Raw genomic sequence first — 133,362 nt, forward strand, 5'->3', positions numbered from 1 at the left:
ATAAATGGCAACCGGTAAACCATGCACCAAAGTGGAAATCAATGGATCTTTCCTGCTCTATACTGTATTCGTCTCCGGGAAACATAGGTACATACGTATTGCATTCAGACACCGTTCCAAAGGAAACCACACTCCTGTCAACAGGACACAGATTTAAAGGCTCGCCATGGAGCGCCTTCTGCAACGGACTGCTCAGGACTTGCAAATGTGTTGCTACTTTGTGACTACTCTGTCGGGGCAGGAGTTGGGAGGACGACGCAATATTTCCCTGGAACTGAAATTGATCTGATACATAAATAACATTCACGTCACTTCCTCCGACTTCTCAGGAGCTGGAGTCAGGGCTCCCTGGTTACAGAGAGAGAAAGAGAGAGATCACAAACAGCCCTGGTAATTATGACAGCTCTCTTTCCGTTTTCATTGGCACAAGGAGGCAAGATACTGACCGAAAAGCACCATCGTAAACAGCTTCATGTCTGTACCCACAAACACAGAACTATGGGGAATGCTGCTACCACAGATCACAACAGCCCTGCTTCTGCCATTCGCCAGCAAGGGGCGTTGAAGGATTTAAGCTGTCATCGCTCTTATCCTTGAATATTTATGCCATTCCCTCTCCACACACCCACACACCTCAATCTTCCAATTACAGCCAGGATCGTAGTGTTAAAATCTCGTTAAAATTAGCTGCCAGGGGTTTCTCTCCATGTAGACAAAGGTCTCACCATGCAATAAGGCATCCGGAGGAGGAGGAAGAGAGGGAGGGGAGCCTGTCTGAGGAAGTGGTACTCACAGCACTGAACGGATTTGGGAAAGTCCCGTGTTTCCTGAACGCGGCTCCTTCGCATTTTTGGCACTGCAGGTGTTCCCAGAAGACGCAGCTGTGTAACGCGGGGCAGGCCAAGCGGCCTTCTAGTAAGGCACACAGCTGGCCGGGGGCTGCGGCCTGCCCCCAGGAGACCAGAGTCCCTATTGGGAAGGGGCTGATGTTTGACAGAGGGGCAGCTGGCAAAGCTGGAAGAAGGGTGGTGGCAAAGTTAGGGCAGCGCCTGGGAGCTGAAAGCCAAGGGCGAAAGAAGGAGTTAGGGAAGAGAGAAAAGCCTGGAAGCAGTGAGAGGGGCCTGGAAGCCTTTGGAGACTAGAGCAGGGAGGGGTGGGTGGGAGGGGGAAGAGAGAGAGACACACAAAATAAACATTACTAAGGGGATCAACCAGCCACATTCGAAAAGACAAGCTCGGAGTGAGACGATTTCGGGTTAATTCTGCCCCCACCACCGCTGCAGTTGACTTATTTGAAGGGGCAAACACCCCGCCTCTGCACTTTTGGGGGGAGGAATAGCTCAGTGGTTTGAGCATTGGCCTGCTAAACCCAGGGTTGTGAGTTCAATCCTTGAGGGGGCCATTTAGGGATCTGGGGCAAAAATTGGGGATTGGTCCTGCTTTGAGCAGGGGGTTGGACTAGATGACCTCCTGAGGTCCCTTCCAACCCTGATATTCTATGATTTGTTACTTCAGTGCAACCTCACGTGTCCAACGCTGAGACACTGGAGGGGGCTGGGTCGTTCCTATCTTAACTCCCACTTTTGTAGAATTGCAGGCGTCTCAGTCCTCAGCCTCCGCTGCCTTTTCCCCCACTCCAAGTGTCCGGCTTTTGGGGGCGAATTCTAGGTGACACAGGACACACAGCTGTGGTTCTGGTGGTGCCGCAAGCTGCTCCAACCCCCCAGGAACAGTCCGAGGAATCCCAAGCAGAGGAGCTTTCCTTCCTTTGGTTTCCATTCTCTGTTAGGGCTCAATTAAGGAGTTTCATGCCCTTTACATGTCTGGCACTTTGAAATATGGCCTCGCCTTTTTCTTAAGTTTTATTCTAGCTATTAATCACTATTGTTTTCTTTGCGCTCCAGGCCCCCTTCAGCATCCGTCCTCTGTGCTAGGCACTGGGCAAACACATAGAGCTTACAATATAATTAATTCTGCATTTTCCTGGCTGAAGTTTTTTAAGACACCCCTTTCCCCCTCAGGACAGCTAAAGATATCAAGAAACGATAAACTCTGCAGAATAATAAACTTTGCAAAACCATCCGAAGAAGTCAGCCTCATTCTTGTTCTAGAATTGAGTGGACTAAGTCACCCACCCACCCGGATACCTCATGGGCGGCCAACACTGGTGCAATCCTTCCCTGACACTATGCAGCCGATGCTAAGCAGCAGTGAAAAGGACAGAGAAATGGGGACTAACGCCACGAAAAGGAAACAAGTGAAAGGCGAATAAAAAGGCGAGGGGGAAGCAGCCAGAGTTAAGGAATCTAGCCAGCTCTGAATGCTGCTCGCAATAGCAGAACTGCTATCCAGGGTTCTGAAGCTTACGCGTGGCAAATTGCGTTTGCCCTTTGCTGAAAACTGCTATTTATGCTATTGCTTCAGGGTTGCAACTTGAACAAACACACAATAGTTATCTCCGGCTTTTGGGAGCCTTGACATGGCACTGGACCACCAAGCTAACTGAGCCTCATGCTGTAGGGCAGAGGATGGGGCTTTTCTATAATGGCTTTTTTTGCGTGCAGCTGCCTCGTGAGGTGACATCAGAGCTTCTCCAGTTTTCCTAACAGAGAGTTCTTGTGTTTTCCCAGTCCAAGCTCCAAGCTTGTCAGGGCCCAGGAGCGCTCCAGGAGACAGACAGACACTTGCTTCCCCAGGGTGTGAAGTCAGCACTTTAAGCTCCCCACACACCGCGATATGTGCGGAGGGTGACACTCTTTCAGAACTCAGGCATCATCGAAAGCCTCGCCATGCATGAATGAGGCAGGAGAACACGGCTACGGCGTTGTTATTACAAGGTTAAGCTACTTGTCAGATTTGAGAACTATAGAGAAAGCTGCTATTCCTTACACTCACAGGAACCGTGTGGTTGCTTAGCAGCAAAGCTTTTCTTCTAGGTATGATCAATAGGAAAGGCTAAGCTTGGGGAAAAACCCAAACACGTTGGTGAATCAGCCATAATCAGCCCCGTCTTGACGAGCCCAGATGAGGCCGAACACGAATTAGCCTTATGTGGAAGAACTCCAAATGGGCAGGTTAAGTGGCGCCCGCTGTGTCCGAGAATAGGCAGCAGCCTGCAGAAGGCTGGAGCAAGTTAAGCCATTGATTTCTACCCAATCTGTTAGCGAAGGAGAGGAACTCTCCGTAGGGACTCCTGCGCTGGTGGAGATATCCCTAAATCTGCAAACTCCTGTTGATTATTGTAGTGAATCTCTTTTTGTCAGGCTGGAGTAGTTAGGAAAAGGGAGGAACAGAAGAGGGCTGGTGGGTGAACTCATCTGTGTGTCAAAGCCCCAAATGCTGTTCCATCTGCTAGGACTTCTCCAGAGGTACTGCTGTGCATGTCTTGTGAAGAAACTAAAGGAGATCTGAGTTCTTTCTGTGTGAGAGAAAGGTGGTAGGGTTGTATCACTGTATTGGCCATACCTTTCTGGTTGGGCATTACCGTGAACAATCCAAAATATATTTTATCAAAGGTTTGGGAGAATGGGCTGGACTATATTCCCAGGAGAAAATAATATAGCTTGATTTTTACCATGTTAATATTTCTCCTTCATGAACCCAAAGAATCACTGCTGTGTATGAAGCTCCTCTGGAAAACCCCTGCAAAGTGTCCATTTCATATGGAGCACAGCTCACCATTGTGATGTTAATTATGCCACTCTGCATAGTTATTAAATCCTACTTGCCACCTAGGTGATCCCACATGTAGAGTTTTCAGTGGCTCTGAGGTTTGCTTGACAACAATGATAACAGAACTTGATAAGTGTATGGTGGCTATAGTATGATAAGATTGCCTACAGTGGCATGTGGCCCATCTGTGATGGCTAGTAGCAAATATCCCCAACAGTTGGAGAGGGATGCTAGATGTGGAGGGCTCTGAGTTACAATAGTGAATTCTTTCCCAGGTGTCTGGCTGATGGCTCTCATTAACATGCTCAGGGTCTAACTGATCAGCATATTTGGGGTGGGGAAGGGATTTTCCCCCATGTCAGATTGTCAGGGACCCATTTTTTTGGTTTTGTTTTGGTTTGGTTTTTTTGCATTCCTCTGCAGCATGGAGGCACACATCATGTGCTGGTTTGAACTAGAGTAAATGGCAGAATATCTGTAATTTGAAGTCTTTAAATTGTGATTTAAGGTCTTCAGTAAGTCAGCCGGAGGTTATGGGTCTATTACAGGTGTGGGTGGGTGAGGATCTGTGGCCTGCAATGTGCTGGAGGTCAGATTAGAATGATCACAATAGTCCCTTCTGGCCTTAAAGTCTATGATTAAATGACACTGTCTCTGTGATGAGAGGGTGGGAAAAAATAGGGAAAGGTTTAGCAATTATGCCCTAGAGATTATTCTGTGGTGAATCTTCAGATCAATGGAAAGACTCCCACTGACATCATCACTGGACTCTGAAACAGAGCCGACTCAGCCTGTGGGAACCAATCATGGACAGTGACATTTAGGACTTAGCTGAAGTATTTCACTTAAAGCCTATCCAGACTAAGAAACTAGGTTGTGTTTTTAAATGTTAGCTAACCTACTTTTACTTATACTTGTGTAGAAAGGGTTTAACACCTTTAAAATGAGTTGGCTGGTCACACATCATCCTAGGCTTCCCCCTAGGGTGGACCATCACCAGTTAACACATTTTGAAACAGGACTATATTTATCAACATTATATCTACGACATAAAAATATGTTAGTTAATATGTCCTGAAAGGCTACCCATTCTCCCATTGTAGACAGACCCTTACTTTCTTCAGGTTTGAGCTGTTCAATGAAGCAATGGTGGGTCTTTGGTGACGCTCTACACGTACTGCAATATCTAGTAACCTACTGCAAACGTTTGCATTATTAGATTGTTAAGATTTAGGAATGGAGTCATCACACATGGATTGTATTTTAAATGAAACATCATCAAAATCCAATATTGACAGTTCCTTGTGCACCATTCAAGGTAAATATTAGAACAGGACTCAATTTCAACATCAGTATTAATGAATAATAAAGAACAGCTCTATAAGAGTATTAGAAAATCTCCCTGTAAAACTTTGCTGAACATTAGCAACTAAACCCATACAAAGCTAGTGATAACACACAGAGAAAATAACTTGGAATTTAATTTAATTTTAGAATACAGCCCTTTTCTTCCATTTTGGAATAGTTAGGAATGGACGTTACTGAAAGCCACACCAGTATATCAGATTGTTTTATGCTTTCCTTATACTCGGCCTAGCTGGTTCAGTCTCCAAAGGGTGGAACTGTCAATATATTTTCATCATTAGGTCCTCCTGGGTTGAAGTGCAGAAAATAGTTATTATTCCAAGGTATAAATGCAATCCCTTGGGTGTTTGTAGCTGAAAATCTTAAGATCAGAAGGATCATAAATAGGGTAATATAGAAGTTGAACCTATAATTCTAATTACTGTGTTACTTTCTGATGTATTTTAATGTTCAGTCCATCACACTTCAAGACACAGCATAGCAGCCATTTTTAATAGTGTTAGTATAGCTACCTGGGGCTCATACAGTACTTGACTTCTCCCTTGCCTAAACAGATTCCTATTAGCCTATGCCTGAATGAAGAGTGCAAGACTGGGTCTTTGCAGGAATTAGCCAGTTCTCAATATTTCTTATTTGGTTAGATTAGTTAATTTAGAGAGGGATAGCTCAGTGGTTTAAGCATTGGCCTGCTAAACCCAGGGTTGTGAGCTCAATCCTTGAGGGGGCCATTTAGGGATCTGGGGCAAAAATGGGGAATTGGTCCTGCTTTGAGCAGGGGTTAGACTAGATGACCTCCTGAGGTCCCTTCCAACCCTGATATTCTATGATTAAGATGATTCATAGTGAATTTATGTAACTATTTTGACATAAACTAAGGGAGCCATTATTTTGTCCATTTATGTAGACATTAAAATGCCCTTAATACAAATCACTGTAATGATTGACATGAGCTTTCAAATGGGAAATGAGAGCTTTCAGAATTAAAATCTATTTCAAAGGTATTTTAATGTCTAAGTGCCAGCAATTCTTTCTTATATGTGTTATTTTGTTCATGAGTGAACTCATAAATACATAAAATGGGTACATTTTAAAGAGTGTATTTTAAGTTACCATAATTGCATGAGATATTACAAGAAACGCTTTGAGCATATTTAACATTTGCATTACATCAAAGCTAGTAACATTCAGAGTGTCCTGTCTTTCCTTAATGAACCTATTGCTAACTGATTTTACATGAAAGGCACTTGGATACAATACTGATGGGTGGCAGCACAAAACCCTGAGTGAGGGATCATAATAAAATCTGTATTGTAGTAGAGTGGAACTCCAAAGTTCCCATTAAAATCAACAGGAATCTTGTAAATGGATTGAATGATCCAGCCTATACAATCTAACAGTAGAGCTATGTGGGGTCATCTGCACATCAAGGGATTGCATTGCACTATGTCTGAGGACTGCCTGTTAGTACTTTATTTTCATAAGCACTGTAACAACATAGAAAAACAACCAGAACCAATTCATTACTTCTGGAATAAGGACTTATTTCAAACAAAGTCCTTTTGTTTTCAAAGGGTGAAATTCATCCCTGTGCCAAAGTCCAGTGCAAGGCCAATTGGTTCTCAAAACAAGGCTTAAGTGGGACTAATGTGATACATTGTCCTTGCGTTAGGACTTTGTCCAGGGTTAATTTCACCCTAAGGGCTTGTCTGCACTGGGAAATTACATTGTGTTAGCACATGACCTTGAGCAGTCATGGTAATTAATATGGTGTTAAACATGATTTAGCACTCAGTGTAGACAGGGGCTTTCTGCCACTGGCTTCAATGGGGCCAAGATTTAACCCTGAGTGTTTAACACAGGATTAGTTGTCATGACTTCTCCAAGTTGTGTTCTAGCGTGTGGTACTTTCCAAGTGTTGACAATCACTAAATGAACGTTCTTCCAAAGTTAGTGATTTCTGTTATGCTTACCAGATGTCTTTTTACATAGTATTTTGCCTTTGCTGAAATCTAGAAATCGGTATGGGAAGATGCAACTCTGGACACATCATACATTCAACAAAGTAATTATAATAGTGCATCTTCAGTCATCTTTAACTGTCACCTGTAAAACAAATTTCTTAAGATACACCAAAAACATGAGCCCTCACTAAAAACTAAGTGCGTATCTGCAGCTGGTGTAAACTGTCATAGCTCCATTGACTTCAATGGATCTCTGACAATTTACATTAGCTGGGAACCCAGCCCAGAGCCTATGGCAAGTGCGAAGTTTGACAAGTAACCTCTGCTGTTTTCAGTCACAAAACAGTGTCTTTGCCACTTCTGCATAACACAAATGGATTATGAAACTTACAAAGCAAAACTTTGAGCAACAACTAACTATTAGAAACATCACCTCAAAAGACAAATGCTTCAGAATGTTATGGGTAGTGAATGTAGGGTTTTAGAACAGAAGAGTTAATTCGATCTATGATGATGATTGTTGTGCTACTTATTCTGGCCCCAGTCCAGAGCAATTAAGCATGCAGATAACTTTAATCCAGTGACTAGTCCTACTCAGGTCAGTGGGACTGCTCATGTGCTTAATACATTGTTGAATCCAGGCATCTGGCAGACTGACAGAAGAACCCTGAAGTCTGTAGCTTAGATTACTCAGGAGACAATCGTCTACAGAAAAATTGCACCCAGACACTTTTTACAAAATTGAATTTTTGACTAGGTACAATGGCATAAAATTACTCATTGCTTTCACTGCATTTCCTATGTTTGTAAAATAGAAGCCCTGCTAGATTTAGTCGAATCTATATGACATTTTTTACATATTCATTTCAATAAATACATATTTTTTTAAATATGTAATGCAGTTACATTTAAAAAATCATTATATTCATGTGTGGCCCAAATACTTTTTATTTTTATTTTTGGATTTTTTGGGGGGACCATTAAAAACCTTGTAGATTAAGTCAAAATTATTTAAAACACATTCTCCTATTATTGCAAAGTTTTGTTAGCAGGCCCTGATGGCATCAAATATTATAGTAAAGACTTGACAAAAAATGGTCAGAAAATGCCTATTTTACTTTAGGTTTCAGAGTAACAGCCATGTTAGTCTGTATTCGCAAAAAGAAAAGGAGTACTTGTGGCACCTTAGAGACTAACCAATTTATTTGAGCATAAGCTTTCGTGAGCTACAGCTCACTTCATTGGATGCATCCGATGAAGTGAGCTGTAGCTCACAAAAGCTTATGCTCAAATAAATTGGTTAGTCTCTAAGGTGCCACAAGTACTCCTTTTCTTTTACTTTAAAATCCCACAATTAACAGAAGACTGTTAGAGAATGGATTGTGGAATATTATGTTATTAATTTAAATAACCCTTTTTACAAGATTCCAGCAGGTGTCACTATTGGTCTACAATTTAAATTCTAAAGAAAAATCAATTGAGGATTAATGACATTACATGCCATGGTACTATTCCTCCTTGTGCTGCTAGGGGCCCTCTTTTTCTCTGCATACCATGGGTGTTATATCTGCTAAGTGAGGGGAGAACAGTGCACTCTCTCTTTTCATCGTTAATTGGAAAAAAAATATATATATATTCATATAGTCAAATCTGAACAAGTAGATACATCGGATATATGCTATTGTGTTCTACTGGGCATACCTTCAATGATTAATCTCACCCATACAAATTGATGTTTGGTTATAATCTGCACAGATGAGAGAGTAGAGGCAGAAATTCAGAGGAGCTACCTTTCAAAACTATTTATAGTGACAATGGGAACAAAGAGCATGATGGTGAAATTCATTGGTAGAGCATACAAGGAATGAAAAAAAAAAGAAATGATGAGTATTTGCTTAAGATCACCAAGAGAGAAAGAGAGGGAGGAGAAATTTTCTAGACCAATTCTCTGGGCTCTCTAGGCCTTAATAAACTATTTTAACTACACAGAGAGCTGGTAAGTAATAAATACAGCCAACCATATTATTAAATAAGTTTCCTAAATTAATGTGATGGTAACTTGTGGATCCAGAAAGTACAGACTCCAACCAAAGCAGAAGCTGGCCCAGCTCTACTCCTGATCGTGAGGAACCTTTTCAGAAAATGAAAATAATAGAGAAATTTGGAACCAGTGCTCTTGAGCAACTTGAAGTTAGCACAGGAGAGGATCAGTTGAAGACACGATTGCAGAACTTGGCAATACAAGGGTATTACAGCCTGATGCTGTTCCACAGAAGCCAGTGGCAGTTTTGCCAATGACTTAAGTGAGAGCAAAACCAGGCCCATTTCCCAAAATTTCTGAAATCAATCAGTTTAGCAAGGTGGGTGCAATGGGAGGAAGTATAATTTACTCATGTAGGAGGTGGCTGGAGAGCAGTAAAAGACCATAACTACAGTGAAATATACTAGTTTACTTGAAAAAGAAGATTGACAGGATGAGCAGTAGTCAATGAGGGAGTGCTTAAAGATTTGAGGTTAAAATTGGTACCAGAAAGTAAAAAGTAGAAGGCAAACAAACAGGAATACTTACTCAGAATTGGTAAAATGTGGTAGGAAGAGCAAAGCCAAGCCATACCACTCTTCCTCCAGCCCCACAGAGCACAACAAACACACAAAGCGCAGGCCGATTCTGAACTCTGCCTTGCAGTGTGTCTTTAACATGTTTAAGAGAAGTTTGAATGATTTCTGCAGGAAGTAAAGATCAGGATAATGATAAAGAGCAGCTAAAATAATACTGGGGAAAGTGAGCACTGCCGATAAATCTCCTGGGGTAGAAAGAGAAGGACTGTACCTAACAAGACCAAGGATTATGGGCCAAGTTCTCCTCTTTGTGGGTTACTCCTGCCTAGGAGAGGGGAAGCTCCTTGAGTTTCTGTTAGAGATAGGTTGGCAGTGCATGTCTCCCCCGCCCTTTCCTATGCACACTCAGAGAAGCTGGGAGTTCATTGCATCTAAACCATGTTTGCATTATGCAGAAGTAGAAAAGAGTGTTTTGTATTGGAGGCAGCACAGGTTAGTTTCATACTTGTCATTGACTTTGGGGGAGATCCTCAGCTGTTATAAATAGCCAGGGGTCCACTGATGTCAACAGAGCTATGACAAGTTTTGCCAGTTGAGGATCTTCTCTTAGTTTTCAATGAGGGGCAGTGTCTTTGATGTCTCCTTTGAAATCCATGTGTATTTTAAGGGATCCTTTGGAATCAAGAGGTCCCTTGCTTCCCCGCAGCTGCTCAGAGACACATATCTTTGAACAGGCTAGAACATGCTGCTGTCTCCGTGGCTGCCACTGGAATACCCTAAAATATTTCCCTAACCATGAAGGAACAAACAACGTACATCACTACATGTTCTAGGCCAAATTCTGGGCGGCTCTTGAGAGACACAGGACAGAAGGGCTGACCATTGGGAATTGGGAGCAAAGGTAGCTTTACTTCATCTGGGTTCTGGGCTACAGTAGGAGCTGAAATATGTCCAACATGAGCAAAATTCTGGTCTCCTTTCCTGAGCTGCACTGCAGCCCCAAATCTCCATAACCCTGAGCACTAAGTATGGTTACTGCCTCACCCATACCAGGGCTTGTGTGTGTGCATGTGTCTGTGTGGGGGTGAGATGGGGAGGGTCACTTACATTGCTGCTATGCTTTCCTGAACTACTGAATTCTCCCCAGCCCCTTGTGGTTCATTTTAGCCCCAATATTCGGTCAGAATAGTGTAAAGGAGCCAGGGTGAGTCTAGAATGAACCTATTTGCAGTAGCTTATACTTACTTTCCCCAAAGGGCTGGAGAGAACCCAGTAGAGTTTGGCTTTTGTTTAAATGTAGCTGTTTACAACCAAGTATTGTATTTAAACCAGGCATTGAGAGACTCTAGACACTGAGCAAATGTGGTGATTTGGGGTTGTAAGATTTTGATGACTCAGCGTACTACATAAGCACACTGGTGCTGATCAGGTGAAGCACTGAAGCATGTGCTACTCATGGACTTAATATTAAGCACATGCTTATTGATTTATTTCATCAGGACCTCCAGGAAGGGTAGTCAATTATATCAGCTGACAACCAATTTGCAGAATCAAATATTCCAACTAACAGGTGGAAACTTCACTTTGAAGAAACATCCTTGGCATTCAGGGCCATGACTCACATATTAATTTTTCAACTGGAGAATGAGCCAGCCTAATCCATGCTCAGAGATTCTGGATATAAACTGAGATACACTTTTTGCCCTCTTGTTTAGGGCCCAAGTCACATACTACAGAAACTCAGTTTATTGAGGTGAGGCCTTTCAAGCAATTAACTTTAACTGTTTAACACAACAGGAGTTGGCAGGTATAAAAAGGAGAGAGAGGAGCATGACAGTAATCTATATTGACCTTTTCCCTGGTTTATATCACTGATGTCATTGGAACTAAAAATCCGCCAGGACTGGGGGCGAGTCTGTGATGGGATGTACAAACCTCACACTGGAGAATGAGGGATTAAGGAGCAGCTCTGGGCCCAGGTGACCCTGCTTGGCCACACCTGCAGAGCCTGCGTAAGCGGGAGGTAGAGCTTAAAAGGGGGGAGCGGAGCAGGTCAGAAGAAAAGAAGCAGTAGAAGGGAACAGAACTCTAGCCTGAGGAAATCATTGCCCTGGAGCGCCTGTTGCTTAAGACCTGACCAAGCTTGCAAAGGAAAGACTGGTGACTGTTAGGGAAGATTGGAAACTTTATTTTTGATTCAGTTCTTTAATTTACTGTGTGGGGTGAAAAAGGGACTCAGCTAGGGAGTGATCCAGGGAGGCAGCTATGTAGCACCCAAAGGCAGAACTTGGCTATCCATCATCAGGCCCTGGATTGGAGCTGGTATAGAGGGTGGACCTGGGCTCCCTGTATCAACCCCTAGAGGTGGGGTAACAATAGAAGTCTACCCCTCAGCGGGGAATCCAGATGGCGAAGGCCCTGTGCCCAAAGCTAAGGAGAAAGCCCGGAAGCCCTTGTGGGCACCAAAAGCTTTCCTATTATTGGATTCTCTTTTGTATATGATAAAAGGAGTGGATTGGAATGTGGGACCCAGACAGGGGGCTGAGCTGCAATAGAAGGGACTGATCCTACAGTAGCAGAAAGGGGAGATGTCAGGGAGGGGGACCACTTGAAACTCCCTGTGGCACTAATGGTGAGAGTTACTTTTCACAGAGTCTCACAGCCTATTCCTTTGGAGGTCTGAAAGGTATAAAAACCATCCTCTTATCTGTACCTTTATGGGGGAACTCAATAAGAGAATCCACAGAGACTCCCTTTCCCAGAGGTCCCTCCTGTGGGTTCTTCCATAGCAGAAGTATGATCTGGGGTCTTGTTTAAAAAAGATCAGTTAAGGTTAATAAGAGACAAGAACCTATCACATCATGTACAAAAACCAAGCTCTGAAAACAAGTAAATGAATAGTTAAGGATATTATAAACATGACATGGATCACAGTAAATGCCTACAAGTTATTCACATATAAAATAAGCTATATTTCCTCACAACACAACAACCTAACTCTGATCCATAGATTTTTGTTCTTGATTTTGATATCTAAATATTTTTTCTTTAAAGAATACATTTAGGTAGAACATATCACTGTGAGCAAGTGACTTCCCCATCCATTGCTCCAAAACCACAATGCACACAGGTTACAGCAGGCCCAAACGTGGGGATTTGTTTTATTTACAGAAGGACCTGAAAAGTAAATGAGAGACAATCCAGCCCAAGCCTTCCCCTTAGACTTGGTTGGTCCTAACATTTCTCTATGTGAACTAGTCAGCCCACATCCTAGATCTTCAGTCTCTGGAGAGGCACTCCCACCTTCCTAAGATGTGAATGGGTTAACGAACCACTTGCAACAGTGAGTGAGCAAAACAAATGTAACATTTTCCAGCTGGATCACCACCTTTTAACTGGGTAGAGTTGTCAGGCAAGCATTGCTTGTCTGTTGTAGTCAGTTAATATATATCTCAACTGACAGTGGAAAAGTTGTACTTATAATGGTTCTTTCTTTAGGATAATATTTTATATATATAAAATAGTGAAATTTGATAGGTATCTATACTTGCAGCTGAGGCTGATTATTGTTTAAATTGTCATGTTTCTTTAAGTTTTACTTTGTTCAGAAATGTTCCATGCTGTGTTTCTGTGACTATTGATGAAAGGATAGTATTCAGTTTGACTCAGGAGTTAAGGGTCTTTAATTGTGAAGACAGGTGTATTTCCATATACTTGATCTAAATGCGTTTTCACTTAGTGTGGGATTTATGGTGACCTTAGCTCTTCTTTTCCTGACTTTTCAGGGCTCTGACCTTGTACTTGATGTGATTGGTACATACGTAGCAGTCACTAAGTGTAACGGGGCAGGTAGGGCCGGCTCTAGGTTTTTTGCTGCCCCAAGCTCTGAGAGCGCAACTGCCCAAGCAAAAAAAAAAAAAAAAAAAGCCAGAATGCCACCCCTTGAAACGAGCTACCCCAAGCACATGCTTGCTTTGCTGGTGCCTAGAGCTGGTCCTCGGGGCAGGACTCACTATCTCAGTACCTCCTGCTGGCAGTGCTTAGAACTAGCTCTTAGTTGTCAGTGCACCTTCCCATAGTGGTGTCTCACCGCCATCACTGCTCCGCCTCTAAGACCTGTGTCGCCCTCATCTGGGCATGGCTATCCAGCTATGCCCCACTCCACTTTCTCCCCCCTTCCAGGGGAACCGGCAATCTCTAGTCCATCCACTTGCCACTGTGGCTTGCTGCAGCCTTCGGTCTAGCCCTTCACCTCAAGGGGTAAACTGCAGGCCAAATATTGGCCACCCCCTCTGTGGCAAGTGGGGGAAAATGGGGGGGCCAGGCCCACCCACTACTCCAGGCCCCAACCCAGGGACCCCATAGTTGGCAGCCACATAGCGCCGCTCCTCCAACTCCCACCAGTTATTTTCCTAGACCACTTCCCTGGAGCTCTAGTCCCTTCCTAGCCCTTTGACTCAGGAGCCTCCATCTGGCAGTCTTCAGGGTAGAGCTCTCTATTACTCCCCTGACCTTGTCCAGCACTGCTCTATCCAAAATGTTCCTCTAAGGCAGCCAGTTCTTCTCTCTTGCTCTCCAGGAAGAGACTGCCCCATCTCTGTTGAGCAGCCCTTCTTATATAGCCCTCTCTGGCCCTGATTGGCTGCTCCAACAAACCTTCTCCTGATTGGCTCTCTACAAGCCCTCCTCCCATTGGTTGGATTTTGTGCGGCCTCCCTGAGGTCTGCTTTAACCCTTCATCTACCTGTGTGGGGCAGCTGCCCAACCACACTAAGCAACCTTTAACAGCTTTTGAAATGAAGATTTTTGTTATTAGAATTTCTTGTCTCTCATTGCATCTTTTCTTTTGAGTAAGCAAATGGAGATGCATCTTTTTTTAAGCTACTGTAAATAAATGGGATGGAAGAGCCACCATATTATTAAACTAAATGAGTGAGCAGTGCTGAGCTGTTCCGATCGAGCTTATAATGCTTGAACTCTACAGTTATATTCCCCTAGTTGTTATGGAAAGAATCTGCCAATGAAAATGCAATCCATGACTACAGGGTATTTGTAAGGCTCATGGAAAGCACTTATCAGGCAAAGGGCATTTACAAGTAATGTATCTTTGCTTTGGCTCTTGAAAGGATTCATTAAGTAGAGCAGGATGGCCCATATCTTTGGTCTCCACTCTGCTATGGCACTGCATTGGCAGTGCAAAGGGCCTGGAAAGCTACCCTGCCAAGGCAGATTGGAATTTCCCTGACACTGAGAAATTCCTGGTTGGTGTACAGCTGACATGACCAGCCTTATGCCTTCTGTTCCTGGTCCCAAGAAGTGTGTTGGGGATGGAATGGGCATGACCGGAGCACAGTGGGTGCTGGTGAGCCCTGACAGCATGCTGGCACCATAAGTTAGAGCAGCTCTGAAGATGCTCTGGCTGTGGCTCTAGGACTGAGGACACATAAAGGTACTACATTTTAATTCAATATTTTTCTTGAATGCCACTTGCTTCCATGTAGCCATCCACCCAAACATGAGGAGCATGCCCCACAGTATGGCTTATCCCCCAGCTTGCCCTGGACTCAACCCAGGCATACTTAGGTAGGAGGGACTTCAATGGTTCCTTCCAGGGGGAAGATGGGAGGAAGTAGCAGAGCTGCTGATTTCTCCCCTGTACCATCAATTCAGTGTTACTGGCTCCTGCTTCCCTCTTTCTATGTTAGTGGAGAGGAGTGTTTAGATTTTCCATATCCACATAGTTAGTCTGTTCAGAATTCAGGCTGAATGAGGAATTTAGTAACAGACATGATATTTTGTTTCACTTAAATAGGCCTGCTTATAGTCATTAAAACATAAACCCCTTTGATACAGGGCAGTCTAGGATTGGTTTGCTGAACAATTTATGGAACCATGTTCAGGAGTCTGAATTAGTGTGAAAGAGGGTTATATTCTTTGACAGTATTACCCTAATTAACCCAGGATTTAGCATATTTACATTTCAAAGGTACATGGCAAGAGGAGAGAATTTGGGGGCTATTTCAAAGATAAAGTACATCAATCACACAACTGTGAAAATAGCAAGACTGCAAATTTGTACAAAATGGTCCTGAAGACTGGATAGCTTACACTTAATTAATATGCAAGTAATCTGCCATTAATGTGCATAAATTATTACTCTATGCAGAGATTACCCTTTAATTATAGCCTGTAGAATTATTACAGGCTCTCAGGCAACACTGAACAGTACATATAGTCATAAAATCTCTCAGAGCAGTTCTTCTTGATGCTAAAGTAAAAGCCTTTGTAAATCAAAATGTCTTTTGTTTAATTTTTTTTATGTTCATGCAATTGCAGAATAGCTTTGAAAAAAGAAGCTGTGATGAGCTCTCTCTTTGTTTCTGCCTAACAGAATCATCCCTGTACAAAGCTAAACGTCAGCTCTTGCATTCAGACAGAAGTGCGAAAGATCAAAGCGCCTCATCCCTCTTAAAGGAGCTAAAATTAAACTGTTTCACTTGACAGGAATACATTGGGATACAAAGCACTCTGAGACAAGCCCTGTGTTGGAAAACTATCTGTATGGGGATTGCAACCAAGTGGTTAGAGCTGAGGTCAAAACACTTGGGTTCCATTTCTAGCATAGCTATTGATCTGGTATGTCACCTTGGACACATCACTTAGCTAACCTGAGGCAGGTTAACATGAAAAACATATTTTAACTAACGGTAATACTTCTGTTATCACATATGAAGACTTAAACCTAAAACTCTGTGCCCTACTAGAGTACATTGGCTTAGTACAGGGGGGTTCTCTGTAAGCCTACAGAGAAGGCATTCTCCTCTCTCCAGGGCATAAAAGGCCTTGGAATGGCTCTGATTGCTAGTGTGGCCTCCAAGCTTCAGTAGCTCCCAAGCATGCTTTATTTTCCTTATGTGACATGGTACCAGAATGAACAAGGGAGTCTTGGTCCATGATGGGGTTCCTGGGCACGACAGTAATAATCAATAGATTATTGATTTGTGGGCATATAACTGGGAATAACAACATGAAATTATGAAAGGAAAGTTTTATTCTGAGTACCAGGAAAAGCTTCCTCCCATTGATGTAATAGGCTGTGGAGTAGCCTCCTCAGGAAAGTGGTGGAAACGCTGCCATTTGGGATGTTTAGTTACTATATGTTTGTACTGTAGGTAAATGAAATTGCAGATAGCACAAGTCATCTTCTTACATAACCAGTAATAGTGAGGGCCTCAATTTTACAAGAAAATACAGCAGCAGAACTGGGGCTGTGTAGGTCTTGGGTCATGGTCTGGATAACACACAGGAAAATGTACTCTAGGGAACAACCCTGCCCTGGCCCCAGGAGATGGAATGGATATCTAATAGCCATTTCCATCTCTAACTTCTATGATTCTATGACATGCATTGGTTCCGGAAACAGTTGGTTCATCCTTGCTCTATTGGCTCTACCCCCTTACAGCTTGTCTCCAAACTCTCTCCCTCCTGCCTCACTGGTGCTTAGTGAGTCTAATGGAGCTGGGCTTTGCAGTGCAGAGAAGGTATGGATCCCCTGCACGTGTTCCAGGAATCAAGTTGTCTGCCCCACAACACAGTGGAGCTGCACCAATTCTGAAAAGTCCAGAGCTCTAGAAGGATTTGACCTCTTTCCTTTGCAACTGCACTCACACCCACGCTCCACATAGATAATGTTGTTTCACACCCTCAGTCAGCTTTCAAACCTACGGCAGACAGTTATCACCTCTGGGAATTGGTTTTTAACTAAAGAAAAATACTTTAGCTCCACAGTTTTACAAAAGGGAGGTTAATGTTGCACCCTTGAGTGATTTCTGTATTGCCCTATATCTGAACACATCCCACATACCCTCTCCAGGGTATATTCTTGACACGTATGAACAGAACACATCTGGGGGTTATGTCAGTAAAAATCTGGATCTCTTCATCTTACTATATATTCTCCTAGGCCACCATGCAACTGTCTTATTCCCCTCAATTGATTACTATAAATTAGCTCATGCAAGCATAATCCCTTTTTCTGAATTAAATCGTTTTGTTTAATTTGTTTGAAAGCAACCCAGGAAAATTTGGGGGAAAACTGATCAGTTCCATTTTCATTGCAATTACAACATATGCTGGAGATGAGATTGCAGCTGACTAGATTCAGTAAAAAGGAAAGGCTAAATGAATAGAACTTTAGAGAATTCTAGGTGACAAGTCCAATTATTGGTGTGAATATACCAGTGCTTTCTTATTCTTTTCAGACACCCCCTTTTTTCCTACTCCACCAAGACATGTGGATAACTCTGGGCTTGTTCTTACCTTAAAAAGCTGCCAAGCTTCCTTGGAGTCTTCCTCATTTTCATTCTTTAGGGTTTCCTTTGCCTTGTAACTGTCTGCATTATTGCTGTGTGCCCAAAATGGGAGCAAATATTGCCTCCACATTGATTGTATAAAGGGCTGTCCCTGGATTTGATTCCACAATGAGCGCTCTTGGAAAAGCACTATCCTTTAACTAGGAAACAAAACCAAATCCCAAACATTCGGCTGAATGGCAACAGCATCAGAAGAGTTAACTTCTTCCCTTACATACATGGGCAAATGTCTGGATCTCTTGCAGTTTGCTGGGTCTTTACTGCAGTATTGACAGTTGTGCAGACAGACATGCTAATCTGCTCTCTGAGATCCAGTGCCTTATCCACAGAGCATTAACTCATGGCTCCTTGCAATTTAGAGATTAGATTTACTATTATGTATGTCTTGGTATGTTGAGGCAGGATTCAAAAGGAAGAAGTGCATACAGAGTACCTTTCAGGAGAGGCAGGCCTTCTTCATAAACCTTGAATACAACTGCATTGTACAAGTAATGGGTTTGATTTCTTGAAGAAAGAAGGAATTAGACATGGAGTGACACAGTTCTGCTTTGCATGCCCCATTAAATGGGAGAGTTCAATTTAGGTCAATGATATTTATCAATCACATGGTGCCCAATTTACTGAACAGATGGTCTAGTGTTAATCCTTCTAGTCTCAATGAAAATACCATATTAGCAGAAGCTATCTTTGCAGATAGAGACTTAAACTACATTTAAAGACTGAAACTTCAGGCAGATTATTAACAGATCCAGATCTTGTCTTTATACATGCGACCAGGGTGTATGCGGATGAGCAGAACACATTCATTAAGTAGCTGTGTAAGAACTGGCATTCAGTATGCATGATTTATTTATTTGTTCTGAAATAAAGTTTCTGAAATAAAGGTGGGAGCAGAGTGGAGAAAGGAGGAAGGAATATTCCACCATTGCTAACATTCCATTCAGATTGTGTAAATATGATTTAAACTTCAGTCTGTTAGTAATACTCTTATATTGTTATCAGTGAGAAATAACTGCTCCTTGATTGCCTTCTCACCTTTGTTAGGAGGCATCAAGGGACTGCTTTCTCAGTTGTTTGAGTTTGCCTGAGTGAGATCAGTTACACTGGAAATCATTACTACATGCTATAGTCCAGTATATTAATCCAACTATTTTACTAAGCTGGTGAGCTGCTGGTGAGGCTTAACCAATAGGTTTGTATTGCATCCTCTGGGCCAAATATATTTTCTGTGAGGCTGGATGGTGTTGTTTTCCCCTTGCCCCCCAGCAGGGGAAGCTAGTGCTCTGGACATCTTCATATAGAAGAGAGGATGAGGATAGAGGACTTCCAGATGGGAGGTCTCTTTTTCTCCCACCAGGTGCTGCTGCTGCTCCACCTACTGGCAGCAAAGCAGTGATGCCCAGTTAAGAACCAGCTCCTCCTACTGCTTCCCCTTCAGATTTCTCTGTCTGGTGAAATATTACTTCACAAGCCAGTGAAGAAGCAGAAGGAAGGGGAACAGGGTTTCTCTAAGACAGGGAGAGTGGGTGGAGAGCATGATCCGTTCCCCTTCCTCCTCCCCCCCCCCCCCCCCGCTTTCAGTGGAGGAGAGAGACCACTGCTCCCGGTTATTTTAGCCCCCAACTCCACTTACTTCTCAAGGTTCTAAGAGTTTTATTAATTTTGTTCTGCTGCTGCAATTTCACAATCTCTCTCTCTCCAGCTCTCATTTCTATACAGCCCTGTTCTTTCTGTATAGTACTTTACAGGACAAGATGATTTGATCCTGCTGAATATCTGGGGAGATAATGGGAGATTTATTTATTCTAATCAAAAGCAAATTTATTTTTCTGTAATCAATACATCTTTCTTTTATGCAGAGTAATTTATGTTGGTCTCATTAAATGGTAATCCAGAATTCAGTTCCAAAGAAGTTAGAGTGATGAGTGGATTTTTCTTGCATGAAATTCACAAAATGTATTAAATTGGCTTTATCAGATCTTTTCAGGCCAGGAACTGATTTATTTAGGAGTTAATGAGGCAAATGGTAAGTCCTAGTATCTGAGGAGTCTGTGTGGGTGGTGGGTAAGGAATCCTCTCTCCCAGGTAGCAGAGCAATAGTGGAGACACTCTATGCCCTGGTGTACATTAAGAGTTGCTACTGTTGCCATACTGTAGTCATTAGTTTGCCATACACCCTGAGTACCCGCAATGAATGGTATAGAGGGAATGGTCGCAGATTTACCTTCTCTGGCCCATTGGTCCTCTTCACCCACAAAACCTAAACCACCCTACACAGTGGGATGCAGCAAGTCACTGTGGAGCCCAATTCCATTATGCAGAGGGGTTATAGGTTCCCAACACAAAGCCCTGGTGTCTTTTCCCTTTGCACACTGGAACCAGAGTGGCTTCACTGTAGCTAGGGCCTTCTATTTTGTTGGTTAAAAAATGATCACAGAATAATGACCTCCCAGAGCTACATAAACATTGAGGTAAAAACAAAATATGTAGAGCAATAGACTGCGGTGGTTCAAGCAGTAAGAAACCTGCTCACTATGGACCAGTTCTTGTTTTGTCTGAGGAATGACAGCATTCGCTGAAGCCTCCCACATAAGGTCACAATGAAAGTTATTGTGTGCCTCTGAGAAGAGATCTCTTTGAGCCCTAGGTGGGAGGAATGGGGGATTACAAAGCTGCCAACTGCTGCACCCTATCCCGCGTCTTCCCATATGCAGAGCCCGTCACTCCTGGGGAAGGGAGAATAGCTCTTGCTGCATAGGATCTTAAGATCCTGCAATGGGGCAAATATGAAATCAAGAGGAACATTTGATTAAGTGGAAAAATCAGAGGCAGAAAATAGGGACTAATTGAGAGCAGTGGGATGAGCTAGGTGCTCAAGCATCCCCAACTACTCAATGTGGCACCACAGCTCCACCTCTAGATGAGAAATTTTGGTCATGGTTCAGTGGGTCAAATCTAGTGTGTGGAGGAGTTTTGGTGGAGTGTCCTTGAATCTTTGGGTAGTCAGCCTGGATCTGACTTTAAAGGCATTTAGGCACCTAAGATGCAGACAGGCACCTAGTGGGATTTTCAAAAGCCTTCTTGCTCCCTCATTGCATAAATTATTGCATAACACTGACAAAAAAAAAAAAAAGCCCAGAAAGGAACCTCAGGTGTTAGATTATTTAGCAAAAATCTCTCAAAATACTTAAAGCAAATACATCTGTCATTTGCTCATCTGTAGTTGAAAAGTATGTGTGTGTGTTTTCTTAAAGCTAATTCCATTCATTTTGTCTTTAGAGGGACAAGCCTGTTATGTGCTGAGCGCACTTATGAGTGGGAACTTTTCAGGTTCAGGCCCTTAAACATCTGTGATAGGCTCACTTTCAAATAAAGGCAAAGGCAGGCACATTCCCATGAGTTCTCTTTCAGCATGCATTCAAGACGGATTCCTACAGGGTTTTTTCTTTTTCAGAAGGTGCTTCCGAAAAAGGATGATCTTGTACATGATGCACAGAACTCCAAGATGTATATTTTAAATTCAGTTTGCCACAGGCTTTCTGGGTGACTGCGAGTGACTTAATATCTCTGTGCCTTATCCCCGCCCCCCATGGGGAAATCATATTTTGATGGTATGTTCATCAATGCTAATAAATCACTCCTCTTTTAGTGCCTGATCCAAAGGCTGTTTAAGTCAATGGGAATTATCAGGCCCTTAACGAATCACCCTAGGGCAGGAGTGAAGTTTTGATACAGGTTTTAGAGGCAGCAGAGCCTGAAGGAAATTGTGCTCTGTGTGCTTTTCCAGTGCACAGGCACCACTCTGAAAGTGTAATCCTTTTTAATATTGGGAAATGGTTTCCTCTAGGAAATAAGAAAAATGTTCTATCCAACCTCCCAGATGGGTTAGGATAAGATTTCATTAGGAGGGAAGAGGTTTGTTTTGCACTGCTCCTCAATTCCTCCTAGTGGACAAATGGATTAAAGCTTTGCCATTTTTGGTTTCTTTTTTTAATGTCAAGTACACTTTGTGAACTGTAGAGGTGTGCCCTATTATCCTGACCTTTTAAGTCTACTTTATTTTGATAGGTCTTCCAAATTATTTCTCCTACACTGGCTAAAAACCGCTGCAGACATGTAATGGAAAGCTAGGCAAGTTATAAAATTCTGAAAAGGTCAAATGGCACAAGTACAGTATGCGTCTGCAATTCACCAAATATATAGAGAGAACAGGGATACATTGTTTTTATTACAAGAAAGGGAAGAGAACAGAAAAAAGCCTTGTGATCTGACTGCCAAGACTCTTATTGCAGATGATGAATCATCCACCTTCATTTAGTCTAGGGTTATGCTTAAACTAGCTTACATTTTTATTCTTTATGATCAAGCAGTTTGCAACTTTTATTCTTGCTCTCTTTTATTTCAACTTTTATTCTTGCTTCATCTTTTTCTTTGTTTTTCTCATGGCAGCAAAATCATCTATACATTGTGACTCCACACAAGCTGTGCTGTCAGTGGTTACTAGACAAACAATGATCTGACCTTGATTATTTGAATGGTAACCTGAGTGGAAAATGCAGTGATGTATCTGGAGTCAGGATCTAATCCTTCTGAAGGTAACCCTTGTCAAGGTACTCTTTTGAGAGTTATGTAGCACAATGAAGGCACTGTGTCACAACCTCCAGAGATGGTAAAATATGATAGCTTTGTTTATTTTCCATATTTTGGCTGAGGAGAATTGCCTTTTGTTATCTTGTGCTTTGAGGGCTACTATGGCTGTAGTTACACACGGGATTCCTGTAAGTGCTCAATACAGTCTTGCTTTCTCAAGCTTGGCCTATACTATAGTTTGGTCGACATAAGGCAGCTTACATTGACTTAACTCTGTAAGTGTCTACGCTACAACATTGCTCCCACTGATGTAAGTTGTCCACTACACTGACCTAATAACTCCACCTCCCCGAGAGGCATAGCGCTTATGGTGACGTAGTTAAGGCGATGCAGTGTCTGTGTAGACACTGTGTTACTTACATCACCTTGCCATGGGCTGTCAGCCCTGGGGCAGCTGGGATCCAGCTGTGAGTCATAGGGTGAGGGGAGGGGAGAAGTTCTGGCTGTCAGTGCCCCACAATGCTCCATGCAGTTAAGTTGGTGGAAGTGCTCCTGGTGAGGATGTACACCACTGACAGAGGGGGCATAGTGTGGACATGAACCTCAGTAGTAATTACTGTGGTGACTGTACGTCGACCTAACTTAGCTCAACTTAATTTGGTAGTGTAGACAAACCCTTAGTCTCCAACCTCACAAAGTGTTTAAGCACATGCATAACTTTGAGTTGAGTGGTGCTTTGCAGGAGTCTCATGGTAGACACATTTATGCATGTTCTTAACTGCTTTGCAGGACTGGGTTCTAAGACAGCAACACATTATTGACAGGTTTCAGAGTAGCAGCTGTGTTAGTCTGTATCCGCAAAAAGAAAAGGAGTACTTGTGGCACCTTAGACTAACAAATGTATTTGAGCATAAGCTTTTGTGAGCTACAGCTCACTTCATCGGATGCATTCAGTGGAAAATACAGTGAGGAGATTTATATACACAGAGAACATGAAACAATGGGTGTTACCAAACACAATGTAAGGAGAGTGATCAGGTAAGGTGAGCTATTACCAGCAGGAGAGCGGGGGTGGGGGGAAAACCTTTTGTAGTGATAAGCAAGGTGGGCCATTTTCAGCAGTTGACAAGAACGTCTGAGGAACAGCCGGGGGGGGGGGGGGGGGGGAGGGGAGGGAGAGGGGAAGGGGGAATAAACATGTGGAAGTAGTTTTACTTTATGTAATGACCCATCCACTCCCAGGCTTTATTCAAGCCTAAGTTAATTGCATCCAGTTTGCAAATTAATTCCAATTCAGCAGTCTCTCATTGGAGTCTGTTTTTGAAGTTTTTTTTGTTGAAGAATTGCCACTTTTAGGTCTGTAATCGAGTGACCAAAGAGATTGAAGTGTTCTCCGACTGGTTTTTGAATGTTATAATTCTTGATGTCTGATTTGTGTCCATTGATTCTTTTATGTAGAGACTGTCCAGTTTGGCCAATGTACATGGCAGAGGGGCTGAAGGTGATGGCTAGTGGTGTTCTGTTATTTTCTTTGTTGGGCCTGTCCTGTAGCAGGTAACTTCTGGGTACTCTTCTGGCTCTGTCAGTCTGTTTCTTCACTTCACCAGGTGGGTATTACCTACTACTGGACAGGCCCAACAAAGAAAATAACAGAATGCCACTAGCCATCACCTTCACCCCCCAACTAAAACCTCTCCAACGCATCATCAAGGATCTACAACCTATCCTGAAGGACGACCCATCACTCTCACACATCTTGGGAGACAGGCCAGTCCTTGCTTACAGGCAGCCCCCCAACCTGAAGCAAATACTCACACACATGCATAACTATCTGTTGTGTGGTGTGTGGTTGCTGGTAAGTGTTCTGCAGGATCAGGAGCTAAGCTTTTTGTAATGCCTTCAACTAGTTTTTTGACATGAAAGAGAACTTTTTCAGTGTTTTTAGGCTACAATGTGACTGACTCTCTCATCTATGTAAATGCAACTGGTAGCCTTTTACTGTACCCAGATCATGAAATGTGGTTCCTCACCCTGCAAATAGATGTTTAGTATTGACATCCATTGTTGTAATTGAATTTTGATGCATATTTGCTGAATTTTGGCCTATGTTTAGTCTAGTGAGGGGAAAAGTTGTTGACCTTCTTACTTTTGAAATTCATACAAAACCAGTCACTTTGTTTCTGCATTTCAGGTTTGTTTGTTTGTTTGTTTTGTTCTAATCTAATTATATCAATAGAGTGAATCACTATAGTTTTTGCCACGTAACAAAAACACAAAGCTTAAGGACTTGATTCTGTCATAAGCATTCTATTATGACTCTCTGGAAAGTATACAACTTAATGAGATTCAAGACCGGATAGCAGCTCCAATTCTTTCTTTTATATCTTTTTAAGGGTATGGCTCCCCAGATCTGCATTCACAGAGTTTGAGCTGGTAGAGTCTTTAACAGAGGGGATTATTCCCCTCTCCCCCATTTTTTATTAAAGGAACATTATACACTTGGTACTAAGAGTAATAGTGATCTCTTTAGGAAGCATATACCTTGACTGTGACTCTTTCCTGCAGTTGGTGTCTGTGATAGAGTGCATCTTTAGTGACCAGGATGCTGAAGTGGCTCCAATACTGTGAAGACTATGGGTTGGGAGAGTTCTGTGGGTGGGCAAGTGTAAAAGGCAGATCTAGGATAAAAACAATTCCCATCAACGTAGACTGGAGAACCAGAAGGGGTGTGGTGGTTTCGGCAGCTGTGTGTTCCCTTGGTTAGATTAGAGTGACGATAGAAGGGGGAGAGAGTGCTAGTCCACTGTCTACATGAAGGAAAAGCATACTTACCCCTTAGCAGTCGTTCCATTGGAAGTAAGGAAAACTTGTGTCAGAGCGTGGGTGTGGTAAAGTTGTTGCTCTGTACAGTGATGATAGGAACTGACTTGGACTCAGTTTCCCTTATGTACAAGTAATGGAGGACAGAGAGGGAGACCTCAACTGTGAAGTCTGTGCAAAGAAATACTGATGGTAGACCCTCCAGGTAACCCTTCAGAGGCACTGTTTAATGATATCATAGCAAGCTCTGAGAATTGACGCACTGGAGGACTTCAGAGGTGGGGGGCGGGGGGAGGGGAAGGGAAGAGGAGGGGAGAAGCACTCAAGAAGGGAGTGGTGGATCCAGGAGTGATAGATCAGAGCCCTTAGTGGAGAGGGAGGGCAGAGGCTCAGACTGCTCCCAGGTGGAGCTAGCCATGGGCAAGGCCCGGAATGAAAGACACACTGAGGCGGGAGCACGGAGGGTGAACAGGACGGAGGAGAGAAAGCTGTGTGAAAGGCTCCAACTGCTGTGTTCCCTGTCCAACACCCTGACATGTTTGGAAAGCGAGGATTAAAGGTACATATGGTGAGAAGAAACAGACTGTGCGTTTTGTGAATAAGAAACTACGAAAACAGATGAGGCACTGCTGCTCATAGAGTAGCTGAAGTAGCATCCTGTGACAGTGTCTGGCTGTGTCTTTGTTCATTTTTTCTCCTGCACCATATGGTTTGTCAGCAACATCAGCCATTGGGTTGGGAGAGAATAGAGCGTGCATACATGCAAGGCAGAGGGGAGACAATCAAAAATCACAGCTATTATTAAATGATGGTGAACAACAGCATGTAACTGAAACCTAGTGGGATGATTTTTAAATTACTTTACCACAGCACAGTTATAACATATGCTCAAGAGGCAACTAGAGACCTCAATGGAGATGGGTGCCCCATTCTGCTAGGTGCTGTTCATAGACATATAAGACAACAGGGAATTGCTGACACAGATGACACTAAGCATCCTAGAAAGATTAGAAACGTGGACAGGAACCAACACAGGCTAGATCACAACACATCCCAGATTAAGGGGCAGTTTGGGGTCTCCTTGACTGAATTCCCTGGAGCAAGAGGAGTGTCTCTCATACACCACACCCTTTGTGGGATGATTACTATTCCCATGTTGATCTGCTCAAAAGGCTGGTGTGGCGGGAGTGACGCCAGACAGTCGGGACAGAGCAGTTTGTGAAAATAATCCATTTTAACTTTTGGGGTTATAAAGAATGAATATTTTTTTCACCAGAAATAACTTGCGTTTTGTGTCTTTCTATTAATTGTTCTTAATATTACATGACTGCCACCTCTGGGGCTGGAACCAAAGGTCATCAAAAACCAGACACTTGTCTCTGCAGCTTGAATTGAACAGACAGGCTCTGCAGTGGCTACAGACTCACCTTGTCTGTGGACTGGACGCAACACATGCAAGCCAGTGAGTTACAATTATCTTTGAGTAAATGCTGGCAGAATTCCTAAAATGTGTGGTTCTGACAGCAGGTATATTTTTATAGCACCTAAGTGCTGTGCCTTAAACCCAAACCAAAACAAAGATGGTTTTCAGCTCCTGGTGAGTGAGTGCGCCAGAAGCTAGGGCAGAAGCCTTGGCATAAGGAAATGGATCCTTCTGCCTCTGCCACTTGCTTGCTGTGTGCCTTGGGAAAATCACATAGCTCCTTCATGCCTCAGTTTTCCTGTTTGTAAAATAGGGCTAGTGATACTTATCATCCTTTCTAAAGTGACTTGAGACTTGGGGGAGACAAAGCAAGTATCTTTTATTACAGATGCCTGTACCTAGGAGTGCTCTCAGAAGCACTGAAGTACCGTGCTAAAGACCTGAGCTGAAGCAGGGATTACCCTAAATTTCATGAGAAAGCAGGATACAAACACTTACAAAAGCATGAGACTAGATCTAAGTGGACCACTCAGTGCCAGAAATCAAAACCTACCTGCAAGTATGTTTTCCTAGCAACAGATTTCTATTCAGAATGAGTGGAGTCTTTTCCACTAGCAACCAGAACAGCAACTGTGTAAACTAACTAGACTTGGTTGCCCAGCACAAATACTGTGAAAAGGGCCCTGAAACTTTTATATGGCGGAAACATTAATATATGTAGCAATTTGCAAAAGCACACAGATGTTAGTTAAATCTTGAAATATGTTTGTTAATGCACAGCATCAGATGAATGAATCTGTTAAATCTGTTAATGATATCTTTGTTCACATAGAAATAAACATGCTGCCCACTGTGTGATGAAAATCCCACGGCACCAAGTCTCAGAGAGGACTCAGCTGATCTGGGCTCATGGGGCTCAGTCTACAAGGCTAAAAATTGCAGTGTAGATGTTCGGTTTCAGAGTAACAGCCGTGTTAGTCTGTATTCGCAAAAAGAAAAGGAGTACTTGTGGCACCTTAGAGACTAACCAATTTATTTGAGCATAAGCTTTCGTGAGCTACAGCTCACTTCATCGGATGCATACTGTGGAAAGTGTAGAAGATCTTATTATATACACACAAAGCATGAAAAAATACCTCCTCCCACCCCACTCTCCTGCTGGTAATAGCTTATCTAAAGTGATCACTCTGCTTACAATGTGTATGATAATCAAGTTGGGCCATTTCCAGCACAATCCAGGGTTTAAAAAGAACGTCGGGGGGGGGGGGGGGGCGTGTAGGAAAAAACAAGGGGAAATAGGCTACCTTGCATAATGACTAAGCCACTCCCAGTCTCTATTCAAGCCTAAGTTAATTGTATCCAATTTGCAAATGAATTCCAATTCAGCAGTTTCTCGCTGGAGTCTGGATTTGAAGTTTTTTTGTTGTAAAATAGCGACTTTCATGTCTGTAATCGCATGACCAGAGAGATTGAAGTGTTCTCCGACTGGTTTATGAATGTTATAATTCTTGACATCTGATTTGTGTCCATTTACTCTTTTATGTAGAGACTGTCCAGTTTGACCAATGTACATGGCAGAGGGGCATTGCTGGCACGTGATGGCGCATATCACATTGGTGGATGTGCAGGTGAACGAGCCTCTGATAGTGTGGCTGATGTGATTAGGCCTTGTGATGGTGTCCCCTGAATAGATATGTGGGCACAGTTGGCAACGGGCTTTGTTGCAAGGATAGGTTCCTGGGTTAGTGGTTCTGTTGTGTGGTATGTGGTTGTTGGTGAGTATTTGCTTCAGGTTGGGGGGCTGTCTGTACGCAAGGACTGGCCTGTCTCCCAAGATTTGTGAGAGTGTTGGGTCATCCTTCAGGATAGGTTGTAGATCCTTAATAATGCGTTGGAGAGGTTTTAGTTGGGGGCTGAAGGTGACGGCTAGTGGCGTTCTCTTATTTTCTTTGTTAGGCCTGTCCTGTAGTAGGTGACTTCTGGGAACTCTTCTGGCTCTTTCAATCTGTTTCTTCACTTCCGCAGGTGGGTATTGTAGTTGTAAGAATGCTTGATAGAGATCTTGTAAGTGTCTGTCTCTGTCTGAGGGGTTGGAGCAAATGTGGCTGTATCGCAGAGGTTGGCTGTAGACGATGGATCGTGTGGTGTGGTCAGGGTGAAAGCTGGAGGCATGTAGGTAGGAATAGCGGTCAGTAGGTTTCTGGTATAGGGTGGTGTTTATGTGGTCACTTTAGATAAGCTATTACCAGCAGGAGAGTGAGTTTGTGTGTGTGTGTGTGGGGGGGGGGAGTGAGAACCTGGATTTGTGCTGGAAATGGCCCAACTTGATTATCATACACATTGTAAGGAAAGATCACTTTAGATAAGCTATTACCAGCAGGAGAGTGGGGTGGGAGGAGGTATTTTTTCATGCTTTGTGTGTATATAATATCTTCTACACTTTCCACAGTATGCATCCGATGAAGTGAGCTGTAGCTCACGAAAGCTTATGCTCAAATAAATTGTTTAGTCTCTAAGGTGCCACAAGTACTTCTTTTCTTTTAGTGTAGATGTTCAGGCTTGGTCTGGAGCCTGGGCTCTGAGACTGTGTGAGGGGACAGGGTCTCAGAGTCCAGGTTCCAGCTGAGCCTGGATACTGCAATTTTATAGCCTTGTGAGCATGCATGTGAGCCTGCATCACAATGTGGACATATCCACAAAGGTATTGTTATGAGCTAGGTGAAACCTCATTATAGGTTGAATTAAAACCCCATTCAGATGGATAGGTATGAACTCGCCCTTCCATTAACATAAGTGTAAGCATAAACCCCCACCTAAAACAAAGGGTGTGTGTGTGTGAGAGAGAGAGAGAGAATGAACGGAAATGAGACAAGAAGGGAGAGGCATGCTTCCATGCTGATGACCCTCATTTTAAAAAAGTGTTAATTAAATTTGTGACTGAACTCCTTAGGGGAAAATTGTATGTGTCCTGCTCTGTGGTTTTACCTGCATTCTGCCATATATTTCGTGTTATGACAGTTTTGGGTGATGACCCAAGCACATGTTGTTTGATTTAAGAAGATTTTTATTGCAGATTTGACAAAACACAAAAATGGTACCACTATGAGTTTTCTAAAGATAGTTACAGCACTCAACCGCAGGTTTAAGAATCTGAAGTCCCTTCCAGAATCTGAGAGGGATGAGCTGTGGAACATGCTGTCAGATGTTTTAAAAGGGCAACACTCTGAAGCAGAGACTACAGAACCTGAACCCCAAAAAGGAAAATCAACTTTCTCTTGTTGGCGTCTGAGTCAGGTGCCGAAAATAAATGTGCATCGATCCACACTGTTTTGGATTGTTAGCGAGCAGAACCAGTCATCAGCATGGAAGCATGTCCTCTGGAATGGTGGTCAAAGTATGACGCGGCATACAAATGTTTAGCATATCTGGCACTTAAATACCTTGCAATGCCAGTTACAACAGTGCCACACGAACGCCTTTTTTCACTTTCAGGTGACATTGTGAATAAAAAGTGGGCAGCATTATCTCCTGTAAATGAACTTGTTTGTCTTAGCGATTGGCTGAACAAGAAGAAGACTGAGTGGACTTATAGGCTCTAAAGTTTTACATTGTTTTGTTTTTGAGTGCAGTTTTGTTTAAAAAAAAATGAATTCTACATTTGTAAGTTGCACTTTCTCCATAAAGAGATTGCTCTACAGTACTTAGTATTTTTCAATGCACCTCATACATCTTCTTTACAGTGCACATATTTTAAATCAATAATAATAATATAAAGTGAGCACTGTACACATTGTAATCTGTAACTGAAATCAATGTTTGAAAATGTAGAAAATATTTATAATTTTAAATTGGTATTCTATAATTGTTTAACAGTGCAATTAAAACTGCAATTAATTGTGACTAATTTATTAAATCTAGTTTAATTTGTTTTGCATTAGTTGCTTCAGCTAACTGCAATTAATTGAGACCTCTAGTATAAACACTGAAGTAGTCATTCAGCTGGAGACAGAAGGAGAGAGAAATCACAGGTGACCGATTCTACGGGCTGGGAGGTGATCAACCCAGGATCCAGTTGAACGACACAACGAAAACAGAGAAAATACAACTAAATTAATTTTGCAGATGGAACCTTAACTTTTGGAATTTCCTTAGTTTTAGATATTCCATTTCTCATTAAAAACAATCCTTTTTTCTAAAAAAAGGAAGTTAGCTTTCAGTTAAACTACTTGAAATCCACGTGGCTACTGTGACAGATGAGACTTCGGAAGTGTGGAATCTTTAATAGCATCAGGCGCACCTCAGTATAACAGTCTATGGGTACAGAGATTATTCAGAATCTTGGTGTATATTTAAACATTATATATATATCTGCATGAGCTAGGGATTGTATTCTGACTCCATAGTGGAGAGTTATGGAACTTTATCCAAGAATTAAAATCAGTGAGAGGTAATTACTGCAACTCCTGGGAATGGTAAAGAACTCAAGGGAAGTACCACCCCTTGTGGAGAACTATAAATACTGCTTCAGAGTGGGTTCAGGATGCCCAGCAGACAAAGAAAAGGCTTTTGGTACAAAGCCTCAGGTTGAATGACTCAGAGGCCCTCATTTTGACCCTAAAACTGACATGAAACTGTAGTTGAGAAGTCAAAATCCTGCTGGAAGGGTTTGAAGGACTGGAGCCTGCCAGGGTCTCCATGTGGAAGATGGGTGGCAGCTGGCAAGCTCCGTGCGCATGCAGCTGTTTTCTTTGTGATGCTTTTGCCCTAAACTAACTGTACGGGACTGTGTCATTATTCCTGACACAGAGTGACCAGCAGGTGCTGGGATGATCACAGTGAATTGCAAGGGGGCCGCAGGCCTAAGACCCACGGAAGCTCCCTTGAGCAGGCCCTGCTGAGCTTAGTGACTTCTGGCACTACCCAGAGCACACTTGGCTCTGCCAGCCACAGCCAGGGCGGCTTGGAACGTGCCTCAAAGAAGGACCAGGCCAGCTCGAGCGGTAACCCCAGCAACCGGGGGCAGCCCCGCCCCCGCCCTCAGCACCCGCGCTGCGACTGCGCGAACCGGGCCTCCCCGGCCGCCGTCGGGTTGCGCAGTCAGGTGGGTGCTGTCACATGACCAACCCCGTTGTCTCAGCTGCGTCCCCCCAGCTGCCCTGGAGCTACGGAGCTCGGGAGTGCAGCGCCCCGCGGGCCCGGCCACAGACTGAGGGGGGTAAGAGCGGTCCCCGGCTGCATCCTGCCCCGCATCCTTCCCCTGCCGGCCGCTCCGGGACTGAGTCTCCCTGCGCCGCTTGGAGGGGGGCGGCGGGAGGGGAGTCCCCCCCCCGGGGGGCTTTGCTCCCTCTCCCCGGGGGCGGGCGGGGAGAACAACGGAACGGGCTGCCGAGGTGCTGGGAGCCCGGAGCAGGCTGGGGCTGAGCTCGGAGCGGCAACCCCCTGCCTCCGGGCAAGCACCTCCCTGCCCTAGCGCCGGGGTCGCTGCCCTGCTCGAAGCTGCTCGGTGGGTTCGCGGGAGGGAAATGGGCTCAGGCTCTCGCCGAGGCCTCCGCTGAAGCTGCTTTATCTAGGCACCCCTTAGCAGTGCGTGGAGCGGCAGGGCCCCTCCTAAGGTTTTGTGGGCAACCTGGGCAAGGGGCGGGCAAACTTTTTGGCCTGAGGGCCACGTCGGGTTTCCAAAATTGCATGGAGGGCCGGTTAGGGGAGGCTGTGTCTCTCCAAACAGTCATGCGTGGCCCAGCCCCTGCCTCCTATCTGGCTCCCCCCCCCCCCACGCTTCTTGCTCCCTGACGGTCCCCCTGGGACTCCTGCCCCATCCACCACCCCTTGTCCCCTGACCACCCCCAGACCTCCCACCTCTGACTGCCTCTTGCTGCCCCATCCAGCCCCTTCTCTCATTCTTGACTTGCCCCCCGGGACCCCTGCCCCATCCAATCACCCCTTCTCCCTGTTCCCTGACTGCCCCTGGAACCCCTGCCCCTTACTGCCCCCTGCCACCCCATCCACCCCCCTCTTCTTCCTGACTGCCCCGAGACCCCTGCTCCTTCCAACCCACTTGTTCCCTACCTTCTGACCACCCCAACCCTTATCCACACCCCTGACCACCCCCACCCTCAACTCTCCTGCCCTTTATCCAACCCCCCCCCCCCACCCCTTTACCACTTTGCCTGGAGCATGGGTGGCTGGCGGTGCTACAGCCATGCTACCCAGAGCACTGGGTCAGGCTGTGGCTCTGCAGCTGTGCTGCCTGTCAGCCCAGAGCATTGTGTCCGCGGTGTGGTGTGCTGAGGGTGCGGGGGAAGGGGGACAGCAGGGGAGGGGCACAGGGTGAGCCTCTTGGGCCAGGAGCTCAGGGGCCGGGCAGGAGGGTCCCGCAGGCCGGATGTGGCCCATGGGCCGTAGTTTGCCCACCTCTGGCCTGGGCACATCAGCGCTGGGATCCTGCAGCGTGCAGAGCGCAGTTTGACTGCTGCAGCCCCAGCGCAGTCTGCCAGGCTCTGAAGGGCTTCAGCAGGCTGCTTGTGTACAGCAAAGTGCTGCACCCCTATTCAGTTCCCTCTTGGCTTGCTCCTACTTGCCTCTAACTTCCCCATCCTTGAGCTCTCTAAACTCTCTTTTCCAGTCCCCACTAATCTGACAAGCATTTAAAATGGATGTTGCTACTTCCTCTAAGAACTAGGTCATTGAGCCCTTTAAGGGACACAACTAACATGCTAAAAAGAAAAGGAGTACTTGTGGCACCTTAGAGACTAACAAATTTATTAGAGCATAAGCTTTTGTGAGCTATAGCTCACTTCGTTGGATGCATACAGTGGAAAATATGATGGGGAGACTTTATATACACAGAGAACATGAAACAATGGGTGTTACCATACAGACTGTAACAAGAGTGACTGGGAAAGGTGAGCTATTGCCAGCAGGAAAAAGGAGGGGGGAGGGAACCTTTTGTAGTGATAATCAAGGTGGGCCATTTCCAGCACTTTACAAGAACAGTAGGAGGGGAAATAAGGGGAAATAGTTTTACTTTGTGTAATGACCCATCCACTCCCAGTCTTTATTCAAGCCTAAGTTAATTGTATCCAGTTTGCAAATTAATTCCAATTCAGCAGTCTCTCGTTGGAGTCTGTTTTTGAAGTTTTTTTGTTGAAGAATTGCCACTTTTAGGTCTGTAATCGAGTGACCAAAGAGATTGAAGTGTTCTCCGACTGGTTTTTGAATGTTATAATTCTTGATGTCTGATTTGTGTCCATTGATTCTTTTATGTAGAGACTGTCCAGTTTGGCCAATGTACATGGCAGAGGGGCATTGCTGGCACATGATGGCATATATCACATTGGTAGATGTGCAGGTGAACGAGCCTCTGATAGCGTGGCTGATGTGATTAGGCCCGATGATGGTGTCCCCTGAATAGATATATGGACACAGTTGGCAACGGGCTTTGTTGCAAGGATAGGTTCCTGGGTTAGTGGTTCTGTTGTGTGGTGCTGGTGAGTATTTGCTTCAGGTTGGGGGGCTGTCTGTAAGCAAGGACTGGCCTGTCTCCCAAGATGTGTGAGAGTGATGGGTCGTCCTTCAGGATAGGTTGTAGATCCTTGATGATGCGTTGGAGAGGTTTTAGTTGGGGGCTGAAGGTGATGGCTAGTGGCGTTCTGTTATTTTCTTTGCTGGGCCTGTCAAGTAGTAGGTAACTTCTGGGTACTCTTCTGGCTCTGTCCATTTGTTTCTTCACTTCAGCAGGTGGGTATTATAGTTGTGAGAATGCTTGATAGAGATCTTATAGGTGTTTGTCTCTAAACACCTACAAGGGGTTGGAGCAAATGCGGTTGTATTGTAGAGTTTTGCTGTTGACAATGGATCGTGTGGTGTGGTCTGGATGAAAGCTGGAGGCCTGTAGGTAGGCATAGCGGTCAGTAGGTTTCCAGTGTAGGGTGGTGTTTATGTGACCATTGCTTATTAGCACTGTAGTGTCCAGGAAGTGGATCTCTTGTGTGGACTGGTCCAGGCTGAGGTTGATGGTGGGATGGAAATTGTTGAAATCATGGTGGAATTCCTCAAGGGCTTCTTTTCCATGGGTCCAGATGATGAAGATGTCATCAATATAGCGCAAGTAGAGTAGGAGCATTAGGGGACGAGAGCTGAGGAAGCGTTGTTCTAAGTCAGCCATAAAAATGTTGGCATACTGTAGGGCCATGCGGGTACCCATAGCAGTGCCACTGATTTGAAGGTATACAGTGTCCCCAAATGTGAAATAGTTGTGGGTGAGGACAAAGTCACAAAGGTCAGTCACCAGGTTTGCCTTGACATTATCAGGGATACTGTTCCTGACAGCTTGTAGTCCATCTTTTTGTGGAATGTTGGTGTAGAGGGTTTCTACATCCATAGTGGCCAGGAGGGTGTTCTCAGGAAGATCACCGATGGATTGTAGTTTCCTCAGAAAGTCAGTGGTGTCTCAAAGATAGCTGGGACTGCTGGTAGCATAGGACCTGAGGAGGGAGTCTACATAGCCAGACAATCCTGCTGTCAGGGTGTCAGTGCCTGAGATGATGGGGTGTCCAGGATTTCCAGGTTTATGGATCTTGGGAAGCAGACAGAATACCCCTGGTCGGGGTTCTTGGCATGTGTCTGCACAGATCTGTTCTTGTGCTTTTTCAGGGAGTTTCTTGAGCAGATGGTGTAGTTTCTTTTGGTAATCCTCAGTGGGATCAGAGGATAATGGCCTGTAGAATGTGGAGTTAGAGAGCTGCCTAGCAGCCTCTTGTTCATATTCCAACTTATTCATGATTACGACCGCACCTCCTTTGTCAGCCTTTTTGATTATGATGTCAGAGTTGTTCCTGAGGCTGTTGATGGCGTTTTGTTCAACACAGCTGAGGTTATGGGACAAGTGATGTTGCTTTTCCACAGTTTCAGCCCGTGCACGTCGACGGAAGCAATCTATGTAGAAGTCCAGTCTGTTGTTTCAACCTTCAGGAGGAGTCCACGCAGAATCCTTCTTTTTGTAGTGTTGGTAGGAAGGATTCTGTGGGTTAGTATGTTGTTCAGAGGTGTGTTGGAAATATTCCTTGAATTGGAGACGTCGAAAGTAGATTCTAGGTCACTACAGAACTGTATCATGTTCGTGGGCCTGGAGGGACAAAAGGAGAGGCCTTGAGATAGGACAGACTCTTCTGCCGGGCTAAGAGTATAGCTGGAAAGATTAACAATATTGTTGGGTGGGTTAAGGGAACCACTGTTGTGGCTCCTTGTGGCATGTAGTATTTTAGATAGATTATTGTCCTTTTCTTTTGTAGAGAAGCACAGTGTGTGTTGTAAATGGCTTGTCTAGTTTTAGTAAAGTCCAGCCATGAGGAAGTTTGTGTGGAAGGTTGGTTTTTGATGAGAGTATCCATTTTTGAGAGCTCATTCTTAATCTTTTCCTGTTTGCTGTAGAGGATGTTGATCAGGTGATTCCACAGTTTCTTTGAGAGCGTGTGGCACAAGCTGTCCACATAGTCTGTGTGGTATGTTGATTGTAATGGATTTTTTACCTTCAGTCCTTTTGGTACGATGTCCATGTTTGCATTTGGAAAGGAAGATAATGTCTGTCTGTATCTGTATGAGTTTTTTCATAAAATTGATAGATTTCCACTAACCTGCTGGTGTGTTTACAGCAGGGGTCGGCAACCTTTCAGAAGTGCTGTGCCGAGTCTTCATTTATTCACTTGAATTTAAGGTTTTGCTTGCCAGTAATACATTTTAACATTTTTTAGAAGGTCTTTCTCTATAAGTTTATATATTATATAACTATTGTCTTACGTAAAGTGAACAAGGTTTTCAAAATGTTTAAGAAGCTTCATTTAAAATTAAATTAAAATGCTGATCTTACGCTGTCAGCCCACTGCCAGCTTGGGGTTCCGTTCACCTAGGCCGGCAGCAGGCTGAGCGGGGCCTGCGGCTGGGACCCCGTCCCCACCTCATCTCCGCCTGCTCCCCGGAGCAGCGAGCCAGGGGCTGGGCTTCTCCCCCTCCCTCGCAAGGCCATCAGCTGATCAGCAGCAGGGAGGGAGAGGAGGAAGGGCAGGAACCCAGCATGCTGGGGGAAGAGGCGGGGGAGGGGGGACTTTGCCTGCCCTGCAGCAGCAGCTGGCAGGACTAAGCTTCTTCACCCTGCCCCTGTGGTGGGGGGGAGGGGCGGAGAAGAGCGGGCGGGGGCAAGCAGGATTTTTAATGGCAAGCTGCTGCCTGCTGGGGTCCCGGCCCGCTCAGCCCACTGTCGGCCTGGGTTCAGCAGCAGGCTGAGCGGGGCCGGTGGCTGGGACCTGGCAGGCAGCAGCGTGCCATTAAAAATCGGCTCGTGTACCGTCTTTGGCACGCGTGCCATAGGTTGCCAACCCCTGGTTTAGAGTATAGCTCCCAAAAGTGCAATGTTGAAGGGTTTATTTATTGCTTTCCTTTTTTAGGGCTACTTTTCTTTTCCCCCATGAAATAATAATGGGAAGTAAAGTTGCTTTTTTCATACAATAATAGAAATGAGGGGTGTGTATTGGGGAGTAGAGAATGGAGAAGAGAGATTCTGCTTCTTTGTGGTGGCAGTGGTCAAAGAGCTCCAAGCTGGTTGGGTGAGGTAGTTCTAGTTTAGAGTGTGTGGAGTTCCTGCTCCTGCCAGGCTTCAACCTGCTGCAAACATGCTCCTTGTTTTGGAATCAGAGTCAGATGACGATTAGGCCATAAAGGAAGGAGAAAGCAGAAGTGGTGAAGGTCGCTGTCTGTGATATTGAGACCTAGTGTTACTGTTATTGCCAAAGGGTAAATGTTCATGCCAGTGAAGACTTCTGATTTTTGGATAGTTCTTGAGAAGCAAGAATTGATGTCACTAGGGGAATGACTAGCTGTAAGACAAATGACTAAATTAAATTAGGCCTAAATTATGTGATACATGCTGAATAGGACATCCATGCCTTTTCTAATTGAAAGCTTACTGAACATTTACTAATCCAATGACTTTGTGTAGTCACATAAGTGAAAAATACCTGTGTTGCCTTGCCTCTAAGGCCACTCTTCCTGAAATATAAAGGATTACAACAGTTTTGTACTGCATTTAAATTCTGTTAGTTTTTTTAATGAACATACTCTATTTTGTCGTCTTTTGTTTTCTTGCTTCACTCCTTTTTTTTTTTTTGCCCTAAAATAGACCGTGATGTTTCTGTTTTACTTGTGTTGCCATTAGTCTGTTTCCTCTCCATCTTCCTTTCTCCATGCACTTCTGTTCCTTTTATCTCCTTGCATTGTGGCTTCTTTTAACTTTCTTCCTTAGATACACTCTCTATATACATCCCCACCACAATCTCTAAACTGCTGTGAAGGCTGATGGAAATCTCTACTGCTCTAATATTCCCTCAGTTTTCTGGCTGCTGTGGAGGCAGTGGGAAGTGTCTGCTACACTCTGAGATCCTCATCCCCCAATGAATAACTCAAGTAGTGACCTTGACTAACCAACAGCGAAATAAGATTGACCTGACTCTTTGATTCTTGTCAGTTTAATGTCTGCTTATGTACACTTTTCATTAGCAGTAGTTTTCACGCTGCTACAGATTGGGGAAAATTGAGCAGCTAGCACTGGAGATGTCTGTACACTCACTGCATCAGTGAACACTAGGTTCACATTGGGAAGGTCATCCTAACCATAAGACCAGAAACTTTTTTTTTTTTTAAATATAGAAAAGGAAATCTTAAATTGTTCAGAAACATCCTTTTTGCCACAGGCAAGTGGATATTTTCCAAGCCCTGCAGATCTCAAAGGAAAAAAAGCTGAGGCTTGGTGTGAAGAAATTTTCAGCTTTTTAAAGGAAGTGTTGAAGACTTTTGTCAAATACAGTTTAGTTGAAAGTGGCTTGTATATATGTTTGTTTTCCCACTGTTCACGCTTTTGTATGTCTTTCACGTGCTGTCTTTGATGTGATTGTCAGAATTGAGGTGTATGCATCTTTGGATGTCATCCCTTTATCGACAACCATAACTTACACCCATGAAGAGTTTATATTCTTATTTAGCTAGAGAACTACTTAAAAGAGGTAGCAACAAATGATTTAGCCTCTCACATAATTATCTTCCATTATGAGTGGGTTTTGAAGAAAATTTCTATGCAACATAAACAGCAGACAATCAATTAATATTTAAATTAGTTTTAGTATATACCTTATCCCATGAAATATCTTCACATTATTGCATGAGTACAATGTTTTTTCATTGTGACTTAAAATTAATGGAAGAGGAAAATGTTTGATTTTAAAAGTACAGGCCAAAGTTTTCAAAAGCAACCGTGGTTTCCTGTTTTTTTGGAGGGAGGGAATGCCAGACTTGAGGTGCCATAAAGAGGCCTTATTTTCAGAAAATACTTGGTACCCCCACTGTGAAAACTAGCTCCTATAAGGTGTCCCAAACTGGGCACCTAAAATCATTTAAAAACTGCTGGAAAGTTTGGCCACGTAGTCTGTTTGTGTTCCTAATTTATTGTACTTGTCTCAGACCTGACTCAATGTATTTCTAAACAGATTTTAAATCGAGATTAAAATGGATATCAGAGGTGCTGTGGATGCTGCTGTCCCAACAAACATAATTGCTGCCAAAGCTGCTGAAGTTCGGGCAAACAAAGTCAACTGGCAGTCATATCTCCAGTAAGTATAAACTGACCATGAATCATTGACAGCTGCATTTTCTACTAGCTTGTGGATTCTTGTGAATATCCATTATGATGTGTAACATGAGAAGTGTCATTCTATCATGATACTATGAAAGTGGAAAAAACTTACAGTGAATGGAAATAGCTGGGATAATTTCCTATGGACTTACTTCAAGAAAAGGAACTTCATTTTTTGAATTCAATATAGTGGTCCTCAGAAACATTGTTTTTAAGACAAGTTTACTAAAATTGATTACTTTCCACCTACCATTAGAATAGTGTTTCCTCACAGAAAGCATGGCCTAATAGGAAAAGCACAGGACTGAGGCCAGGCTTACATGAGGAGTGCTTTGCCAGTATAGGTGTAGTGTACTTGCAAATCACTTCGATTGTGTATGCAGCTTATACTGACAAAACTGCAATTTTTGTTGGCATGGCTTATTCCAACCCTGAACACCCCTGAACAAAATAGGTATACTAGCAATAGCAGAGTTTTTCTTGTACAGTAACTCCTCACTTAACGTCCCGGTTAACCTTGTTTCTTTGTTACATCCCTGATCTATTAGAGAACTTTCTCGTTTAAAGTTGTGCAATGGTCCCTTATAACGTTGTTTGGCAGCCTCTTGCTTTGTCCACTGCTTGCAGGAAGAGCAGCCCGTTGGAGCTAGCTGGTGGGGGCTTGGAACCAGGGTGGGTCGGCAGCCCCCTCATCATCTCGCCTAAGTTTCCTGTGTGGCAGCTGCCCAGCAGGCTATCAGTTGTCGGGCAGTTCAGGTGTCCCTCCCTGCACTGCCATGTGCTGCTCCTGTCCTCTGCCTTGGAGCTTCTCCTGGGAGCCTCCTGCTTGCTTTGCAGGGAGAGGGAGGGAAGAGGGGTGCTGATGTCAGGGTATACTTATTCCCCACTCCTGTACCCCATTTCCACAGAGCGGAGGGGGACATGACAGAGCTCAGGATGGAGGGAGCTTGCTGGCAGCAGCTGCTGTCTCAACTTGCTGATCTACTTAAAAAGGCAATGTACTTAGAGTGAAGTCAGCGTTCTTAAAGGGGCATGCGCATCTCACTCACATGCACACGGGGTGTGTGTGTCTCTCTCTCTCTCTTTCTCTCACTCACATGCACACGGTGTGTTTGCAGCCACTGCCATGCGTATATTGTGTCTTCACCCCCCATTGGTGCTACCTTGTAGAGTGTGAAGCTACATTAAGAACAATGTATTCACCCTTGAGGGCTCAGCCAAGTGTTAGCTCATCATTTAGTAGCAAGGCATTCCCTGGGAAATATTCTACCCTCTTCCATCCTGTGACTACACCACCTCAACCATGCTTCACAATCATCATTGCTGTGTACAGTATTAAATTGTTTGTTTAAAACTTATGTCTTTAGTCTGGTGAAAAACATTTCCCTGGAACCTACCCCCCCCCATTTACATTATTTCTTATAGGGAAATTGGATTCGCTTAACATTGTTTCGCATAAAGTAGCATTTTTCAGGAACATAACTACAACGTTTAGCGAGGAGTTACTGTATAACAGCACTGACGTTGAAGCTTTTTGCCAATGTTAATTTAAACTGAGTGGGACCCTGGGGTGGGGGGCACGTTGAAGTTGCTTAATTAGGGCAAACTGCAAAGAATGGGGCAGACGATCCCCAAAACTGCTAGTTATTCTAATACTTAGATTCACTATGCCAGCAACAAAACAGCTTCTACAATACCTTGCTGGTTACCTAAAAGCCAGAAATACAGTTCCCTTAAAGCAATCCAGCCTTGACCTCCCACCCAGACAGCCAAATCAAATATGAGGAGGATTACTGAAAATCTTGTTCATCATTTAAAAAGTTCTACCAATCCCAAAGGATCGGACACATTACCCTCCAGGTTAATGAATATCTTAGATCTCACCCAAATACATGCTTACAGCCACTTCTTTTTAACTAAGCTTAAATTTATTAAAAAAAGAAGAGAGTATTGGTTAAAGGGTCATTATACGTACAGACATGAATAGAGTTCTTAGGTCAGTTTCATAGTAGAGATCTTTAGAGTTGTAAAGAGTCCTTTCCAGAATCAGTTTTAGGTTATAGTTAAGGCTATGATTTAGTCACGGAGGTCATGGAAGTCGCAGAATCGGTGACTTCCAGCGACCTCCGTGACTTCAGCTTGCAGTGGTCAGGAGCTGCAGCGTCCCCCGCCGCCCATGGGGGCAGGGACTGCGGGGTACCCCTGCTGCCTCTGATGGGGAACCCCCGCAGGTCCCGGCTGCCATGGGCTGAAGTCATGGAGGTCGTGGGAGCCCCCGCAGCTCCCGGCCCATAGACCAGGCCTTAATGTCTAATTAATCTAATTGCAGTGGGAGTGTGGACACTTCATCTCTCTAGGCCTGACGGTTTGTCTACCTGGGAAAGTAGTGAATTTAAACTAGTATAGCTATACCAGTATAACTGCTTGTGTGGACACTTTTTACTATGGAATAAGAATGGCTTGTTAGGTTTAGCTTGCATTGCTTTGAAATGGGTTTAAGCTAAACTGAACAAATCCACTCTTATTTCATAAGAAGTGTCCAAGCAGGCTTAACTATGCTAGACTTCTTCATCAAAAAAAAAAATTAAAATTGTGACCAGATGCTTAACACAATTAATATTAACGAGAAGGAAGGAACACAAGCCAGAATGGGTTAAAGGACATTTAGATGTATTTAAGTTGTCAGGGCCTGGAAAAATTCACCCGTGAGTACTTGGGGATTTAGCTTATGTGATGTTGGAACCGTTAGCAATTATCTTTGAGAATTCATGGAGGATGGGTGAGGTCCCAGAGGACTGAAGAAGAACAAACATACTATCTATCTTTAAAAAGAGGAACAAAGAGGACCCAGGGAATTATAGACCAGTGAGACAAACTTTGATACCTGGGAAGATACTGGAACAAATTATTAAACAATCAATTTGAAAACAACTGGAGGATAAGATGGTGATAAGCAGTAGCCAAATCCATGCCAAACCAACCTAATTTCCTTCTTTGACAGGGTTACTGCCCCAGTGGATGGGGGGAAGCAGTGTATGTGATTTATCTTTATTTTTAGTAAAGCTTTTGACAGTCTTCCACATCACAGTCTTATAAGTAAACTAGGGGAATGTGGTCTAGATGAAATTGCTATAAGGTTGGTGCATAATTGGTTGAAAAACCCTAAATAAAGAGTACTTTTCAATGGTTCACTGTCAAATTGGGAGGGTGTATATAGTGGGGTTCTGCAGGGGTCTGTTCTGGGTCTAATACAAGTCAATATTTTCATTAAAGACTTTGATCATGGAGGGGAGAGTATGCTTATAAAATTTGCAGGTGACACCCAGCTGGGAAGCTTGCAAGCACTTTGGAGGACATGATTAGAATTCAGAAGGACCTTACAAGTTGGATAATTGCACTTGTCTTCATTGAATTTCAGACCAAAGTATTGCAGTTAGGAAGGAAAAGGTCAAATGCACAATTACAAAATGGGGAATAACTGGCTAGGCGGTAGTACAGCAGAAAAGGGTCTGGGAATTGTAGTGGATCCCCAAATGAATACAAACTAACAGCATGATGCAGTTGCAAAACAAGCTAATATCGTTCTGGGGTATATTAACTTGTGTTGTTTGTTAGATACAGGAGGTAATTGTTCCACTCTACTTGGCACTGGTGAGGCCCCAGCTGGAGTCCAGTGGTGAGCACTACACTTTAGGAAAGATGTGGGCAAACTGAGGAGAACCCAGAGTAGAGTGGCAAAAAAAGAGGTCAGGTTTTCTAAACCTTTTATATGAGGAAAAGTTGAACAAACTAGGCATGCTTAGTCTTGAGAAAAGAAGACTGAGGGTGGACCTAATAATAGTCTTCAAAAGGGCTCGTATAGTAAGGACAGTGATGAATTATTCTCCATGTCCACTGTCGCTAGGACAAGAAGTAATCAACTTAATCTGTACTAGAGAGATTTAGGCTAGATGTTAGGAAAACCTTTCTAACTATAAGGCCATTAAGCTCTGGAATAGGTTTCCAAGGGAGGTGGTGGAATCCCTGCCATTGTTGGTTTTTAAGAACAGGTTAGACAAATGCCTGCCAGAGAAGGTCTAGGTATAGTTGGTACTGTGTCAGCATTGGGGGGGATGGGACTATGACCTCGAGGTCCCTTCCATCGCTAAGTTTCTATGGTGCTAGAAGGACGGGAGACAGGTGGTTTGGTCCATTTATTGAGAGAGTATGCCTGCCTTTTGTTCTCAAGATGCTGAACTTTGTTATCCTTCGCAGCTCCTGGAGGAATGAAAATTTGTGAGCTTTCCTGATGTGTATGGCCCTTGCCATAGTTAGTCCATGCCGCTATTTCTGTATTAGATTACTGCAACGTGTTCAGTCAAGATGGAACTATACTTTCGGACCATTTAGGAATGTTAGTTAGCACAGAATGCAACTGCCCATTTACTTAGTGATGTTTCTAGAATGAAGCACAGTGCACTAGTGCTTGGTCGACAACACGTGTTGGGGATTGTACTGCGCCTAGCACAGTGGGGTCATGGTTCATGGCTGGGGCTTCTACCTGCTAATACAAATAACATTTGCATTTGATTTATTTCTTGATGCAGTTCAAAGTGGTGATTGACCTATGTGGATTGGTCCTGATTAATCTAGAGAGCGCCTCTTTCATGCTCCATTCTGAGAGTTAAGATTATCTGAGATGCTGTGCTGACAATCCATAGATAAAACTGTTAGCACGTTTAATGTGCCCTCAAAAATGGAGGCCGGTCTCAAATCAGATCTTCTGGTTTTTGCCCTAAATTGGGATAAGACTTTATGTTCAGTTTTCTTGAGGTGCCATTTTATTTTATTTGTGGTTTTATAAGCGGTGTATATGCTGTTAAGTATATTTTATGACGTGTTTTAATGTAATTTTAAAACAGTGGTTTTAAAGCAAACAGGAGAGGTGAATTCCTCTGCCCATTCTGCTCTGCAGTGCTGGAGTAAAGTTGCTTGCTCAGAGTTGCTCAAATTCTGGTATATGCCAGTATCTAGGTCCTGAGTTTTCTAGTACGGCTTCAGTTTAGTCTAAGTCTAACTAGTGTATTGTTTGTTCTGCCTCTGAATGTTATGCATGTAAACAAAAAGTCACATTACACAAAACATGTAGCAGTGTTTACCGGCAGTGTTTGATTTCAGAGTGCGTAGCATGTCTGCAAGAACTTAAAATATTTGGGTTGTGTCATAATAACTGAAAATATTTTCTGCATTTGTCATTGAATATATTGTCAGTTTTGCAAATTAATTGAATTGAGAATTCATTATTTTAATACCGAAACTTCTGTTTACCTAGTTTTGGGTGTAATTCTAACTAGGGTCAGTAGTCTTAACCAAACAAAAAACCTAACAGCCTTTGTGTAGTAGTTTACACTTAATTTTGTGTATAGACTGTAGAAAATATTGTCTTCCTCCTGCTGCTGCACTGTAAAATCAGAATAATTCAGTTGAGGGAAGTCAGGTTTCCCTTTCCTGAAGGAGACTTTCAAAAATGGTAAAATAGTCCTTTACTGCAGGGGTTCTCAAACTTCATTGCACCACGTCCCCTTCTGACAACAAAAATTACTATATGACCCCAGAAGTGGGATTGAAGCTTGAGCCCGCCTGAGCCTCACTGCCCTGGGTGGGAGGGCCAAAGCCCGAGCCCTACTGCTGCGGGCGGCGGGGAGAAGCTGTGGCCCCAGTAACCTGAGCCCCACTGCCCAGGGCTGAAGCCCTTGGGCTTGGGCTTCAGCTCCAGGCAGTGGGGCTCGGGCTTCAGCCCGGGCCCCTGCAAGTCTAAGCCAGCCCTGGGGACTCTGTTAAAATGGGGTCGCGACCCAATTTGGGGTCCCAACCCACAGTTTGAGAACTGGTGCTCTGCTGAAACAGTAGATACCCTTCTCGGAATCAGTGTTCTTGCATTTGGAAAACTACTGTACTGTAGGATGCAAACCTATAAGAAGACTTGATGTTTGAGTGAGTTGTGTGATGCATAATAGCTCACACTTTGCCTTCTGAGGATCACCCAGTGTGTTAAAAAGGGGTATTTACGTTCTTGGTGCTTGTGGATTTTATTTGTAAAGAGATACTATCAACTTTAATTTTTTGAAACTGACTAAAATCAAATAGTATGTCACGATGTTTTTATAATTTCTTGCCTTTAAAACATTTTTAGAGAGAGTTTTCTGCTTGGTGTAGTTTGTGCTGGTACAATTGCACAGAAGCCATTCCCTCTATATAAATTTGAATATGATTATTAAACCAGTCAAGCAATCAGATCATATGAGTGTCCTCTAATACTGTCATAAAGCATCACATGCCAAGGGTAAGAACTTTGCATTTTGACATGCTGATAAAGTGAGTATGGGGTGGTATCAATAATAATTAATAGAAATGTCTAATATTTAGCTGTGAAACCTGGCAGATGTGTTTAAAACAGAAAGCCAGGTTTTACTTTGTTGTGTCCTGTGAATAAAACAGGAACTACAGTTGTCATGAGGAATGCATAATGGAAAAACCAAACTAATCACAAGTGTCTGTATCAACTACACTGACCAAGAGCTTTTTATAAATGATCTCTTACAAGCACTTGTTCTATGTAATTCTTAAGCAACAATAACCAACATCATCTGCCTTCTTCAGTTCTATAATAGCAGTTACTAATGCCTGCCTTGTATCCAGGGTGCGAATGAAGTATTGACTTTGTTTTGAGACTTTAAAAAATAAATTATTTGTTCCATAGGATAAGTGGCAGAGTTGTAGTAAGATTAACGGGCAGCAGAGTGAGTGGCTCATACTTAAAGGGAACATAACATTAGTCTGCAACATCACATGGGAAATCTATTTAACAACCAAATGATTTACCAACATAAAGCTTTACAGGTGCAACAGATAATCACAATGGTCTTTTGGCCTTAGAATTGAGAATCTATGAATTATCTGAATCTATTTGGTGAAACTATTTCCTTTTTTGAGTCTGAAGAATTTGACTTGCTGTCTAGCACTAGAAAAGGTACACGGTGACCTAGCATATGTGAGATGTGGCACTTCTTGAACAAAATGCACTCTAGCTCATTGTGCTGCATTCTTGGTTGCAGGACAATGCTTTATTGGCTGTGTCTTAGTAACAGTACAATTCAATAATTCTGTGGGGGGGAGGGGAAGGAGTGTTTGAAATGAAATGGGGAGACTGTGGTTACCTTAAAACCTTAATTGTAAAGAACTGGTAAACCTCAACATATTAGTAATGGGGAAAAATCATGACCGCTGGCACCAAAGGGGAGGATTGGGTTATTCTGCTGTGGTTGTATGGCTTTTACATTGGTATTCATGAGACACCTTGGGGTTATTAGATAAGTACTAATTTTAATTTTAAAATGAAGTGATTGGGAGGTGGCATTTTTGACATTGGTAAGGCATTATTCAGATTCCCAAAGTCCCTGATGAAATATTAATGAATTGTTTACTAAACTGTCAAACTTCTTTTCTTCAACAATGTGCTGTAAATGTCTGCTCAGACTGGCACTTATAAATAAACTCATATTAAACCTCAATTCTTCCTTTGTTCCAAGGAAGGTCTTCCTCCGCCTTTGATTTTCTTGAGCTTTAATGTTAGATCAAAGTAGAGAGCTTTATTTGTTTGAAAGCGTTTTCTTTGACAGTTGGTAAACTTTTGCCGAATTTTGAAATAAACTGGCATTCTTTATTTTTGCACTGCTTTCTCAAACTCTAAAGTTGTAATCAAGGGCTCTTCTTAAATCTTATTTAATGTTTGTAATGTTTTTTGAAGAGGACAAGTGCTATGTTAGTGTGAAGTGTTCTAAAAACAATGAAGTGGATATTTTCTGATTACTTTTTACATTGTATGGAATTTTCTAGTTTGACCAATGCTGATTGATTATTGTTCTCTCAAACCAGTCTCTTGGCTGACTAAAACTGTACAGGTTTGTTAATCCCTGGGGCTTCACAGACTCCATGGGCTGGGTTATAAAAATTACCTGCATCTTGCCAGAAGCCACTGTCTTAAGGGACGAATGAGACTTGGCTTTATAAATCTTTTTGGTAGCAGTGAGTTGGCCCCTACGCATGCTGAGAAATGGCTTGTTATGAGGAAGTGTTGAGAACAAAATGTTGAACAACAAAATCTTCAAATGTCAAAGCATACAAAAATAGAATACAAAATACAAAAAGGGCTTAATTCTGTATTCCTGTTCCTGGAAAATCTGGTTATGTTAAAAATCCAAAGTCTTGGTGATGTTTCCATTCTTGGTGTCAGCAGTACACTTGTGTGCAGGGGAATACTCCCCACCTGCAGATTAGAAGAGATCATCAGGAGAACATCCATTGTGATGTTCCTCCTACTGTGGGGGAGAAGTGGTAATTTAGTCTCCCTCATTTCCCCCATAGTCTATCTTGGCATGCATATACACTGATGCTTACCACTTCCTGTCCTGAGGTGGGTCTCCTCAGCTCTCCACATGCCAGTCTGTCATGATGTGGCCTAGCCCTCCGGCCAAGTCACAAACACAATTTAACCTCTTCTGGGGTAGCAAAAGTCCAACTGTAGGTTCTTTGCCTTTTGGTGAATTCTCTTCAGCCCACCCTCTGTCCCTGTTCCCAGCCCCTTTCTCACTATCTGTGTGAGTCTTTCTGGCTCTGGGATAGAGTACTCATCCCCCAGGCTAGTTCCCCTCCTGCATTGTTCTCAGCCCCTTCGGAGCTTTGCTTCTTGACTCCTTCCCAGCTCTGGTATAAAGCACTGGGCCCCTGGGCTGATTAGTCTGAAATACCCAATGTCCTACAGACCCTTGTGCCAGGGCCTTCCACTGAAGCCTGCTCCATTCCCTGTGGTTCTACTGCAGAGTGAGATCACTCTATCATTTTATAAGGCCCAGGTGTCCATTAGGCTGTCACATGGCCTTCCTTAGTCCCACCCTCTCACACCAGGAAGCAACTATCCAATTATGGCACAGGTGTGGCCCCATCTCCCCTTAAAGACGCCAGCCACCCTGTGACAGATACTTTGGGATGGGCCAAGTAACAGTGCTATTTAATTCAGAAGAGGGAAAAGCATAAACATGTTTTATTACAGATCTCCTTCCATTTTCTGTACTTCACAAATCCTGGTGAACAAGCTACAGGAATTACTGAACTCTTATCTGCCCTGAGAACTGGCAGAGTTTTTACTCAATTTTTAATCATGGACCACGTGCAGGTAGTGACTCAGATTGTGGAAAAGGCTGGTTAGAAGAACTTATTCTGTGTGGCTTTGGTAGGTGGAAAAGACCTTTGACACTGTGGAAATGTACGAAGAGTTAAAAATGCTGGAAAAACTGAAACATGGAGTAGTAATATGTCATCCTTCCAGCCTGTGTAATTTTGGCATTGGATGGCTTTATGCACAATTCTCCATTTCTCTGAAGAGCTTCAGCCTCTGTAACTTGGTCCCTTTATGTGTTAACCTGTGATATTTGGCACGTATTAATGCTGTGGATTTTCATCTTCCTTTGATTACATCATTTTCCTTACTATACCTAGACAATATGTGTTGTTTGTGCTGCCTTGTCCTGCTCATTATCAGGTGTGGAAATAACTTTTGCATTGTAGTAAGTAGAAGATTCTGCCAGTCCTGTAGCTCAGTTTGCTAACTGGAAATATCACAAATGGTGGTTCTTTAATTATCTTAATGTTTTTTACAGTTGCTAATGTTTAGCTACAACAGACTTTCAGCTGCAGATTTGGATGGATAGAGGAGGTAGCTGTGGAACACACTAGCTCAATTCCTTCTCCCCCATTCCATTCTTTACCTGTCATTTGGTCATAGTTTAAGGCTAGAAGGGACCCACAACATCATCTTTTCTCACCTTCTGTGGCGGCCCAGCACCCACATGTTAATCAACTGATATGAGACAAATTATTACAGCTCACAGGATGCTAACTACTATGTGCCATCAGCAGAGATTCCGAAGAAACAAGGTGCCCCGGTGCCCAAGGCCCCTGAAATGGCAGGGAAATGATTAGTAAAATCAAGTGAGCTAATCCTGGCAAGCGACCTGCATCCACAGGCTGTAGAGGAAGGTGAAAAACTGCCAATCTGATCTGCTGGGGGGAAATTCCTTCTCAACCCTACAAACCTAGTTAGAAGTTGAGTCAGATTTGGTATATTTAGCATCTTCTAAATACTGCAAATCAACTGATTAAAACCACAAGTGTGTGTGTTAACTATTTTGAAAAAGTAAAAATCTAACCTAGAAACCAGAACTTTACTTCCAAAAAATTTCCTCTTCCCCCACATTTCATTTTTGGCATTAAAACTTATTTCATAAGACTAACAAGTTTTGTATTTGCTCATGTTTTTTCAGCTGGATTATAGTTGTGTTGCAGATCTTGTTTTCAGCATATACTTGAAGTATGTATATATAGGCAGCACTGCATCTCTCAAGTGATTCCTTATGTGCTTCCAAGGGCTGGAGGCAATCTAAGGATGACTGAGATGATGCTGTTGAGTAGTCAAGAGACACAGAATTGCATCTTTAAATTATTCCCTATTCTGGGAGTTTTCATTTCTTTGCACATGAGGCTCTCAGCAGAATAGGAGTGCCTCATGCATTCATGATAGGGCTAAATTTATTATAGCTTTAATAAAGGAAGAGTGCCTCTCATGTCAAATAGCATCTTGAAAGACATAAGGCCTGAAATAAGTAAGATACAAAAAGTTCCTATGGCTTCATATTTTGCTTTTCAGGGGACAGATGATTTCAGGTGAAGACTGTGAATTTATTCAAAGATTTGAGCAGAAGAGGAACCCAGAAGAAAAACAAGAACTGCTGCAAGCTGAAGGCAGTCAGGTAACCCAGCTTCCTTTAAAAAATTTTTTTTGGGGGGAGGCAGGGGGGGGGTTGCTTTTGCCACACTAATTCTACTTAAATGATGGAAGTATGTGTTTTGCTGTTACACTATTTAGCAAGTTTTAGCAGGGCTTCAGACAGTTCCATTACAAATGAATTTTTGTGAGGTGGAACTTGGCCATTATTTTAACAGACCTCTTAATTTTTAAATGTGTTCAGCTGGGATGAGATCAAAAGAAGCTGGGAAGCTTCACACATGTTTGTTGTGCTCTTGGATAACACTTTTTAGGTATTTTTTTCTGATATGGCTGGGTGCATTTTGGTACAACTTCTTAAACTCAAATAAATGGAGTTTGCATTTTGAGATGTAACTAATGCATACAGTATTTAAATAGCTACATATAATATGCATTGTTTGTATAGTGACAGTGTAACTGTCCAAGGTGGTACATTAAATTGATGACACAGCATAGTCTGAAATAAAGTAGCCTAAATGTTACATAGAATGTAAAGAGTAGTGATAAGTTTTTGTGGCTCTTTCTAGGTTCACCTCAACCCCTTTCCCCATATTCTCCAGATGCTTGCTCTCATTTTCTCTTCAAGTAAAATAAAGCATGAATCTCTAACTCTAGTAGTTCATGAAATCTGCTGCTGAAAACATATCATGATTAAATTGTGCTGGGGGGAGGAAAGCAGTTTGAATAACTCTTAAGGTCCAACTTGTATCTCTCTTCCAGCCAGAAACATATGGGCAGGCCAGGTGAGCTTTCCAAGTGCTGGTTCTGCACCACTGATAGGGAGAAACTTGCAATCCCTTCAGCATCTGTCACTGAATTTGCCCATGTCTTGTAAATTTTCTTTTTCTTAAAAGAAACATTGAAGAGATTCTAATTCTGACTCATTAATCTTTTGACAAATCATCTTGAGGAACCTTGCTAACTCCCGCTAGTTACTTCACTGATTCCATTGAATGCCATAGAACAATTTGTAAAAGGTAATAAACAGCATGGCAAAAATATTTCATTGTAATGTCAAGTGCATTCATATTATATTGTAGATGAATAAGACATTAGGATGCTTAAAATTTACATAAAGCCAAAATGTGAATTATTGAGATTCTACTGCATATTATAAAACAATTGCTAATATTAATTTTAATGCATTTTATTTTCTAGTGTGCTAAAACATTCATAAACTTGATGACTCATATCTCGAAGGAGCAGACGGTTCAGTACATCCTAACTATGATTGATGATATGCTGCAAGTAGGTCAATAACCTATTTCATATTTAAGTCTTCCTCTTTGATGCTTGGATGTCTCTTGAGCTAATTATGATCTCTTTGTGTATGTATGTAATACTGTATTCAAAGAGTATATTTAGGTTGCACAGTCAAGCACTCAAAAGTTGGGAAATGCCAGAATTACTATTTCACAGGCAATCTTAGCTTGGCCCCTTCGTGTTGATGCATTATGATACTTTGAGTCTTTAAGTACATGATCACATTGGACCCCAGCTACACTTAGTACACAGAATGGATGCTGCTCCGGGAATGAGGCAACTGTTGAATAGTTGTTGATAAAAATCAAAATTTTCCATTGAAAACGAATTTTTTTTTTTTGTCAACATTTTCTGGGGTGGGAGGGAAACCAGTTTTCTAACTGGCTCTAGTATTGAGCCGTCATGTTGATGTTAAGAAATAAAGTTTGTTAAAATACCTTGGCTTCGGGTTTGTGTGTTAAAACAAATTAAATACCCAAATGTGACACTTTAAGAAAAGGGCAATGGAATTTCAAATGTGTTTAATCCTGTTTTTTTCCTTTCTAATATTTTTTTGAAGCTTGTAAACTCCTGTCTTTATTTTTAATCACAACATGATATTCTTCGTTTTGATGGATATCAAACTGAGGCTTCCATCTCCGGCTTAAGTGCACTGCTGTGGCTTACTAAAATTTCTACTCTTTCCTGAAGTGGTAGGATTAAGGTCTGTTAAGAAACTTGTAACAAATTATATTCCCTTTTTCCTTGACAGTTGAGTGGTCTTGTTTTTCTGTCTGGCTTCTGACAAGTTCTTGACTCAGTATAGGTAATTTATTTTTAAGCCAAAGGGAACCAATATGATGATCTAGACTTGGATAATAGAGTAGAGTGTGCGCTTATAAAATTTGCAGGTGACATAATGCTGGAGGGGTTGCAAATATTTTTGGAGGACAGGATTAGAAGACAGAAGGACCTTGACAAATTGGAGTATTGATCTGAATTTAACAAGATGAAATTCAGTAAATATTATGCAAAGAACTGCACTTAAAAAGGAAAAATCAAATGTGAAATTACAAAATGGGGATTAACTGGTTAGGGATTAATACTTCTGAAAAGGATCTGGGGGATAGAGTGGATCACAAATCGAATGAGTAAGCATTATGATGCAGTTGTGAAAAAAGCTAATTGTGAAAAATATAATTCTGGAGTATATTAACCGGAGTGTCATATTTAAGACACAGAAAGTAATTGTACTGCTCTAGCCAGCGCCAGTGAGGCCTCATCTGAGATACTGTCCAATTCTGGACATCACTCTTCAGGAAAGAAGTGGACAAATTGGAGAGAGTCCAGAAGAGAGCAACAAAAAAGATAAAAGGCTTAGAAAACCTGAACTTTGAGGAAAGATTGAAAGAAATAGGCATGTTTAGTGTTGAGAAAAGACTGAAAAGTCTTCAGATATGTTAAGGGCTATTATAAAGATGACGGTGATCAGTTGTTTTCCATGTCCACTGAAAGTAGGACAAAATGTAATGGGCTTAAGCTGCAACAAAGGAGATTTTAGGTTAGATATTGAGAAAAACTTTGTCACTAGACAGGTAGTTAAGCTCCGGAATAGTCTTTCAAGTGGAATCCCCATGTTTGTAAGGTTTTAAGAGCAGGTTGGACCAACAAATATCAGGGATGGCCTAGGTTTACTTGATCCTGCCTTAGAACAGGGGCAGGACTTGATGGGCCCCCTCAAAGTCCCTTCCAGCCGTACATTTCTGTGATTCTAATTCTGGTCTTCTCTTAGCCTAGTTGTTGAAATTATAGGAAGGAAATACAGCTCTTCGAAGGACTGCTATGTCATGTAACTCTGCCACTGTTCGGAGAGAGAGTCACAGCTGTCTTTTTTTTTTTTTAAGCCCAAACAGTTCTGTCTTTTAACTTCTACTGGTCTAGAGTGCAGGAATACTTGGGAGCACCAGAGATTTGTGGAGAGTGCAAAGCTACCAGAACATCAGAGCAGGCTTTTTCTTTCCTGGTGGGCTTGTGATTTTAAAAGTAGAGAGGTTTTCCACTGCTCTTCTGATATTTTAGCCTTCATATACCTCATCTTGTCTCTTCAGCCCATCAGTGATACTCCAATTTTATTCCTTTAGTTGCTTGACCATAAGATGTTCTTCGGATTTTTTTTCTCTGTTCTTCTGCTACCCTCATCCTGAAGGAACATTATTGCATCCTTATTGGTGCTCTATTTTAGAGAGTTGGGAGCAATTTGCTATCACTGTTTTACACCTCTGCTGTCAATAACTGGTGTTAAACAGTCTTTGAAATCTAGCTCTTGAAGTAGAACATGATACTGATGCAAAGGGAAGAAATGCTGATCACCTGATTCAGCTGTGCTGCCTGTATCAGTCTGAAGACTTGAAAAGAAATTCAAAAATATTTGGTTAACAACTCTCTGGAGTTGGGTGCAGGGGGAGGGAGAAGGGGAATAAGGCAAACATTAGTGAGCATTGCAGGCTCATGTTAGCTGTTAAAGATGGCAGCACAGCATTCATACAATGGTGTTGAAATCTTTTTGTAGTTGTCAAGGATATTTCTTTGGATACTAACTCTCATTTGAGTGGAGGAAAACAAAATGCACAACTTCTCATGATTGCTTTAACTGGGAAGCTTCTTTCATAGAAAGCGATCTTGAGAAGCAGTAAAATCCAGTGTTTTTATGTACCTTGTGTATTTCATGTTCCCAAGCTACACATTGGTAGGAAGTGAAAGTAGAAATTCCATGACATTATATACTATATTGTATTTATACTATACACATTGTATCCCAATCTGAATTATTTGATTTAAAAAAGTTAGATGAAAACGTTGAGATTATTTGGGGGCTATGGTGTATGGTTCTCATAAACTTTAGTTCCAAATTAATCATGCTGGTATTCATCTGTGTAATTTACAAACTAGAATAAAGAATAATTTAGAGAGAAAAGTGGCATTCAGTTTTATCTCTGGGTTAATATATGCTTAATATGCTCTATACTGCAGTTTTTTGTTTTTAATGCTAGTTTCAAACAGAAAAAAAACAAAACTGTGGCTTGTGGTGTTGTACAACTCCAATTCCTCTTATGGGAGCTTGCATTTGGGGATAGGCGCCAACTGTAGTCTTCAGGATAGACTTTAAAGGCTGCGTAGAACATTCCTGTGCATGCACAGACACTTGAAAGTGCAAAACAATGTGCAAATGTGCGCACACAAATGGTGTATGTATAATCCTGTCATTTGAGGGTGCAAGAAATAATGTGGAAAAAAGTTAATGCCCAGAGTTCATTAAGCTGAAATGGAGGTAGAGTTGCAACCCTCTGAAAATGTGGCCCTTCACAGTAGCTATGTAATCTTTCATTCTGAATGTCTGAGCCAGAAGGAAGCATGTTTTTCCTTTAAGCAGACACTGCATAAACTGAAGTATAACTGGGAGTGTGAGAGAGGAATCAGTCTCTTAAGGGTTGATGGGGAACCAGCATGGAATAGCAGTTAAAGTCTGGGTTTCAACACTTCAGATATTCAACAGTGGTATGTGGTAACAGTTACATTTCCTGTGTCAGTCCCTCTCATTTTATCTCTCATAATGTACCTCATGAGAATATAAGACAATGTAATGGAAAAAATAACATAAAATTGTGACTGAAATACTGATGAGCTTCTCCTTACCTCCCCCTCCCTTTGCAGGAAAAGCATCAGCGTGTTAGTATTTTCTTTGACTATGCAAAACGTGGTAAGAACACTGCATGGTCCTACTTTCTGCCTATGTTGAACCGCCAAGATCTCTTCACTGTGCACATGGTAAGCTTTAAATGCATCTATCTCCCAAGAAGCTGTGGTGAAAATAGAAACCTATTTTCTTTTTGGAGTTTGCAGATTCATAAAACTTAAATCATTCCTTGTGTGGTAAAAGGCTTTTCTTTTACAAGTCAGGTAAACTAGTTTTATCACACAACAAATTTTTGCACAACCATTTGTTACAAAATACATGCTGCTTTTCCTGGGAATCAAAATAGTGTTATGCGGAACTATGGTTCTTTGTTCTGAATTATTATGTCTGTCTCATTGATCAGGAAATATCTGTGGTAAAAACAGATTTCTTTAAAGAAAACTGTTTAGTTACTAGAAAATATCCACCAACCAGTGATCCCTCTGTAGTTATGTGTGTTAGTATAAAATTTTGTAGCACATATTTTCAAACCTTAAGGGCTGTAATTTTATTATTCACTTTCATATATGTATTTGTAAAAGCTGAGGTTATTATAGATTCTCTTGTCTGCTACTTTGAAGTGCTGCAGAATGTAGAAGTCCTGCTGCATAATTTGACAGTTTTTCCTCAAATAATTCCTTGAATGCATATAAATTGTCTTGAGAAGACTGTAGGCATAGAAAACAGATCCAGTTTGTATGTTTCTCACATGTCATAGGCATTGTGAAGAACTACTTATGAAAACCTGTTTTCTGTGTTGTACAATTTCCTCCTCAGAAGATTCCATCTCATTTCCCCAGTGGTTTTCCTGTCCTTTTTAAAGGCAAAAAAGAATAATAATCTTTCTTCTGGAAACTATATTTTCTGCTTCAGTATGGGCACATGTACTTATTTAAAATTTCTTGGTGCATTGATATTTGTGAGCCTTAAATATTTAAAATTAAGCAAATTGACGTTAATGAATGTTGCATACCCAATTAGGACTAGATCCTGCATCTGGCTTTGTGTTGGCAGACACCTGCCTCTGAAAGGAGCCAGTTGCAGGACCAAGCCCTAGACTGCAACGATGCTGTCTTAGATTTTTATTTTATTTTATAATCTCTGATCTGTGTACACTGCTTCTGCATACTAATGTGGGGCAGAGCCAACAGAAAAAGCTGAAGGACAAATATTAGGTATAAATAAATCGAACTATAAGGCTTTGCTTTGAAAAAATGAATAAAGCAGCAGTATTTGTGTAAGTAGCAATATTTTCCCTGAAATTGGTTTCCAAAGCACATACAGCAGTATTTTTTTTTTCTCTATTCAATCTTTGATCACTTGCAACTGAAGTTCTATTTACCAAATTCTTTTTTAGGCAGCAAGAATTATTGCCAAATTGGCCGCTTGGGGAAAAGAGCTGATGGAAGGCAGTGATCTGAATTATTACTTCAACTGGATTAAAACTCAACTTAGTTCACAGGTAAAAAAACTAAACTTAAACAAAAAATTAAAATGCACTCTTAAAAGGCTTACATTTTTAAACCTCCCTACAAAGGTGTATAAAGTGTAAATGTGTAACTGTATTTACAAAATATGCATTATTTGTTTAAAGAAAAAAACTTTCGACTTCAGTAATTACCAGTTACAATTAACTCTCAAATCCTTAGACTTGCTTTCTAAGTAAGAGATATTATAACTTCACATATACAGTATTTGAAAGTATACTAAGTTCCAGCTAGAGTAAGAAAAGGAGGGTTTTTTGCCGGGGGAGGGGAAACACGCTGAATGATTATATGCTTTTCTATTTTCGTGATTGATTGAAAAGTGCCATCCCCACAGAGTCTGCACAGCTATGAGAGAGCAAACTGCATTCCATTTTGCTTTTTATGTTTAATAACAAAGTTGCTGACTCCTGGTGACTGAGTGTGAGAGAACATAATCCTTTCAGTGTTTTTGAGGGTTTGCACTTGGGGGGAAAAAATCATGTCTTGAATTGTATGCTGAACAGTTTTGGAAACCATCTACAGCAAATGAATATAGAACTACTTTTCTTGTTGCTTTTTGGAGTGTAACTGCACTCTAAGGTACATTAATTGATTCCAAGGCCAGAAGGGATCATCGTGAACAGTTAGTGTAATCTCCTGTACAACACAGGCCATGGAACTTCCCAAAAATAATTCTTAGAGCAGATCTTTTAGAAAAATAGCCTATCTTGATTTAAAAATTGCCAGTGATGGAAAATCCGCCACAACCCTTGGTAAATTGTTCCAATGGTTAATTTCTTTCTCAATTGAAAATTTATGCCTTATTTCCAGTCGGACTTTGTCTGACTTCAAGTTCCAGCCATTGGAGTGTGCTATACCTTTCTCTGCTAGATTGAAGAGTCCACTAAAAAAAAAATTGATCCCCACTGAACTGTCCCCCGCTTAGACTGAAACATCTGAAACTGTGAAGCCGCCTAAAAAATGCATAAATGTTTGAGCAGTATTGGCATGTGACAATAGCTCTAGTATAGTAAGAATGACTTGTTCTTCAGAAGCAAAACCATGTTTCTTTGCTGTTTCATATGGTGGCGTTACTTTTTGTGTAAGGTTGTTTACAAAAACAGTTTGTCATTTTCTAATAAGGGTGTGTAGGAGTGAAACTGAATTCTAATAAATTGTCAGACTCAGTTCAGTAGGCTTTCTGACCAAACTTTACTCAGATACATTTTTGGAAACTAAGGACCTTTAGAAGAAGAATACCGTATGGTTTCTATAAAAGCAAGACTCTTAAAAGCGTGACTTTATTTTTAAAAACTCAGAGCTGTGCCTTGATATCTTCAAATTGATTCAAGTGTTTTTAGATCATTTGCAGTTGAGTTTGAAATATAAAGAGCATTGTTATAAATACACCTTCTTTTTAAATTTTGAAATGTATTTTGTGATGTCTGGAAGTAATCCTGACTCGCTCTTCTAGGCAGGGAAGATACTTTGAATTATGTCAAAATAATACATCAGTGCCTTTGGCCAATATATAGCTTCACATTGGATTCTTTTGGACTACTTATGTAACGCCAACAGACCTGGTTGCTGGCCGGCGGGATCGAATCTGGGACCTCTGGAGCTTAGTGTATAAGCCAAAAGCCAACTGGCTGTTAGCTAAGGCTGTAGAGCAAACACATTAATCTCTCTCTCTCTGGATATGTCTACACTACGAAATTAGGTCGATTTTATAGAAGTTGATTTTTAGATATCTATTTTATACAGTCGATTGTGTATGTTCCCACTAAGCACATTAAGTTGGTGTAGTGTGTCCTCACTACCATGGCTAGCATTGACTCAGAGAGCGGTGCACTGTAGGAAGCTATCCCACAGTTCCTGCAGTCTCTGCTGGCCATTAGAATTCTGGGTTAAGCTCCCAACGCCTGATGGGGCAAAAATATTGTTGCGGGTGGTTTTGGGTACATGTTGTCAGTCTCCCCTCCCTCCCTCCGTGAAAGCAACTGTAGACAATCATTTTGCGCCTTTTTCCCTGGGTTACCCGTGCAGACGCCATAGCATGGCAAGCATGGAGCCCGCTCAACTCACCGCTGCTGTTGCGAGCATTGTAAACACCTCGCACATTATACTGAAGTATGTGCAGAACCTGGCTAAGAGTCGGCAGCATGAGGACGATTGTGAGGAGGACATGGACACAGACGCTCCTGAAAGCACGGGCTGTGGCAATTGGGACATCATGGCAGCAGTGGGGCTGGTTGATACAGTGGAATGCTGATTCTGGGCCAGGCAAACAGGCACAGATTGGTAGGACTGCATAGTGTTGCCGGGATGGGATGAATCCCAGTGGCTGTGAAACTTCTGCATGCATAAGGCCACTTCCCTGTAACTCTGAGTTGCTTTCCCCCACCCTGAAGCACAGGAATACCTAGATGAGAGCTGCCCTGACAGTTGAGAAGTGAGTGGCGATAGCCCTGCAGAAATTTGCAATGCCCGACTGCTACTGGTCAGTCGGGAATCAATTTGGAGTGGGCATATCTACTGTGGGGACTGCTGTGATTCAAGTAGCCAGTGCGATCACTGATGTTCTTCTATCAAGGGTAGCGACTGGGTAATGTGCAGGTCATAGTGGATGGCTTTGCTGCAATGGGTTTCCCTAACTGTGGTGGGGTGATAGACGGAACGCATATCTCTATCTTGGCACTGGAGCACCTTGCTAACCAGTACATAAACCACAAGAAGTTCTTCTCAGTGGTGCTGCAAGCACTGGTGGATCACAAGGGATGTTTCACTGACATCAACGTGGGATGGCTCGGAAAGGTGCATGACACTCGGATCTTTAGGAACTCCGGGCTGTTTGAGCAGCTGCAAGACGGGACTTACTTCCCAGACCAGAAAATTACTGTTGGGGATGTTGAAATGCCAATAGTTTTCCTTGGGGACCCAGCCTACGCCTTGCTCCCATGGCTCATGAAGCCATACAGAGGCAGCTTGGACAGTAGTAAGGAGTAGTTCAACTGTAGGCTGAGCAAGTGTAGAATGGTGGTAGAATGTACCTTTGGACGTTTAAAAGCTCGCTAGCGCTGTTTGTGGACTAGGTTAGACCTCAGTACAACCAATATTTCCATTGTTATTACTGCTTGCTGTGTGCTCCATAATATGTGTGAGAGTAAGCGGGAGACGTTTATGGCGGGGTGGGAGGTTGAGGCAAATCATCTGGCTGCCAGTTTTGAGTAGCCAGACATCAGGGCGATTAGAAGAGCACAGGTAGGTGTACTGCGCATCAGAGAGGCTTTGAAAACCAGTTTCATGACTGGCCAGGCTACGGTGTGACAGTTGTGTGTGTTTCTCCTTGCTGCAAACCCGCCCCCTTTGTTGATTTTAATTCCCTGTAAGCCAACCACCCTCCCTACTTCAATCACAGCTGGCAAAGGAAATAAAGTCACTATTGTTTTGAAACCATGAATTCTTTCTTTCTTAATTTAAAAAAAAAAAAAAAAAGGTGAGATAACTGACAAGGTAGCCCGGGTGGGGTGGGGAAGGAGGGAAGGACAAGGCAACATTGTTTGTTGTAGCCACTCTACAAAACAAAACTGTTTGAATCTTGGGCCATCCTCTGGAGTGGAGTGGCTGGGTGAGGAGGATATAGAACCTGGGGAGGAGGGCAGGCAGTTGTACAGTGGATGCAGAGGCGGTCTATGCTATTGTTGGCTTTCCTGCAGCTCCACCAGATGCCTGAGCATGTCTGTTTGCTCCCCCATTAGCCTCAGTATTGCATCCTGCGTCTTCTCATCGTGCTCACTTAATGCTTTCCTGGCCTCTGCCGCTGAATGCCTCCATGCATTCAGCTGTGCCCTATCAGTGCGGGAGGACTGCATGAGGTCAGAGAACATGTCATCGCGAGTGCGGTTTTTTCCGCCTTCTAATCTGCAATAACCTCAGGGATGGAGATGATAGGGGAAGCATAGACACATTTGCACCTACAGGGGGATAAAAAGGGAGAGTAAAATTTAAGATGATACATTTCTGAGAACAAAAGGGAGACTTTCTTTCACAGTGAATCAAGCAATTCACAGCAGACAGCACATGTGCTTTAGGTACAAGGTCGCATTTTGCCTTTTATATTGAGCGGCTGCTGGTATGGTGACACATCACACACGGTTGGGCAACAGAATTTGGTTTCCAGGCAGCCACGGTAAGACAAAGGGTACGCAGGTTTGGCTTCTTACGCCTTCATAACATGTGGGAATGTTTTCAAATTGCAGCACCCTCCTTTCCCATAGCAAGCAATGTTGGTTGGGTTTGCCATTTAAAAGGAGGGGCTGCGGTTTTCGGGTGGATATGTAGCACACACCTCCCCCCTACCCCTACGTGTGGCTATTTGGGATGATCCCTTCCCCCGCTGCTTGGCTATTCTCAGGGATGATCCCTTTTAGCCAAGCGCAAACAGCCCAGCATGAACGGGGTCTTTTTACTGTTCCCTTACAAAAATTCCTCTATTTCAACCAGGTGACCATGAATATCACTCTCCTGAGGCTAATACAGAAAGATATATACCGAATGTTTCTTGCATGTGACCGAAACTCAGGACCATTTGCTGCCATGCTTTGTGCTGCAGTGATTCCAGACTACTTGCTACTGGCTTGGTGTGGTAAAGTGTCCTACCGTGGAGGACAAAATAAGGCAGCCCTCCCCAGAAACCTTCTGCAAAGGCTTTCAGAGTACCTGCAGGAGAGCTTCATGGAGATGTCCCTGGAGGATTCCTGCTCCATCCCCAGACACGTTAGCAGACTTTTCCAGTAGCTGTACTGGCCGCGAATGCATCCCAAGTCTTCAGGGCAAATCAAACATTCAACACTATTGCTTTTAGTTCCTGTACTGTAGTTACAAATGTGCACTCACCAGAGGTCCCTTCTCCGGCTTCATGGTTGGGGATCCTGCCTTGGGAGGCTATTGGCTACAGGGTGATGAAAAGGTCCTGGCTGTCGGGGAGAATGGATTCACCGCTTGTCTGTTGCACATTCTCCTCTTCCTCTTCCACAAAATCCTCTTCCATGTTGGGTGGGACTCCCCCCTTGCAGGTGTCCATGGACAGTGGTGCGGTAGTGGTAGGTTCCCCCCCTAGTATGCCATGCAGCTGATCATAGAAGCGGCATGTATAGGGCTCTGACCCAGAGTGACCGTTTGCCTCCTTTACCTTTTGGTAGGCTTGCCTGAGCTTCTTGACTTTCACGCGGCACTGCTGTGTGTCCCTGTTGTAGCCTCTGTCCATCATATCCTGTGTGATTTTTGGTATATATATTTACATTTCTTCTTTTTGATCGGAGTTCAGCCTGCACAGATGCTTCTCCCCATACAGCAGTCAGATCCAGTGTCTCCCTTTCGGTCCATGCTGGAGCTCGTTTGCGATTCCGGGGGGACTACATGGTCACCTGTGCTGCTGAGCTTGCTGCACTGACCAAACAGGAAATGAAATTCAAAAGTTTCCAGGGCTTTTCCTGTGTACCTGGCTAGTGTATCGGAGTTGAAAGCGCTATCCAGAGCGGTCACATTGGAGCACTCTGGGATAGCTCCCGGAGGCCAATAACGTCGATTTGCATCTGCACTACCCCAGATTCGATCCAAGAGGGTCCATTTTAGCGCAACTCCCCTCGCTGGGGAGGAGTACAGAAGTTGATTTTAAGAGCCCTTTAGGTCGATGGAACGGGGTTGCTTGTGTAGACACATTCATTATAAAATCAACCTAATGTGGCTACATTCGACCTAACCCTGTAGTGTAGTCCAGGACTAAGGCATCTCAGTGCCACTAGATGGGACAGAACTTCACACCCAGAAGGTGTGTGGGTTATACTTAGTTTTGCTTTTGCTTCCTGAAGTTTCGAGCAATTTCACTGTCATTTATTGATATTATCCAAGGCAGGGTTATAGTCTTTCTGCTTACACCATTCTGAGACTAACCTTAATAGGTATTATGTACAAGCACTCAAAGGAGAAAATACGCTTCAGAGTACCTCGTAACACTGTCCTGGACCACTTGGATATTATTGTTCTGTTGTTGTTCTTACCACCTTCGTGTAAACTGGGATAATCCAAAACATTGGCTTGTGAGAGGATGCTTCTCTATTTGCCAGTTATTGTAGTCTTGATTTGTGAGGGTAGAATTAGTGTGATTTTCTTCCTCATTAGAAATTGACTTAGCTAGATCCAGTTTTATCGTAGGTGAAAGGACTTTCCAACAGATCTGGTTAGCGGTAGAATAGTCTCTGAATGAAAGTAGTGGAGGACAGTGACTATTGGGGCACTCAGCTGGCCTGCACAAAATCATGCAAGTTGTACTGTAGGGCTAAGAGACCATCCTGATCATACATTTATTTTAATAGCAATATAGTTGCCTAACAAGAAAAGCTGACCATTTTTGTTTTTGTGCTAGAAACTTCGTGGTACCATGGGTGCTATTGAAACAGGATCAGTCTCAACCAGTGATGTGAGTATCTCTTTGTGACTTGTTACTGTAGGGGCCTCCTAAAACATGAAACAGTCTCTGTTATTCACCAAACTTTTTTAAAATTGATAGTCAGGGTTAAACAGACCCAGACTATAACCTATCCTAAAAGCTACATAAGGTGGAGAGGGGGAATTGATTTTAAAGGTGTTCCTATGTTTATACCTTAAATTTATTTTTCTCCCCCCTTGGGGCTTATTTTTATACTGTTTTCTTCTTGTGTGGGTTTACCTCGGGACCTCTGCCTCATGTGCACCCAAAGGAATGAATGGGAACAGGCAGAGTGGGATATTCAGACTCTGTGATGAGTGGCCTGACTTGGAATCTGCCAGGTTCTAATGACTCCTGGGAGTCAAATCTAAGAGCTGTGGAAATTCCACCAGTCTTGTGCTAGGAAGCTAAGAGCACGAACTCTGTTGGAATACTACTGACTTCTGAGAGCAGAATTACAACCAACTTCCCCATTATTGATAGCCCTGTGGGGATGGCTTTTAAAAATGTGCATATACCTGTTTAAATCTAGGTATAAACATAATTTATTTCTCTAGTTGATGAGGAAACTGGATTATTAAGATTTCTGTTTTCAGATCAGAAGATCTAATGAGTGAAGCATAAGTGTAGATAAAACAAATGGGGACATCTGAATGCAAAATAATCCAGTTTTGCTTTTAATGTCTTTTTTTTTTTTGTGAGCTGATTAAGAACAGTCACTATTTCAATTCTGAACTTTGACTTTTTAATGTGACTTTTTCAAGGGCTTATTAGCCACTCTTCGAAATTGCATTGGGTTGAAACATGTCATGTCTTCTAGAGCTTACAGAATGCAGTGAAATAGTTTAGCTTTTTTGTTCTGTGTTCAAAATGTTGTACCTGTTGAATCAAAATTCTTGAATTACAAAAATATAGCACTGCAAAAAACAAATTCACTTGTGTGAACTTAAGAATATATTAAATACTTTAAAATCTATATTGCTTTTTTTAACAAAATGCAACATACTTGGGCAGCAGATAGGTTAATAACTTTAATTTCATACAGATGAACAGTTAAGGGGTTCCGATTGCAGTGTCTTTGTGATGGCAATTATTATAGAATGCAGTTTGATTTCAAGCTGTACTACACATTTTTGCCACTCGATGGCACCAAGAAACAAAAGTATTTATCTAAAACGTGCTGCATAATGTTGTTTGATAATGAAATGTGTGGGACACTAGTCCTTCTGCTTATCGGTTCAAATGGTGTCAGGATATTACAATTACGTCTGCATTGAGCTGGCAGTGGTAACATCATTCCAGTTATGAGAAGGGGAAAGAAAGGGGTAATTAAATACTAAAAACTGAATACTAACTGTTCAGTGTCAAACTCTGACTGTCAGTAAAGGAAATTCAGAGGGTAAGTTGCTTTTGTCTCCTTAATGTCTCCTATTATGAATACAGCAGAAAATAGTACATATAAAATTGTCCCAGATAAACCTCTACAATATGCAGCTACAAAAACGTCCCTTGAAAGTTTAGTGCTTTCTTAAGCATTATCAAGCCTTCTTACCTGAGTAAACTGAGTTCTGAGGAGGAGAGTTGAATTCCACGCCTTGTCTCCCCAGCCCTGGACACTGGGAAGCAACAGCATGAAGTTGGTTTATAAGGGAACGTTTTACTCAGTTCCTCAGTGTGATGTAGGCGGTGCAGTTCAGAGTGCAACTGGGCAATGTAGCAGGTGAAAGTGAATCTCATAACTTCAGTTTTCTCTATGGTTGTGGCATAGTGAAGAAATTTCACTCCGCTACTCTGGCAAAAGCTGTGGCAGGATAAACAGTTTGACACTTAATGATTTTTAGGGTCCAAAGAATGTGTTAACATTAAAGACATTGATGGCTTTTTAGGAGATTAATAAGCATACACTTGGAGTTGCTGCATCTCCTTTAAATGTAAAACAGTATCTTCACTAAGGAAAAAGATGTATTTTTAACTTCCATTGACTAGATTGTTAATTTGGGTTAGTGAAGACAAAGTATTTTGTTTTTAATGCATGTTAACTGGTCACAGTTACCTGCTATTGTGGGTTAAAACTGCAATTTACCTTGTCTTCATTAAGGTTTTAACGCAGGTTAGATTAAAGGGGGTTTAAAATTCTTTTTTTTTTTTTTAAATTCTTCCCCCCCTTTTCTTTTTCTAGTTAAGACAAGGTCTAAAAGTGGAGACTGAAACATTCTCAGACACTCCTTTGCAATATTGCTGTTTCAAGTCTCCATTATGCAGATGGCCCTTTGTCATAGGGCCTTAGAACAGTGAATAATCTTACTTCCACATATCCTTCGGTATGTAAACTGAGGATGAGTTAAGGGTGCAGTGACAGCCTTTTACACAGACAGGAGGAAATTATGGCTCATCCTAATAAAAATGAGGGGTTTTTATTTTAATTGAAAGCAGTATTGGGAGATAACTTTTATGATTGTGTCTTTAAAGATCTGGCAATTTCTAGTTTCAGTAATAGAGAGATACTTCCTATGTTTTAGGTAAATGACTAAAATTTTTGAGATTTATACAGTTAATTTGTTTCAAGAGATAGTAGTTTTTGTTGTGTACAGCAGATTCTTCCATCCATGTTACCTTTTACTTTCAAGATTTATGAAAGCAAATACCTATCTATTGAAATAAATGTCCTTGTTAATTATCACTGTGTGGTCTTCAGTTTCTGATTATATAAAGGCGGAAGGGTGCGGGGGTGGGCGAAGGGGGAACGAATTCATTTGCAGTTCTTGTGGAACAGCATAAGCATCTCTTATTGTCTCTTACCTTTTCATTTCATCCAGGACTTGTCTTAACATTTCTTTCCTCCTTTAAGTGTTTGAAATTCTTGACCTTCTACAATGTTGCTGATCCACCATGATGTTTTAGAGGAGGGGTCAGCAACCTTTGGCACCTGGCCTGTCAGGGGAGGCCGGGCCAGTTTGTTTATCTGGAGCATCCGCAGGCATGGAGCCCCACAGCTCCCACTGGTCGCGGTTCGCCGTTCCTGGCCAATGGGAGCTGCGGGAAGCGGTGCCTTGTGTTCTTTTCTCACTCTAATCTCTGCCCTGGGGTTTATGAATTTATATCCAATGACTTAGAGCAGTTCTGTGACAGAGCTAAGATTACAATTAGAGTTCTTGATTTTCCAGGAAATCTGCCTTTTGTAAGAAATCCTGTTAGCTGCCAAAGCTGTGGCAATATTCTGTATTCCACCATCATTGTTTGATTACTGCTTAGATTTTCTGAAGTATAGGGATTTATGTTATAGATCTCCATCATATGAAGGAACTTCTAATAACACTTGAAAATCACAAAGGTAAGAAGATGATAACTTTCAAAGTTTCAATAAGAGCAAGGTGATGTTCCTTTACAGACTGTTTTTCTCAGATCCTCGCTAGAGAGCAACTTCCAGACTTTTGTGTCTCAATGGCCTGCTGGTGCTGCAGACTCAGTGTTCTGGTGGAAGGTGGTTAGTGATCCACATCTCTTTCTTTAATGCAAGCTTTGAATAATAGTTCTGCAGCTGAATCTGAAGTTGCTCAAACACTGAATTATTCCTGACTGACACTGCAGTTCCCTTCATATTGGGGGGAAAAAAGGGAACACCATTCTTCCTCTCTACACGTTGGAAGACAAATTTTCAAGCTTTCCAATGAATGTTTCTACCTTGTTTGCGTTGACGGAATATTCATTTTCTACCATGGAATCAAGTGTCAATACCAGCAAAGTAGTATTAATGTACTACCCAAGAGGTATTAATGATTGTTCACAAAAATCTTCATTTCTTAATACGAAGAGGCTGATTAGCACTTCACCTCCTGAGAGCCACCCCACTTCATTGTGAAAGAAGCTGGTGGTGAAGGTAACCATCTCAAGCTGCAATTCATGAAGTCAGAAATTCAATAACCTTTCAAAGGACTTGCACAGGTTTCCAAGCATTTTCTTAGCAGAAAAATTTGGAGGTGTATGAAACAGTGAACCACGTTCCTGCATGTATGAGTACTTGCCTCTGTTTTTCAGTGGTGCTTGAACACTTTCATAAAGCAAATCCAATCACAAGTACAGGTTTAATATTTTTGCTAGAGCTTCTACTAGCATCCAGTTGTGCACATTCTTCTCCTGCACTAGTTTAGACTGAATTGTGGACACACCATTGCAGGACATATGTTATATCCATGTTTTAGAAAAAAAACTTTCAATGTATTGAAGATTTCTTCCAAAAATTCACATTTGTGTTAATTTTTTTTTCTGTAACCCCTTACAGAAATTGTGTTGAACAGTTCAGGAAACACTGGTGTATGGAGACAAAACCAGAACCTTTACAGATACTATGAAAGCTAGTGTCCAGAACAGGAAAAATATTGTGATTCAATCTCTGGCCTACTGAAATTTTGTACAAAATTTCAAGACTATTTAGTGCCTTACTCATCTTAAAATAAGGGTGGTGTTCTTGTTTCCACTTTAGAGTTCCCAATATGTACAGTGTGTGGCTGGGTGCCTGCAGCTGATGCTCAGGGTCAATGAATATCGTTTTGCATGGGTAGAAGCAGATGGGGTAAACTGGTGAGTATATTACTTACTCTATACAGGAATAGTTACATTTCAAACATGCACAATAGGTTATTCCCCAAATGACCTTCCTTAAAATTCAACTCTTTAGGCTTAATTTTCAGACCTTCCTTACTTGTAGCCATAGTATTTGAGCCTGAAATTCTTATTTGTGCTCATATAGTAACGTATGCGTGCAAACAAATGAGCTGAAAAATAGTCATATAACTATTCAGGGCTTCATAAAGTATTGTTCTGTTAATAACTTAAAGGTGATCATAGCTATTTGTCTTAAAGGTTAGAGCACCATGCAGGGGGTTTGTTATATATGAGACTGAGCTACTGCAGGTTAAATAAAAATTGAAGGTCCAGTAGAAACTTGCAGTAATCTTTAATGTAAGTATTGTTGAAGAGTGATACTTTCTGGAATTATAGCTCCATTTTATTATGTAGTGTTTTTAATAGATCACTTTCTACCCAAACTGTGTAAATTTCTTTCAAAGAGGAATAAATAGTTGTGCGTGAGTTCAGAAACTTATCACTGGCCTTACTTGGAAAAGATCACTATGTAAGCCTCTGTATTGTAAGTGACTTGTTATTAGAGCTGATTGAAACTCAGTATTTCATTCTGTGGGAAATTCTGACACTTCAAAATTTCCTTTTGTTTTGAAGTGGTTCAAACAGTCAATTTCCAGTGAAATGAAAATTCTGAAAAAAATTGTTTTGGAAATATCAACATGATGCACAATGACCTTATTAAAAGGACACGTGTCTTTCAAATAATATATAGTAATAAACTATAATAAAAATTTAAAAGCCAAAATAATAAAGTTGAAACAAAGTGCTTTGACTTTGTTGAAATGAAGCACTTGTCAAAACTTTACGAAAAATTATCAAAATCAAAATATTCACACAAAACATCTTGTCTTTATCAAATTAGTTTTCCATCAAAAACTGTATTATCTAAAAGCTTTTGAGCAGCTCTACTTGTTTTTTTACACGCAAATGAAAGCTCTGTTTAGCAGATATATTACTGTTGTCATAGTCCCATCTAATGCTTGGTGATATGTATTTGTGACTTTCATGACCTGGCATGACTCTGATTACAGGCTGCTTTTAGAAGGCTCATCGTAAATGGTGTGTACATTAGTTTGCATTTTGCATACATTGTATTTAAATTGTTACATTCCAAGATGAGACTGGGGGCATCGGAAGAAAATGGTCTTACTCTGCTCTCTGCCCACTCTCCAACTCCATACTGCAATCCCAGAGTAGCTGCAAGTTTTTCCTAAAATGACAATGAAGTACATAAGAGTGGCCATACTGGGTCAGACCAAAGGTCCATCTAGCCCAGTATCCTGTCTGCCGACAGTGGCCAATGTCAGGTGCCCCAGAGGGAGTGAACCTAACAGGTAATGATCAAGTCATCCTGCCATCTATCTCCACCCTCTGACAAATAGAGGCTAGGGACACCATTCCTTACCCATCCTGGCTAATAGCCATTAATGGACTTAACCTCCATGAATTTATCTAGTTCTCTTTTAAACCCTGTTATAGTCCTAGCCTTCACAACCTCCTCAGGCAAGGAGTTCCACAGGTTGACTGTGCGCTGAGTGAAGAAGAACTTCCTTTTATTTGTTTTAAACCTGCCTATTAATTTCACTTGGTGGCCGCTAGTTCTAATATTATGGGAACAAGTAAATAACTTTTCCTCATTCACTTTCTCCACACCACTCGTGATTTTGTATACCTCTATCATATCACCCCTTAGTCTCCTCTTTTCCAAGCGGAAAAGTCCTAGCCTCTATAATCTCCCCTCATATGGGACCCATTCCAAACCCGGAATCATTTTAGTTTCCCTTCTCTGAACCTTTTCTAATGCCAGTATATCTTTTTTGAGATGAGGAGGCCACATCTGTACGTAGTATTCAAGATGTGGTGTACCATGGATTTACAGAAGGGCAATAAGGGCAATATTCTCCTTCTTATTCTCTATCCCTTTTTTAATGATTCCTAACATGCCATTTGCTTTTTTGACTGCCGCTGCACACTGCGTGGACGTCTTCAGAGGACTGTCCACGATGACTCCAAGATCTTTCCTGATTAGTTGTAGCTAAATTAGCCTTCATCATATTGTATGTATGTTTGGGGTTATTTTTTCCAATGTGCATTACTTTACATTTATCCACATTAAATTTAATTTGCCATTTTGTTGCCCAATCACTTAGTTTTGTGAGATCTTTTTGAAGTTCTTAGGTCTGTTTTGGTCTTAACTATCATGAGCAGTTTAGTATTGTCTGTAAACTTTGCCACCTCACTGTTTACCCCTTTCTCCAGATCATTTATGAATAAGTTGAACAGGATCAGTCCTAGGACTGACCCTTGGGGAACATCCCTAGTTACCTCTCTCCATTCTGAAAATTTACCATTTATTTCTACCCTTTGTTCCCTGTCTTTTAACTAGTTCTCAATCCATGAAAGGATCTTCCCTCTTATCCCATGACAACTTAATTTATGTAAGAGCCTTTGGTGAGGGACCTTGTCAAAGGCTTTCTGGAAATCTAAGCACACTATGTCCACTGGATCCTCCTTGTTCACATGTTTGTTGACTCCTTCAAAGAACTCTAATAGATTAGTAAGACATGATTTCCCTTTACAGAAACCATGTTGACTTTTGCGCAACAATTTATGTTCTATGTGTCTGACAACTTTATTCTTTATTATTGTTTCAACTGATTTGCCCGGTACTGACATTAGACTTACCTGTCTGTAATTGCTGAGATCACCTCTAGAGCCCTTTTTAAATATTGGCGTTACATTAGCTATCTTCCAGTCATTGGGTACAGAAGCTGATTTAAAGGGAAGGTTACAAATCACAGTTAGTAGTTCAGCAATTTCACATTTGAGTTCTTTCAGAACTCTTGGGTGAATGCCATCTGGTCCCGGTGACTTGTTACTGTGAAGTTTCTCAATTAATTCCAAAACCTCCTCTAGTGACACTTCAGTCTGTGACAATTCCTCAGATTTGTCAGCTACAAAAGACGGCTCAGGTTTGGGAATCTCCCTAACATCCTCAGCCGTGAAGACTGAAGCAAAGAATTCATTTAGTTTCTCCACAATGACTTTGTCATCTTTAAGTGCTCCTTTTGTATCTTGATCGTCCAGGGACCCCACTGGTTGTTTAGCAGGCTTCCTGCTTCTGATGTACTTAAAAAAAATTTTGTTGTTACCTTTTGAGTTTTTGGCTAGCTGTTCTTCAAACTCCTTTTTGGCTTTTCTTATTAAATTTTTACTTAATTTGGCAGTGTTAATGATCCTTTCTATTTACCTCACTAGGAGTTGACTTCCATTTTTTAAAAGATGCCTTTTTATCTCTCACTGCTTCTTTTACATGGTGGTTAAGCCCTGGTGGCTCTTCTTTAGTTCTTTTACTGTGTTTTTAAATTTGGGGTATACATTTAAGTTGGGCCTCTCTTATGGTGTCTTTGAAAAGTGTCCATGCAGCTTGCAGGGATTTCACTCTAGTCACTGTATCTCTTAATTTCTGTTTAACTAACCTCCTCATTTTTGCATAGTTCCACTTTCTGAAATTAAATGCCACAGTGTTGGCCTGCTTAAGTGTTCTTCCCACCACAGGAATGTTAAATGTTATTATATTATGGTCACTATTTCCAAGTGGTCCTGTCATAAATGTAAAGGGAAGGGTAAACACCTTTAAATCCCTCCTGGCCAGAGGAAAAACCCTTTCACCTGTAAAGGGTTAAGAAGCTGAGATATAACCTCTCTGGCACCTGACCAAAATGACCAAAGAGGAGACAAGATACTTTCAAAGCTGGAGGTGGGGGAAACAAAGGGTCCTCTCTGTCTGTGTGATGCTTTTGCTGGGACCAGAGCAGGAATGCAGGTCAGAACTCCTGTAAAGAGTTAATAAGCAATCTAGTTAGATATGTGTTAGATTCTGTTTTGTTTAAATGGCTGATAAAATAAGTTGGGCTGAATGGAATGTATATTCCTGTTTTTGTATCTTTTTGTAACTTAAGGTTTTGCCTAGAGGGATTCTCTGTTTTGAATCTGATTACCCTATAAGGTATTTACCTTCCTGATTTTACAGAGGTTTTTCTTTTACTTTTTCTTTAATTAAAATTCTCTTTTAAGAACCTGATTGCTTTTTCATTGTTCTTAAGATCCAAGGGTTTGGGTCTGTGTTCACCTATGCAAATTGCTGAGGATTTTTGTCAAGCCTTCCCTAGGAAGTGCTTGGGGGGATATTTTGGGGGGGAGACATTTCCAAGTGGGCCCTTCCCCTGTTATTTTTGTTAGACACTTCGGTGGTGGCAGCATAAAGGTTCAAGGACAAAAGGTAAAAGTTTGTACCTTGGGGAAGTTTTAACCTAAGCTAGTAAGAATAAGTTTAGGGGGTCTTTCATGCAGGTCCCCACATCTGTACCCTAGAGTTCAGAGTGGGGAAGGAACCTTGACAGGTCCTGTTATAGTTACCTCTTGGACCAGATCCTGTGCTTCACTCAAGACTAGATCGAGAATTGCCTCTCCCGTTGTGGGTTCTTGTACCAGCTGCTCCAAGAAGTAGTCATTTAAGGTATCGAGAAATTTTGTCTTTGCATTTTGTCCTGAGGTGACATGTACACAGTTAATATGGGGATAATTGAAATCCCCCACACTTATTGAGTTCTTTATTTTGATAGCCTCTCTAATCTCCCTTAGCATTTCATAGTATGTTAATTACATTAACATTCACTAGATTACTCTCATCATATATTGGCCGTTAATCTGAAAACAGACAGTACTGCATATTTGGAAAACATTCTTTGCAACCCTAAGTCTTGGAAATGTAACCTGTTAAAAATGAAAACTTATCTGAATAAAGAGATTAGGCTGAACACATAAGTGCAAGTGCTGGGCATCATGAAGTACTGGTTTCATCCAGTCCTTAGTTGTGTACCTAAAACTCATAGCTTTTGCCAATGAGCTCTCTTGCAAACATTAATTTAAAGAAAATCTTACATGTTCAGGGTCATATACACAGTGCACTTGCCCATTATGAAACATTTTCACTACTACCTATATAAATTATATCTTTCAGTATCATGGGAGTCCTGAGTAACAAATGTGGCTTCCAGCTCCAGTATCAGATGATTTTCTCCGTATGGCTGTTGGCATTCAGTCCTCAAATGTGTGAATATCTGCGTCGATATAATATTGTTCCAGTTCTGTCTGACATTCTCCAAGAATCTGTCAAAGAGAAAGTAACTAGAATAATCCTTGCAGCATTTCGGGTAAGTAAAGTTGACTGTAATTGTAGTGGGTTTACGTGGTTTTGTCTCTCACCGAAGTGCTTCCATAGATTATTTCCAGGCATGCTGGCTTGGATGTGTAGTCCGCATTAACTCTGGCTTTCCTTCCAGAGCCAGAGTTAATATGTGGATTTTTTGTAGGTAAAAGACATGCAGCTTTCTGCGCCTTCTTGAACTGGCAGATCCCAATATGAATGTTCATTGTTCCTCTATATTCTGTTAAATAATCCTATTTACAGAATTTATTTAAAAAAAAGATGCTGCAGGAATTGGTTATAAAACACAAGAATTACACCCTTTAACACTTAGTAAATGGGTAAACTGGCCTTGCAGATATTTTATAAAAATGTACCAGCTCAGGCAGAAAACCTACTCACCATCCTTTTGCTGTGATTTGCAGAAAATGATTTTATGTATGTGTCCAACACAAAGCTTTCTGAGGAGAAACTTTGCATGACTAGTGTAAGCATAGATAGTATAATGTATATTGGGATGAGATGTCCACATAAGAGCACTGACTAGTTGACTTCTGCTGCAATATTATATCAGTAAAATCTGAAAATGACAGATCCTATCACGATGTTTTAGAATACCAAAGCATTGTGGCCTCCTGAATCTTTGTGCGCGCGCGCAGACACATACTCTGGTTTGTATGTGTCATCTCTTCTTGCGCCCACGCATTGGATGTTTTATGTGTATGTGGTCATGTATATAGTATAGGGAATTAAAATGGCTAGTTGAGGGAGGATGGTGGGGACATGGGAAACTTCCTTTTTATGGAAAGAACTACAGTTGTACGTGTTTTGGCTGGGCTCCAGTGTAATTACTGTATTTGGAAACTTGAAACCTGACAAGGATGTAATTTTCATTATGAGTTTCAGCCTTCCTAATCTTTTTTATAAGACTTTAAAACTTGTAGAGTATGGAACTTAAATGGCAAGCTATGCATTTCAGCAGTGATATTTATTGCACTTTTGTACTTGTTAAAAGGCAACTTTCTGGTCTTCATAACCATCCCAGCAAACCCACCCACCTACCAAATTATTTTCTCCCTACCACAATGGTGTGTGAATGTATCGTCTCTAGGTTGCACACCCAAATTGAAGCTTGTTGGACCTTGAACGCCAAATGTGCTAGGGCCACTGGGCAGAGAAACTCAAAATATGGGAATCTGCTTCCTGGTCATAGTCTGCTCTGTGGCAGCTAGGTATTTCCTGAAACCTCCATTTTTGTTGTTTTTGCAGAGAGGGTTCACACTGGATTCTCTCCACCTCTGTCTCTAGGTCTGGATGGGAGAAGAATGTTCTGTCTATGCTAGCTGTCTAGTAATATACCTTTTGTTTTTAGGCTTGTCCAGTAACATACCTTTGCCTCCAGGAACTGCATGTTTGGTGTTTTTGTGAATCTTCCTTAAAGAGCTCTAGGATATAAAGTACAAAAAAGTACATTAAGACACAGTGGTAACGTGAGTTGACCACTATGTGCATGAAAACTTCTGCGTCACCAGTTCCATAGCAACCTGCCTTTTGTTGTGGTAACTCGCTAGATTTTTACTACTATCTAGCCTAGAGTGGACGGAGAGTTACATTCGAATGTCCTGGAAAGAACATCCTAAAATGTTTTCCCCACCTTTTTGGTGGGATTTACTCCCACCTTTCTTAGAATAATGTACTGGTTGGGGAGGGGTACTACAGAGGCAGTACAATCCACTGACCCACCGAGTCTCTTTGTCGTTGAATGGTTAATATACCAGAAAAGGAGCTCCTGTTTCTGACTTTTAGACTAATCCATGCTAGTGACCCGCAGAAATAAACTCTTCTTTAGCTGCTATAATCCTTTCTCCAGCTCAGGCAGAAAGTTACAAAAATTTACTTCTTTAAACATGTTTAAATCTAATCTTCTCTTTTAATGATTGAAATATACAGTCACCCAGTCTTCATATATCAAAGTAACACTGTCTTTTTTCAGCAGATAGTGTCTTCTTGCAAACTTGGACGCTGCTGACAATTATAGGGCTGCATAAATTAAATACAACCTCTTGCCCATAAATCATTGTGTGTCTTCAGCAGTTTTGGTATTTCTGATTGCAAAATGAGCTTTTGCAAATTGGAGAGCCGTAAAGTATCACACACAACCTAAAGCCTGGGATTTGTAGAAGTTGGGGAAGAAAGTATTGGAAATAAATTTAAATTTATATTGAATTGCATTGGCCACCTGTGCCTAGACACTCCTTTGGCTGTTGGGATGTAAAGGATGATCGGTTATGAAATTGGAGGGTGTGGAAGTACCTTGTCCCCCATTTCAGCCAGTTCGGTTGTGCTTGGCTGTAGAAGACAGCAATGGAACCTGAGAGTAATTAAAAAAAAGTTCTATTGTCATATTTAAAGGGAATATTACTCATTGACCATGTTTTACTGTCCTACTTGTCTAGGAATTTTGAAGAACCCCAAATATAAACCTCACATGCTTATCTTTAAGCAAAGTATTGAGAAACATTACAGTAGAAAAGTCACTAAATTACTGGACCGATGTCTGTTGGTGAGAGAGAAGTTTTTGAGTTTACACAGAGCTTTTCTTCAGGTGCAATAAAAGATATTACCTCATCCACCTTGTCTCTCTAATGGCCTGGGATCTGCACACGTACAACAGTGCATACATTAAATTAGTGGTCCAGTTACTTCTCTCTCTCCAGGTAATTACTTGCTCTTGAAAGATATTATGACTTATTCATATGAACATGGCTGTTGTTCACTGAGGCTTTTTTATGTCGATAATGTGCATTATCAGAGTAAAAAGTGACAGGCTTTGATTGAATAGTATAATTTGAACCTGATTAAATTGAATGAAAGGTAATGAACTGATAGTGGGAGTCAATGAAATCACTGGCTGCTGCACTATGTGCTTATGCCAGCACTCTTCTTACTAACAGAGATGGGCTTGAACTAAAATCCCTGATCGGAATATGCCCAGACTTTGAGGAAGTTGGCCTCTAGATTCAGATGTGCATTGCAAGGCCTGTCTTTAGTTTTCTAAAGTGTTATATTACTCTTGATATAGGAAGTTATATAGGAACTAATGTAAACTGGTCTCTTTCATGTTGTTGGACAGGCACTCTTGAGCATGTAATTGTACTAACCTAACTGAAAATTAGGGCCAAAATATGTTGGAATCCTTGTCAGCTCATAATATTGCCCTCTCAAGCAAGCCTTTTAATAAATGATTAACACTATTGATGAAACTTGCATAATTGAATTCTTGCATAATTCGAATTAATCTTAGAGGATATTTGCAGAAAGATAAATCTGTAATAAATACTAGTATTTTTAAACTGTAAAAGATTTACATTCAACTTTTACCTTTTTTTTCTTCCAGAATCTTTTAGAAAAATCTACAGAAAGAGAAACTCGCCAAGAATATGCTCTCGCTATGATCCAATGCAAAATTCTGAAGCAACTAGAGAACTTGGATCAGCAGAAATATGATGATGAAGACATAAGTGAGGATATTAAGTTTCTACTGGAAAAACTTGGCGAGAGTGTCCAGGATCTCAGGTATATTTTATAGTATGAGTTTTTAAACCTGTGTCACTTGAAATACTGGCAAACTTATTGATTTTAAAAGAGAAAATAGTAGATATGCTGGTGATGTTCTGGTATATCATATCTTCCCAACAGTATATGAAAGATCCAGTTTCTAACTGGATGTCTGTCATATATCTGACTAGAAAAATCTACTATGCTTATGCACACATGCTTCTTAACTGACAGTTTAATGGGCAGGGTTTTCAACAAGAGTTGCATCTGCTGCACTGGAGCCGAATTCGATACTTACAAAATATGAAACTTTGTGTAGACCCATAGAATGCCAAATGAACATGAGTACACTAGTGAGTCATTTTATCCCAACTTGCGCTGGATGTATAATTTAGACTACAACTTGTATCTCTAAGTTGGGTCCCTGGTCAGAGGAATTCCTTTTTAGACTTTAGTAACTGCTAACAAGTGCACAAAGCAGTTTAGCTCTCTCTAAATGCGTACTGTTAACCGATTTTCTTCTTGGGATCTGGAATCCCACATTTAGGAGCACAGTTCACTTATTAATAAAATGGGATTGTTAGATAGTTTGTAAAACATTTTATATTTCAGATCAGTAAATTTAAGATCATATTCTGTGTAAAGTAAGTATAGGTCTGGGGAGAATGCCTTTTCTAACTTGGTTAGTCTCTAAGGTGCCACTAGTTCTCCTTTTTCTTTTTGAACCCTGCAACTAAGCGCTTGTGAACACTTAAAACATTACAGTGGCGCAGCTGCACTGCTGTGGCGGCGCTTCAGTGTAAACACTACCTACGTTGATGGGAGGGGTTCTTCCATCGGCATAGGTAATCAGTCTCCCTGAGAGGCAGTAGCTAGGTTAGTGGAAGAATTCTTCTGTCGACTAGTGCTGCCTACACAAGGACTTAGTCGGCTTAACTATGCCACTTGGGTATGGATTTTTTTCATACCCCAGAGCAATGTAGTTGTGCCTGCTTAATTTTCTAGTGTAGATTAGGCCTAAATCTTAAGTTTCTGAAGTGGTCCAAGTGAGAGGACTTCAAAAGATATTCTTCCCCTCCCCTCAACCTGTGCTTACTTTCATGTTGCCTAAGGATGTTCCACCAATGTTTTTAAGCAACTTATCCAAATCAGAATTTTGATACAGATTTGTAAAGAACTGTGACGTTCAAGTTTGTCATAACAAATCCTACGGTCTCTCAAGGAGTAGAGCTTCTGATGTACTGTTAAAGGCCCGTTCATGGGAAACTAGTATTTCACCCTGTTTTTTGCACTCTAGTTCATTTGATGAGTACAGTTCTGAGCTCAAGTCAGGAAGATTGGAATGGAGTCCTGTACACAAATCTGAGAAATTTTGGCGAGAGAATGCTGTGAGATTAAATGAAAAGAATTACGAGCTATTGAAGTAAGTTCTTTAGTTTTCATAAACTTCTGATTCTCTCTTCACACTGTTCTTTAAAGTATATTTTCAGAGTTCAAATTTAAACCATGTGTACTATGGTATTTATTTCAACATGAGCAATAAGTACTGTAATTTAATTTTGTAGAAACATTACCTAGGGAGAAGAGAAGGTCAGAACATATTACTGTTTAAAGTGTATGGCTTTTTGACAGTGGGAATCATCTGCTCAGAAGTTGAATTGCTTGTTTTTCATTAACTGAGCCAGGTACTTTGGTTGATTATGTAATGGAGAAAATATTCAAAATCCATCTTAACTCACTTGCAGTGTCACACATGATGACTTTTAAACTATTTCAGTTAAATACACTTAAAGAAATACCAGCTAATACAGTCCAAAAGTCTGACTGCACCATACCTTAGTTAAAATTTTGTCAGGCATTCCATCAGTCTTCCAAATATCTTTTTTTGGTGATGAGGTTTAGGATATCCTTACAGATGTGGGATTATTCTGTGTGGCTGGCTCAATTATTCTGGCTCAATGTGTTACACTCTATGCTCTTGATCTAGTTTCTGAGGTGGGATTGAATAGTGCAGCTACTGGTCCTTGTCTGTATGTGACAAGGACTTCCACTATTTTGAGGTTGGAGCCCACTTTTCTTGATAGGCCCTTAGCGCCATCTGTTCTATTGGCTGGCTTTCAGAAGCCAATTGACAAAGTTGGATTTTTAGATAGCTGTGAATGCTCTGTTAGTTGCCTAGTCAGTCATTTTGATTGCGTGTCCTTTACCATTGACAGAGTGGTGTCAAAGTGCCCCTTCTAATTTGTTCCTCCTTGTCAATGTTGTATAAATCTGGATTGCAACATTTAAAGCAGGGAGATAACTGGAGTACATGATGCTAAAATAGAAGGCATGGTGTGAGCCCGGCTAAGTTGTGAGATCTAACAATGGCTGTGCAAGTGGTCGTTTCTTTGTAGATCCTGTGCTGGAGGCAAAGTCCCAATCAGCAGAACTGTTCCCAGTGGTAGGCAGGTTGGTGTCTGTAGTGTCTTGACTCACTTACAGATACCAGTGTTTCATGCCAGGGCAAATTTTCACTCTGCTTTGGGTAAGATTGCTCAGAATCGGACTAGAGTGTCAATCTTTGAGGAAGCAGAATAATAACTAGGAGTCATCTGCTTGAGTTGCAGAAAGTCTCTCACTGAGGTTCTGGTAGTGCTCAGGGAGTGCCTTGGGCCGTGCTCAATAATTTAAAGCAGTGCTTCTCTTAAATGATGGCCAGCAAAACCTTGAGTTCCTCTTTGGAAGCTTTTTCAGTGCATAGCTTTTTCCGGAGGAAAGACCCCAGTATCTCAACAAACAAACCCTTTTCAGTCTGCATGTCAGTCTGTTGGGGGGAGGGGTGCTAGTAAGGTGGTGTGGCCTGTGGTGCCTTTATTGTGTAGAAGACCTCCAACTTTACATCTTCCATCCACTGCACAGTCCAGTTGATCTGCTGTCTTGGTGACTACTTGAGATTGTGGCCTGGATAGGAGCTAGCAAGCGAACATGGAACCTAGACATGACAGAAGTATGGGAGAAGGACACTGAGGAAATGGGAGATTTTTGCCTACCTTTCTGTTGCTCAGGATTGCAAACCAGAATTACTCTCATTTGTCCTCCTGGCTCTGTTTGTTTTTTTCATGCCACGCTCATTACTGTGATACTAAAGTGTTATTTCTGGATGTCCAATAGCAGCAGTGGCTATTTTTCTCAATGTGCTAAAGGCTAAAAAGCTGTGGCTATTTCTTTTGGATGTAGGCTACTCCTGAAGACCACTTTGAAATTTTGGTGGCACATAATGAGGTACAGAAGCCTGCTTTTAGTGGTGCTTCATACAGGGTACACTGCCCCTATCCTTCACAGGGTGGACTGGTTTTCTGTTCATTTCTGGGTGCAATTAAAGATGTAGGTTTTCATAGGATTGTAGAAATGTAGGGCTGGAAGGGACTTCAATCTCCCTGTACTGATGCAAGATTAAGACAGACCATCCCTGACAGGTATTTGTCTAACATGTTCTTTAAAACCTCCAGTGCTGGGATTCCACAACCTTCCTTTGTAAACTATTCCAGCACTTGACTATCCTTTATAGTTGAAAGTTCTTCCTAATATCTAACCTAAATCTCCCTGGCTTCAGTTTAAGCCAGGTACTTCTGGCCCTACCTCCAGTGGACACGGAGAACAATTGATCACAGTCCCCTTTATCACAGCCCTTAACATTTTTGAAGACCATTAGCAGTTGTCTTTTCTCAGGATATTAACATGCCTGTAGTTTTTAACTTTTCATCATTTTTTGTTGCTTTCCTCTGGACTCTCCAGTTTGTCCACATCTTTCTTAAAGTGTGCTATCCAAAACTGGACACAATACTCCAGCTGGGGCCTCACCAGTACTGAGTAGATTGGAACAGTTACCTCCTGCTGAACTTACGTCACTCTTGTTAATACACCCCAGAATGTTTGGCTTTTTTGCAACTGTATCATGCTACTGGCGCATAGTCAACTTATGACCAACTCTAACCCCCGAATCCTTTTCTGTAGTACTGCTGCCTAGCCAGTTGAGTCCCCATTTTGTATTTGTGCACTTGATTTTTCCTTCCTACTTACTTATCTTTATTGAATTTTAGCTTGTTAATTTCAGACCAGTTCTCCAATTTATCAGGGTCCTTTTGTATTCTAATTCTGTCCTCCAAAGTGCTTGCAATCCCTTCTAGCTTGGTATCACTACAGTTTTTACAAACATACTCTCCACTCCATTATCCAAGTCATTATTGAAAACCATTGAATAGCACAAACCCTTGCAGGATCCCATTAGATGCCCTCACAGTTTGACACCGAACCATTGATAACTACTCTTTGAGTATCGTTTTTCAATTAGGGATGCACCCACCTTACAGTAATTTCATCTAGACAACATTTCCATGGGTTGTGTATGAGAATGTCATGTGGGGACACTATCAAAAGCTTTACTAAAATCAAGATATATTCTTCTCAGCCATCCACTAGTTTATCAGCAATCCTCTCAAAGAAGGAAATTTGGTTGGTTTGGCATGATTTATTCTTGACCTCCATTTTGTCTTACTTATGTGAGTTTACAGACCTTATTTATATATGCTGGGATATGAGGGCAGGGAATTCTCAGTATGGATCCTTAGTTCTGGAATTTTTGCCACACCCTTTGGTTCAACAGAGCCCAAGTCTGCAGTATATGTTCACTGTCAGCAAAGTCTGTCTGTTTCCCAGACTTCTTTCTTTATTTTTTGGGGGTGGGGGTGGGGGGGCAGGAAGGGTGGATAGATTGAAGGTGAAGGATTAGGGATTAAAACAGTTGATATTGGGTCAATCTGAAATTTTCTATATGTACCTTTGAATGATAGAATAATACTTGTGTTTTTAGCATAGGATAATTTCATTAAAACAAAAAATGGGGTTTCACCAAAGTGAAAAAAATGGCTGTCTGTAAGTGAATTTGAAAATATTTGGAATGTACATATGGAAAGTCTGTTCAATACCAAGCTGTTTTTGCTGTTACAAGTTTATTTTATGCTACTTTCTGATCATTGTAGTAGATTATATACAGGCTTCTAGGCTCCTTCTCTTGCTATAGGTTATATCAACTCCGTACACTCACTTTCACACACAATCCAAGACACTTCCTAAATCTCATCGGTAACATGAGTATCTTCAGTATAGAATGAGCTGCTCATCCAAGCATCTTTTATAATTTGTATTTTGGAACCTGGGGATGGGGGAAGAAAGAGACTTAAATTCCCACCCCCTAACCTTCATCCAGCCAGTGATGATTGTGCCTATACTAGGATAATACGTTATCTTGCAGATAAGCAAATAGGGAGGGGAACCTTACAACCTTGTTCAGAAACAGTTTCCACGTTATCGTCTTCATGCCAGTCAGTAATCTTTGTCTTTTCTGGTTGTTACAGCAGAAGTTTCAAAATACTGTGACCTACCACACAAGTGCCCTGTTCCTGTCCCACTGCAATGGCAGTGAACACACAAAATAAATTTTAAAAGTGGACCATCTTCCTCTTTATTTGAAACTTAATATAGTCTATCCAGACATTGTTCGTATTTACAGCAGTTTGTTTTAAAGTTTGTTAGTGAGCATCATGACTGCATTTTTTAGGCTCTCAAATACTGTGTTGTTTTTAATACCTTGTTTGTTCTTGTATATTAAATTGCATAAGCTGTTTTATTCAGTTTCCTTTGCTTCACTCTTTAGTATCTGCCAGCCTTCCCAGTTTTTCATTGACAAATGCTCTCGTTGCATATTCTTCCCCCTACATTGCCTATAACTTGAAGAAGACTGGGGTGAATACTTAATACTACAATATTTTAGTTCCTCATTCTGTATTTAATTTGTGTCCTGTTTCAAATTCAAGTCTGATTCCAGTGAGAAGTACAAGCAGAAAGTTTGTTTAAACTAATGAAGTCATTTCACTTGCCATTTCTATCAGACTTTTAGGATAATTATTTTCTAGGTGTGTAAGCTTCCTCGGTGGAGTTGTTCGAAGCAACTTTTTAAAACCTGCCTTAATATTGCTGTTAGTTACCAATGTTCTAACCTGGGAGCGCACATGTTTCTTCTCACTTTCACACCGAACACAGACAAATCTAATTTTCCAGCAATCTGTGCCTCATCTGTCACCAAGTTTCCCTGCCTTATTCTAAAAAACAACCTATGGTCTCTGACCTCCATATCATTGTGTGTGTCAAATTGTATTTTTATTATTGGCTAGTAAACAGTTACATTGGCAAATGTTTTCTTGCTGAATTGCCTTCAAATTGCTTATCTTTATTTTGCATACTGAGTTGAAGTTTGAGTAACCCCTTCTTTATGAAATGTACAGAATTGTCTTTTTGTTACGCTAAGGAAATAAGTAACAAGCATCTTAATAGATTCTGATATGATATCTCGTTTATAATCTTGGTTTTTGAAGAGAACCAGAGTTACTTGCTGCAATACAGTAGATAAATACAAGAAAGAATGCATATTTCTTTGCTATTAATGGTGTTTTTGAAACTAGAAAATCACATTTAGAAAGTTTAAAAAAAAAAGCTATAACTCTCCATCTTCAATAACATGTCTTACTCTCCACTCTTGGAATGCACTTCAATTCTTCGCGATAATGGGTAATGATTTGTCCTCCTCTTCTGTTTAAAATTCTGCCTGTGTTTCATTGGGGTATCCTCTAGTGTCTCGTAAACAAGGAAACCATTGTGGGGGATAGTGCATGAAAGTTGGTTGACAGTAGTAAAGTGCAACCACACAACAGTTCTGATAGAACCATTTTGGCATGTTACAGACAGCAAGCCGAAAAGCCATGATGTATTCTGGGACTTCTGAATCATGTGTCCTGAACACCAAAAACTATTTCTTGGGGTAGCACTCTGGGTAGTTTGCCTGCAGAAGGCACTTCATCATGGAATGAAGTTAGCAGTAGCAGCAGCAGCCGCGCTTATGGACCTGCAACTTCTGTGGTTTCTTTTCCACACTGTTGAATTTCATAAGCATGGCTGGTACAGCTGGACTTGAGCTCAAGTTCTCACTGCAGGTGCTGCAGTCTAGTGATGCTTTAGGCAGCTGTTGTGTACAGATGCTGCAAGCTCAAGGCACTGGTTGCAGTGTCCTTTTGCCTAGAGTAGATAGGGTCTTTGCTATTTAATTTCAATTTGTTGCTTGGGAGGTATTTTTGTTTTTTGTGTTATAATCCCAGTTTTACTGTACAGGTGATGCATGATGTATTTATGGTCTCTGAAATTAAGCTACGATAAATTAGCACTTTGTAGTGTAATTACCATCTGATTGTTTAAAATACTGTTGTAGAATCCTGACTAAGCTTCTGGAGGTTTCTGATGACCCGCAAGTCTTAGCTGTAGCTGCTCATGATGTGGGAGAATATGTACGACACTATCCTCGAGGGAAGCGGTAAGCCAAAAGCTTTCTTTGCCTTTGTCTCTCATAATGCTTACTGGCAAGGTTGTGGAGTATCCACTTAACCTGATAAACACTATAATTGTACAACAAGTGCTGCAACTAGCCCCAACATAATTATGAAATAGGTTATTGGGAATATTAAATAGCTGTTTGATCCTGTCAGCAATAAACTTAATTTGCTTTCTGGGGCTTTTAATTAGTGAAGAAAATATATCTGAAAGGCTCTTGAAAATTGTTCAGGCATTTAGTAGCTATTATAATCACTTCAGTCACAGACTTGCTGTATATTTAAAGCATTTATCAGAATTTCATTATAAACACCAGAGTATTGGTCTTGCAATAGTCATGGACAATCTTTAGTAACAAATCCTGCAGTTTCTTGTGATAAAACCATTTTGTTCCTTTTGAGCTAATATTTGTTTCTCATAAAATATTGCTGGCGATTTCTGTGATAAATGAAACTGTGTTCTGATACCATACTTCATGTAAAAAGGACCAATAGAAAATACACAGAAATTTAAATATGCAGAAATACTAAATACCTTACCTGAAACATATAATATCTTTGACATAGTATGAATGCAGACAAACTGTTGTGTATATTAAGCAAACAAATCCAAATGTTACAATGGTCTGTTAGCAACGAATTCTATGAAAGCTACAACCCTGTCACTTGAAAAGTGAGACATTTCTGCGGGGTCAGGTTCAGCATATTGCAACCTCTTGGGAGGTGAGATTTAGATATCCCAAGGGTTACAAGGTATGTGCTGTCAGAGAGTCTTTTTTTTAAAGAGACCATATGTAAGGGGTTGTGGCACCCACCTTTTGTGAGTACACCCTTCTGGTCTGCTTTCTAGTCAGGTGTGTCTGCAGTCTTATGGTGGCTTTTCAGGCAGTTTTTCAGTAACTCAGCCTTCTGGCCAACTCTCACACAGTGTCTATATGTGAAGCAGAACAAACTCCTTCCAGGGTATGCAGATTTTAACTTGTCCCAGCCCTGGTGTGAGCCATATCCCCAGGGCTTCCTCTCTGGAGACATTGTCGTCTTTTGGCCCTCCTTGGGCTCAGTCCCAGACACCAGCCAGGAGCTCCTTCTTTGTTTTCCCTCAGTCCCTGCCCCCCTCAGCTCTCCATGGTCCTGCTGTTCTTTCCGACAGCCAGTAACAGTCCTCTCCTGGCTCTAGGCAGCAACTGACTACTGCTGTGTTCTGCAGCTCCTTTTATATGGCTCTGATTGGCTGCTCCCTGCAGCCTCTCTCATTAGCTACTTCCTTGCAACCACTCTAGGCTGCTTGGAGGACTTCTCTTCTGCTCCTCTCTTGGATGGCGTGTGGCAGGGCCCTGAGGCCTCCAGCAGGGGCCTCTGGGCCTCGTCCATCCTGTCACACCATATTATAGCTATGTTCATGTAATATTAGTTCAGTCACTGTTTAGTCACTTCTGCTTATCCTGATCTGAGGCACCTGTGGCCTCTGTCTCAGAGACCTTGGTGAGTTTTTGCAGGTCTCATCTCTTCCCGTCATACTTAGCTATACAAGTTATTATTTTTTTTTTTTTAAATTCCCCTGTGAAGAAATGATGAGCTGTTACTGGTTTCCTGATGAGGCTTAAATGAGAAAAATGGAAAAATTTTTAGTCTTGTAAGATAAAATTCTTGGCACAGACTACTGGCGCATTTGGATTGGTGCACTGTTCCTGACTGCCAGTGCAGAAAGCCTCATTAAAACTTTAGGAATACTTGTGGCACCTTAGAGACTAACAAATTTATTTGAGCATAAGCTTTCGTGAGCTACAGCTCACTTCATCGGGTGCACTCTGAAACCTGTCATTAAAACGTTAGTAACTGATTTCACTGTGTACTTGTGGGAAGGGAATTTATGAAGTATGGAGGATTGACAGCCTCTGTAATCTTACCTTATGTACTGGAACTGCAGATGTTCTTAAAAGTATAAGAACAAATCAAGTATGTTCAGATGTGGCAAGCAGACCATATGTATTGAGCAATGTTGCAGTTTGTTGTTTTTAGCTTACTTGTGAGCTGAAAGAAATTGACTTTCTGTGGATAGTTTAGGAAGAGATGACAATCCATAATATTGCCTGAAAATAGACAAGAGGGTGTGGTCAGTATGTTATATTCCTAGGATGGTGTTTAAAACATATGTATAAACATATAAAAACATAAACATATAAAAATGTTACTAAACTTTTTCCATAATCCAAAACCAAATTGCACAACTCCACTGCTGAAATATAACAGGAGCACTCTACGTTGTTATCACTTTTGACTGTTTCAGCATAGCTTCAAACTTTAAAGTGAGAGGGTGCAGGAAAATAACTGTCATTCCAGCCAGTTCAAAAATGAAAAAAATCATATTAATAGAATATTTTTTCTTACATATTGACTTATGAATACTACAAGTACAGTCATGTCTTCTAGGTACAAAAATCTAAACAGGCCAACTCTCTTACAAAATACGAACTAAAAAGTCATGCCTTGCTCAGATTTTTAAAACGGGAATAACAGCTTGTTCCTTGCAAGGCACATATGGGATCACCAGTGAAATCCTTATTCAATATGACTTTAGTACGTTATCTCCAAGTCTCTCAATCTTTAAAGCAATGTTTCAGTTACACTTAATGGTCCGGTTTCAGAGTAGCAACCGTGTTAGTCTGTATCCACAAAAAGAAAAGGAGTACTTGTGGCACCTTAGAGGTTAATAAATTATTCGAGCATAAGCTTTTGTGAGCTATAGCTCTAAGGTGCCACGAGTACTTCTTTTCTTTTTACTTAATGATCCATTTCCTTCAATGTTACACTTGGATTTCAGTATAAAGTTATCAAATTTGCATCTAGATGTGGGAATCATAATGGCAATTTTTCATTTTCAGTGAATCCTGTGACATTGGAGGCTGTTCACTGGTTCAGAAAAATAGAAGAATTCCATTGTTTTGGAAAAAATTTAGTTTAAAACTTTTGTCCTTAAAACTTGAAGCCTATAAAGATGGTAGACCTTAAATACATAAAAGCTACAAGTTCTTCAGTTATTAGTTGCATTCAGCAGAGAGCTAGAATTACCATTCTGGCTATTGATGATCCCTTCTCTTGTTTTCTAAGAGCAATGTTCATTAGACCAAACATCTGTTTTTTATTCTTTTGGTTAGGTTATTTCAGAACACTACATCAGTTTAAGGAATGTTCAAGATATTTACCATTTAGAAATTATGGACCAGATCGTCAGCTGGTATAAGTGGTGTAGCTCCATTAAAATCAATGGAACTATGCTGATTTATACCACCAAAGGATAGGACCATATATTTATAAGTATTTGCATGTAACCCAACTTATTAGCATTTCTATAGTCAGTCTAATGCAAAGGCATGCTTAGTGTCTGTCGGGGGATCAGAGGGAACCTCATATTCTCCTGCACACCTTCCTCTGGCAAGAGAAGGAAGAGGCAGGTCTCAGCTGGGAAGAGGTCCCCAACCTTTTGGGTGTTCAAAGAAGTCGCTGTGAGTGTCATTGTATAAGGTATGCACTCGTGACTCAGGTGAGATCTGTCAACGTGGTTATTCTAGGAAGAACAACACATGGAGCACCTTCTTCTTTAACTCCTAAGGTCAGGGAACATCTTGAAGAACAGCTCTCTGACCTCAGCCTGGCCTTGTACATGCAGTGTGGTACATGTTAATGCCTTCGGCTGGCATAATCTTCCTTGCTCCACCGCTGAATTCCACTTAATTTATGCCAACTCCTTGCTGTTCAACTGACAATGGATTGCATGAATTCCAACTTCTTTCTCTTTGCTCATGCTACTACTCAGCTCCTTATTTCACAGTTTTCAGAGTAACAGCCGTGTTAGTCTGTATTCGTAAAAAGAAAAAAGAAAAGGAGTACTTGTGGCACCTTAGAGACTAACCAGTTTATTTGAGCATGAGCTTTCGTGAGCTACAGCTCACTTCATCGGATGCATAGCATATTGTGGAAACTGCAGAAGACATTATATACACACAGAGACCATGAAACAAAACTTCCTCCCACCCCACTGTCCTGCTCGTAACAGCTTATCTAAAGTGATCATCAAGGGAGGGCCATTTCCAGCACAAATCCAGGTTTTCTCACCCTTCCCCCCGCCCCCCCCAACGGACACACATACAAACTCACTCTCCTGCTGGTAATAGCCCATCCCTCTTTGAAACCTCTCTTTATAATGCGCATGATAATCAAGGTGGGTCATTTCCAGCACTAATCCAGGTTTTCTCACCACCGCCACCCCCCCCCCCCAACACACACACACACACCCCTCCAAAAACCACACACACAAACTCACTCTCCTGCTGGCAATAGCTCATCTTACAATGTGCACAGCAATAATCCAAGTTTAACCAGAACGTCTTGGGGGGGGGGGGGTAGGCTACCTTGCATAATGACTTAGCCACTCCCAGTCTCTATTCAAGCCCAAATTAATAGTATCCAATTTGCAAATGAATTCCAATTCAGCAGTTTCTCGCTGGAGTCTGGATTTGAAGTTTTTTTGCTTTAAGATAGCGACCCTCATGTCTGTGATTGCGTGACCAGAGAGATTGAAGTGTTCTCCGACTGGTTTATGAATGTTATAATTCTTGACATCTGATTTGTGTCCATTTATTCTTTTACGTAGAGACTGTCCAGTTTGACCAATGTACATGGCAGAGGGGCATTGCTGGCACATGATGGCATATATCACATTGGTGGATGTGCAGGTGAACGAGCCTCTGATAGTGTGGCTGATGTGATTAGGCCCTGTGATGGTGTTCCCTGAATAGATATGTGGGCACAGTTGGCAACGGGCTTTGTTGCAAGGATAGGTTCCTGGGTTAGTGGTTCTGTTGTGTGGTATGTGGTTGTTGGTGAGTATTCGCTTCAGGTTGGGGGGCTGTCTGTAGGCAAGGACTGGCCTTTCACCCAAGATTTGTGAGAGTGTTGGGTCATCCTTCAGGATAGGTTGTAGATCCTTAATAATGCGTTGGAGGGGTTTTAGTTGGGGGCTGAAGGTGACGGCTAGTGGCGTTCTGTTATTTTCTTTGTTAGGCCTGTCCTGTAGTAGGTGACTTCTGGGAACTCTTCTGGCTCTTTCAATCTGTTTCTTCACTTCCGCAGGTGGGTATTGTAGTTGTAAGAGTGCTTGATAGAGATCTTGTAGGTGTTTGTCTCTGTCTGAGGGGTTGGAGCAAATGCGGTTGTATCGCAGAGCTTGGCTGTAGACGATGGATCGTGTGGTGTGGTCAGGGTGAAAGCTGGAGGCATGTAGGTAGGAATAGCAGTCAGTAGGTTTCCGGTATAGGGTGGTGTTGATGTGACCATCGTTTATTAGCACTGTAGTGTCCAGGAAGTGGATCTCTTGTGTGGACTGGACCAGGCTGAGGTTGATGGTGGGATGGAAATTGTTGAAATCATGGTGGAATTCCTCAAGGGCTTCTTTTCCATGGGTCCAGATGATGAAGATGTCATCAATATAGCGCAAGTAAAGTAGGGGCGTTAGGGGACGAGAGCTGAGGAAGCGTTGTTCTAAATCAGCCATAAAAATGTTGGCATACTGTGGGGCCATGCGGGTACCCATAGCAGTGCCGCTGATCTGAAGGTATACATTGTCCCCAAATGTAAAATAGTTATGGGTAAGGACAAAGTATCAGCGGCACTGCTATGGGTACCCGCATGGCGGTGGTGAGAAAACCTGGATTAGTGCTGGAAATGACCCACCTTGATTATCATGCGCATTATAAAGAGAGGTTTCAAAGAGGGATGGGCTATTACCAGCAGGAGAGTGAGTTTGTATGTGTGTCTGTTGGGGGGGGCGGGGGGAAGGGTGAGAACCTGGATTTGTGCTGGAAATGGCCCTCCCTTGATGATCACTTTAGATAAGCTGTTACGAGCAGGACAGTGGGGTGGGAGGAAGTTTTTGTTTCATGGTCTCTGTGTGTATATAATGTCTTCTGCAGTTTCCACAATATGCTATGCATCCGATGAAGTGAGCTGTAGCTCACGAAAGCTCATGCTCAAATAAACTGGTTAGTCTCTAAGGTGCCACAAGTACTCCTTTTCTTTTTTTCTTTTTATTTCACAGTGAAAGTCATTCACGCCCAATACAGGGTGCTTGTGACTTGTCAGCTAGTTGATTTCCTTTATCCAGCTTTGAGGAAGAAAGAAGCAGAAGAAGAGGAGGGGAAATTAAAACAAGCACCTGAGGTGGTCATAGATTTGAGAAGGAAACTATTTGAAGTTGGGTTGCCTACTGTAGCTGTTGCTTTTAGAGCTTGTACTTCTGTATTAAGGCAGACATCTAACACCAGGCATAGTAATACAAAATATTGAATATGTACAAGTAGGCCAAGTTACACTTGATTTAGGAACGATAATACTGGATTTCTTGACTTTAAATTCTCAGCCCCAATGTTTCTCCACTGTAGTGTTTGTCACTTGGAATACTCAGCATTATTTCCGATGAGAGAATTTTAATTTTTTCTTTTTGACCTGGGAGAGGGGTGCATTTGAGCTTAACATCCTCTTTTCACCACTTTTTCGCTATTCAATATATTATAAAAGTCAAAGCCCTTGAATGTGGACAAGCTATTGGTTGTATTTCACAACAATATTTTGTGTATTGTTTTTTCTCTTGGGAAGGCGGGAGGAGGCCTTACGCAGGAATAAAGCTTTCAGGAACCTCCTGTGCTATTAAGAATTTTTAGTATTCATGTTGAGGACTTTGACATATAACAGTGGTATGTCTTGGAAAGCATTTACTTTGTACAGAGTATCTTAAAATTGTGTAAAATAACATTTTGCTTAATGCTCCTTGGAGTTTCATGTACTGTTATGGCCAAGTTAGAAAGTGTAATGTGGGTGAAGGTAGTGAAGTCCCATAATAATGCCATATTTTTTTGTTGCCTAACTTAAAAGTAATTGTGCTGCTCATCAATTACAAATTATTCACAGTTATTGTTCAAGTATAAACAGGGTAGTCCACAGTAATACAGAGTACTCATGCGAGGTACAGTAGCATGCTACAAGTTAGTATGCAAAAGATATGCACGCATCACTAATCTTTTCACAGGATATTCCTCTTAATTGCTTTTCTAAGGCATGCGAGAGCAATATGCAATAAAAACGTACCTCATTAATAAACTGGCCATTCATGTTATATGCTAATCTTCTGAGGAGATTTCGGGAGGAACAACTGACAGACAACAATGCTGAATTTTAAATAACTATCTAGACTCTACCTCTCCAATGTATAGTATGAGTAGATATTTCCTTTCCTTCATTGTTTTTGTGAGGCTTGGCAGAGAGAAGGGGAATACATTATTTATTTTTGAGATATTGGAGTGTCCAGGGAGAGAGGTTTCTGTTGGTTTGATTGGAACACTTGTTGGGAGTGTGGGTTAGCTGAGAGTAGCTACTGTCATTTTGCAAGCCAATGAATCTGATTGTTAGGGGAATGGTTCTGTGGGCTGGTGTGGAAGGGAAATGGGGCATTGGAGTTCAGTGGATGGCAGAGAGATTGGGATTATACAAGAGGACTGGGAGAGGAAATTGGGCTGGGGAAAGCTAGACTGAATTCTTGGATTTGGTGAGGAAAATGCTGATTGGTTGCGTGACAGAATGAGATATGAGTATGAAATATGGATACTTAAGTGACTTTATATATTTACACACTTAAATCCACATCTGTGAATATACAGGTGCTATAGAAATTTGCTTTTCTGAAGCCCCAATACGACTAGCTGCTCCACATAGGCAAATCTTACACCTGTGAGGAGTCCCATTGACTTCAGTGTTTATTACCTCACAGAGAAGCTTATAGGATCAAGGCTTTGGAATGTGGCTTGGAAAAAGTGTACATAGCTGTATGTGTTTGCATATACCAGCATGAGGACTGCAAGTACCAGGCTGTACTGGCATAAAACTGAAGTGTTTGCACAGAAATTAGTATAGAAGTGACAGAGGTGTGGATGACATTTCTGAGGTGTGTAATACAGAGGAATGACGTTAGTCTCTGCACACTGTAGATGATGGGTGCTACTGGCTACTTCTGTTGTGTTCAAGCACGTAGTTTATGGATCCAGTAGGACTTAGAAGGTGCAACAAACCATTTTGGAGCAAGTGAGGTGCATGCCTTCAATGGGCATTAAAGTTCAGGAAATATTTTCATCTTCTTTGAGTTAAATGTCATGTCCAGTTTTTCTTTCAATATTCCATTCTATGTCACACATTAAGAGTTACTAATTCTGAGTGGTTTTTAAATTTGCTGAGGAGAAGAGACTCTCTTGTTAAGTGTTTGTATACCTTATAATTCAATGGGGCCCTTATTGGGGCCTCATATGTCTACACTGCAATCAGATACCTGCAGCTGACACATGTCAGCTGACTTGGCTCATGGGGGGTTGTGCTTCGGGGCAGTAAAATTGCAATGTAGATATTTGAGCTCGGGCTGGAGCCCAAGCTCTGGGACCCCACAAGGGGAAATAGTCCCAGAGCCCAGGCTCGAGCCCGAGTTTCTACACTGTAGTTTTTATATCCCCTGTGCCTACGTCAGCTGATCTGGGTCAGCTGTGGGTGTTTGATTACAGTATGGACATATACAGAATGTTACTGTCAATAATGATGAAAGGGAAGACAGTGAATTGGGTATCATCAACAGATGAAAGACCCTGTGTCATAAATATAAAGGGAAGGGTAACCACCTTTCTGTATACAGAACTATAAAATCCCTCCTGGCCAGAGGCAAAACCCTTTCACCTGTAAAGGCTTAAGAAGCTAGGATAACCTCGCTGGCACCTGACCAAAATGACCCATGAGGAGACAAGTTACTTTCAAAGCTGGAGGGGGGAGGGGAAAACAAAGGGTCTGTCTGTCTGTGTGATGCTTTTGCCGGGAACAGAAAAGGAAGGGACTCTTAGAACTTACTAAGTAATCTAGCTAGATATGCGTTAGATTTCTGTTTTGTTTAAATGGCTGGTAAAATAGCTGTGCTGAATGGAATGTATATTCCTGTTTTTGTGTCTTTTTGTAACTTAAGGTTTTGCCAAGAGGGATTCTCTATGTTTTGAATCTAATTACCCTGTAAGGTATTCACCATCCTGATTACAGAGGTGATTCTTTTACTTTAATTAAAATTCTTCTTTTAAGAGCCTGACTGCTTTTTCATTGTTATTAATATCCAAGGGTTTGGGTCTGTGTTCACCTGTACAAATTAGTGAGGATTTTTATCAAGCCTTCCCCAGGAAGGGGGGTGTAGGGCTTGGGGGGATATTTTGCGGGGAAGACTTCTCCAAGTGGTCTCTTTCCCTGTTCTTTGTTTAACACGCTTAGTGGTGGCAGCATAAGGTCCAAGGACAAAAGGTAAAAGTTTGTACCTTGGGGAAGTTTTAACCTAAGCTAGTAAGAATAAGATGAGGGGGTCTTTCATGCAGGTCCCCACATCTGTACCCTAGAGTTCAGAGTGAGGAAGGAACTGTGACACCCTGTTTTTCCAAACAGTTCGCTCCAATGAATATTGGATGAGATGATGCCCTGCCAGACCCATCTTGCCAGAGGTCTAAAGCAATGCAAACTACTTTAACACATTAGATAATTTACAATAACTATCTGTGGCTAATAAAATTACTTGTTGCTCATTACACAGTTTTAAAGTACATTAAAGAAATATTAAACTACAATATGCAGATGTAACATTTTCAAGATCATTTTAATTGGAAGTCTTGTGCAGTGACCAATACCAGCTTAATTATCCACATATAAAATGATAGCACATGACACATTTTGATGATTTAGGATCACTGATTTTTGAACAAATGTTTGTTGCTGTTTCCAAAGATTAGTGCAGAGTTAAAATGCTAGAACAAAATATCTTGGTAAATGAAAACTGGCAGCATTAAGAAATAGAATACTATTTACATTTTTCAAATGGAAAATACCATAAAGGGTCTGCTCCATTTTGTTTATTGTTTAAATGCGCACACACCCCTAGTCTCTCAGAGATACAGGAAAAGTAATAAGATTTCGTGATAAATAGGTTTTCAAAATTTGTCCCATAAGACTTGTCAAAAATAAGTGGTCTGGAGGTTAAGCACCTTGAATCTGTCAGTCCATGGAAATAAGCAATACAGTTGATTCATTCCAGCAGAAATTGATCTTGCTGAACCCTCAGATTTGTTACATATTTTTTTCTTATCTTTTATCTGCATGAAGCACTGCCATGATTTCTAGCAAAGTCCACAATTGATCTCTCAAATACCTGGGACTCTTTTGTATGCAGTGTTGTTGTAGGTGGGTTGGTCCCAGAATATTAGAGACAAGGTTGGATGAATCAGTATCTTTTATTGGATCAACTTCTGTTGGTGGAGAGACAAGCTTTCGAGCTTACACGGAGCTCTTCTTCAAACCAAGACCTGAAGAAGAGTTCTGGGTAAGCTCGAAGGCTTGTCACTCTCACCAATAGAAAGAAGGTAGTCCAATAAAAGATATTGCCTCACCCACCTTGTGCATGAGCACCTTATATGTATATCCTCTTTAGGGCAAAGATGGGCAAGATGAGAAACCATAATGTTTTAGCATCATTCAGAGAATCTGCAGTAAAAGGCTCTGTCAGCCTGTTGGCAAGCCATCCTAGCTTTTCTTATATTCAAGAACCACCAAAATGCCAAAGGCTTTAGCAATCTTAACTTCAGGTAGCAGGAGTGAAAGTACTAGGAATGCTGCAGTTATTTCTGTAGGTTCAGAAATACTTCCTACAACGTAAGAGGCCACCTAGGTTGGTATTTATTGCACAGTTCACAGATGTTGGCTGTCCTGACAACAGCACAGGCTGTTGTACCAAAGTAATCATAATTTTGATGCCATAATAGGTATGTTTGTGTTTTAAAGCAATAGAAGATCAAATAAATGCCTGTACTCCTCTGAAAACTGCTATATTTTATTTTTGATCTTTAAAGCTGTTGCAGCAGGATGTAAAATGGCCTCTTTTGGGGAGGCATAGGGGGGAAAAAATTGATCTACCAGCCATGGGTTTTGTCTGAGAGGCAGTAACTTCCCTTCTCCCCTTTTTTATAATGGGAATTCCTTGCCCACTTGTGACCAGAAGTAATGGCATGCTTTCAAATGGAAGGTTAATAGGGAGAGGGCCACTTCTTGTGGCAAGCATGTTGCTGCGGGGATTAGAGGGGAATGGTTTTGGATTTGTGGCGACTATGGGGGGGTTTGAGATTCATTTATGGAGAATTTTTGGCATGGCATTTCATGTGATTCTGACTTTCAGTGAGGGAGAGAGCCTCACAAGGTCAGCAAGGAGTTTGGCTCACTTCATCCTCTTGGCCACACTGCTTGAGTCTCTGGGACTGAGCAGCAGTCGGGGGAGGGGGAGACGGGGGGGCAAGGATGGATGGCATCCCTTCTTTGGGGTGAGTTAGATGGATCCCTCATGAAGGAGGGATTTTTTCAGTTTTGGTTGGCATGTGAGATGTGTGAGAATGAATCCCATAAAACTGAAGGGAGTTCAGGATTCTCCCCATGTGGGCTGGGGGAATTGTATCCACCTCCATTTAGATGATAGGACATCATTGTTAGGATATAGATATTCAGGCCTGTCTGTAAAGGCCTGTACTCTAAGAATTTAGGTGTATTCTTATCACTTGGCTAGTTATAGAGGTATAAAAGAGAGAATCAAAATCACTGTCTGCCGGTGTAAGGTCCTTCTCTTGCTGTGACAGTCTGAGGCCCTGTTCTTAGGCTAAGGCCTTTGGCTAAGCAGCAGAGGCAGCCATAAGCTGGGAAGTGTATGGTCACATCCTCACATTCCAAACTAGTCACATTGAAATAAGATGCTATTGGGCTGTTAGGAATACAATCCTGTCCTGATAATGCCTGTCACCTCCAGAGAAAGGGAAGTGCCTAGAAGATGTAAAAGGAAACTTAGTTTGATAGCATCCTGTCTGGCAAGAACTCACTTATCAATAGCTGGGATGTGAAATCCTCACTTCTGTATTGTTTTGTCATTATAGTTCCCACTTTGCTATTGTTTGTCTGTATAATCTCTGTCTGGTTCTGAGATTGTTTCTGTCTGCTGTATAATTAATTTTGCTGGGTGTAAACTAATTAAGGTGGTGGGATATAATTGGTTACATAATCATGTTACAATATGTTAGGATTGGTTAGTTAAATTTCAGGAAAATGATTGGTTAAGGTATAGCAAAGCAGAACTCAAGTTTTACTATATAGTCTGCAGCCAATCAGGAAGGGAGTGGGTGTGTGGGTGGGGGAAATGGGAACTGGGAATGGGGGTGGGGAAATTAGAATCATGTTTGGCTAAGGGCAGGAATGGGAACAGGGCCACAAGTGTAAGGCTCTGTGGTGTCAGAGCTGGGAAGGGGGACACTAAGGAAGGAAACTGGAATCATGCTTGCTGGAAGTTCACCCCAATAAACATCGAATTGTTTGCACCTTTGGACTTCAGGTATTGTTGCTCTCTGTTCATGCGAGAAGAACCAGAGAAGTACATGGGTGAAGGAATAAGCCCCCTAACAATCATGTACAGGATATTAAGTCTGAACAGGGAATGCTAAGGAATTAGAGCTTACGTGTGTGAGAGGCTCCTGGGAGTTTGTACACTCTTGTGTTGGGGAGCCTCTTTTTGGGTTGGTAATTGCTGGGGGTTGGGACCAAAATTGGTTATAGACTCGGGTTGTGCTCAGAGCTTTTAGCCTTGTTCACACAGTACTCAGCAGTATCCCTTCAGAGGTCAGTTTAGGATTAGTTTTGCTTTTTTTCCCTGGTGTTTGGGATTTTTGTAGTAGTAGTACTTTCTTATTTAAGAAGAAGCAATGAGTGTGTATACATGTATGCTTAGAAATACAGGGAATCATCACGTATGTAGTGAATATGAAATAATATGGATCCTGTCATAAATATAAAGGGAAGGGTAACCACCTTTCTGTATACAGTGCTATAAAATCCCTCCTGGCCACAGGCAAAACCCTTTCACCTGTAAAGGTTAAGAAGCTAAGATAACCTCGCTGGCACCTGACCCAAAATGACCAACGAGGGGAAAAGATTCTTTCAAATCTGGGGGGGGGGGGGGGAATAGGGGCAGGGGCAGGAACAAAGGGTTTGTCAGTCTGTGTGATGCTTTTGCCGGGAACAGATCAGGAATGCAGCCTTACAACTCCTGTTAAGTTAGTAAGTAATCTAGCTAGAAATGCGTTAGATTTCCTTTTGTTTAATGGCTGGTAAAATAAGCTGTGCTGGATGGAATGTATCTTCCTGTTTTTGTGACTTTTTGTAACTTAGAGAATCCCTCTAGGCAAAACCTTATGTTTTGAATCTGATTACCCTGTAAGGTATTTACCATCCTGATTTTACAGAGGTGATTCTTTTACCTTTTCTTTAATTAGAATTCTTCTTTTAAGAACCTGATTGATTTTTCATTGTTCTTAAGATCCAAGGGTTTGGGTCTGTGTTCAGCTGTACCAGTTGGTGAAGATTATTATCAAGCCTTCCCCAGGAAAGGGGGTGTAGGGCTTGGGGGGGGATATTTTGGGGGAAGACATCTCCAAGTGGTCTCTTTCTCTGTTCTTTGTTTAAAACGCTTGGTGGTGGCAGCATATATGGTTCAAGGAAAAGGCAAAGTTTGTACCTTGAGGAAGTTTTTAACCTAAGCTGGTAAGAATAAGCTTAGGGGGTCTTTCATGCACGTCCCCACATCTGTACCCTATAGTTCAGAGTGGGGAAGGAACCTTGACAGATCCCCTAGAAAACTGATGGCATTTACCATTCACTGTGTGATTCATAAACCTGCTGTTTGAATCCCTTGGTACTAAGCAGTTAGGATTATCTGATCGTAAGCAGGCAGAGGTTGAAGTAATTGCAAGATATTCTAAAATGTGTGTCTTTTTCAGAGTGATTGAGCAGCTTGGTGGTAAACAGCTAGTAATGAACCACATGCATCACGAAGACCAGCAAGTTCGCTATAATGCCCTACTGGCTGTACAGAAGCTGATGGTTCACAACTGGTATGTGAAAATTTACTTCAGTAAATATTATCTGTGAGAGATTGTATAGAATCCAGATTGCTGATTTTTTTTAAATAACTATGATCCTCTTTAGTTGAAATATTTATCTCTGTAATGTGATGATGAAATAATAATTCTGATGAACCCAGTGTTTAAAATCCTACAAGAAATTGTGCTGACATGAAAAATTAACACTTTAGCTTCTGTTTCCTTCCTGCTTTTGTGCTAATTGAATTATCAGTAATCAGACTTTCAAGGATTCAGTGGAACACACAGCACTCAATTATGCGTAAACACTATAATTTAAATGTTTCATAATGGTCATATTCCAGAACTGATGCAGTATAATCACAGTTTGAAAAATGTCTTCTAACTGTGTAAATCAGAATGGATTTCACTAGTTCTCTGAGTTTCACACTGTGGTGTTTACAATTTCACTTAGCTATCCTCTGGAAATTGATAGTCCCAACACTTGTTTAATCTTTAGATATCTTACAAAGTGCATGCACTGTGTTTTTCTTCTGGAATGATGTTCCTTCATTGCTCTCTTATTCTAAGTCAAGGTTTGCAGTGTAATGTTCATAAACAAACCTACATTGACAAGTATGTCTGAATGATGGAAGATTTCTTTTTAAGTAAATTTTTTATTCAAGATTCCAAGGTGGAGTTATAAACAAGGGGATAAGAGGACAAAGGCGGTTGTTAAGTTCTAAAACTTTAACCATACATCAGTATTGCTTTGCTCCGCCATTTGAGAGACTTGGGTTCAGTTCCAAGGCCTGACTATTAGGAGCTTAAAGTTCTGTGGTGTTAATTATGTTCAGAGTCACTCACTAATGCCCCTTTTCCTGAAATATTTAAGAAATGGCATTTGACAGCCTTTAAAGAGAATACCATTCAGTGCTGTGCTCTGTCTGGCTGATGATTGTGAACAAGGCCTGAAAATCCTTCCCAAGTGCTGGGAACCTGCTGCTGCTGTAGAAACAGTATGGGAGAAGTTTCCTTCCTCTTCGTAGTGGGGGCAGCAGTTTATGTCCTATGGATGATGGATTTAATCTGTTTCAGACAACCTCTAGAAGTGGCAAGATTTTTAAAACATTTTCTGCCTTTTCATGTTAATTCAAATCAGCTATGGACACTATAAACTTTAATCAAATGTTCTCATAGGAAAATGTGATTTTTCACTTTCTTATGCAGTTTATGCTTGCCAGATACAATAATCAATCTGTAACTTGTTAAACTGGATGGAAAACTTAAATTCCTATATAACTGCATTTTTTTTTTATGGAATTCTTCCCATTTGAAACAACTCCTAGTTTTCATGACGAAGAAATGAGATCTTTCACAAGACATCATTTTTTCACTTCATCTTAGCAGTCCTGAAAATTCAAATCTAAAATGGTATTGTAGAGCAGGTAGAGAGCAGCATCTGAAAAAATGTATTCCAGACTGGCTAGTACATGCAAGCATGCTGAAATGTTGACTACTAGGCTAGATTACTCACAAATGGCTTGGATAAAGTGTAATAAAAGTAGAAGCTGGGATGCTATGGCTCAGCAGTATGATAGAAAAGAAGTATTGTGAAATGCACACCTATTTTATTATGACTTTAAACTGCACATTTAAATTCAGTCTATTTTGAGCACTCCATGCTTTGGAATTGCTTATGATTGTGCATGGGGTTTTGAGACAGATATAATGCAATTAAAAAAGTTAAGCACTGATGATTATAATAGTTCGGAGGTGGAGAGGGGGTGTTAGTAACAACATACAGAGATACTAGGAAGAGATTTTTTTCAAGGTAACTGTGCATTGCTGTAGTGACATGGTAATAACACGTGTATTAAAAAAACAGTAATACATAATTAACCATACAAAGCAGTTTTTCCCTAATACACTCTTTTTAGCCCTCAAGCATTGTTTTATTATAATCCTCCTTCCTCCTCCTCCTCCCTTCATCTCTCACACTATAATCCTTTATCTATGCAAGGTAACCTATTTCCCCTTGTTTTTTCCTACCCCCCCCCCCCACCCAGACTTTCTTGTTAAACCCTGGATTTGTGCTGGAAATGGCCCACCTTGATTATCATACACATTGTAAGGAAAGTGATCACTTTTCATAATCTATTATCAGCAGGAGAGTGGGGTGGGGGGAGAGAAAACCTTTTGTAGTGATAAACACCCATTTTTTTCATGATTTGTGTGTATAAAAACATCTTCTGTATTTTCCACAGTATGCATCCGATGAAGTGAGCTGTAGCTCACGAAAGCTTATGCTCAAATAAATTGGTTAGTCTCTAAGGTGCCACAAGTACTCCTTTTCTTTTTGCGAATACAGACTAACACGGCTGTTACTCTGAAATAAATTTGTTAGCCTCTAAGGTGCCATAAGTACTCCTGTTCTTTTTGCAGATACAGATGAACACAGCTGCTACTTGGAAACCTCATTGTTTTGATAGGTTTCAATCACTGTTCTTTGCAGACAGTTCCACAGACAAATAGCTCTCATTGTCAGGAAAAGTTTTCCCAGATATATAGCCTAACTTTTCCCATTTTAAATTCAGCTTCTGTCAGCAACACCCCTTTAGCTATTTCCCCTTTCTTGTTGGTGGCCCCCCCCCCACAGTATTTTATATAAATTGTTACCACTTAACCAAATTGAATTTATTGTATATTACCACTTAGTCAAATTGCACTCTTAAGGCCTACTTTTACCTTTAGATGTGTGCAGAACTCCTACAACGTAAGAGGGATTAGCATGCTCATGCTGGGCACAGTGGGGTGCTAAATGCGTCTCTAAACTACCTTCCTGCCTTCTGCAATAAGGAAGCTGTTCTAGTTTATACCCGCTGGAATAGGCCCGTAGGAACCCAGGATTGCTAGACCAATTATGCCCCATAAATAGGGGGAGGGGGAGAGATGGTATAGAAGTGGAGCAGCACATAAGGGACTTAGCTAGGGCTGAGGATCTGCCCCATAGTTTCCACACAGGATTTACAGTTCGTGTCTTGAAGTCAAATCATGAAGACTCTCACAGATTGGACCTTTAAGTGTCAGTTCTATCCTTATTGCTTCTGACTTACCTTATAAGGGGAAAGTGAGAGGAAGGCTGAGTGTTCCGCTGGAAGCTTTAATTTAAAAAAAAAACAACACTGTGGAGTACAGTTTGATAACTGGTGGTGGTCAGTTGTTTTGGAGGTTCAAGCTCAATTTTGCCAACACCTAAATAACCCAGTAAAATGAGCAATCTTCTTCAAGCCTCATTCCTCTGTGCTCTTGTTCTGCTCTGACTGAGAAAGCAGTCCAGTCACGTTTTTAGCCTTTCCCCCCCTTATGTAATGGAATTCCAGTAATTTCTGTTGTGGAAATGCCCGTTCCTCATTTAGACCACAGACTCCAGTTAAATTTCTTTAATCTGATTTGTGATCTCTGCATGACAGCACCAGTCTGGTCCCCTTTCAAATCTTGGGACGTTGCCCCAGATCTCTAAATGGCCACCTCAAGGATTGAACTCACAACCCTGGGTTTAGCAGGCCAATGCTCAAACCACTGAGCTATCTCCCCACCACTGGGTTTAGCAGGTAATGCTTACAAAATGTCCAATATGCAGAAGACTAGTAAATCAGAGTAGTAGGTGAAATGCTTTTTGGAATTACTTGAGTGAATTACCTACCCGAGTGTCACAAGGTTCTGACTGTACTTTAGGTGATCTGGTAGGACAGGTTACTGTCACTGAAGAAGGAATTTTAATGAGGGACAGGTATGGTAGGAGTTGACTTCCTGCTTAAAACAAAGCTGTATTACTGTATAAAGCTTCTAAATAATCGCTCTTCAAATTCGGTTAATTACTAAACAATTTGAATAGCTTATTTACAACTTGATTAGATTTTGGTTACTAAAGGATTTTAAGGGAAGCAAAGGAAAACTCACAGGTGTTTTTAGTTAAAGAAAGACAAAAGTTAGTCGTGGTCAGAAGTGGCTACACGTCATTTTTCAGATAATTCATGTTAGCGAAATAGTTTTGAGTTGAATTTGCATTTTAAAAGAATCATGCAGTGATGTAGCAGATAGCCAAGTTATTTCTTTAGAATTCTAATCTTAGCATCATTTAATGTGTGTAAAATGACAGATGAAAGCAAGGACAAGCTGACTTTTTGAAAGTGAATTAGTGTTTGTGAAAGATGCCAGGCTCACAGTATTGGATATGGAAGTCTGCTGTCCTCAGGAAAAAAGTATAGCACTGGAAGTGACAGTGCATATTTTTCCATACTGCCCTTTCACTCTGTGCCTTAACTATGTTCTAGAGAGGGACCATCTCTCTCTGCCAATTTCTGTGCCTGTGTTCTGGCAGGATACTCTGTCCATTTAATAAGGCCAAGGACTAGCACAGGAATCTGTCAGTTGCAACAGTATTTTTATGATGTAGACTTGTATTTTAAAAAAGAAAAATCAGAGCATTAACTTCCTAAATTACAGCAATGTTCAGATACTAGCTCAAAAAGAACCAGTAAACATGTTCATTTGTTTGCTGGATGCAGTAGCGTGTCTTTCCTGTACCTCAAGGCATAATACCGTACTTTAACATCTATGAACTATAAGGAGACTACAGACAAGCAGTCTGAGAGAGAGAGGAGGTAAGAAAAGAGGCTTGGCAGTTGGTAACCATCAGAGGCAAGAGGTCACAGTTGCATTCTACATGGCTGGAGACAGATGAGGATAGGCCGGCTGTGGCCACCAGAGAGAAGAGGATCAGGAAGAATTTCGCACTGCTAGAAGTTTCCTATCAATACCAGGTACTTGATGTGGAAACTGTGGAAGATACGTCTCTTAATCCAAAGGAATAGAGAGACGTATGGGACACACCTGTGGATGTAAGAAAATCCAGCTTGCCCACAAAGAGTTCCCCAATCATCCGAGGAAGACAGATGATCCTTATTAGGGATTCAATATTCAGAAGAGTTGAAAACATTCTGCAAGGGAGAGGTGGACAACAGGATGGTGTGCTCTTTGTCTGGAGCCATGACTCAAGAAGTTGCTCTGAAATTGGATAGGCTTCTGAAGTTGATGGACAAGGATCCATTGGTGATGGTTCATATCGACATTAATGACACTTCATCACAGGATATCTCACAGATAATAGATGACTTCAGGGAACGCGGAAGCATGCTGAAGAAGAAGAATGTCCACATGATTTTCTTGGAGAGCCTTCTTGTCCCATGAGTAAAAGAAGGCAGAAGAATCTGGAAATGTACTGCTGACTAGGTAAGTGGTGTAGGGTGCAGAGTTTTGGTTTTTGTGGAACATTGGTTCACTTTCCCTGGGAAGAGGGGGCTTTACAGTTTGGATGGTCTCTGCCTCAGAAGGGGAACTAATCTGTTTGGGAACAGGCTGGCTAAAGTCAGGAGAGCATTAAACTAATAACAAAAAGGGAAGGGTAAAAAGAGTGAAGATAAGAGCACTCATTTAGCACAAGATTTAAATGTTGAGAACAAAATTAGTTGAGGATCCGAAGGACATGAAGAGGAGAAATTCTTTAATTGCCCCTACACCGATGCTAGGAGCCTGGTAACAAACAAGAGGAACTGTAATTGCTCATTTATGAGCAAAAATTAGCTCTAGTTGGTATGAAACCCTGATTCGCATGACTGGAATGTTATAAAATCACTGCTTATAACCTATTTAGGATGGATGGAGTGGGACTGGGACTGGCATTACCTGTTCAAGATGATGATAACCCAGAAGAAAATTATCTTGATGTCCTAACAAATGGAAGAAAAGGGAAGTTGATAGTAATGAATATAGATCAGAAGCTAGGAAATGTAGAAAATTAATGAAGGAAGCAAGGACACAAGGAGAAATATGTGGCCATCAGAGTTAAGGACAATAAGTGGGGGTTTTTAAAAAATGTATTAAGGAGAAAAAGAACCTTGACAATGGTATTATCCGTTACTGTGTGGAAATGGTAGAATTATTAAGAAAGCAGAAAAGTCAGAAATGCTCAATAAATATTTCTCTTCTGTATTTGGTCACGGCATATATGATAACACTTGCTATTCCTCTAGTATCTTGGGAGAGTATTAAACAGCAGGTACTGAAGTGTGACATTTTTAGATCAGCCGGTCCTGATGACTTGCATCCAATAACTTTAAAAGATCAGGCTGAGGATCTTGCTTGGATGTTAGTGCTGACTTTCAGTATGTCTTGGAACACTGGGAAGTTCCAGAAGACTGGAAGAAAGCTAATGTTCCAATATTTAAAAGAGTAAATGGGATGACCCAGGTAATTATAGGCTTGTCAGTCTGACGTGGATCCTGGCAAGATAATGGAGCAGCTGATGTGGGACTCGATTAAACACCAGACTTAAAGGAGGGTAATATAGTTAATGCTCATCAACATGGGTTTATGGAAGATAGATCCTATCATGCTTTTTGATGAGATTAGAAGTTTGGCTGATAAAGGCAATAGTGTTGACGGTAATAGACTTCTCTAAGGTCTTTAGTTGGTACCCCATGACTTTTTGATTAAAAAAAACAAACTAGAATGATATAAAATCAACATGGCACACATTAAATGGACTAAAAACTGGCTAACTAAAAGGTCTCAATGTAATTGTAAGTGGGGAATCATCATCGAGCATTTGTAGTGGGATCCCCCAGGGATGTATTTAGGGTCCTATGGTATTTAACATTTTTATCAATGACCTGAAAGAGAGAATAAAATCATCAGTGTTAAAGTTTTGCAGGTGACCCAGAAATTGTGGGGAGTGGTAAATAGTGAAGAATACAAGTCACTGACTCAGAGCGATCCAGATTGTTTGGTAAACTGAACACAAGTCAACCATGTGTTTTAATATGGCTAAATGTGAACATCTGGGAACAAAGAATCTAAGCCATACTTATGGGATGGGAGCTCTGACTATGAAAAAGAACTGGGGCTTGTGGTGGATAATCAGCTGAACATGAGCTCTCAGTGTGATGATGTGGCTAAAAAGACTAATGCAATCCTTGGATGCATAAAAAGGGAATCTCTTGAGTAGGAATAGAACGCTGTGTGCTGGAATAATGTATCCAATTCTGGTGTCCACAATTCAAGAAAGATGTTGATAAATTGGAGAGGGTTCAGAGAAGAGCCATGAGAATAATTAAAGGTTTAGAAAACATGCCTTATAGTGATAGACTCAAGGAGCTCAATCTATTTAGCTTAAGAAAGAGAAGATTAAGGGGTGACTTGAGTAGTCTATATAAAAACAACGAGGAGGCTGGTGGCACTTTAAAGACTAACAGATTTATTTGGGTCTTTAAGGTGCCACCAGACTCCTCATTGTTTTTGTGGATACAGACTAACACAACTACTCCTCTGATACTTGATTAGTCTATAAGTACCTACGTGGGGAACACATTTGATTTGGGCTCTTCAGTCTGGCAGAGAAAGATATATAACATGATCCAATGGCTGGAAGTTGAAGCTAGACATTTTCAGAGTGGAAATAAGGTGTACATTTTTAACTGTGAGGGTAAGTAACCATTGGAACAATTTACCAAGGTTCGTGGTGGATTCTCCATTAATTGCAATTTTTAAATCAAAATTGGGTGTTTTTTCTAAAATGTGCTCTAGGAATTATTTTGGGCCTGTTCTATGGGTCTGTGTCATACAGGAGGTTACCCAGGTCCCTTCTGATCTTGGAATCTGTGAAAGTAGCTTCACATTAATGAACTTATCGCGCTATTACTGTCATCCTGTTCCTTGAATGGAATGAAGACTCTGTTCTAAATGTTATGCTTGGAATACGTGTTCCATATTCCCATCAGTCACCCACAATGAAATGTCTTAGCCACATTACAGCTCAAATGCTTGCCTTCTGCTCAAGTGTGCAGAAGGGATCAAACACACACCCAGATCAGAGACTTCATTGTCACTGTGGAGTTGGCACATTCTCTGCCATCACTCACAGTGGGCAGGAGTGCTGATGGCCTAAGCTTCAAAAAAGTAGGAGAGACCAGGGATTCTCTGGAATCACAGCACCCAATCCCGCAAATGTCAGGTTGCTCTGTAAAAGAATTTTCCAACACTTCCCATCTGGGCAGCCAGCGTGCAGTGTTCCCATCTGTGCTCTTTGGCTCTGCAGAAAGGCGTCACAGAGCACACAACAGCTGGTGTTTCTTGAGGTAGCATTAACTCTCTGAATTTTCCTGGAAGCTAGTCTAGTTCTGAGGGTGGATGAATTGTGCAAGCTCAGTTAGCCTCCTAGCTCTGCTTACTTTTTTTCTTCATATGCCCCGAAGAGATAAGTGGAGGGTGGAAAAGTCCCCTCGCCTCTGTAGAAAGTGGAAATGGCTCCCTTAGTTTTCTTCATGAACACACTCACCTTCATCCTGTCCATAGGGGAAGTAATATGGTCCTACACGCTGTCAGCTGTTTGGCAAATAAGCTGACAATATACGTGTAGATGTCAAACATTCTTGGCTTCTCCTTAGACATACTGATCCATAGTACTGTGGAACCTTTTGGAAATGCATATTTGTTTTGTTTCTTCTGTTAGGTTAAGTCAGTGGCTGAGTTCACAACATCTTTAGGCAGGGCCAGCCCTAGACCAAATGGCGTCCTAGTCAAGGAGCATCTTTAGTGGGGTCCCCCCTTTCCCATTTGTTAAACTTTTGAATATCTTATTTTTTATTGCATTTTAGCCCATTTCACGACTTTGCACAGTTTGCATGCATGATTGATCTCTGTCATATAATACGATAAATTTGCATGCTAGGATCCGTAAATACGTATTTATTCATGCCATACACCTGCAAGGGCATGGCTGACAACATTCTAGGAGGTTCAAGGAATATGTAGTTCTCAGAAAGTCAGTAAGGTGCCACAAGATTCTACAAAAGTTCAGAACATTCTAGAAGGTTAGTGAAAAATGAATCTACATCCGGAATACCTGAAACATTTTACTTCAAACATTTTCCCTTTTGTTGCTATCTACAAAAAGAGCACCCTGAGCTTGGCACCCCCCAATCCCAGCACCCCAGGTGGTCACCTGGGTCGCCTGCCTCTAAATCTGGTCCTGTCTTTAGGTAACTATACTAGTTTACCAAGCTAACGGCCACCAACCTGCTCTGTACCTGCTCTGTTTACCTTTCAGCAATGACCTCCTCCCTGCCTTAATGCTGAACTGCATCAGTGACCTCTGGGCAGTCCATGACATTCCCACTCACTTGTGGGCTCCAACCCCCTAAAGCAGCTTGAGGCAGACTGAGATTTAAAGCAAACAACTCAGGGTATGTTTACACTATGAACTAGGTGTGTGATTTCCCCTGCTGGTGTACACATACCCGTGAAAAGAAAAGGAGGACTTGTGGCACCTTAGAGACTAACCAGTTTATTTGAGCATAAGCTTAAGTGAGCTGTAGCTCTCGAAAGCTCATGCTCAAATAAATTGGTTAGTCTCTAAGGTGCCACAAGTCCTCCTTTTCTTTTTTGCGAATACAGACTAACACGGCTGTTACTCTGAAATCTGTCACATGCTCATGCTAGCCCTCATCAAGCTAGCAGGAGTATAAACAGCAGTGTAGCTGCGGTAGCACGGGTAGCGGCAGTGGAAGCATGGCTGAGTCACACAGAGTACATATCCTCCAGAAACAGGTGGGTATGTACTCTGCACACCTCTGCCGAGTCTCCGCTTGCCACTACCTGTGCTGCTGTGGCTACACTGCTGTTTATCCTTAGGTGCTAGCGTGAAGGAGTGTACACAAGCAAGGGAATCCCACCCCAGCTTGTGGTGGTGGTGTGCTTCCAGTTCACTGAAGGTACATCAGCAGCAATGCTGCAGGATCAGTGGGGAATAAATGAATATGGTGAAGGGACTGTTAAGTGATGGGAGTCAGTCAAGTACCAGTGACAACCTGGAAGTACAGTATCAGTATTGTTACATGTATCGGAGGTTTGGCTCCATTAATTTTCTTAGAAATTATTCATAGAAATATGGATAGACCTGAAACTCCATTCCTAGAATTTACAATATGCTACATTATAAACTGCTGTTTTGTAGAGTTAATGGCATTATACTGTATTTTAGTCACTACTCTTACAGACCCCATTATGACCTTTGTCCTTCAAATCCCACCCACCGAAGATATTTCTCTATCTTGCTTGCTCTTTGTAATATGAACTGCAGGATCTTATGTTGTTAGCCAGCCATCTAGAAATTATCCCTCATGCTGGCTTGCATCTGTTTGTGATAGTGAACAGCTTAATCATTTAAAGCTGCCAGAAACTATAGGCTTAATTCTAGTAAATGGTGCTTCAGTGAAGAATAATGCAACCTACATATTAAGAAAAATTTAACTATATTGATTTAGCCAGCTTCACACAATTTTCATCTTGAATGCTGTCATATGTCTCAGTATTAGAAAACATAAAATGTGTAGTTAACAGTGTTTTTCTAATTGAAAAAATTCAAAATTATCAATAGCTATCTTTGATAAAATTAATAAAATTTGTTTAAAAAGCATACATCTAGATAGAAGGTGACAAATTAAGCAAAGAAATAATTGATTACAAGGACACTTGCTCCCCACTAACTAATGCTTAAGGTCTCCATTTTCTTGTTTGGACATAAATGTGTATTTTACAAGGCTGCATTCCGTTTATTTGGGTAGCTGGAATTTGTATTCTGCATGTGTTCCCCTGGATTTCATGGTGCATGATCATATTTTCTTTCTTGAAACCTAAACCTCTTGTACAACACATTTTTCATGTTTCTGGAGGTCTAATTTGCATTCCTCATTTGCAGTGTGTGTTCCATATCATGTTGAGTGTTACATTTTTACTTTTCAAATTAATGTCTCATTTTTAGAGCTCCATGCACAGTAATTGAAAAAAGTCATTTGCTGGCTGACAGCAAAGTAGCGTTTTTCTGATGAAATTTCACTTCTGATAAGTGGCACTTTAAATTAAAGCTTTCCTTGATGTTAAGAGGTCTGATGAAAATTGTCAGTCAGACCTAATTTATTTCAACCTTCGTGAATTATTCTGCCATCTGTATAAACTTTAAAGCTTTTAAATGTTGAAAGTATTTTCCGTTCTATTCAGCATGATAAATAAAGGCTTATTGATCTGTAAAGCACAAATGTAAACTAAGTTGCTTGATTTTAATGAAGTTTAAAGTTGAATTTTTAAATTACTGGAACACATGAATCAGTTTAGATGAATACTGGCTGAGACTTTATCCTTAAAGTATTTATAAACTTTAGCAGTCACAATACATTATAGAAACAAGTGAAAAATGACTTGTGCTGATATTGCTGTGTTCTTACTAAACAGGCATGTGGTTAGATCAAAACCTAATTTGTGGAGCTTTTTGTTGAAAATCTAATTTTAAAAGTGTCATAAAACATATCTATAGAAGAAAAGACTACCTTAGACAACGTGTCCTTGAAGGAAAATTATTAATAAAAAGTGAGGTTTCCCACCATGTAGTTAATAGCTTGTATTATAGTGTTATAAAAAGCAAGCTGCATGCTGAACCCAATAATTTGCAAGTTACAAAGTGATAAAGAACACAATCTATACCACCAATGATTTTTTAAATCACTCAGTATTAATCTGTAGATTGTCTGCTTAATGATATTGGGTTCAGCCAAAGACAAATGTTAATCCAATACTTAAAGTGCATTGGAACAAGTAACTTTTGACCTAGGGTTTTGTCCTCTTTGCTCTGGCATGCATCCCATTTAATCAACCATCCACTACTATGTTTCTTCTTGTGTACATAAAATATGGTGATATACGTCCTGTTTCTTGGTTGTCACTTACTTCAAAGGTGCAAAATGGTATAAGTAGTGTTACGATTAACAATTCAGTCTTGTTTGGTGTGTGTTTGGTTTTTTAATAACTCAGTCCAGGCTCATCTGTATCTTTGTATCTTTTAGGATACATCATGTAATTGTAAGTGCATTCTAGTTTTGTTTCTGTTGTTTGTCAGTCGTATCGATCTTAGGTACTCAAATGCCTCAGTGTATTTTTCCTTGCAAATAACTCTGAGGTGTCGTGGGGAATTGAGGCACAGACTAATAAGGATAAGTCTACGCTGCAGTCAGGAGGTGTGATTGCAGACACTAGCTTGAGTAACAGTATCAGTGATGCTGTGGCAACGCAGGTCTTGGGTGGGCAGGACTAGCCTCCTGTGTTGCTGCAACTTCATTGCTATTGGATCGAAGCTAGCTTGAGTATGTCTATTCATGCTGCAATCACACCTCCCGATTGCAGTGTGGATATACTCAGTGTAGATATATCCTGAGTGACTGGCCCAGGGTCATACAGGAGGCCTGTGGCAGAGCGTGGCATGGAACCTGGCTCTCTCAACTGGCAGACTTGTGTCCTAACCACTGGACCATTCTTCCTTTCAGTCTTGGGGCTCAAGCAAAGATATCTCTTCCTTTTTCTGTTTATCCCCATTTAATAATAGCGGTGTTATATTATATTGCCTGACTTTGTAAATTGCAATGTGTGCAATAAGGTGTTTATTCAATGGGATAGTGTCTAAGCACATATTGTTGCATAAACATTATGTTCCCATGGCCAAGAAAAGTGTCTGAGACATCTAGAGTAGCTGTAATTGATCTGAGCTTGTTTTTTCTTTCCTACTTTAATGAACTCTGTTTTTCTAACTTTACTTTGCTGCAGCTGATGACTGTTATTCAGAACATTCTGGAGATTCATTTATGGCCACGGAATTATCCTTCGGCAATGCAGCCATTATCGGCTTTCTAGAGATTGTTTGATGTAGTTAAACTGGTGATATAACCACAGCTATATATATATATTATATTTTTGAGTACATTTAATAAAATTAGTCTCGCATTGTAACTAGCTACAAGTTTTTAGATTAGTAGGATGAGTCCAGTAATAACCTTCAAAATGTGTTTCCTGTTAATCTTTTCTGATTTCTTACCTTTTTAAAGGTCACCTAGTGGTTACTTATCTTTTGTAGTTAGTTGTGTTGTGTATTCCTGGGATCAGATTTTATTTGTTCAGAACATGAAGAGTTGCGTTTGAACCAACTTTTCAAATTCATACTCTTACTTCTCTAGAAAGATCAAACTTTGGATTGGATTTACTCGGTAGACACACAATCAAGTACAAAAACATCAAAATACCTTAGTGCTCTCTGTCAAAAGAAACCACTGTGCCTTTTACTCTAACAAAGACTCCAGTCTACTAAAATGAATTACCCATTACGTCTGTGTCAAAAATCTTCATACTTGAGTGTCTTTTGGACACTATTTGAAAAAGCTCTACACTGATAATCTTTAAAGTCAACACATTGACATTTAGACACAAAGTATATGCAGGGGGAAAAAGCCCGACCAACCAAAAGCCTAAACAGCATCAGGACTGAAATTATCTTTCTGATTCCTTACGGAGAGACAAAACTGACTGAAGTGGGCATGAGAATATAAGGGTTTGGCGTTTTTAGGTTTCAAAACCTAAGCCTACCCTATTAAACTCACTACCATCTTTTCCCCTCAGCCTCTGGAATCCAACTCGTGATTCAGAGTTAAACACAATGAAGTTGGGATTCAGTTGTTTGTTTTAAAGTTACAAGGCTGTTGTCTGTCTTGGGTTATTTGCTGCCGACACTGTGCAACTTCACAAGCAAAAGGCCAGTAGCTCAAATTTTCACGTAAATAGTTCCTGGTACAGCACCCAAGGAATTCAGTGGAAATACTCCCATTGAATTAAGTGAGCACTGGATCAGGGCCATGACTTCTTCATCAAATCGCCATAAAACATTTACTGCCATTACCGCAACAAAGAATCTACCTAAACTCTGGATTCAGCTTGATACCCCCGAAGTGAAAACATTAAATGAAAATGACAGTACCGAAAGGAGGAACATATTAGAACATACAGAAGATGTGACAGAAATGTATATTTAATTTTCTGAACTCCTTGGAGAAAGTGTCAGCTTTTGGATATCTCCCAGAAACCTATCCATTTTTATTCTAGAAATAAGGCTTAGCCTGAAAGAGAAAAAAAATTGCTAGTGCATAATTCACTAATTACTTTTAGCTGAATTAAAATCAGATGTCCGAATCAGGAGACAGACAAGGTGGGTGAGGTAATATCTTTTACTGGACCAACTTCTGTTGGTGAGACACACAAGTGTCGTCGAGCTTACACACAACTTTTCTTCAGGTCTGCTCAAACACATCTGTTAAAGTATTTAATGTGAGGACTGGTGGTTACGCTATACTCAAAGGTAGATGGATTTTTGCCTCAGTTAATCAGTCTCCCAATCTCAAAAGAACTAAAATTGCAACACTTGGACCCTAGCTGGGCCGTTGTATTGTAAATCTAATGTCAACTCTAGGGTTATCACCAGTGCTGTTATAGAGCTAGTTAGACTACTAACCATATAAAGTGCTTGGCTTTACAAGTCCATTGTGGGCTAGGCACTGAAACTGCAACATTGTAAGAAAACTCTATTAAAGCAGTTATTTGGAAGGTTGTAGGCCTCTCAGGAGTTCAAACTACCATGTGTGCTTGCTAGCACACCTTGCTGCCTTACATTTTCTGCTAGTCGGTGAAGCACTTCATGCAGATGCATTCCATGATATCAGAGCGCTGGCTTGCAGGAATTCATCCTCCCCACCCACCCTTTAAATAGTGAAAGGAAACATTGCAGGATCCTTTTTGTAGGTGATATCACTAAACATTTTGGCTTGCCACCTATTTGTATTTTCCCTGTGTGAGAAAATATTTCCATCACTATAGTCCTGTGACATGATTTACTTGGTGGTATTGTATATGGTCATACATAGTATGACAGATATTGTAATCCCATGCAGTATCTTTGGAGATCATTGTATCAAATTTATGAATGGTTTATGTATGATTGTGTTTTCCATGGTGGAGGGTTACCACAGCTCCTCCAGGAACTAAAAAGTGTGTGTGTGTGGGGTGGAAGGTGGGGGGTCTGGGGGTGGAGTGATTACCTTGGGGACTGTAAACAACTCCAGAGATGCATCACCCCCTATACTGGGCCCAAACTGGGTTTTCCAGAGACTTCAACAGAGAAATGGCTTTTGGTATAAGAACCTGAGCTTGAACTGATACAGGCCTTCATTTTGATTCAGCAAATGAACAGTAACTGCTAAGAGGTGTCCCAAACCTTGCGGAAGGGTTAGAAAGATTTTGGCTTACTAGGGCCCCATAATACTGTTAGGTGACCTCCTCTGGCAAGGCTCTAGCATGCTGATAGGAACTTTTATTGGTTTTCACATGTTTTCTCTCTGCTTTTTTTTGTCCTTAAAATAAGTGTACTTTGCTGAGAGAGCTGTGTGGTCCCTGTAAAAACATTCATTGTCCTCTGAGCGAAAGCACAGCTCAGGTGCTGGCCTGTAGGCAGACTGACTTGCCAGGGAGATCATAGTGTAAGGCCAGGGACTGTGCTTCCTTAAAACTCCCCAGTCAGAAGGGAGTGGGACAGTGGTCCTTGCCCAGAGACAGGTGATGTCTGGAGATCTGACACCTGACTGGGCACTCCTGGAGTGGACCACGCAGGGGTGTTACAGGTGCTGTTACCCTGAACCTGTGACAGATCGCTCTAGTCCATAGGGAAGGCAGTTCTCCTCACCAGAAATCTATTGACTGAGACTGTATTTTGCCAGCAAAGCAGGTATTTTGTTCATAGCTCTCTACATAGGCTGTGTAAGTGGGTTCCCCCCACCCACACCAAAAAGGCTTGGTGATTCTCCATTTTACTAGCCTTATTCCCTGCCCCCTCCCCTCATCCAGAACTCCAGCAATACTGTGTATTGAGTGCGTGCTTGCTTGCTTGCTTCAACACAGCATTAATTACGTAGGGCAGGCAGCATGTCTAAAATGTTGATTTGAAAGAGTCACACTAAACAGTCTGAAACAGTTTGCTGCCTAACTCGAGCCTCTAATTTGCAGAAGTTAGTAAAGCATAGCAATAATCTCTTCCTGTGCTTGTGAAGACAGTCATAACTGTTCACAGTTGCTATTTATCTCCCAACATGCTTAAGTGCCATCACATAAAACCTATTCATCTCATCGTCCTTTAACGTGTACATTAAGAATTAGTACCTGACTATACTCTCTATTAAAAGAGCTGCTTTAATAATACTGTGGGGAGGGGGTGAGGAGAAGAACTGATTAAATATATAAGGCCTCTCAGAATAACCCGATAATCCCATCTCTCTCCTCTTAGCAGCAGTGAACAGTTATCACATGAAACTTGCATATTGAGAGAAAGTTTGTTTAATCAATAAACTTCTATGCAGTTTAACCTACCAGCATCATTAGCCCACTGTCCTGTAGCCTGGTATAGCTCCTTCCAGAGCCTGTAAATGCCATCCCAACCAGACCTAAGGAGTAGGTCAGAGGAGAATCAATACTCCTGCACTCCAGGGACAACGCGAGTTGCTTGTCTTATTCCAAGTCTCTGCAGAAGAAGGGATTTCTCCTTGTTCAACAGCATGGCAATGTAGAGCCATGTGGCGCACACCCCTATGCCACCAGAGGCTCTGGTTAATTTCATTCCCAGGACCAGCGCAGTTAGTATCTTGAGGAGGGGAGCTACGTGTCATTAGCAGGTCTTAGGGCTGGTATCTGTCTATGGTACTATGATTCCATGGCAACACTTGACAATTGTTTCCTCAGGTTCTAAGTGCTTTTTTTTAACACATACTGGTAACCATTTGATTACATTGGAAAGTTAATATGCAGGAACATAGGGTGCTACATTTTAAAGCATTCAGATTATATTAAAGATTAAGTTTTTACTGCTAGCGGAGTGCAACACTTAAGATTACATTTTTGTGGACACTTTGGATATGGGAAAGTACTCGGTTATGACTGGAATGCAGCGTTGGTGCTGAGCTTTATCTATGCTATAGAAAATGAAGGCATGTGAAGCTGAATATCCTTCTCTCTAATAAGATGCTAGAATTAAACTGAATTTTATTCATAACATGGGGTGTAGGGGATTGGTCACTGGTCTTCCTTTTGGAGATTTTGTGGCACTTAAACAGGAGAACCATACTATAAGACAGTTACGTAAGGTTTTCATATTCACATTTAACAGGATGTCTTGTAATATTGAAAAATGCGAGTTTCTGACTTGTTCCCTTTTGAACTTCATTTTTGAAGATTTTGAACACCATTTTTCTTCAGCACTTGTGAAGTTAGGCCAGAGAGGTAGGTAATAAAATGGGCTGTCAATGGGGATCTGAAATACTGCAGGTAAACTTGCAATCTGAAACGAGTCACATGAACTTGGTTTAGTGTCTTTTCCCAAGGTGGCTTGCTGTGGCTAGGTGCCTTTGTCTAACTAATGTAGACTATTGTGCTCCTGTAGCCAAAATTCAAATGCAAAAATGACAGTGTCATAGTAACTGTGCCATAAGTGGGGGAAATGGTGCTCCTCTACTTTCTTCCCACACTCTTTCTGAGGACCGGATCCTGTGAGGTACAGAGCTCCCTCAATTTCCCATGAAGACCAATGGGACATGAGAGCGCTCAGCAGCCACCTTGTAGGATTAGGCCGTTGGTGTCATTTTTATACAATTTACACTCATCTTTTTTTTGTGTCATTTATTGGCATTGCATTGCAGTGATGACCTGAAAACTACTTTGAAAATTGATTAATTTGATAGAGGAATTTCATAACAGATAAATACTTCATTATTTGTGTGAAGGATGGAATCTACCAAAGTTTCAAAAAATCTTTGGAACACTGAAGATTCTGGGTGTTAATTTAGTTCCATGTTTAGATCGGACTGGTGTGTTTGTTTAAAAAGAAAAAAAAATTGAATACATTTTTACGCTGGCCTGGAGAAAGCACTCTTAATACAAGAGAGGTAGGGAATGAACCTGATTGGATCTTATAAATCTTTTCCACCTGTAATTTGTATGAGGTTTTGCTAACTGAGATGTCTGTACTGACTATGTGCATACTAACATTATCAGGAGTTATACATGTACACTGTAGGATGAATAATCCTTTAAATATTTTACCAGCAGCATGTGTGACTGTCACTCAACAAAGTTACAGTAGTTATGGATGAGCTAGAACACTGGTCAAGATTTTCAAAAGACTAGTGACTTTGGATTACTTTTTCGGGGTGTGGTGGGGGGAGATGCTCAAATTGAAACCTCTCACCTGAGCTTCAAGAGTTGCAGAGCAACCGCCCTCTGAAAATGAAGCTCTGGCCGTTCAAGATGCTCTCAAGTTGAGCATCCAACATAGCTAGTCACTGTTGTTCTATGAAAAGGTTTAAATATAAGAGCATTGTTTCCCTCTCTTCACTCTGCTTGAGACATTCTCCAAGGGAATCTTTCACAACCTTTCTTATGTTGTGTCTTTCAGGGAATATCTTGGGAAGCAGTTACAGTCAGAACAACCTCCAACAGTCACGGCACGAAGTTAAACATTTTAAACTGTATGTTGCAACTCTTCCTTCCTGGGTACAGCTGGAGTATATATATCTTAAATTGATAATAAGCATACTTTCTTGGTTGGAATATTTGTCTCCTGCTAATGTGTTGATTACTTTCCTGTTTTACTCTGGTGCTGACACCTAGTAAAAGTTAGTGTGTGTTCAACTACTTCTGACGAATCTGCCAGTTGACATCCTGCTATATTATGAACGCTTCTGAAGAAACATGGCTGATATATACTGCCTTTGTTTTTATGTATGTATTGTTGTCTCATAACAAGAACCTTATTAAAGGATATTCATTCCAGGACACTATCTTGACTCCCTTGATATTTTCTTTCAGTGTTATTGTCTATTTCTGAAAACAAGAATAAATTCCTGTTTCTATGTACAGAGTAATTCATAAAATTGTCTTCTAAGGCATTATGCTGTTTGAAATTCAGTAATCTGGAAAACATTGCTGATCAGTTTCAGTAAAGTCTTATTTAAAACAATATTACCGTGTTTGTAAATAAAAAGTAAACATGATTTTGTTTTTTCAATAAAGGGCTTTGCTTTCCTAAGATGAAACATTCAGAAACTAGTCTTAAAAAAAAAAAGAAAGGGGGGGGGCACGCTGGTCTGGCAAGACATAAAGCAGGAAGTGCCTCCTGTCACTACAATACTGATTATAGCAAGACCAGGCATTAAGAGGATATCATAGGCTTATGTTAAAGCATCCAAGTAATTTTGACCTACTAAGTACAATAAGTGCCGTGGAGTGAATTTCATTGCAGTGTCTTTTATTCCTGGTTACTGAAAATTAAAATATCTGATCTCTGGTATTACAGACATGAGTGTCGACTCACTAATAGAGTTCTGATGCCATTCTATAACCTACTACATTTGGCTTGCAAAGTTTACCTAACTTACTTGGCTATAAAAACCTTATTTCCATTTTAAAATGTTAATAAGTATTAGTGCTACTCAAAATTTAAGCACAATATGGATAGCAATGAATGTCAAGATTGACACATCATAATATTTATAGCCCCTACACAAGGGGCTTGGAAACAAGATTCCTAAGAGTTGCCAGTATTATATGCTAATGAGCTAGGTACAACTTGTTTTATTCCCCTGCCACCTCCGCTCTCTCTCCCTCGCCATGTAATACTAAAACGTGGGAGATACAGTGGCAGAATTGTTCCTAGCCCCAGCCAATGATCAGCTCATACTTTGAAAGATCCTGCAGATGATATTTTAACCCAGAATAATTATCCATCAGTGGAAATGGATATGGAGAAACTTTCTTTCCTCAATCTGGCTTTTAATTGGTGCTAAAATTCCCTCTTGGAGAGATGAAATCATTTGTAAATTTTCTCAAAGCCTCTAAAAAGTCTGAAATGTTAATCCTAAGCTTGAGTCCATTGTAAATATCTTGCTATGCTACCCTTAGCATGTAGACTAAGGCCCCAACACATGAATGGGCTCCACGTCATCAGATGCTTGGGTCTGTGCAGAGTTAGTGCAGGCGCAGGAGTCAGCAAGATGGACTCATTGTGGGCTCTACTTCTGAAGTAGTGAAGACTGGTCTGAAGATCTGGTAGGATGCCAAGAATCCTTTTAAGATGTACCACAAAATCTACAGGTAGGTTCTGTGATCACAGCTGTACACAGTAGGGGGCAGAAGCCATTTGACAGGTTCACTCCAAAGAGGAGGGAACTGAAGATGGAACCTTGAGGGGGATAAACAGATGGTTAGTGACTTACTCCTCATACTTCCCTGTCTAACGAATATGCTGGAGTATGGGTTAGGAAGGAGGCAGAATTGGGACTTAGTTGTGAAAGCCAAGGGGTGAGGGAGAGAGTGACTGTCTATAGCAGGAACAACTGCAGTCTATTTTAAACTAGAACTGACAAAACTATCGGCAGCACAGAACTTGTTTGAATTTAGCCCCCTTCTGCATTTGGAGTGGTCTTCACTTTTTTAATGAATTTATTTTTGTTCAAATGAGTTATGCCAACAAATTTGAGTCTCAAGTGCTCAAGCTATTGTTTCTTGTGGACCTGCTATTCTTAATTCACTTTGCTCTGTTCTGAAGTTACATGATATTGATTTTGCTTCCCTCATTTGATGACTGGAACTTTCAGAAACAGGAGAAGAGCTTTAAGTCACAGGTGGCGTTAAGATGTCTGTATCAATTAGCACCTTCTGGTGCCAATAATCTTGCAAATACATAGTTGCTTGAGTAGTCTTGCCAACAAAAGTTATCTGATTATTGTAAGCGAATAAAAGGTCTTGAATACAATGATCCTGAGTTACTGCTTTTTCAGTATACACACAGCTGTATTTGAAGCTCATCTAAGGTAGTCACATTGCATTCTCATTACATCCAGTGAATAGAAAACGGATGAAATGTCAAGCAGATTGAACACTTCAGTACAGTGTGACACAGGGATGTGGGCAAAGTTGAGATTTCTGTGAGTGAAAGCGTCTGCTAGCAGCTTCCTTCTTGCATGCTGATAAGTAAGGGTTTAAAGATTACTGAAAACTGACATTGGCTGTGTCTAACTGGCTTCTGAAACATGGTTTGATTAAAGGAATAATTGCCTCAATCCATATTAACACCATAAATTTCCTGTTGGCAAAATTTTGTAGTTTAACACAGTTTTGTTTTTCATTAAATTTGTGTCAAGATAAATGCAGTTTAATTACCCTATAATGAATTGTTAAAATCTTTATCCACACACTGCACAGTTCCATCATTTGAGGATAACTTTTGCTTTTATAATACAACTTCTTCAATAACCAGTCTCTGAAAATTAAATGGGAGCACCTCTGAGCAAATTTTGAATTCACAATGAATGGGTAAAGAGAGTTTAAACTAGAAGTAAAGGGAGTAGAGAGGGAAGTGAAACACACATTTGAACCTAGGAAGGAAAATGTGCAATGTTAGCAACTGAAGCTCTGATCCAGCAAAGCACATAAGCATAAGAATGGCCATACTGGGTCAGACCAAAGGTCCATCTAGCTCATTGAAGTCTACTTGGATTACAAGATCTTCAGGGGTAGGAATGTCTTTGTAGGCTGCCTACCACAAAGAGGCCATGATTCATGACTGGATACTCAAAGTGCCACCTTAATTCAAACAATTAAGTTGGGACCTAATCCAGAAAAGCACTAGCTCAAGTGAGGCTGAACCATACTATATTGAACATTTGTATTTTGTGTGGCTTTTCATACAGTGAGCAGTGCACCTTAAAAGTCTACCTTTAATTATGGAATGAACGCAACCAATGTAAGACTCAATAGAATAAAATACCTTGCTGACCTTTAGATAGTGAGCTCTTTTATCTGAGTGTTTAAGTTCCAAATGCAAAAAAGTAAGAGGTTTATCTAGCAGAATGAGAAGTAAAACTTTCAATTTGAATGTGTCCCTGTTACAATGTGTGAAATGTCACTACTGCCAAGATTTTAGCAATGTTGGAGTCTAGCAATGTTGATCTTTCTTAACAGCTCATGAAAATAGCAAAAGTGTAATTTGCATGCCTGGCTGAACAAATGGTGGCTGTCAGTGACTTGGAAGAACCAGGTCTGTTGCAGTTCAGGACTGAGAGGCCAACGTTCTCTATGAGAAATGTGATGGTATATCAGTTCAGTTGGGAATCAGAAAAAGGCTATGGGGCAGGCGACGCTACCACCTGACCTGACCTCTACCCAGCTTGCAAAACCTCTAGCTTGCCTCTTGGCAATTTCTACAGAGCAGTTAGGTGTTGTCTATTTAGAACTGTGTGGCATGTTGAAAATTTGGGGGTAGCGTTAAACTGACGTTAATATAAAAACACACAACCATGGATATTACTGTGCTGATATTCACTGCATTCATTCTGTCTGCCTGTTGGAAGCTGGGCTAGACAAGAATTAAAGTAGGTGCAAACAGAGGGCTGTAAAATGGCTTATGGAAATTAATGACAGTCTTGCAGTTGACTTAAATGGGAGAACTGGGACCCATGCAAACCACTTCTACCTGTTGACCTGTAATTACGTCTATCCAATAAATAGCATAGCCAGCACATGGAGTCTAGATTTTTCCTATGTGTAAATCCCTTATCAGCCTACAAAAGGAGCCCAAAGGAGTGTTTGAATTAGTGATTATAAGTTTAGGGGAGATGGTCTTGGGGGTCAGGTATTAGTTAAATTATAAGATGGAGAGGGACTAATGCAGTACAACTATTGCATGGATTTATTTGGGCAGTTTTGACAATTGGCCTGTTTTCAGTGTAATATTAGTCACTGCCTACATTGGCACAAACTGCAGAGCTTATGACCGAGGTTGATATGGTGGGTGCAATAGCACAGGAAGTGTTAGGTGAATTTACCCACAAAACCAGCCCCGATAGCTGGGCTATGGTGAATTAAAAGTGTGAAGACTGAGATTGGCACAGCCATTAGCCACCCAGTCAGCATGTGATGTTGGATCAAACTATGGAGGAAAGGAATGAAAGACAGAATGTGATATAGGTTTGGATCAGAAAGGAGTCGGGTAAAATCTACCCTTTCGAAACTGAAAGGAAAAAAATGGCTTAGCCGACAGATAGTGGTGATGAGATTCTTTGAACTGAGATAAAGATGGAAAACTTTGTTCTAGTGAGACCTGGGAAATCATCTGGCTAGTTGTTTACTTAGTGGATTGGCAGAGCAGCTATATATATATATATTTTTTTTTGTGGTGGTCTGTTTACTGGCTGGAATAGGGGATGATCTAATTGCAGTGGGCCATACTGAGAATCGTGACAATAGCGTGAGAGTACAGTATGGAGATTTTCAAAAGCATATTTGAGGATATTGGGATAACTCAGTCTAGGTTAGCATTTTTTGAATGGTTTCCTCTTCCAGGTAGAGATGTTAAATTATAGGAAAAGATTAATATGTGGCTCAACGGATGGTGCACAGAGCAACTGTTTAGATTTTTCATATATTGAAGTAACTTTTGGGGTAGCCTAACCTATATTAGATTGATTATATTTGTCTAGTTTGGCAATTGATAAGTGGAAAAGAGAGATGGTAGCTGCAGGGCTTGCAAAAGTTTTACAACCAATCTCAATACAAAATCCCAGGTTCACTATTGTCTAATTCTTTTCTCTTGCTAAAATGCTGCAGGTTCCCAAATTCATGGCCCTTTAACTAACTGGCAGGAAAATTAATAGTTTGCATAACAATCATTCTCCTACCATTTCAGATGTCAAAAATATAGCTTTAAATTTTTATTAACCTTTATTAACTTATTGATCACAGTTGATGTTTTGCTCTAACTTTTTATTCAGCTGTTATCAATATATTTTGGTTATGAGAGAGCCTTTGACAAGGTCCCTCAAGCAAGTAAGCAGTCATAAGATAAGAGAGAAGGTCCTCTCATGGATCAGTAACTGGTTAAAAGACAGGAAACAAAGGATAGGAATAAATGACCATTTTTCAGAGTGGAGAGAGGTAAATAGCAGTGTCCCCCAAGGATCAGTGCTGTTCAACATATTCATAAATGATCTGGAAAAAGGGGTAGATAGTGAGGTGGCAAATTTTGGAGGTGATACAAAATTACTCAAGATAGTTAAGTCAGAAGCAGACTGCGAAGAGTTACAAAGCTTGGTGACTGAGCAACAAAATGGGGCAGATGAAATTCCGTGTTGATAAATGCAAAGTAATGCATGTTGCAAAACATAATCCCAGCTATACGTACAAAATAATGGGGTTTTAATTAGCTGTTACCACTCAAGAAAGAGATCTTGGAGTCACTGTGGATAGTTCTCTGAAAACATCCACTCAGCTTGTTTGACTGCTGCTGCACACTAACAATGTGAGGAACCATAAGAAAAGAGATAAGACAGTAAATATCATAATACCACTATATAAATCCATAGTACATGGGGTCCACACCTTGAATACTGTATGCAGTTCTTGTCACCCTATCTCAAAAGAAGATATATTAGAAATGGAAAAGATACAGGAAAGGGCAACAAAATTTATTAGGGGTATGGAACAGTTTCCATATGAGGAGAGATTAAAAGACTGGAACTTTTCAGTTTAGAAAAGAGATGACTAAAGGGGGCTATGATGGAGGTCTATAAAATCATGAATGATTTGGAGAAAGTAAATAAGGAAGTGTTGTTTACCCCTTCACATAACACAAGAACCAGGGGTCACCCAATTAAATTTATAGACAGCAGGTTTAAAACAAACGAAGGAAGGACTTCTTCATACAACGCACAGTCAACCTGTGGAACTCATTGTCAGAGGATGTTATAAGGCCAAAACTATAGCTGGGTTAAAAAAAGCATTAGACAAGTTCATGAAGGATAGGTCCATCATGGACTATTAACTAAGATGGTCAGGGACTCAACCCCATGTTCTCTGTCTCCTAAGCCTCTGACTGCTGGATGCTGGGACTGAACGACAGGGGATGGATTACTTGATTTGCCTGTTCTGTTTAGTCCCTCTAAAGCACCTGGCTCTGGCCACTGTCGGAAGACAGGATACTGGGCTAGATGCACCATTAGTCTGATGCAGTATGGCCATTCTTACGTTCAATCGAAAAAGATTCTATCTGCACTTAAAATGCCATAGTGGCACAGCTATAGCACTTCAGTGCAGATACTTACTACAGCAACAGAAAGGGGTTCCTCTGTCACTGCAGTTAATCCTCCTCCCTGAGAGGCAGATGCTAGATCAACAGAAGAATTCCTCCATCAACCGAGCACTGTCTACACCAGGCGTTAGGTCGGCTTAACTGTTTGTATTCCAGGGGTGGAATACATCAAACATTCCTTTACTTCTATGAACACTTCTGTGCATTTCTATTAATTTAGTTTTTTTGCTCATCTTGTACACTGTAACTAGACTGCTCAATTTCATATTCTGGTTCTCCTTTACTAGTCCTATACCGCTCAAGCTGGTATTCCTGCAAGTCTGCTGGAAAATGCTTAAATTTCATTTTTAAAACTTTCATTGACAATATGCGTGGGCCTGTCAGTGATGTTGTTTCTTACCTTCCCATCCTAAGGGGAATTCATTGGAACCTTATCATACGTCCATTACTAATACAGTGTATCAAGCTTTAGCTTCCTCTGGAGATAGTCATCAAAATATCATATTATTTTTCTATACTTATTTAATATTTCATTGCAAACGATAGAGAAAAATGCTTCATACAAACAAGGTTTACTTCCCTCCTGCCCCCACCTTGATTCATCTTGGCAAACACAAATTAGTCGGCAAAAATTATGTTGAAATTTTTATTTACACATATTGGGGCACAAACTGCATACCTATGTCCAGCCAAATTTCTGGGAGCCTAGGAGAACATAAATATTTTAGTGACTATGATCAAGAAAAAATATTTTTAGAATCCAGATTGGTTCCAACAAATGCTACAGTTGGACAAGAATCCGCTTCTAGGAAGAGGAGATTGCAGAATCCATTTAACCAGATTTTTTTTCATAATCATTTGGTTTTGTTAAGGTTTTACATGTATTCCATCTGTGAAACTAAATGTCAGCGGTAGATTGTTTTCAGGAAGACGCATATAAGATTCTTTTTGTTTGAGTAATGTTTCAGTGAACAGAAATATGTAAGTAAAGAATTAATCTGTATACGTATTTATATTCCTAGACACACAATTGTGCAAAGCTAGAGTTCACATATTCTGCCAATGGTTTTTGTTCCTAATTATCTGAAAAACAAGCATCATAAACATAGGAATTAAGGTTAGCGATCCAAACCTTTTAGGGTGTGTCTACGCTCAAATGAATAACCTGTGGCTGGCCTGTGCCAAATGACTGGGGCTTGGGCTGGAGGTGGGAGGGTCTCAGAGCTCAGGCTGCAGCCTGAGCCCAGAAGTCTGCACTGCAGTGAAACAGCCCCACAGCCTGAGTCTCATGAGCACGAGTCAGCTGGCATGGACCAGCTGCGGGTGTCTAATTGCAGTGTAGACATACCCTATCATATGTTCAAACTTGGACATAATGGATTCTTGTTTGTGCAAAGTTACTGAATAAGTTGTTGCCAATATTCATAAATAAAGGAAAACCTGTATACCAATGCAAAATATTATGTTCACTTTTGCATAGGAAAGTAGGCAAAATATTAAAGGTTTACTTAGCTCTAGTTCAAATACCTGCCCTAAAAAACAAACACACACAAAAAACCTGAACGAGTGACTGGAAGCACAGGGCTCTGTCTGTTGTGTTTTGAGCAGCTGGAAAATACTTCCTCATTCAGTTCTTTCTGCAGTAGGAGCTGGGCACACATTATTCATGATGGCAGCAAGGCTATAACCTAAAGTTATTGCACTGGTTTAGTGCACTTGCAATACTGAGCATTGTAGGCAGACTTGATAAATCATGACTTGATATCTGCTAAATAGGACAATCTATAGTAAGGATATTCCTAAATCATAAGGCACAGTAAATAAAACATTTAAAATTCAAGCCATATCTATTGCCATTTTGTGTAGTGTATATGGAATAGAAATACCTTGTATTCAGTACAGCCATGCATCATAAACTCTAGCTCCTGCAATATCAGCAGAGTAATATCTGAAATGTAATCAGTTAACTTGGATTTCTCTCTTTTTGAGGGGGACTTGAGGCAGTATTTGTAATATCTCAAATTAAAATCCATGCACAAATGGAGCCATGTCTTATATGTAGGTAATTTGTTTGTTCAAGTCAGTTCTCATTTATTCAACAGAGTCAAATATAGCTGTGTTAAATTAATTTATGCAGCAGTTTAAAGCCAGTTTTTTCATAAGAGATGGCTAAGCCAGTTTTTTCATAAGAGATGTTTGTGATTTGATTAATATCTGTGCTTGTTTATCTTAATTAAAAACAACCCTTCAAATTGTACACTTAGCTAATACATGCAGACTTGGGTTGCATTCAGCTGTTGCCCCCCTCTGAGTTCTACACTTTCTTGTTGTGTCTCCATATATAGATTGTGAGATCCTGGGGGTAGGCACTGTAATTTATGTTGTGCCTACAGTGTCTGTCGCTACAGCGCCCTGATCGTGAGTCGGGTATTTGGGTGCTACAAATCATAACTTGCTTAGGGTGACTTTTCTAATAAGTGGATTCTAGAAATATTCCCCAGAAGCATATAATAAAGGCAGGATGAATTAAGAATGCCTCAGTTGTACATTCATCTATCAGTGAGGCCTTGTATATGTTGTAAAGAAACCGTGCCTGTGGCTTCTGTTCTCTATGTAAATGGAAGATAGAGAGCCTCTCCTTTTGAAAACCTCAGGGCCCTAGTTGATCTTAGTTTAAATGGGGTTTTACTGAAATGTTTTTGTGGCAGCTGCCTTGCTAGTCTATTGAATGGTATGGTACCACCCTACTTTGTAAGTACAAATACTGTTGCCTGAGGTGATAGAGGGATGGCAGTTTGTTCCACCTTGTCCTGCCAAGTCCTTGTTTTTAGGCGAGGGTGGGGGAGTTGGATGGCCCAGTTTCCCTATTTTGTAATGACAGCACTTTCCTAGTTTGTTTCCTGCTGGGAGTGGTGACTGCCGCTTCATTCACTTCTCCTTTCCCATTGTTGTGGTTGCAGAAAAAATGTTCTCTGAGGCATAAATAGCAGCCAAGCGCCGGTGAGTCTGAATAGAGCGGCAGGGCCTGGCACAGGTAATATTGCATCCTGCTGCCAAGAGATGGACAACTCCTCTCCACCCACCTACTCCCAGAGCTGGAAGTCATTTATTCTCCACACAAAAATTTCTCTTTTCCCCTAAACCTGTTTCTTCACCTCGATTTTTTTTTTTTAAATATTTCATCAAATGGTTAGAAATGGCAGGTAAAATCTCCCCCCACCCCCCCAGGACTGCAAAAGACAATGGAGAAAGCAAGAGGTGGGCAATACCTCGTCCTCCAGGGCCTGGGGAGGGGATTAAACCAAATCAGACCCAAAACAAAACAGCACTTGCAGGGATTGGATGGCTCAGGGGGCTGGTGATGGATTCTGGGCCTTCTGTCTCTAGGCTCAAGGGTAAGCTAGGTCTGCACGGAAACCATGGAGTTACCATGGATAAAGCCTTTGTGGGTATGTCTACATTGCAATTAAAAACCCACGGCTGGCCTGTGCCAGCTGACTCGGGCTTGCGGGGCTCGGACTAAGAGGCTGTTTAATTGCAGTGTAGATGTTCAGGCTTGGGCTGGGGCTGGAGCCCGGGGTCTAGGGCCCTGTGAGGTGGGAGGGTCTCAGAGCTCAGCCTGCAGCCCGGGCCCAAATATCTATATAGCAATTAAACATACTGAGCCCTGTAAGCCTGAGTCAGCTGGCCCGGGCCAGCCGTGGGTGTCTAATTGCAGAGTAGACATACCCCGTGAAATGAGTCACTTGTGTCTGAAAGTGGACAGGAGTCCCCATAACTAATACACACTCTTTCTGGCGTTCTCAGCAGAGAGGTCCATGGCTGAATGGGAATGGGGCGTAAACCGCTTCCTCAGCTCCTGGGCTTGTGCACTGTGAGTGGGGGTTGAGTCTCAGTGGCATGGCAGTAGAGGGAAGTTTGTTGCCACTGCAGCTGTCTGTGCTTTCTGCCTGGATTTCTGTCTTCCGTTCTGTCCATCACCTTTCATAAGCACTAAATTCACATAACACGTAGTACAAAATGGAGTCCTGGTGTCCCAGCAGCATGCTCAACCCTAATTAAACTGGCCGTTTGATTTTGTGTGCCCCAAACAATAGACGTGTCTTAATAATCTGCATCGTTTCTGAAGGAGGAGGTGTTCAAAGCACTCATCCACGGCCTAAAGTCAAAGGTAAGCCTCCCCATGCACTTTGTAATAGCAGAATTAAGCTAATGCTGAGTGCTTTTAAAAATGCCATTCTAAATCTTGTATCCACACAGCCAGCTGCACCAGTTAATATTCCCTAGATCCGTTCTATTGCACTGTTTTGGCCACAGCATTCTGAACACAGACAGAGGCTCCTGTCCTTTTATAAGCTTTACCTTTGTCTATTGACATGAGGAGGGGTGTGTGTGCATTTAATATGTCTACATAAATGTTAGAGACTTGTTTAACATGGCACATTAACTTAAATGGCTAAACATTTCTGGAAAAAACCTAAGCCAATCCAAGTATTCATCCTTTTTCCCAATGCTTTTCAAAGTGACAGCATGAAAAAGAGTACCTCTGATTATGTTATTGACCATAGCACAATAACATAAGAACAGCCATACTGGGTCAGACCAAAGGTCCATCTAGCCCAGTGTCCTGTTTTCCACCTGTGGCCAATGCCAGGTGCCCCAGAAGGAATAAAAAAAACAGGTAATCATCAAGTGATCCATCCCCTGCAGCCCATTCTTAGCTTCTGGCAAACAGGGGCTAGGGACACCATCCCTACCCATCCTGGCTAGTGGCCATTGATGGAACTATCCTCCCATGAACTTATCTAGTTCTTTCTTGAACCCTAATTATAGTCTTGGCCTTCACAGCATGCTCTGGCAAAGAGTTTCACAGGTTGACTGTGCAGCTGTGTGAAGAAATACTTCCTTTTGTTTGTTTTAAACCTGCTGCCTATTAATTTCATTTGGTGACCCCCTACTTCTTGTGTTATGAGGAGGAATAAATAACACTTATTTACTTTCTCCACACAAGTCATGATTTTATAGACTTCAATCTTATCCCCCCTCTTGGTCATCTATTTTCCAAACTGAAAAGTCCCAGTCTTATTAACCTCTCCTCTTATGGAAGCAGTTCCATACCCCTAATAATTTTTGTTACCCTGTTCTGAACCTTTTCCAATTCCAATCTATCTTTTTTGAGATGGGGCGACTACTTCTGCACACCGTATTCAAGATGTGGACCATGGATCTATATAGAGGCAATATGATATTTTCTGTCTTATTATCTAGCCCTTTAATGATTCCTAACATTCTGTTTGCTTTTTTGATTGCCGCTGCACATTGAGTGGATGTTTTCAGAGAACTATCCGCAATGACTCCAAGATCTCTTTGTTGAGTGGTAACAGCTAATTTATACCCCCTCATTTTATATGTGTAGTTGGGATTGTGTTTTCCAGTGTGCATTACTTTGCATTTATCAACATTGAATTTCACCTGCCATTTTGCCCAGTCACCCAGTTTTGTTTGATCCTTTTGTAGCTCTTCGCAGTCTGCCTGGATCTTAACTATCTTGAGTAGTTTTGTATCCTCTGCAAATTTTGTCACCTCACTGTTTACCCTTTTTTTACAGATCATTTATGAATATGTTGAATAGGACTGGTCCCAGTGCAGACCCCTGGAGGACACCACTATTTTTGTTTCTCCATTCTGAAACCTGAGCATTTATTTCTGGCCTTGGTAACTAGTTAAAAGATAGGAAACAAATCTATGAAAGGACCTCCCCTCTTATCCCAGGACAGCTTACTTTGCTTAAGAGATTTGGTCAGGGACTTGTCAAAGGCTTTTTGAAAATCTAAGTACACCATATCCACTGATCCCCCTTGTCAAAGTGCTTGTGGACCCCCTCAAAGAATTGGTTGGTTGGTGAGTCATGATTTCCCTTTACAAAAACCATGTTGACTCTTCCTCAACAAATTATGTTCATCTATGTGTCTGACAATTTTGTTCTTTACTACAGTTTCAACCAGTTTGCCCGGTACTGAAGTCAGGCTTACCAGCCTGTAATTGCTGGGATCACCTCTGGAATCCTTTTTAAAAACTGGTGTCACATTAGCTATCCTCCAGTCATTTGGTACAGAAGCTGATTTAAATGATAGGTTACAGACTACAGTTAGTAGTTCTGCAATTTCACATTTGAGTTCCTTCAGAACTCTTGCTGAATACCATCTGGTCCTGGTGACTTATTACTGTTTAGTTTATCAATTTGTTCCAAAACCTCCTCTAATACACCTCAATCTGGGACAGTTCCTCAGATTTGTCACCTAAAGAGTGGCTCAGGTTTAGGCATCTCCCTCAGTCCTCATCCATGAAGACCGATGCAAAGAGTTTATTTAGTTTCTCCACAATGGCCTTATCGTCCTTGGGTGCTCCTGGAGCATCTTGATCATCCAGTGGCCCCAATGGTTATTTAGCAGGCTTCCTGCTTCTGATGTACTTAAAAAATTTGCTATTACTTTTTGAGTCTTTGGCTAGCTGTCTTCAGGTTCTTTTTTGGCCTTCCTAATTATATTTTTATACTTCATTTTCCAGAGTTTATTCTCCTTTCTATTTTCTTCACTAGGATTTAACTTTCACTTTTTAAAGGATGCCTTTTTGCCTCTCACTACTTTTTACTTCATTGTTTACCCACGGTGGCACTTGTTTTTGTTTGGTTCTTTTACTATGTTTTTTAATTTGGGGTATACATTTAAGTTGAGCCTCTATTATGTTGTCTTTAAAAAGTTTCCATGCAAAGTGGAAGATGGATAGTATTTTTTCTACACCATTAGCAGTAAAAGAGGGAAAAGTAATGGCTGCAACATTACTGGGAACTGCTATACTTATCCAACTGTAATAACTGTCTCTCTGGCACTGTGTTTAACTAGACCAGTGGCTGAAAAATAATACTCATAATCATCACTGATGCTGCACAGAATGCGTTGTGAAGGCCAGGACTATAACAGAGTTCAAAAAATAATTCATGGAGGATAGGTTCATCAATGGCTATTAACCAGGATAGGCAGGGATGGTGTCCCTAGCCTCTGTTTGCCAGAAGCTGGGAATGGGCAACAGGGGATGGATCACTTGATGATTACCTGTTCTGTTCATTCCCTGTGGAACACCTGGCATTGGCTTCTGTTGGAAGACAGGGTACTGGGCTAGATGGACCTTGGTCTGACCCAGTATAGCGGATCTTATGTTCTTACGTTATAAGCCATTGCATCATGGAAACAGATTTTCACCTTTTAAAAGAACAATCAGCAATACTCCATCCAGAAAAGAGCAAGTTCTATACAGCCTGCCAGAGGTACTATGCCCCCTTTTAGAGGTGCAGGATGAAGAAATGATCCACTTTTCACTATATAAAAGGGTTTTTCATGAGTTGGGCTCAGTCTTCTAACAGAGTCAATGAGTTGTGCATTAGGTTGTTTGGTAGTGCCATACCTGCTAGACCCTTATGTCAGTGTAAGCAGATTGCAGAGACAAACCATAGTTTAGATTCAGGTTTCACAAAAAGAACAGGAGTACTTGTGGCACCTTAGAGACTAACCAATTTATTTGAGCATAAGCTTTCGTGAGCTACAGCTACACTTTCCACAGTATGCATCCGATGAAGTGAGAAGATCTTTTTATATACACAAAGCATGAAAAAATACCTCCCCCCACCCCACTCTCCTGCTGGTAATAGCTTATCTAATGTGATCACTCTCCTTACAATGTGTATGATAATCAAGTTGGGCCATTTCCAGCACAAATCCAGGTCCCCCCCCCCCCCCACACACACACAAACCCACTCTCCTGTTGGTAATAGCTTATCTAAAGTGACCACTCTCCTTACAATGTGTATGATAATCAAGGTGGGCCATTTCCAGCACAAATCCAGGGTTTAACAAGAACGTCTGGGGGGGGGGTAGGAAAAAACAAGGGGAGATTCACTGCACTAATAGGCTATATGGAACACCCACTACGTATGAGTTCTTCATTTCATCTCTCTTAAACAACGATCCAGCAACCTGACCTCCATAGGCAAGCTCTTGGGGAGCCCACTGACTTAACGGGGGCTCCATGTAGGCAGAAGCATTCACCCCTCACCTTGATCAGATTGCTGATGCAGGGCCTCACTTAAGAATTGTTACAGCTAATGGAGAAAAATTGCATACAGGTAGGGATATGATTGAGGTAGGGATCTAAAGCAGAAACACACTAGGAAATTAGGGCCTGATCCTCCTGGGTCTTGAGTAGCTCCTGTGAAGGAAAGACTGAACTCCAGTGGACTTCTTTGGGAATCCAGAGCTCTCAGATCCTTGAAGAAATGTTCAGCATGTTGTAGGGGCATAAATAAAAAAGTGGAGCTGAGGTGGTTGTGAATGTTTCAAAGTTCAGGAATAGAGTAATGCTAACACAAAGTGATTTGCACACAGTGCCATTGGAACCATTGCAAATGCCAGGTGAAGTTGGCAATGCAGAGTCATTCTTCCAAATCAGTACTCATGCTACATCAGAGAAGGATCTGAGTGTCTTGCAAATTGCAGCGACTGTCTTCCATGGTTTGGGGGGGGTGGGAGATACTTACGGTGAAAGTGTACAAAATAACTATGATCTTCTATGAATGGAGGGCTTTATTCCTACCACAAAATGGATTTTTTGTTGTTTCGACATGCCTGATCTCAGTTGTAGTATATAAGCTGGAGTAACTCAATTGATTGGTGTAAACCTATGAAGTGAGAATGTGGCCTGATGTTAGAGGCAAGAAGAGTAATTACGTAGATGTGTATGAGTCTGGCAGCACAGCTTTGGCAATTGAACATTCTAAATATGCATTTCATGCTGGAATGAGGGAAAGTCCCTTTGTATGGTAGATGCAATTAACTAATTTCCCAGGGCAAAGAAGGTGATGCCCCTTCCTGTCAATTAGTTAGAAAGGATGCATGCACCTGTATGTTGTAACTAGAGCTGGCATCTCCCTTAAGGGCAAATTTCACAAGCTTAACTGGCTTTCTCCAGAACTAATTGACAAGTGAATAATTAGTTAGAGTCTTAACTGACAAATTACTGATGCAAAATTCCAATCTTCTTTGCCAGTGCACAAGCTTATCCTTCTAGAGATATTTGCAGGATTGGCACCTAAGGAAGAAATACTCTAGTTTAAACCATTCTCTGGATTCAAGTGTTCTGTGTATTGTTACACAGGAAAAATAAAGATTGAAAGATAGCATGAAAATTTATCAGGTCCTATCCAGCTACTTTTGGTTCTTTGTTTTTCCGTCAAGTGCTTCTTTAATTGATTCTGCCAATCTGTGTAAGATTTCTTACAGGCAAATTGTTCTCCAGTAAGAAAAAACATATGCCTATGTTCTCTCATCTTGCCCACTGTTACCTGAATTCAGACTATTCGCCTGTGTCTGAAGGTTTCTTAGTTCAAATGTGTTATGTCTACCCTTACTTTCCCTTGAGCATCCTGAATTCTTTGGGCCTAATTCACCATTGCATTACTCCAGTTTTATGCTAGTGTAATCCCACTGAAGTCAATACAATGACCCAGTCCTTTCATTTGTCATTTTAACCACTCCCCTGCCTCCCAGTGAGTACTTTCTCTTTTTTTTCATTCTTACACAAAATAGCCTCTTCATTCTACCCTGGATATTTGCTGTAGCCAATGATTTTAGTTTATTGTTAATTTATTATGTGATGTTATAATTGACTGACATGTCTTATAATCATTGTATGTTGAATAGAGTTAAATTGTAGGAGTATAGAAGTACAAGATTGATTAGTAGTTAGAAAGGATAATTATGTATTAGGAAGCTAAGTAAATAGGGCTGAAAGACAAGGCCTATAGGCTGAGGCCTGTAAGATTGTAGCTTAGCCATACTAGGCCATAGGCTTAAGAAATGCTTGACATAAGTAAGTGACCAAAGAATGTCCCTATGCCACAAGATTATGGGAAAAGATGTGCCAATGGGTGATATTGTGAAAAATTAACAGTAAGAATACTTTTTTGCTTACAAAATACGTGGTACTCACATTTTTCTAACACATGCCCTAACCGCAGGGTGCACTATGTGCATACATGCTAATGAGGTACGGTCAGAATCATATTGTAAAAAAAGGGTGCCCAGATCAGGAAAATTGAACTCCCTAGGGGAAACTCCAGAAGGAACCATCCCTCTACTGATGA

At 41.2% G+C, this 133,362-nt stretch overlaps 1 protein-coding gene across 2 annotated transcripts; it reads left to right on the top strand.

The window, feature by feature from the left end:
- The first annotated feature begins 31,842 nt into the window (after positions 1-31,842).
- On the top strand, positions 31,843-116,867 carry ATP6V1H (ATPase H+ transporting V1 subunit H). Of its 2 annotated transcripts, XM_074943094.1 has the most exons (14): positions 31,843-31,977; positions 39,293-39,415; positions 50,180-50,282; positions 51,458-51,547; positions 55,253-55,366; positions 56,632-56,736; positions 63,165-63,218; positions 67,708-67,805; positions 72,892-73,084; positions 76,475-76,653; positions 77,933-78,058; positions 83,936-84,037; positions 97,973-98,086; positions 116,478-116,867. In XM_074943094.1, the coding sequence occupies exons 2-14, from the start codon at positions 39,312-39,314 to the stop codon at positions 116,536-116,538; spliced, it is 1,443 nt and encodes a 480-aa protein (XP_074799195.1). In that variant the 5' UTR covers positions 31,843-31,977; positions 39,293-39,311; the 3' UTR covers positions 116,539-116,867. The 2 variants fall into 2 exon arrangements, with proteins under 2 accessions (XP_074799195.1, XP_074799196.1); XM_074943095.1 differs by lacking the exon at positions 63,165-63,218.
- Positions 116,868-133,362: the final 16,495 nt, after the last annotated feature.

This window comes from Natator depressus, chromosome 2, assembly GCF_965152275.1.
Source record: "Natator depressus isolate rNatDep1 chromosome 2, rNatDep2.hap1, whole genome shotgun sequence".
Classification (NCBI taxonomy): domain Eukaryota; kingdom Metazoa; phylum Chordata; order Testudines; family Cheloniidae; genus Natator; species Natator depressus.

What these genes read in the sequence shown, in the direction of transcription:
- ATP6V1H (XM_074943094.1), top strand. Translation starts at nt 39,312, where the DNA reads ATGGATATCAGAGGTGCTGTGGATGCTGCTGTCCCAACAAACATAATT. An exon ending in ATCTCTTCACTGTGCACATG is followed by an intron (nt 55,367 to 56,631) that starts GTAAGCTTTAAA and finishes ATTCTTTTTTAG; the next exon opens with GCAGCAAGAATTATTGCCAA. An exon ending in GAAGCAGATGGGGTAAACTG is followed by an intron (nt 67,806 to 72,891) that starts GTGAGTATATTA and finishes TATATCTTTCAG; the next exon opens with TATCATGGGAGTCCTGAGTA.